The following is a 141,737-nucleotide window of genomic DNA, read 5'->3' on the forward strand; positions in this document are numbered from 1 at the left end:
AGGGAACTTCTTCCCTTGAACAATACTGGGGGCATGATGTGACATCCCATGTGAAAAGACAACAACTTATGCAGCTCCAAAAAAAAAAAAAACAAAAAACACTGGTGCTACTCAAAAATAGCCTCATCTCAGGGTGACCTGAAGACCTACCAAAAATTCTGCCATCTGGTCACATTAGTCCCACAGAACCCTGCAGTCTACCCCAGGAGGCCTTGGACAACAATGTAAGTTAGATCAAACTAGACTGAATACTGTTCTCTGCCATTATCATTCCCACTGAAGTACACAAAGTTTGGAACACCCACAAAACCTGTTCCTCTTCATCCTTATAGTCCAATGTGGTTCTTAACAGCAGTCTCAAAGTTAACAAAACCAAAGACGCATGTTGTGTTAAACAGTAGTCTTTATTTTTACACAAAGTAGTGCAAAATGAGGCAGTTCCCCAAAGGGTGACTTGGAGCTAGAAAATCCATCCTGAGCATAAAATGATCCAATACCACCAAATAATGTAAACCTCTATGAGCTTCCAGCAGAACCCAGACTGGCAAAGCTGCTTAGGTTGTGTCCTACGCAGTTGACAGGACCTAAGAGCATGACACCACCCAAGTCCTCAGGCCACTTATGCTTCCCTCTAGGGGACAGGAAAGCACAAAGGTCTACCTACAGTGATCTCACTGTATGTGGATCTGCCACCTGGTAGATGCCCAGTAGGAGGATCTGCCACTTGGTAGAGGTAAGAAACGCACAATGACATGAGGTCCATCAAGGGGCCTGGGAGGTCACAAAGTACAGCCTAGCTCCTCAAAGTTTCCTAGGAACTGGGTGCCCACAGATTATTTCCACATTAGGGCTGTGCACACAGATGGCATTCAACTTACAGTTGAGAAGTCCTTCACAGAGCCAGTTCAGTAAGATGTATTAACTAAGGCAATAGGTCATTTGCGTCTCTCATCTCATTTGAAGGACTTTCTCTAATATGAGCTTACTGGTGACAAAAGAGGTTAGACCTTCAGCTCAAAGCTTTGCTACATTCACTACACACATAGGGTCTCTATGGGCTGTTAGGTTCTGGTGCTCAGTTAGAGCACATATTTGACAGAAAATATTCCACTTGCTGTGCTGGTGCTGCACTTCTGTGGTGTGAACCTTTTGGTGTTAATTAAGTTGAGTGCTTTGGCTAAAGACTTCTCCACATTTACTGCACTTGTGTGGTTTTTCTCTGTTGTGAACTCAGATGCATAGAGTAGAGTAGAGCTTTGACTAAAACATTTCCTACATTCACTGCACTGTCTTTGCTCAAGTATGAATTTTGTAGTGGACTTTAAGGTGGGAGCTATGCTTAAAGAACTTTCCACATTCACTACACTTGTAAGCCTTTCTCCAGTGTGAACTCTTCTGTTTACTGAGGCTGGATATGAACCTAAAGACTTTTCCACATTCACTGCATTCATAAGGCCTCTCTCCAGTGTGGACTCTCTGGTGCTGAACAGGTTTGCTTTTAGTGGTGAAGCTTTTCCCACATTCACTACACTCATATGGCTTGGCTCCAGTGTGAGTTCTCTGGTGTACAACAAGTTGGGAGCTTTGGCTAAATAGCTTTTTACACTCTCTACCTTCATAAGGCTTTTCTCTTGTATGAATTCTTGTATGTTTAACAAGGCTGGAATTACATCTAAAGACTTTCCCACATTCACTGCACTTGTAAGGCCTTTCTCCAGTGTGGATTTTCTGGTGCTTAAAAAGTATGGGTTTACAGGTAAAGGTTTTCCCACATTTGCAAGCACTCGTAAGGCCTCTCACCAGTTTGGACTCTCTGATGCTGAGTAAGTCTGTATTTGTGACAGAAGGATTTCCCACATTCACTGCACTTGTAAGGTCTTTCTCCAGTGTAAATTCGCTGGTGCCACACAAGTACATGTTTGTCACTAAAAGCTTTCCCACATTCACTGCACCCATAAGGCCTTTCTCTAGTGTGGACATTCCAGTGCTAAACAAGTATATATTTATAGCTGAAGGCTTTCCCACATTCAGCATATTCATAAGGCCTCTCTCCAGTGTGGACTCTCTGGTGCTGAGCAAGCTTGGACTTCCGGGAGGTCTTCCCACATTTGTGGCACTTATGCTGCCTTTGTCCATTGAGAAAGCTCCAAAAACTCAGTGTCCTTTTGCAGTTTAATCTAGTCCTGGAAATAGTGAGAGATACCAGGGAAATCCTTCCTAGCCTCACAGCACATAAAAGCCTTCCCCAGTGCATGGACTGTGCATCTCTTCATAAAGGCCTTACCCACGCCTCTTCTAAAGAGTTTGTCTCCATTGTTCTGCTGAAATTTCACACCTGCCCCACAGAGGATCTGGCCAGAGTTTATTCCCAGGTCCTCAGCTACACACACACCACCTTCTACATTCAGGCTACACATCTCCCAGGGAGAGGTCTTCTGGGTGGAGAAGTCTATCTTTGAGGTATTTCTCTGTGGCACTTCTACAGAAACATTCTGCTCTGAAGTTCTCTGCTTGACCTTTATTCCATGCCAATAACCTGAAACTAGAGACATGAAGAGGAATTTCACATAGATTTTGGTAGAATGGGCAGCCCCATCACACATATGTGTCTGACACAGAAGGAATAAAACCATGGGACTATTTTGAGGACAAGGAAGCTCAGACAGGTTAGAAAAGCACTGCTGTGCAATAATGGACCTCTCCACAAGACAGTCTGACAGCAACAGCCAAGTGGACACCACAAATAGTGACCACATTGGTTCCCAATAATTCCTGGTCAGTCAGGCTCCAGGAAATGTCAACTGGATTGAGGCAGAACCTGGAGCACAGAGATGCAGGGGTCAACTGAGTCAAACTAGCAGTGAGTGGCTGAGAACCCAGTGAATTCATTCCAAGTCTTTTGACTTAGAAAATCTTCATTGAGAAAACTTCAGAGCTGCTGGTATTGGGGCTGCCTGTGAAAGGAGGTGGTACACACATTCACTCAGCCTTAGCACCCACAAAACAGAGGACAGGGAAGCAGTATCAGACATGCAACCACTGTCAAGCTGTGAACAGAACAGACTTGACCTTGGAAAAAAGGGGAAAGTCAGACACCTGCCCAGGATGCTGGGACAGGGGTGAGGGCCTTACTCAAGGATGCAACCAGTACAAAGGTCTCCAGCATGACATCATGGTACAGGCATCTCTGGGCCTCATCAAGGAGCCTCCATTCCTCCTGGAAAAAGTACACAGCCACATCCCCAAAGGTCACAGGGCCCTCTGATGATGGGAAGAGATGTGTGCATAAGCAGCCTCTCTCCCCAGGACCCCATAATCAACCAACCCCAGCCCACTCTAACTCTGGGAACATCATCCTCCCATTTCTTAACATAGAGGGAAGTGGTACCCAAAACACTTCATTCTTCCTTGCACACTAGGTACAATTCTCAGTGACAACAGGCAGGTTGATAGACAGAGGCTATCTGTGTGGTGGGCCTGGCATGCAGGGCCCCTTCCCTTTCTTGTAAAACAACAGTCACATTTCCCAGGATCATGTCTCCCAGACATACAGGAACTTAGGCCCATCTTTCTCTCAGACTCCTAGTACCTCAGGAAGTTAGTTCACACACCTTCCCCACAAGCAGATCACTCAGTGCACTATATATCTGACCCTCATCACCGCCACCTGGTTCACAAAATTGGCATATCTCCTGCTTCCTCTCATCCCCTTCTGAACATTCAGAAAGTGCCTGACAAATACAACACAACCCCACTGTACAGCCACTTTCCACTGGCAGCTCCCTAGCCCTGTTCTGAAGGATTCCCCACTAAACCTCGTTCTTGACTTTATCCTCAGTCACAACATGCAGATCTAAATACCCCTGGTCAGGTTCCACTTCCATACTGCAAATTATGTCTCTTCAACAGTTACAATCTTTGTTCACATAACAATCATTCAAAATCCACACCCAGTTGACAGATCTTGAGTAAACTCATCTGACATTCTATCATAAACTCCCCAAATTCCACCACAAAAACCTAGTGAGTATACAGGAGGATTAATAAGCACCAGCCTGACTTTGGTATAATTTCATCTCCTTTTTTGCTTTTCTTCTGCATCAATTTCATAACCACTATCCCATAAATACCTGGACCACATGCTGGACTTTCCCTCCCCCTATCTTCCTGCTGATGACCTTTGTAACAGCCCCCCACCTTCCCTTGTCCCCTAATGGCATCATGAAGACTCCCCAGCACTCTGGGTCTGCAAGTTCACCCATCCACTGTTCTCCTATACTTGGGAGTCACTGAAACATCTGAGATTCAACACAAGACCCAATTCCTAACAGTCTCACAGAAAGGGACTCTGCTTGCTGACTCCCCCATCTCAGCTGATAGCACTGCCACCCTTTCAGATGTAAAGGGAAAATACCTTTGGAGTCATCTGTGACTCACTCCACATCATAAAATCTAGTCCACTGTTAAAACTTTAAAAACAAATTCAGGAGCCAAATATTTCTCCTACCTCCATATCTATCACTCTGGTCTAGGCAAAACTACTGCTAATCTGGATGACTACAATAGCCTCCTTGCTATCTGCCTGTCTTCCTCTTCCCCAGTCTATTGTGTACTCTGCAGCCAGAGGCAGTCTCTTTAAACCTAAGTCACATCACTTTTCCCCTCTATACCAAAAATTCCACATCTGCCATCATTCTCAGAAGAGAAACCCAACTTCTCAGGCTACCAGTTTAGGCCTGACTCTGGCCCTCTTGCTCTCTGTTCTTACCAGACATTAACAAAGACCTACAAGTCCTAAAGCATTCCCACCTCTATCATAAGCTCAAGCATTTGTATGCACTACCCCTGTACCTAAGACAACTTTTCACATCTCAGTCCACTGGCTGCCAAAAATGGGAATCCCTTCATATAACCTCTGGCCTGGACTTGGAAATCTGTACTTAGGGTTTCTCTAGGGTCTCCAGACACCAGGTCCAGGAAGAGTAGCAGCAAACACTTCCAGAACATCTGACACTCCTCAGTGAAGAGTCCATAAAAGGTTCTGCTGAATGTGAAACCTATGAGAAGAGCAGGGCCATGCAACTTTAATTTCCATCAGCAACATAGTCAAAAAAGAATATCAATGAGTGAAACATTTTATATTTAAGGCAAAGAGAAATATTAAGGATAAAATTAAGCATGTAAAAGATGACAGAAAATATTATAGAGTTCTGCCATAAAGTAATATGGATTTCTTGAGAAAAGGCTTCCCAGAAGTGGAAAATACAAGTGAAAAGTCTATCTGAGTCATGTGCAGTGTGTTTGAGTACCACGTATGAGGGTAGTGTAACTGCAGTTCAATGAGACAAAATGAAAGCAATCATGTTGGTGAGGAAATGGTTGTGGCAGGTCATATAACATTATTATACCCTGGGCTATAAATATCAAAATTAAGTCTCTATGTACAGCTCTGACACCTCCATTTGATTTCCTTGTTTCTCCCTTGTCAATAATACATTTTTCTCTTCTTCTCGCTTGTAGTTGGCCACAACAGGTGACCAGGAGTTCTTACACTTCCCCTTGAAAGTTTACTTTGGTTATGTTAGGTAGTTAGAATAGGAAAAAGGAGTCCAGAATGCTGGTGGCTAAAACACGAAGAAGGGAAAAGCCTATGAAAATAGAACAAAGGAAGGTCTGAGGACAGGAGTGAGAACCTCAGGCGAAGCAAACAGCCCTCCTGGCTAGCCCAATTAAAGCCTGTGAAAATAGAACAAGGGAAGGTCTGAGGACAGGAGTGAGAACCTCAGGCAAAGCAAACAGCCCTCCTGGCTAGCCCAATTTACATAGAGCAGGCTGAGGGGGAGGAGAAAAAACATTTAAAAAGAGGAGCCAAAATTGAACAGCTGGCTTCTATTCTCTTCGTGTCTTTTGGGTTGGCCTGCTCTCACGCCTTGAGGATGTATTTTTCTTTGCTTGTCAAATAAAACTGAGTTGTAACACCAAGCTGTAACGCTGATCCATCCATCGCTTCAAATTTTTGCTGTGGCAAGACAGAACAGAGGAAATTACACATTTCCCCCAACAGTTATGTTAAAAATTGTTAGATATAAAATTTCAGCTTACATAATTCATATATTAAACTCTGATTTGAAGTTATTATTACATTATACAACAGAATTAAACAACATGTACTTTTTATTTATATTTTGATAAATTTATATGGGTTTTTTTCCACCAATGATCAGAGAGATCACTTGTAAATGTCTTGGATTCTAAAATATCTTGATATGGAGTCAAAGCCTTATAACTTATTACCCTTAAAATGATTCACTCTGTTCCCCTTATAACAAATATTTTAACAAGATATCTTCATCATTTTCTCTTCTGATACCACCAGAGTAAAGACTTAACTTAAATAACTTATAAATGATAAATATTAGAAGAGTACAATGACTGAAAAAGCAAAAACTCTCTAAGTGGGTGTGTAATGTAAAACTGTAAATGTACGTAGTGCCTAATAAGTGTGTAGCAAAATTAACTACAGGTAGATTAAATATAATCAAGCCATTCAAAGAACTAAGTTAAAATTAGTGACAAGGAATAAAACAAGACTAAAAAGTGGAAACGTTCATTTAAATAAAATAATAATTTTAACATACATGCTACACAAATGTGTGCTGGGTATATCCCAGAAGACATGGCAGGTATATCTACAGTAGCAATGTTTATAAATACCAAAACAAAACAAAAACAAAAGAAGCTTCAACAGCTGAATTTATAAGGACATTGTCCTCATATGTTCATGCTATAGAATACTGCACAAAAAAGGAAAAGAAATGAATAGCTATGAAAACACAGATAAAGTCATGCCAAGTTGTGCAAATGAGGAAAACACATCATATTTATGTGATTCCACTCAGAAAAGAATTTTAAAACAATGGAGTGACAGTAAGCCATAGTCCTTGAATAATTTCCACATAGCTGGCAAAATTATCAAGAAAAGCAAGGAAATGCTTCCATGAAAGAAAAGAGATAATACTTTAACTTTTGGGGGATGGGATAATTGTTTTAGAAGAACACCCACACTTATGCAGCTTCCAGGATCCTATTTATACTGTATTTCTTTTTCGTTTTTTAAATTTGGCTGCATCAGGTCTTAACTGCCACACTAGGGATCTTTACTGCCTTATGCAGGATCTTTTCCATATGGTTCAGGAACTCTTGAGTTACCTCATGTGGGCTCAGTAGCTGTGGCTCATGGGCTTAGTTGCTCTGAGACATGTGGGATCTTAGTTCCCTGTGTGTATGTGTGCTAAGTTGCTTCAGTCGTGTGGACTCTTTGTAACCCCACGGACAGTAGCCTGCCAGGCTCCTCTGTCCATTGGATTCTCAAGGTAAGAATGCTGGAGTGGGTTGCCATGCCCTTCTACGGGGGATCTTCCAGACTCAGGGATCAAACTTGGGCCTTCCACATTGCAGGCAGATTCTTTACCATCTGAGCCACCAGGGAAGCCTCCTAATTTCCTGACCAGGAATCAAACCCTCCTCCCCTGCATTGCAAGGCAGACAACTTACCACTGGACCACCAGGAAAGTCCTTATATCGAATTTCTTGGCTTGAGAAGAGAATGAATATTAGAGCTGCTTATTCAACTTTACTAGGAGGTTCTCTGCAATTTTTTTCTATACACCTCATATTTCTATATGTGGAAAACCAACCGTTTGGGGAAACAATAAATAGAAATATATGACACTTGTAAGAAAACACTGTTAAGGACAAAGGTACCACAGAATGGTAAGACTTGACTGAGGGGCTTCCCTGGTGGTCCTGTAACTAGGACTCTGAGCTCCCAATGTAGGGGTCCCTGGTTGGATCCAAGGTCAGGATCCCAGCCACATGACTCAACATGCATGCCGCAAAAAAGACCTGGCGCATCCAAATATAGGAATAAAGAGAAAATATTTTTAAAAAATGAAGAGTTGAAAGTGAAGCCATTCAGTCGTGTCCGATTCTTTGCCACCCCATGGACTGTAGACTGCCAGGCTCCTCCGTCCATGGGATTTTCCAGGCAAGAAAACTGGAGCGGGTTGTCATTTCCCTCTCCAGGGGATCTTCCAGACCAGAAGATCGAACCTGGGTCTCTGGCACTGCAAGCCAACTCTACCGTCTGAGCCACCAGAGGGCTTCCTCAATGGCTCAGTGGTAGAGTCCGAGTCCACCTGCCAATGCAGGAGGCATGGGTTCCATCCCTGATCGGGGAAGATCCCACATGCTGCAGAGCAACTAAGCCTCTGTGTCACAAATAATTAGCCTGTGCTCTAGAGCCGGAGAGCCACAACTACTGAGCCCAAGCCCTAGAGCCCCGGCTCCGCAATGAGAAGCGCGAGCTCCACAACAGAGAGTAGACCCCACTCTCCGCCCTTAGAGAAAGGCCAGCGCAGCAACAGCAAAATAAAAGTATTGGGGGTAAAAAAAAAACAACAATGCTGGCTGAGGGGCCCAGAGGTCAAAGCATTTACCTCAATCGTACTCATCAACGCAGCGGTCCCAGCCGAGTCTGTAGGCGAAGGAGGGGCCAGGGTACGGCGGCTCCCGTTCCAGCCCGGAGACAGATTCTGGCCGAATGGAGCCCACGCCGAGCCTTAGATCCGCCTCAGAACAGCTGTACCAGCGCCCACCCAGCTCGCTATACCTCAAGGCGGCCCAGGGTTCCCAAGATCCCCACCAGGGAACTGATTTCACCAAATGTCAACTGAGTTCACAGAAAGTCGCTTACGGTTGACGCCAGAAGGCCCGCCCAGACGCGGTCCTCTAGAACCAAAGTGCCTCTCTTCTGATCCTTCATTGGTTCTGCGCTGCAGGAGGCGGCGCACTGCCTTCCGGGTAATGTAGTTTACGGAGTTTCAGGTCCTGGCAAGGGGCGGTGCTGCCCACCTCTGGGACAGCTCAGCCTCAATCAGAGTGCACCTCAATAAGGGGTGTCCCTAGACTCTGAGTACTGGGGTGAAAGGCGATGCATCCAGATTTGCGTGTAATATACTCTGTGCTGATCACGACAGGTACAGAGACAGTATTTCAGATGGTTCCCAAACCTACAAAACCAAGTAGGCACAAGATACCAGGCTGTATCGTGGGGACGACAGAGGATGAGATGGTTGGATGGCATCACCGACTCAATGGACATGAGTTTGAGCAAGCTCTGCAAGATGTTCAAGGACAGGGAAGCCTGGCGTGCTGCAGTCCGTGAGGTCACAAAGAGTTGGACACAACTGAGCGACTGAACAACAACTACTAGGCTGTCGCTCAGACACACAGTGCATTCATCCATAGTTCGGGTCTAATAAATGGTGTCCTGCTGCTCTGCAAATACATGGAGCCTAAGCATTAGATTCAATTTATAACTTTCCCTGTGGTAGGTCAGGGTAAAGCAAGCAAAGATTAAAGACAGGGCCACAATGGGCAACACAGGAAGGCAGACTTCCGTGCTTGTACATTGGTTAAGAATTCATCTCCCAATGCAGGGAATATGGGTTTGATCCCTGGTCTGGGTATATTCCACACGTCACAATGCAACTAAGCCCATTCTCCACAACTACTGAGCCCGCTGGCCTAAAGCCCATGCTCCACAGTCAGAAGTCACTGCAATGAGAAGCCCGTGCACTGCAATGACAGTAGCCCCACCGTCACCCCGCATTAGAGAAAACTAGCACACACAGCAACGAAAACCCAGCAAAGCCAAATAAAATTAATACATTTAAAATATATATATATTTCTTTTTTCTGTCTTTACACAAATGCACGTGTGTGAGGATGCACACACACACACTGATGGGTTGTTTTGCTGGAGATCCCAATATATCATGGAACTAAACACTCAAAATAGTTAGATGATAAAGTTTATGTTGTGTATTTCACCGCTAAAATTCCCTAGGAACTTTTATGACACAAAGATGTAGGATAATGACACTAGAAAAGCCAATTAAAAAGAGAAAAATCTAGAAAAATGTCAGTGGAAGCTGTGTATGATGCAAAAGGTTCAAAATTTTTTATTCATAAAGAATTCATACAAAACTGAATTTCAGTTTAGTTTCAACTTCAGTTCCCACTTTAAATAACATTTTTCTCAGTGATAATGAGAACAAAAAAACTACCCACATTTGCTTACAAACAATGCACCTCTAATACATAAGAAACCCCTGCTTATTTTTATTTGATGTTATTCCTTTGCACAAATATAATAAAAAATATATTTATGAACTTTATTGAAAATTCATATAAGAATACCTATAGGATTTCTTTTATATAAAATTCTAGAAAATGTAAACTACAATGTCTACCTGGAGATGGCAACTTGGGTAGGGTTTGTGCTAATGGAAACTCTGTAAGTAATGGACATGTTCATTATCACAACGTTGGTGATAGTCCCACTGTGTACACCTATGTGAAAATACAGTTTATAATCTTAATAAATGAAATTGAGTATGCCAATACCTCACTAAAGCTATTAACATATGTTCCATATAAAATCAGGATATCATGTTTCTCTAAATGTCATCATATCAGACAAACTTGTATCGACAATCAGCACTCCTCCCCACATTTTAGGCAGGTCAATTCTGATTCCTTCTCAAGGCAGAAGAAAATGCTGACAAATGCTTCAACATGGGGACATTATTCTAAGCTAAATAAGCCAGCTGCAAAGAGATGAAAAAGTGCATGATTACACTTATGAAAAGTATCCAGAGTAATCAAATTCATAGACAAGAATATAAAACAGAGGTAGACAGGTAGGGTAGGGAGGGAGAAGAGAGAGATGTTTAAGGGGTATAGTTTCATTTTTGCAAGATGAAAAAGAATTCTGGAGACTAGATATTAATTTTTAAACACACTACACTGAACATTAAAAGGGAGAGGGTAAATTTTGTTACACATGAAAGTGAAAGTTGCTCAGTTGTGTCTGACTCTCTGCAGCCTCATGGACTATAGAGTCCATGGAATTCTCCAGGCCAGAATACTGGAGTGGGTAGCTTATCCCTTCTCCAGCAGATCTTTCTTACCCAGGAATCGAACCAGGGTCTCCTGCATTGCAGGCAGATTCTTTACCAACTGAGCTATCAGGGAAATCCTAAAGTCACTCAGTCATGTCCAACCCTTTTGCAACCCCATGGACTATACAGTCCATAGAATTCTCCAAGCCAGAATACTGGAGTGAGTAGCCTTTCCCTTCTCCAGCAGATTTTCTCAACCCAGGGATCGAACCCAGGTCTCCTGCATTGCAGACAGATTCTTTACCAGCTGAGCCACCAGGGAAGCCCAAGAGTACTGGAGTGGGCAGCCTATCCCTTCCCTGGCAGATCTTCCCAACCCAGGAATCAAATCGGGGTCTCCTGAACTACAGGTGGACTCTTTACCAGCTGAGCTACCAGGGAAGCCCAGCATTGTTAGATATATTTTACTATCATCAAAAAAAAAAGATGTTCTCAGGGACAGATTAGAGCAACTTGCTAGTCTTTCTCCATTTGCAATACTCCCTCTGGTGTGAACTTTTTGGTGCTGAATAAGGTCGAAGTTTTGGCAGAACATATGTCCATAACTGCTGCACTAAGGCGTTTCTCCATTGTGAAATCATTGACATTTAATTGGGTTGGAGTTTAAGATAAAAACTTACATTCACTGAAAAGGTCTGCTTTGGTATGAATTCTTGATGTCTAAAGTGGGGAGCTGTACCAAAACAACTTTCCATGTTTGCTGTACTCAGAAGTGAACACAGTCCAACATAACTCATAGGGGCTTCTCCAGCACCTATGAGTTAGGAGTTTGGAGTAGTACCTCATTTACCATAGCTTCTGTACTTATAATGGTCTTTTCTTTTTTAATTGAAGCATAGTTGATGTACAGTGTTTCAGGCATATATCAAAATGATTCAGTTTTATATATAAAATTCTTTCCCAGATTCTTTTCCATTATAACTTATTACATGATATAGAATAGTTTCCTGTGCTATACAGCAGGCCCCTTCCAAAGGTCTCTACCACTGAACTCCCTGCTTCATGAGGTTGGAGTTGTATCTAAAGAGTTCCCCACATTCACAGCACTCATAGTGTCTTCAGTGTGAATCTTCTGGTGATGAACAAGGTGGGACTTCCTAATGAAGGCTTTGTGACATCTGCTGCACTCATAAGGCCTTTCTCCGGTATGGATTTTCTGATGCTCAACAAGTATATGCTTGTGGCTAAAGGCTTTCCCACATTCTCTGCACTCATAAGGCCTCTCTCCAGTGTGATTTCTCCAATGTTTAATGAGGTTGGAGTTGTACCGAAAGAATTTCCCACATTCGCTGCACTCATAAGGCCTCTCTCCACTGTGAACTCTCTTATGTCTAATGAGTCTGCAGTGATACCTAAAGGCCTTCCCACATTCACTGCACTCATAAGGCCTTTCTCCAGTGTGATTTTGCCAATGTTTAATGAGTTTGGATTTGTACTTAAAGTATTCCCCACACAAGCTGCACTCATAAGGCCTTTCTACCGTATGAACTCTCTGATGTCTAATGAGGGTGGACGTGTACCTAAAAAATTTTCCACATTCACTGCACTCATAAGGCCTTTCTCCGGTATGAACTCTCTGGTGTTTAATGAGTGTGGAATTGTACCTAAAGAATTTCCCACATTCATTACACTTATAAGGCTTTTCTGCAGTATGAACTCTCTGATGTCTAATGAATGTGGAGCTGTACCTGAAAAACTTCCCACATTCAATGCACTTATAAGGAGTTTCTCCAGTGTGAACTCTCCCATGTCTTATCAGTCTATAGTTATACCTAAAGAATTTTCCACATTCTCTGCACTCAAAAGGCCTTTCTCCATTGTGCTTTCTCTGATGTTTCATGAAGTTGGCATTGTACTTGAAAAATTCCCCACATTTGCTGCACTCATAAGGCCTTAATCCAGTGTGAACTCGCTGATGACTAATGAGCGTGGAGTTGTACCTAAAACATTTCCCACATTCGCTGCACCGAAAAGGCCTTTCTCCAGTGTGAATTCTCTGGTGCTGAACAAGGTGAAACTTTCTAATGAAGGCCATGCCGCATATGCTGCACTCATGAGGCCTTACTCCAGTGTGGATTTTCTGGTGCTCAACAAGTATCTGTTTTCGGCTGAAGGTTTTCCCACACCGAGCGCACCTGTAACCACTCTGTTCACGACCAAAGGCCTCCTGACACTCAGTGTCCCCATGTGGCTGCCCCACACCACGAGGGCCCAGCTGCTGCAGAAGGCCTGTGCTGCCTGGGAAGGGCTTCCAATCTCCACTGCAGGTCAAGGTCCTCTCTCCTGTGTGAACACTGCTGTTGGTCAGAAATGAAGGCTGCCCCTCAGCCCTTCTGCAAAGTTTGTCTCTAATCTCCTTCTGGTGCTGGAAAAGGTCTGCTCCACAAATGTACAGTCCTTCATCAGGGTACATTCCGTCATGCTCAGGCAGGGGCAAATGGTCTCTGGAGAGTGGGCCACACATGTCACTGGGCTGGGCCTTCCTGGAGGATGGATCTGGCTTTGCAGTCCTGACCTCTGACATCCCTATAGAAACATCTTGCTCAGAAGAGGCCTCCTCACCCTGGGCTCCATGCCAACAACCTGTAACCAGATAGATGCTGGTCAAGTGCATTTGATTTTGATGGAAAGGAGAGCCCCATCAGAAATATGTGTGTCACACACACCCAAGACCAAAGCCAGAGAGAGGAAGGTCTGCTGTGCAGAGATGGACCTGGGGAGCTCCCATGATGAGACAGTCCTGTCAACAGGTAAAGACTGAAGGAAGAGTTACTCTTTCAGTCCATTTGGGATCCTATGATAAAGTTATAAGCTGACTGGCTTATAATGAACAGAAGTTTATTTCTCATATTTCTAGAGGATGGAACCCAGAAACCAGTATGCATTTTTCTAGGTCACAGACTTCTCATTGTGTCCTCACACATGGTGGAAGGAGCCTGGAAGCTCTGTGGGGTCCCCTCCTTTTTTTCTTTTAATCTTTTGGGCTGAACTGCACATCATGTGGGAGCTTAGTTCCTCCAACAGGAATCTAACTCAGGCACTCTTCACTGGAAATGCGAAGTCTTAACCACTGGACCACCCGGGAAGTCTCAGTGGGGGCCCCTTTTAAAAGGGCACTAACCTCATTCTTAAAGGCTCTGCCCTCATGACCTAATCACCCCAAAGACCCCATCTTCTAATATTGCCACCTTGGGCATGAAGTTTTCAACATATGGAATGTGTGGAGACACAAACATTCAGACCACAGCAGGCCTCCAAATCAGTCCTCTGCAAAAGGCCTCCACCACACCCATGGCTATGGTTGACAGGTGAGCACTATGACGAAGATGGTGCCCAGACCTTGAAACACCTGATACAAAGGAGATGCTAAAGTTCTAGCACTATTTAAGGATACATACACGCAGACCTCAGGACATCTTACATACAGAGCAGTGATACGGAACGCGTGACAAGTGAGGGTCACAGAAGAAATAAAAATTGGCAAGAGAAGGAAGAAATGAGGTACGATCAGCGGTCACAGCATCAGTCAATGGTGAACACAGAACAAGTTCCCAGTTCTGACGTGGTGCCATTTCCCAGGACCTCACACAGAGCTCGGGTAATTCTGAGTGTCTCCTGCCACGGATGCAGTAGTGTCCACACTATCAAGCACCCAGGGTCCTCCCTCTCGCACCAGGTGAGCACTGATGTGGAGTCAGAGAGACGCCAGTCCTACATGAAAGACAGAAACAGGGGGGGGCCAGCATATGTCCAGAAACTCAACACAGGGCATCTGACGTGCTAAAATTCTAACAGCTTCACAGGGGAGACTGCAGAAGCAATAATGGTCCCAAAATTCGTATATTGGTTGGTGCCTGAAAGAAATGTCAGCAAGAGGAGGGGAAGGCCTGGGGCAACAAGAGTCCAAGCATCTAGTCTGATCACCTACCAGGGACAAGCCAGGTCAGAGGGGTCTCAGATAAAATTTAGGTTTCTGACTCCTGAGCCCTGTTGTGCAAGTTCTCAGAGTGGAAGACAGAGGGCTCTGTGCAGAGAACAGTGACACTTACACATGGTCCAGCCCCAGCACCACAGCACACGTGACAGGAAACCAGGGAAGGAGCGTCTCAGTGTGGGGAGCACAGAGCTGCCCTGGGAAAGGGGCAGAACAGAGTGCAGCCAGAACACCAGGTGAGCGTGCAGAGCTTACCCAGGGAGGTCACAAGTGCCAAGTTCTCTGTCATCACAGCACGGTACAGGTGTCTCTGAGCTTCATCAAGGAGGCCCCACTCCTCCTGGGAGAAATATACAGCCACGTCCTCGAAGACCACACAGTCCTGCCAAAACCAAAAGAGTCTGGTTCATGAACAGTTTTGTGGATTCTGTATTTATCTATTTGCCATCCATTAATTACAGGGCTAAACTTAAGGCCAAATTTGTTCACATCTCCCTTGCTTCCAGAGCTCATACTCTGAACCAACTCCTGAACTAATACTCACTCACCAGGTCAGTATTTCCCCTGCCCTAAATCAGTCCAGAGCCAGGTACCAGACAGCTACAGACAGCTCCCGTACTCCAGGTACACAGAATTACCCAAACTAGTCATCCCTAAGCCTTCTGTCCAACCCTCCCCACATTTCCCCTGAAAATCCACAAAAGGCTCTGACCACTGGTTTCCCCAAACTGGTGCTCACACCTGCTAACCAAGTCTGGTGCTTCCCCACATGAGCCTGGGTTACACAGTGAGCCTCCTCTCAGGAAATATAAGTAAGGAAATTGTCTTGAAATGTCACTGGCCTCTCTGTGTCACCACTCATCACCACTCACTCACTTCCACAAGTTAATATACTCTGAGTTCAACCACTGATACATGTCGCTCTCCAGGACTTTCACCCTCTCCCAAAGCATCTGTCCCCACTCAGCCTCATCCCAGATGTCCCACCCTCAAGACACGCCCTAGGGGCATCAGTGCCTGTTCTCTCCTCATGACCATGGATCCCTGCATCCAGTACACAGCAGAAAACAAACCACCATGTAGGCTGTGGACTGCCATGCATGGCCCTACCCCTCTCCTGCTGGACAATTTCCCTGGGGTCCCTCCCCCAGATGCTGACCCTCAGACAAACTCAGATTTGTCCTTGTCTTTATAAGCCCAGTGCCAGGGCTCAGGGCCAACCGTTCACTCTCCTCCTCACTGCATCTCACTTGTAGGACTGCACCTTCCTGACAACTCTGACCCCTCCCTGGTGACAGCACCACAGACACCCCAGCCCACACCACAGGCACTTCCTTCACCTCCTTACAGGGCGCTCTGCACATGGAGTCCAGGCAGTGAATGGCAAATGCATCCAATATTTAATGCAGCCAATCCTGCCCCTGAACACCGAAGTCCTCTAAAGCCAGGCCCCACCCCAAGCCCTTGAGGCACACCCCAGAAGGTCTCCCCACAGGGCCCTGTTTTTTGCTTCCTCTCTAGCCATCCTGCCTACATGAGACCTCATGTGCCCTTAGCTCTCTTCCTCTTCTGAACTGCAAGGACTGTCCCACAAGCAGTCAACACCTTCCTCTCCCTTCACGTGAAGCCCAGGCACACAGACCTCCCCAGTCACACTCCCACTGCACCCTAGGCCTAGAGACTCTCTCAGCTAATCCCTTTTCCATCCTCAACATCCATCTCCTGTTCTCCCTGGCCTGAAGACTTTCTCACACCTACACCCTGCTGTCACAGAGACACACGGACACTTTGCTTCCTCATCTGTCTTGGTGAAGCTCATCACCACCAGCCAGGTATCCAACCCAGAGACCTACCACTCAGGCCCTTCATCCTCACTCCTTGTCCTCTAATGGCATCCCCACCACCAACTAGAAATGATACTGACTAAATCTTACCTGCAGCTTTATCCTAGTCCACACCAAAGCCCCGATGCCATGGCTGTCTCCACCCTGGATCCTTCCCCTGAAAGCCAGACTCTGTGTGAAAGTGATTCCCCGGGGTTCCTCCCCCAGATGCTGACCCTCAGACAAACTCAGATTTGTCCTTGTCTTTATAAGCCCAGTGCCAGGGCTCAGGGCCAACTGTTCATTCTCCTCCTCACTGCATCTCACTTGTGGGACTGCACCTTCCTGACAACTCTGGGATACCTCCCCTTGGGAATCTCTGGAACATCTGTGATTTCCAAATTTGGAAATTTCCATTTGGAAATTCTCCCTACAACTAGAGCTGCTTCCTCATTTTAGCTGATGAGGTACCCATCCTTCCTAATAAAGCCAGAAACCTGGGTCCTCCCTGATTCTTCCTATCAGCGTACCTCCTTAAGTCCCTCATTCTCCATTACATAAAATATGGACAACACATCATTGTAAACCACCTATACTTCAATTTAAAATACACGATTTAAAAAAAAAAATGGGTAGCTCTATCCCTACCTTCACAGCCACCACTCAGGTGTAGCCCCCACCAACATGCACATGGATGATTGCAAAAATTCCTCTCATATCTCCCAGCCTTCATGCACACCTAGTCTGTCTTCTACTCTGCAGTCACAGGGAGCCTGTTAAAATCTGAGACATGGAACCTTCCTGCTCTGCCTCAAACCTTCCCTACGTGCCCTCAACCTGAGGGTTAGAGAACCAGGACCTCAGGCTATCAGTCAAGGCCTGATACCTGTGCACCCCTATCCCAGCACCCCATTCCCACCAGATATGACAGAACCAACAGTTCCCTGCATATTCCACCTCAGTATCACCTGCAGCTGTCTGGACATTCTAAGTCCTGTGGTCAGGACTTCCTGCCACACCTTCCCCCATCAGCTGTCAGCAATAAAATCGCTGACCAATCTATAACCCAGGACTAAATATAAGATCCTAGGCATGGTGAGAGCACATGGTCTACAGATGCAAGACAGAAAATAGGGATATAAGTCTTGGGACACTACCATATCTCAAGGGCATATATATCAGGATAAAACTATCAGGTTGATAATTATGACTCACCTGTACAGGACTCATGAGCACCTCTACTACTGCCATGGGGCCCTGGGAGAAGAAAGAAGTCATGAGACAAGGACAACAGTACTAGAATCCTACAGCAGAGTTGGACCTCCACCCCTTCCAGGCCCTGGTGTAACAGGACCTCTGCCTGTCAGTCTAAGCTCAGGCTTCCCTGATAGCTCAGTTGGTAAAGAATCCACCTATAACACAGAAGACCCTAGTTTGATTCCTGGGTTGGGAAGATCCCCTGGAGAAGGGAAAGGCTACCCACTCCAGCATTCTGGCCTGGAGAATTCCACGGACTGTATAGGCCATGGGGTCACAAAGAGTCAGACACGACCAAGCATGTCAGAAAACAGTACTGCCTCTTACCAGGTGACCCTGGAGAAGGACTGAGCCTCCCTGAACTTCAGAAAAAAGAAAATTCTACTGAAGATAAGAATTATTCCAACCTCAGAAGACTCATATTGGTATCTAACCTAAGGAGGACATACCATGTATCAGCTATGACTATCCATAGCAACAATAGTTTTATATGTATTTTCAGGCAATTGAAGTGGTATAGTTTTGAAATTTGGGGTCTTTACATTTTTAGGATCTCAGAAGATGTCATACATAAAACTTTACCTTGTAAGCAAATATATAGAGGTAAAGCAATGACAAGCCAATTACAAAGTGTTCACAAAGATTTAACTGAGTGAATAGGCTCATTTCTAATTGCCTGTGTGTGTATTTAGAGAAATATTGATTAATTCTTGGTTAATTTTCATACAGTCTTAAGTTAATGAGTCACTGGGAGGGGCTGAGCAGGCAAGTCAGCTACTAGTCCAGCCAGCAAACAGGCCTACTCAGTAAATAAACCTCAAAAGGGAGCTTGCTGGGAGCCCTTGACTGAAGCAGAGTCTCATCCCTCCCGCCCTGAGGGGTGAGGTGAGGGGTGAGGTAGGGGTGAGGTGGGTCCAGGACCCACTGGCCACACCAGCCTGGTTGATCTTTCCCTCCTTCCATCCGGGAGGCAGTGAGGGTCGGCAGAGCCTGCCAGTGGAGAATCCACTCCAGCACCCACAGCAGGCTCCACAGAAGCAAAGCTCTTTACCTTGCAGACACAGGCCAGAATCCCTCCTCAGAGAGGTATGCTGTTTCCGGGAAGGAGCATCAGGGATGCCAGCACCCAGCCTTCACGTCCTGCCCTCTTACTCTCAGCCCTCCCCTCCCTCAACACAGGGCCCATCTCAGGCAACAAGCTTATGCCCCACCCCACCCCCCAATCTGATTCCCACCCCATGCTGGGCCAGTCCACATCCTCCTGGCCACACATGGAGCATCAGAAAGTCCTGTAGACTCTACTGAGGAAACCTACCCAGAGTCTTATTCCATCTCCGATGTCCTGCTACCTCCCTGGCCCAGCCTCTCCTAAAATTCTCCTGGGGTCTATAGCACCTCCCACTGCTGAGGTGGCCTCCTCAGCAGTCTTCCTGCTTCCATTCGCATCCTTTTCTCCCAACTTCTAACTCTAGACACGGTTCTCCCAGTCCCACCTCCTTCACAACAACCTTCCATGGCTCTCACCTGCTCAGGTTGCCATTTCAGATAAGGCACTTCGTTCCCTTCTGTCCCAGAAAAAAGTGACCCCAAGTTTCCCCAAGGCTGCCGACTAGGGGAGCACCTGCAAGCCGTCGCCTCCGAGGGAACTCTCTCCCTCACCCCAGCCCACTAGCTGAAGCGCGACCCCTCACAAGGCCGCCCTCAGTTCTGGACTCTGGGGCTGAACGGCAGGGACCTGAACGGGCACCCTTCCGTCCGGATCTGGGACTCGGAGTCGGGCCAGGTGGGGGCCCGGGAGACGCAGCACCCACCTGCGCCGACCTCGGTCACTAGCCGGTGGGATGAGCTGGGCCGGGAGATGCGGCGAGTGGGGCGGGGAGGAGGACACCGCCGACAACTACGGGCTCAAAGGGCCTCAGAGCCGATTCTGGATAATGGGGCCAACTTGTCTCCTCCCGCTTTTCCGCTAGGTCACCTCACCGATCAGCGGGCTAAGGCAAGGCCCATAGCTGGTGAACAGCCGAACAGCCTCCCAAATGATACGAGAGAAAACGCCGGAAGTCCCGCCCCAACGCAATGCGCACGCACGTACGCGTGCCTCTCCTAAGCTTTCACTGGCTCAGTCAAGGCCGCCTCGCACCGTACAGACTTCTGGGTGATGTAGTTTCCGCTGCCACCACATTTGCCTCTGGTCAGAGCAGAACTCACTTCCCTTTTTTCCCACGGGCTGAGGGAAACCAAGTTCTCAGGCTCCAATGATGGGGCGAAGCTTCGCTTGCTTTTACAAGAGGTGCACCCGGATTTCTGGAGAGCAGTCTAGGAAATTCACAGAAAGTTTCCGTTCAGTTCAGTCGCTCAGTCGTGTCCTACTCCAGGCCTCCCTGTCCATCACCAACTCCCGGAGCTTACTCAAACTCATGTCCATCGAGTCGGTGATGCCATCCAGCCATCTCATCCTCCGTCGTCCCCTTCTCCTCCTGCCCCCAATCCCTCCCAGCATCAGAAAGTTTAGGGACCTCTTATTTCAGAATGTGAAACAGAAGGAGGGTCTCAAATCTACAAATCCTAAGAGACAACAGCATATTATAACGACACTCTGTGTGCACTCCGATAATCAGCTATGTTGTCGCTTTTCAGATACAGGTAGACTTGAAATAGGACTGGACCCTTTGGGGCTTTCTTGAAACAAACTTCTCTGCCCAACTCCATGTCCTGCCTCTTGTCTGTAAAAAAGAATGGTAGCCCCCTAGGCCTCCCCGAGTCAGGAAAGACAGCGACAGGTCCAGGGAGAGTGTCCTCATGAACAGGCAGAAGGCAAAGCCACCTGCTTGATTTCCCCCGCAGTGAGAAGCCATGCACCACAACTAAAGAGTAGTCCTGGCTCACTGCAGCTAAAGAAAAGGCTGTGCAGCAGCAAAGACCCAGCACCGCCGTAAACAAATAAATAAAATTATATAAATATAACGCAGCAGCAATAATTCTAGGGGAGCATAACTGTGACATGTAAAGAAAAAAAAATTAAAATCTTAGCCAAGTTTAAACTAGAGGTAGTGAAGTCTGAAAAGCCAGAAAATGAAGCTGAAGCTGTGGCTTTATCTCCAAAATGTGCTTCTATTTCATACTTTGACACCTTCTCTGTGTATGCGTGAATGTTCCTGTTTCCTAAGATTCTGTATTTGTCCGTTTAGCATTCATTTATAGCAAGGCCAAACTAATAATTTCTCTCTTGCAAGTCAGCTTTCTAAGGCTCACAAACATATTACATGTTTAATATTAATATTACATATTCTAAACACTCCTCATACAAACACTGACATGTGGGTTGTTTTTTTTTTTTAATCCCTGCTGAATTAGGGATATCCCCACCTAGGCTCAGATGGTAAAGAATCTGCCTCCAGTGCAGGAGACCCGGGTTTGATCCCTAGGTTGGGAAGATCCCCTGGAGAAGGAAATGGCAGCCTACTCCAGTATTGTTGCCTGGAGAATTCTGTGGACAGAGGAGCCTGGCAAACTACAGTCCATGGTGTTGCAAAGAGTTGGACATGACTGAGTGACTAACATTTTCACTTTCACTTAGGTATTCCATGCTTCTTCAGTCTCAGAGTCACTGTAAAAATTAAGTAACCTCAGCTAGTGAAAGTGTTAGTTGCTCAGTTCAGTTCAGTTCAGTCGCTCAGTTGTGTCCAACTCTTTGTGACCCCATGAATTGCAGCACGCCAGGCCTCCCTGTCCATCACCAACTCCTGGAGTTTACTCAAATTCATGTCCATCGAGTTGGTGATGCCATCCAGCCATCTCATCCTCTGTCATCCCCTTCTCCTTCTGCCCCCAATCCCTCCCAGCATCAGGGTCTTTTCCAACGAGTCAACTCTTCGCATGAGGTGGCCAAAATATTGGAGTTTCAGTTTCAGCATCAGTCCTTCCAATGAACACCCAGGACTGATCTCCTTTAGGATGGACTGGTTGGATCTCCTTGCAGTCCAAGGGACTCTCAAGAGTCTTCTCCAACACCACAGTTCAAAAGCATCAGTTATTCAGTGCTCAGCTTTCTTCACAGTCCAACTCTCACATTGATACATGACCACTGGAAAAACCATAGCCTTGACTAGACGGACCTTTGTTGGCAATGTAATATCTCTGCTTTTTAATATGCTATCTGGGTTGGTCATAGCTTTCCTTCCAAGGAGTAAGTGTCTTTTAATTTCATGGCTGCAATCACCATCTGCAGTGATTTTGGAGCCCCCCCAAAAAATAAAGTCTGACACTGTTTCCACTGTTTCCCCATCTGTTTCCCATGAAGTGATGGGACCAGATGCCATGATCTTAGTTTTCTGAATGTTGAGCTTTAAGCCAACTTTTTCACTCTCCTCTTTCACTTTCATCAAGAGGCTTTTTAGTTCCTCTTCACTTTCTGCCATAAGGGTGGTATTATCTGCATATCCGAGGTTATTGATATTTCTCCCGGCAATCTTGATTCCAGCTTGTGCTTCTTCCAGCCCAGCGTTTCTCATGATGTACTCTGCATACAAGTTAAATAAGCAGGGTGACAGTATACAGGCTTGATGTACTCCTTTTTCTATTTGGAACCAGTTTGTTGTTCCATGTCCAGTTCTAACTGTTGCTTCCTGACCTGCATATAGGTTTCTCAAGAGGCAGGTCAGGTGGTCTGGTATTCCCATCTCTTTCAGAATTTTCCACAGTTTATTGTGATCCACACAGTCAAAGGCTTTGGCATAGTCAATAAAGCAGCAATAGATGTTTTTCTGGAACTCTCTTGCTTTTTCAATGATCCATTGGATGTTCGCAATTTGATCTCTGGTCCCTCTGCCTTTTCTAAAACCAGCTTGAACATCTGGAATTTTATGGTTCATGTATTGCTGAAGCCCGGCCTGGAGGATTTTGAGCATTACTTTACTAGCGTGTGAGATGAGTGCAATTGTCAGTTAGTTGCTCAGTCGTTTCCAACTCTTTGCAACCCCATGGACCACAGCCTGCCAGGTTCCTCTGTCCGTGGTATTTCCTAGGCAAGAATACTGGAGTGGGTAGGCATTCCTTTCTCCAGGGGATCTTCCCCACCCAGGGATCAAACCCAGGTGTCCTGCAATGCAGGCAGATTCTTTACCATCTGAGTCATCAGGGAAGCAGTCTCCATGAAGGAAAAGTAAAAATAAGATAAATTCCTTAGGAAAAAAACATAGAAAATGGACCCAGTCTAACAGGAACATGGAACAAAATGGAGTTGGGAGGGGCTTTTCTCCCATCCCTGCATGCAGCTCCACTGTTGCCTTCTTGATTCTAAAGTTTTTTTAAGTGCAATGCTGACCCCCTTCTATCCTTGGCCAAGAGTAGCCCAGCCCCTCTGCAGCAGGGCTGCTGGATCAAGCAGACAGGGCACATGGGCCAATTCAGAAAGGCCAGCAAGGGCCTCTCCCAATAATCTTGAGGACCAAATATAGGGACAAGTCCCAGTGCTGACAACCAGAGCAGTAGAAATTCAGAGGCTCTCCCACATGATCCTGAACCTTCTCCATGACTGGGGCTTGAGGGTAGTTGATGTGCACCATTCACTTAGTAGAGTTCAGAACTCTCCCATCATAGTTATTTTATTTATTTTTTAATTTACTGACCCCTTGGCACAGCTTGCAGGATTTTAGTTCCCCAACCAGGGATTGAACCTGTGGCCGCTGCAGTTCTAGTGTGGAGTCCTAACCACTAGAATTCCACTAAGAAATTCCCTAGATATTTTTAAAAGAAAAAAAAGTTTTCTTGGGACTTCCCTGGTGGTCCAGAGGTTAAGAATCCACCTTGAAACCAAAGGAATACCGGTGTGATCCCTAGTCCCAGAAGATCCCATGTGCCATGAAGCAACTAAGCCCCTGAGCCACAACTGCTGAAGCCCGAGCACTCTAGAGCCCATGCTCTGAAACAAGAGAGAAGCCACTGCAGTGAGAAGCACAGTGAGAAGCTGGCATACCACAACTAGAGATCAGCCCCTGCTCACCACAACGAGAGAAAGCCAGGGTGTAGCAACGAAGACACACCATGGCCAAAATTTAAATAAACAAATAAGATAAATCTTAAAGTTTTCTTTTCTCCCTCTTCCTGAATAAATGGTAAAATTTCACATCTTTATCACTCCTTTCCTTTGGAACCATATCTAAAAGAGAGTACCTTGCCCTATACTGGTCTACACTGGTGGTTAAATTGTCCTATATTCCTGTTGTGTATATGCTGCATTTTTTTACTTACTTATGGCAAAGGCTACTGTTCACAGGGTTCTCGAGGCAAGAATATTGAAGTTGTTTGTCATTCCCTTCTCCAGAATACTTTCTAATTGTGGTGCTGGAGAAGACTCTTGAGAGTCCCTTGGAAAGCAAGGAGACCAAACCAATCTATCCTAAAGGAAATCAACCCTGAATATTCATTGGGAGGACTGATGCTGAAGCTGAAACTCCAATACTTTGGCCACCTGACTGAGACCTGGTTCGATCCCTGGGTCAGGAAGATGCCCTGGAGAAGAGAATGGCTACCCACTCCAGTATTCTTGCCTGAAGCATCCCATGGACAGAAGAGCCTGGCAGGCTACAGTCCATGGGGTCGCAGAGTTGGACATGAGTGAGCGACTGACACAAAAAACAAACCCCCCACCCAGGTGGAGGATGCTGATTACTTGATGCCTACAATTACATTCCCAAAACATCACCCAGGTACCTCAACACCAACCAATTAGAAGAAAGTCCACAAGCTGCACCCCTCAACCCAAATGTTGCCTCCAAACACCACTGCCTAAAATCCATCAGGAAGTCTGGGTCTTTTAAGCTAGAGCTGCCTGTTCTCCTCACTTGATGTCCCACAATTAACAATGTACTCTCATTCACCACAACCCGGTTAGTAGATTGGCTTTGCTGTAAAGCGAATGAGTAAATGCAAGTTCAGTTTGACGCAGACACTAGATGTTTTAAAGATTCTGCTACTGGACTTGCCTGGTGGCTCAGTGGATAAGAATCTGCCTGCCAATGTAGGGGACAGGGCTTTTGATCCTAGGTCCGGGAAGATCCCACATTATGGGGAGCAACCAAGCCGGTGAGCCTCAACTACTGAACCCACATCCTGTAAGGATGGAAGCCCGCGCCACCTCGAGCTTGCGCTCTGCAGCATGAGAAGCCACCGCAATGAGAAGCCCAAGCACTGAAACCAAGAGTAGTTCCCACTCACTGCAACTAGGAAAAACCCACGCACAGCAACGAAAACCCAGTGCAACCAAAAATTAACAAATAAAGTTACTTCTAAAAAAATCTTCTACCTATAGCCTCGTGGTCTCAAGATTCCCCCTTGTAAGTATGCAGACATTTCCAGTTCCAATCAATCCTTGCTTTACAAGCACCCTTACTTCGTGACAGCTCCAATTACAATTCTTCACAATTTATTGAAAAAATCATAGCCTTCCATTTTTTTTTTTCATCCTAAAATTCCTCCATTTTGTAGTCTGCTGCTGCTGCTAAGTCACTTCAGTCATGTCTGACTCTGTGCGACCCCATAGATGGCAGCCCACCAGGCTCCCCCTTCCCTGGGATTCTCCAGGCAAGAACACTGGAGTGGGTATTTTGTAGTCTAGGGGAACATGATTCTAATGCTTGTCAAAACTGAGTCTTCAAGGCTGCAGTCCTAACAAGCCCCAAACAAATGTCTCTATCTACCAATCAGGTATTTTTTTCTGAAATTTTGGTTAACACTCATTACACATAAATCTTATGTAATTGAATATCTTATCATTAAGTTTGTACTGTCTATCACTTTGACCAAAAGGTCAGACTCAAGAGGAAAGAGGTTCTTGGTCTCTTTGGATCTTGATGAGCCTATACAGCCAAATTAGTGCTTGGAATGGAATACACAATTTAATGAGTGCTTGTCAATGAGGGTACAAATATGATGCTATGGATTCCCTGCTTGCTTTCAGCATTCTGGCAAATCAATCTGCTCTCTCCACATCTCCCTTCAAGCTGGTATTGTTTCATATACAAAAAAAAAGATTATTATTGTTTATTAAATAAATAAACAATAAACCACAATTTAGAGAGCCAGCTCCACAGACTAGCCAAGTTCCTGTGTAACTACATGCTTAGCTTCATTTCCTCATTCTCAGTCTTCAGTGTCCCTTTAAGCTTCACTAAGATTCTAACTTTGTGGACATGGCCAAGAGGTATTTTGGCCAGCACTTTGAATAACTGATGATTGGTTTCAACAACTTCAACATTTCACAGATATTTTCCTGAGGTAATCTCAAATCTATGCATTGTCTCTGCGCTTGCAGGTGAAATTATATTGACTCCCCAGAAAGGAAAGAGGATCATGAAATTGCAAGGTTTTATCTCAGGGTTCAATTGCCTCTGCCCCAAATAAACTATGACTGTAACCATGGAGTCACTCTCCAGGCAGGAAGTGACATGTTATAAGTCACTCTTCTTTTCAGATAGGTAGATTTTAGCTTCTAGACAAGAATTGCTGCTGCTGTTAAGTCACCTCAGTCGTGTCCAACTCTGTGCGACCCCATAGATGGCAGCCTACCAGGTTCCTCTGTCCCTGGGATTCTCCAGGCAAGAACACTGGAGTGGGTTGCCATTTCCTTCTCTAATGCATGACAGTGAAAAGTGAAAGTGTAGTCGCTCAGTCGTGTCTGACTCTTCACGACCCCATGGACTGCAGCCTACCAGGCTCCTCCATCCATGGGAGTTTCCAGGCAAGAGTACTGGAGGGGGTTGCCATTGCCTTCTCCGAGACAAGAACTGGATATGTATTAAAATGTGGAGTCTGAAGCATGCATCAGTTCCTGAATAGGACATGCCATCACTAAGTCTACATTTTTTCTGAGGGAACCAAAGACACAGTACATGGTCCATCTGCTTCTAGTTGCCCCACATCCCTCCTCTGTCTTGTTCACCATGGCCCTGTCTGGAGTCTTAGGTTGTTTGACTATGACCTAACACAGAGCCACTCATAAATTGTAGCCAGCAAGTTAGGGTACATTTATATGAAGAGCAATAAGACAATATTTATTGGACTCCAGCTATGGATGGATGCACTCTGTCTGAGTGACAATCTGGTATCATGTGACCACTTAGTTTGGCCTGTTTTGTTGTTGAAGTTTAGTCGCTAAGATACCTCCGACTTGGCAACCTCATGGCCTGTAGCCCGCTAGGCTCCTCTGTCCATGGGATTTTTCCAGATAAGAATACTGGAGTGGGTTGCCATTTCCCTCCTGGATGGGATCAGGGCTAGAACACTGGGTTCCTATATTGGCAGGTAGATTTTTTTTTTTTTCACCACTAGCGCCACTTGGGAAGCTTTGGGGGCCCTCTCAAAATTTCTTTCTTTCTTTCTTTTTTTTTTAAGTAAAAGAAGGCTAAATCAGAAAGAGACACACTCCATAGACAGAGTGGGCCATCTCAGAAGGCAAGAGAGGCCAAACATCTGAAATATTACTGTCACTATACTTCTATGTGATCAGCACAGACTATGTTTCATGGAAATCTGGGTGCAACCCCTTTAAAGAGCGTGTAACTGGCCCAGTCTTCGCAGCCTGGGGACTTCACAGCAACCCTACTGATGAGGCGGGGCAATTCTCCCGACTTGAGAAGCAGTACCTCTTGCCCCCGAAGGGAGCGCTATGAACTACATTACCCTAAAGGCACCGCGCCAGGCGCCAGGGACAATGGACCAATGAAGACTCAGGACAGAGACACTTCCGTTCTAGAAAACGGTCTCTGGGCGGACCTTCCTGTGTGGGTCCCCGGCGACATATTGTAAATTCGGTTCAGTTCACGGTTGGGGTGTCTCCTAACGCTGAGCCGGTCTGAGACCTGGGGGCTGGAAGGCGGCTGTGCCTGCTACTCCGAGGCGAGTCTCAGGCTAGGCGTGGGCTCCATCCGACCTGACTGTGTCTCGGGGTCGGGACGGGGGCTGCAGAGCCCGACCCCTCCTTCGCCAACGGACTTCTTTGGCGGCAGCCACATTGATGGTTCCGACTCAGGTGAATCCTGCGTCCTCCAGGCCCTCCCCCCGGTTCTTTTCATCCTGAGTTATCTTTGTTCTTATTAGTGTTTTCTTACTAATGTCTTATATGTATATTTATTTGTGCCCCCCAAACTTTGACTTTACGATTTTAAAATACGACCTGCGTGGGGGGAAAAAATCCCAGAGAACTTACTCGTGCAGTTGAATAAGCAGATCTAAAATTAGTATCCGTTAACCACCTGAGATAAAAAATATGCGTTATCAACAGGACCCCAGGAAGCCGCCTGTGTGCTTAGCCGCTTCAGTCGTGCCCTTGCGACCTCTTGGACTGAGAGGAGCCGCCAGTCTCCTCTGTTCTTGGGGATTCTCCAGGCAAGAATACTGGAGTGGGTTGCCACGCCCCCCCCGCAGGGGGTCTTCTCAACCCAGGGATCAAACCCCGGTCTCCCACATTGCTGGCGGATTCTTTACCATTTGAGCCACCAGGGAAGCCCAAAACATACCCATCCCCCAAAGTTAAGGTATTGTCTGTTATTTAAAGTAAGGGTTTCCTTGCTTTTCTTAATAGTTTGCCAACGGCTGTAGTTTAGTTTCGCTCCTTCGTTTTAAAACTTAGTGAATGGAATCATATAAGTATTACGATGTCTTTTTCTTCATTTGCACAATATGATGTGACTTTACCCATGTTTCTCATGCGAGGTTGTTGTTCAGTTGCTAAGTCGTTTCCGACTCTTTGTGACCTTGTGGATTGCAGCATGCCAGGCTTCCCTGTCCTTCATTATGTACTGGAGTTTGCTCAAATTCATGTCCATTGAATTGGATACCCTCCCTCATGCAGAGTAGCCAGTCATTTTCCTTTTTGTATAGTTTTTTATAGATATGAATATATGAGTAAATGTCTTCTTCTGTTAAAGGCTTTTCTCTGTGTTGATGGGGGTGGTCTTTTAGTCCTATATGTCTATAAACAGTGGTACTGTAGCCACACTTGCCATGTGTTCTGGGAAGATACATTAGCATACATCTGTTTAGTTTCTATGTTAACATTTTTATTGTATTTAAATTAACATTTCCACTTACTGAATTTGTTTTTCCTCCATACTACTAATTTGAACTTAGTTCTTTGAATGAAATTATTAAACTGTTTCACAGTTATATTTTGATACACACTTATGCCTTCTATAGACTTTTCTGTTTTACAGTCAATACACACACAGACTGTTTTAGTATTTGAAGAGATTGTGCTTTTCCAGTAATATTTATTTCACTGTTAAATAATTTTCCTCTGGTCATCTTGTAAGGGAAAATTATTGAGATATTTTATTAAATACCTATTTTAAGTGGGCCAAATATATCATTATAAGGATAAAAAGTTATAATGCTTCGAAACCTTAACGGGATGTTAAGAACTGAAGAAGATATTTCCATGCTTCTATGATGAGGATGGACAAGAGTTCAGGTCCTATCACTTATATCCTTTCTCTTAAGTTTAAAGAGTCCAAAATGAGGTCCAGTTATCCCCAGCTGCTGGAGGCAAAGCACTTTTACTCGGATTTAAGGAACAACCCCTTTATCAGAGATTCATTTTGCGTGCATAGTCAGTACATGGTGGTTCCATTCTCTACTGCAGGAGAGAAGAGCATGTAAAAAATTACAGATACTCTGAATATTTATGGAAAAGTTTTAACATCAAAGAATATGGATAAATAGCAAAAGTACATGTTCTTGAATTATACTATTAATGTTATAATAATTTCAAACCAGAATTTAATCTGGATTATGTAAACTGGAAGTTTATATACAATAACTTATAACCAGAAAAAAATTTGAAAAGGACATATAAGAACTCCTGGTCACCTGTTAGAGCCAACAACAAGCGATAGGAAGAGAAAAATGTATTATTGGCAAGGGAAAAACAGAAAAGGGACTCAAATGGGAGTGTCAGAAACAGACCTAACATAAAATGGAGTAAATTTTGATATTTGTGGCTCAGTGTTATAATAGTGCTATGTGACCTGCCACAAGCATTTCCTCACTAATACAATCCCTTATTCTTCTGGCTCATTGTGTTGCAATCACACTAGCCTCGAGGATGCCACTCAGACACACCAGACTTGACTCTGATAGGGAGGCTTTGCACTTGTTTATACCACTGTTGAAAAACCTTTTCTCAGGTTATCCACATGACTTTATGGCACAACTGCATAACATTTTCTGCCCTCTTTTACATGGCTTTAGTTTTCCTTTATGTGTCTGTCTGAAGTATTAAGTGGTTCACTCTAATCTTTTGTCTATGTTGCTGATGGGTATTAAAGTTACATGGTCCTTCTCTTCCCACAGGTTCCACATTCAGAAGAACCACTTATGGACCCTTCACTGGTGAGTGTCTGGTGTCCTGGACGTCTTTTGCTGCTACTCTTTCTGGACTTGGTGTCTGGAGACCCTGGAGAAACCCTAAGCCCAGGTTTCCAAGTCCAAGCCAGAGGTTCTATGGGGAGATTCACATTTTTGGCAGCCAGTGGCCTAAATGTGAAAGTTTGTTTTAGGTACTGGGGGAAATCCACACAAATGCTTGAGGATGCAACTGAGATGGGTGTGTTTTAGGACTTGTAAGTCTCTGTTAATGTCTGGTGAGGACAGAGAGCAAGAGGGCCAGAGTCAGGCCTGGAATGATACTCTGCTGAGAAGCTGTACTCTCAGAAGTCTGTTCAGAGTGACGGCAGCCATGGAGTATTTGGAATAGAGGAGAAGAATGATCTGACTTAGGTTTTAAGAGGCTCCCTCTTAAGTGCAGAGTGCAGAACAGACTAGGGGAGGGAAAGACGAGGAGATAATCAAGGAGGCTATTGCAGTCATCCAGATGAGCATTTGTTGCGACTGGACAGAGGGGTGGATATGGAGGTAGGAGAAATACTTGACTTCAGGACTTTTACAAGTAGGGCTGACCAGATTTTCTAAAATGGAGGGGTCATACGTAACACCAGAGTTTATTCCCTTTGCATCTGAAAGGGTGGAAGTTGCATTAACTGATTCAGGGAAGTCAGTGGTAGCAGTTGTTTTCACTGAGAATATTAGGAATTAGGTTTTGGCCCTGATGAATCTCAGATGATGTTCCAATGACAAATACAGGAGACAAGTGGGTGGCTGAACATGCCGCTCTAGAAGGCCAGGATGCAATTATGGGACAAGGGAAAAAAGAGGGCTGTTACAAAGGTCATCAGTGGGAAGGTGTTGGGCGGGGGTCAGCAGGTGGCCCAGGTTTTCATGGGACAGTGGCTGTGAAATTGATGCAGAGGGAAAGCAGAAATGGAGATGAAGTGATAGCAAAGTCAGACTGGTGCTTGCTTTTCTTCCTGTGCACTTACCAGGCTTTCGTGGTGGAACTTGGGGAGTTTGTGACAGAATGTCGTGTGAATTTCTGTAAGGTGTGTCAAGTAGGTGTGGATTTTGAATGGACAGAGATTGGAATTGGTAAGGAGACATAATGTGCAGTATAGAAGTGGACCCTGACCAGGGGTTTTAGGTCTGCATGTTGTGACTGAGGTTGGAACTAGGACCAAGACCTGGTGGGGAAGCCTTCAGAACAGGGCTGGCGAGCTGCCAGTGGAGAATTGGGGTTTGGTGGGATTCTGTTGCGTTGAAAAGGATTTTCAGGTGTCATGTGCAGAAGGATATATGAGGAGACAGGAGACATGACAATTTTGTGGTCCAGGTGCTAGTGATGTGGGTGACATAGATGTGGGGAAGGTGTGTGAACAGATAGTCCCAGTGTCCTCATTCCAGGAGGTTAAGAGAGGAGGATGAGCCCAAGTTGCTGGCATCTGGGGTGCATCACCCTGGGAACTGTCAGATTGTTGTCTTTCAGGAGAGGGAGTAGGCCTTACATCCCAGGCCCACAGCATAGAAGGCGTCTGTCTGTAGACGTGCGTGTTGTTACTGGGGTTGGAGCTAGTGCTCAAGAAAACATGAAGAGTTTTGGGTACCACTGCCCTCTTAAGTTGGGTCGCCGGAGTGAGTTTGGACTAGGTTGGGGGTACTTATGGGGTCCTGGGGAGACAGGCTGCTTATGCACACTCTGTTCCCATCATCACAGGGCCCTGTGACCTTTGAGGACGTGGCTGTGTACTTTTCCCAGGAGGAATGGAGGATCCTTGATGAGACCCAGAGACGCCTATACTGCTATGTCATGCTGGAGACCTTTGCATTAGTTGCGTCCTTGGGTAAGGCCCTCACCCCTGTCCCAGTGTCCTGGGCAGGTCTCTGACTTTCCGCTTTTCTCCAAGGCAAGTCTATTCGTCTCACAGCTGGACAGTAGGCACCTCTCTATTACTGCTTCCCTGTCCTCTGTGCTTTGGGTGCCAAGGCTGAAGGAGTGTGTGGACCAACTCCTTTCACAGGTAGCCCCAGTGCCAGGGGCTCTGAAGTTTTCTTAGTAAAGGTTTTCTGAGCCAAAAGACTTGGAATGCATTCTGTGGGTTCTCAGCCACTCCCTGCTGAGATGACTCTGTAGACCCCTGCACATTTGCGCTCCAGGCTGTTCCCCCTTCCAGCTGACATTTATTTCCTTGGCCCTCACTATACCAGCAATTGTTGGGACCCAACATAGTCACTTTTTCTGGGGTTCACCTGGCTATTTCTATGATACCCCCCTCAAAGATTTTTTATGTGATAGTGTCTGTTTCCTGAGATTATTTTGGAATTGATTGCCCCCGTGGGCCAGTACTGACCACTCACCTGTCCTGTCTTTCCCTTAGGACTTGCATCGTCTAGGTCCCATGTTATTGTCCCGCTGGAGCTGGGAGGAGAACCCTGGGTACAGGACAGAGTGGACATGACTCCAGGCACAGCAAGAGGGGCTCAGAGTGGGCCTGGCCTTGGTGATTGGCATCAGGGGGAGGAAGTGATGTCATGGCTGGATTCAGACCATATCAGGAATGTGTCCTGTGCCCAACACTATTTTGGTGCCAAGGCCAGTGACTGTGAACCTCATTACTCTCTCTCCTCCCCACTCCTGACACTTTGCTCTTTCCGTCATACCTACTCTGACTTTGCGCCCAGGATTATCCCTCACCTCTCTGCCTTCCACTCCTCGGTGGTGCTCTCCATTCTCACCTCTCTGCTTTTCAATATTGGCCTACACCTAATGTGTCATGAGGCCTGCACTTATCCTCAAAATGGTCCTTGAACACCAGCTACTCAGTGACAATTGGATTTTCCTGGGTCTGGATACAGCTTTGCACACAGCACACACGTGTCCCCAGCAGCCAAGGCCCCGGTGAAAACTGTTTCCGGAGGAGTGAGTTGTGGACCCCTGGTTCCCTGTGTTCTGCACCCCATCCTTGTGTCTTTTGCCTGGTGAGTCGTCCCTGTTTTGTGATGTGTAGAGGCCCTATCCACACAGCAGCCCTTTGCTAACCTGCTCCCACCTCCCTTGTCCTGAAAGTAATCCCATGGATTTATTCTTTCTGTGTCAGACATGTGTTGTGATGGGGCTCCCCCCTTCTACCAAGATGTACATGAAATTCACCCACATTTCTTTGCTTTCAGGTTGTTGGCAGAGAGCAGAGATGAAGGAGAAAACTTCTGAGCACAATGCTTCTGTAGAAGTGCCACAGATAATTACTTCAAAGACAGACCTGTCCATCCAGAAGGCCTATCCCTGGGAGATGGGTAACCTGGATGTAGAAGGTGGTCCGCGTCTAGCTGAGGACCTGGGAGTGAACCCTGTCCAGACACTGTGTAGGGCAGGTGTGAAATTTCAGCAGCACAGTGGAGAGAAACTCTTTAGAAGAGACATGGGTAAGGCCTTTATGAAGAGTCGTACCGTTCATGCAACCAAGAAGTCTTTCCCATGCCAGGAGCCTGGGAAGGATTTCCCTGGTGGCTCTGATCTTCTCCAGCACCAGGTCACTCCACAAGAGGTCACCGAGTGTGTGGAGGCCTCTCACAATGGACTGAGGCACTATAAGTGCAGTGAATGTGGGAAAACCTTCTGCCGCAAGTACAGACTTGCTCAGCACCAGAGAGTCCACACTGGCGAAAGGCCTTATGAATGCAGTGAGTGTGGGAAAACCTTCAGCTATAAACACATACTTGTTCAGCACCGGAGAGTCCACACTGGAGAAAGGCCTTATAAGTGCAGGGAATGTGGGAAAGCTTTTAGCAACAAACCCACACTTGTTCGGCACCAGCGAATTCACACTGGAGAAAAGCCTTATGAGTGTAGTGAGTGTGGGAAATTCTTTAGCCAAAGCTCCAGCCTTAGTGAACATCAGAGAATTCACACTGGATCACGGCCTTATAAATGCAATGAATGTGGAAAATTCTTTACATCGAACTCGAATTTAATTAAACACAGGCGGGTTCACACAGGCACAAGGCCTTATGAGTGCAGTGAATGTGGGAAATTTTTTAACCAAAGTCCCAGCCTCATTAAACATCAGAGAATCCACACTGGCGAAAGGCCATATGAATGTAGTGAATGTGGAAAAGTTTTTAGCCAAAGCTCTACTCTCATCAAGCACCAGAGAGTTCACACTGGAGCAAGGCCTTATAAATGCACTGAATGTGGAAAACTTTTTAGCCAAAGCTTTGGCCTCACTCAACACCAGAGAATTCATACTGGAGAAAGACTATACAAGTGCACTGAATGTAAAGAATTCTTTAGCCAGAGCACCCAGCTTACTCAACACCGAAGAATTCACACCAGAGCAGGGCCTCTCAAGTGCAGCAAATGTGGAAAAGTCTTTAGTCAAAGGTCTGCTCTGATTGAGCACCAGAAACATCACAGCCCAGATAGACCCTATGAGTGCAGTGAGTGTAAGAAAGCTTTCAGCCGAAGGTTTAACCTTCTTCGTCACCAGAAAGTTCACACTGGACAAAGACCTTCTAATGAGATGAGCAGAGAAGCAAATAATGAACTGTCTCCTTAGCTAACACATCTTACCGAACAGGCTCTGTGAGGGACTCATCAACTGGAAGTTGAATGCCACCATCTGCACAGCCCTAGTGTGGAGATTAACTGTGGGTACCTGGTTCATTGGAAGCTTTTAAGAAGCTATGCTGTACTTTCTAATGTGCCCATGGCCTTTCCAGACTTCATGTCACTGTGAGTTTCTGTGGTAAAAATCATCTTACTTCTACCAACTGGTGGTCACTTCATTGTGATCAGAGTTGGTAGACTTTTGTGCTCCTTCTTCTATGGAGGAAAGCTTAAGTAGCCTGAGCACTTGGATGTTATTCTCTTATTTCTAACTGACTAGAACATTGGCTTAACCATCTTTGACCAAGGTGACCCAGTCTGCCTTCTGCTGGTGGCTTGTTTACCGTCTTCAGTGGCATTGTTTCATGTCATGCTCAAAATGGGTTTTTCCAGCTGTGTGTCACCTGTTTGGGAACTCTCTATTCCTCAGTGAGGACAGTATCATGGCAGAGAGTAGTTTTCATTTCAGTTTTGGTCTAATTTGCATTGTTGTCCAAGGCCTCCTGGGGTAGACTACAGGGCTTTGTTGTGACCTGAATGTCATAATTTTTGGTTTCAGAGGTCACCTGAGATGAGGGCAGCCGTGAGAACCACCAGTGATTTTTAGAACAGCATGAATGTTCTCTTTTCACACGGGATGTCCCATCATCCCCCCAGCACTGTTCAAGGGAAGAAGTTCTCTAGGTCCAGCTGGAACAGAGCCACGTACCATAATGTCCACAACATGGCAGGCTGATGTTGCTAAGTGTTAGATTACAGACACTGAGCAGGGACCATACTTGGTACAGAAGACACTCGGGGAATTAATAGGTCCCGAGAGACTAGTGGAGAAGAAGGAATGGGCCTTTTCTAAAGTTTCATCCACAAATGTGACTGGTTGTTTAGATTTTTAAAAGAAATTCTCGGGATCTACAGAGTTACTTTGTCCTGAGCCTCCAGTCAGAGTCAGACTGAATAATGTAAAGGTTTTAGGATCCTCATAGCATCTGCAGATTGTTTTATCTCAAGGCCATTGCTGCAAAAAGAAAAGGGAGAGTAGAATCCTGTAGTCCAGGTATGTGATTTTTTTTTTAGGACCCAGGCAGAGTTCCTGGAGAACTCAAGTGGAAACACCTTCCATTGCTCATCTGCCTTCATTACTACTGGGACCCAACCCCTTGCATGAGACATGGAGAGGTGATGTAGTTAATGTGTTGGTTTCCAGAGTTCTACTTTTCTAAAAAGGAGATTTGGATTTTTATGTGAAGCCAATTTTTATTTAAACTTAATTGAGCTGTATAGTTGATATGCCGTGGACTGAATAGACTTAAAATGTATAGCTTGGTAACTTTTACTATGTGTAAAATCACAGAACCACCATAATAACAAACATCCATTACTCCCACATCTACCTTCTGAAATCTCCCTGGGCTCCCAGGCAACTGGGATTCAATTTCTTTATTTCACATTCTATTAGTTAATGTTTTCTAGAACTTGAATGTCATTGGAATGTTAATGTGTTTACTCTTGTATTTGCCTTTTTCTTTCATGGTACATAATTATCTTGAGAATTATCCATATTGCAGATATGAATGGTTGTGTTTTTGTTTGTTTTTGCCATGCCACAAGGTTTTGGGATCTTAGTTCCCCAAGCAGGGATTGAACCCAGGCCCTCAGTGGTGAAAGCACAGAGACCACTGGGGAATTACCTGATGGTTAATTTTTTTTTTTTTTTTGGTTAATTTTTTTAATTCCTGAAAAATACACTGTTTGGATACACTACCTGTGGACTGTTTATCCATTTATCTGTTAATGGATGAATGGGATTTTGTGCTTTGTTTCCAGCTTGGCTATCACAGAAAGTTTACTGTGAACATGTACATAAATTTTCTTAAATGAATATATGGTTTCATATTCTAAAGTGAATGACTACCCTTTTGCATTCCCCATCAACAGTACTGGGAGCATTCCAACTCCCCTATATTCCTCACCTGTACTTGTTTGGTATGGTCAGCATATTAAATATTACCTATTTTCAAAGTGTGTAGTTACCTCACTATTGCCTGATGGTCTGTCTGGTTGAACATTTTTAATGTGTTCACGTGCCAAATGCATGTCTTTGATAAAATGTTCATAATAGTTATTTACCATTTGGTACTGAATTTTGGCTGATATTTCCTTTTTTATGAATAACTAAGAAGACAATAAAAGAAATGTGTTAGAACTTGACTTTTCTTCAGTTCAGCTTGGCTGGGTGGAATGAATGTTTGTGGTATTCCCCATATATAGTCCTCATTATTAACTCATTCTGCACTACTTTTTAAAGTCTCAAAAATTTATAAAACAGCAAATTGACCCCTGGTTGTAGTGTTTGCCATTTTCCCTGGTACAAATACTCCAAACTATGGCAATTTCAAGCTGTGAATGAGGTTGTTACCAAACCAGGTCACATTTTCAGAGGTGCACAAGCCAGAAACTGAGACACTAGGACTTAAGCAATGGGGCAACTGGAACCTGCCAACATGGTTCCTCTTGGAGTCTTTCACATTATGCCATCTTCCTTTGCTACTCTTCATCTGTATCCTTTTCACTGTAATAAACTGTAGCCACTGAGATCTTAAGTTTAACTTTTTATTTCCCCTATAACAGTTAAGTTTCTCTAGAACTATATATTTTTTCCAATTTCACTGAGTAACTACACAATCATTGTTAATAACTTTTTGTAATATTCAAGTATTATTAATGTTGAGTTTAGCACGGGATTTAGGTAAGAGGAGAAAAGAAAAGGAATAGATTTTTGGATAGGGAGGTTACTCATAAACTCAGCAGGGGAACTCAGTTTCTGAGGTGGCGCTAGTGATAAAGAACCTGCCTGCCAAAGCAGGAGACTTATATAAGAGACATGGGTTTGATCCCTGGGTTGGGAAGATCCCCTAGAGGAGGGCATGGCAACCCACTCCAGTATTCTTGCCTGGGAAATTCCCATGGACAGAGGAGCCTGGTGGGCTACAGTCCATAAGGTCAGACACAACTGAAGCAACTTAGCATGCACACACAGTTTCACTACCTTTTCCCAACAATTCCTCTTAAAACTCCAAATACCAGTTACTTCTGAAGATCGACCCCAGCTGTGAGTCACATGCAGAAAATTGTAGAATTTAAACCTTGGACCTGAGCTGAATTAAAATATATAACTACAGATTCTCCTCAACCCAAATAAACCAGCAAGTAGTTATTAAAAAATTTAGAATTCTTTAGGGTACATCTAACTAAGGTCATCTAACCTATACAACCTTGTTGGCTGGAACATAAGATGCTAAGCTTATGTGAAAAGGTGACAAAAGCTGATTGGAAACTTATCAGGAAGGGATTGATGGGGAGTTATTCGTTCTACAAAAACTCTGGGGATCATAGAAAGGTCAGGAAAGGAAGTCTAAGGCTCCTAAAATCCAGACCTGAAGTATTAAAAAGAAAAATTGATTGCAGTTTAATCAATGAAACAAAAATATGTTTAAGTTGTAGATTTTCAGGACAGACTAGCATATTTATAAGACAGGATCCAATGAAATGTGTCCCTGGAGATGATGAGCAGAGGCTAAGGGGCCCACATCCCAACCAACTACCTATTGGCAAGGACACTTGTAAATAAATGGAGTGAACACTGGAGAAAGATTTTCCTATCTTATGGAGAAAAACTGACACACAGAATATGCCTCAATTCAAAACAGGGTGCCTTGAGGAAAGGAAAGTGCCCAATAATCTGTCATACCCTTTAGTACTCAAGATGAGTTGACTGTACGTGGTCATCCTCATCAAATTCTGGTGGACATGGAGGCTAATCCTACATTAATCACCAACAGCTTAGCTCAATCTCTTCCTGACAGTGGAAGGTATTTCAGATAACCCAGATTTTCCCCATTTCAGCAGTAAATACTTGGACTGAAAAATCATAAGCATTCTTCCCACTCTTGTACCATCCCTGCAAATTTAATAGGAAGATTTATTAAACTATACACTGCCCAATATCTTAATTACAAGGGGAGTTTTTAAAGGAAATGTATAGCTTTATTTACAGTTCATTACAGAAGAATGATGTCAATAACCTAACCTTCCTTGTTGAGAAACCTAGAAAATAAGACCAAACCCCAAAGCAAAGATAAGAAAGGAAATGATAAAATTAGAACAAAATATTGAAAAAAAAACTTTTTAAAAATCAATGAAGAAAAATGTTGGTTCTTTCAAAATTGACAAAACTGTAGGTTGACTGAAAAGAAGACAACAAAACCAAGAGTGAAGACACTACTGACTAGAGAAATTGAAGGTATCATAAGGGAATGATTAAAAAAAAACACAAACATTTAACGAAACAAACAGATGCACAAACTTAGAGAACAAACTTGGGTGGTGGTGGGGGGAGGGGGATGGGAGAGATTATTGAGTTGATTGACATGTACACAGTTCTGTATTTAAAATAGACAACCTACAAGGACCTACTATATATAGTACAGGGAACTCTGTTCAAAACACTGAAATAACCTAGATGGAAAAAGAATTTGAAAAGGAATACATACATGTATATGTATAACCAAATCACTCTGCTGTCCACCTGAAACTAACAGAATGTTGATAATCAACTATACTCCAAAGCCGTTCCTTTCAAGAGAAAAAAACTGAAAAAATTACTTGACTGTATTTTTATTGAAAGTCTTCCCACAAGAAAATTCCAGGCTTAGGTGCCTTCATAAGGAATTTCAGCAAGCATTTAAAAAAGAAGTATCATTTATCCTTCAAAACTCCTCCAGAAAATAAGGAGGAGGAAACAATTATTCTTTGACATCAGAATTACTCTGATGCCAAAGTCAGAGAAAAACAGATCTATAAACCCACTACCATTCATCTATCTATACAATACATTAACAAAATATCAGAAAAATGACTCAGCAATATATACAATGGATTATACAAGATGATCATGTGGGATTTCTTGCAGGAAATGCAAGATTAGTTCCCATGGACAGAAGAATCTGGCAGGCTACAGTCCACAGGTGTACAGAGTCGGACAGGACTGAAGCAACTTAGCACACATGCACCATTTAAATAAAAGACAACAAGGTGAGGAGAGCGGAGCCGGAGACGAGACCAGAGGCCGAACTCGGGATCTGACAAGATGGCCGGGCTGCCCCGCAGGATTATCAAGGAAACCCAGCGTTTGCTGGCAGAACCAGTTCCTGGCATTAAAGCAGAACCAGATGAGAGCAACGCCCATTATTTTCATGTGGTCATTGCCGGCCCTCAGGATTCCCCCTTTGAGGGAGGGACTTTTAAACTTGAACTATTCCTTCCAGAAGAATACCCAATGGCAGCCCCTAAAGTACGTTTCATGACCAAAATTTATCATCCTAATGTAGACAAGTTGGGAAGAATATGTTTAGATATTTTGAAAGATAAGTGGTCCCCAGCACTGCAGATCCGCACAGTTCTGCTATCGATCCAGGCTTTGTTAAGTGCTCCCAATCCAGATGATCCATTAGCAAATGATGTAGCGGAGCAATGGAAGACCAACGAAGCCCAAGCCATAGAAACAGCTAGAGCATGGACTAGGCTATATGCCATGAATAATATTTAAATCGCTTCGATCCTCAAGTGTGCATCACTTCTCCTGTTCTGCCAAGACTTCTTCCTTTTTTGTTTGCATTTAATGGACACAGTCTTAGAAACATTACAGAATAAAAACCCAGACATCTTCAACCCTTTGGTGATTAAATGCACATTAGCAAATCTATGTCTTGTCCTGATTCACTGTTGTAAAGCATGAGCAGAGGCTAGAAGTACCATCTGGATTGTTGCGAAACGTTTAAAAGCAGTGGTGCCTCTCTGCTTTTATTCATTTCCCCCATCATGGTTTAAGTATAAAGCACTGTGAATGAAGGTAGTTGTCAGGGTTAGCTGCAGGGGTGTGGGTGTTTTTCTTTATTTTATTATTATTATTTTTTTTTTGGTGGGGGGGAAGGTAGTTTTATTTTAATTTTATGGGCTCCTTTCCCCCTTTTTATGGTGATCTAATTGCATTGGTTAAAAGCAGCTAACCAGTTCTTTAGAATATGCTCTCTAGCCAAGTCTAACTTTATTTAGATGCTGTAGATGGACAAGCTTGATTGTTTGAGCCAAAATGGGAACATTAAACAGACATCACAGCCCTCACTAATAACATTGTGACCTTGCTGTCAAGTGTAGAATCCTCCCTTCAAGAAAAAGCTTGTGACCATTTTGTATGGCTTGTCTGGAAACTTCTGTAAATCTTATGTTTTAGTAAAATATTTTTTGTTATTCTAAAAAAAAAAAAAAAGACAACAAGGAAAACAAAAACAAAAACACAGCCACGTGATGATTATCTAAGTGCAAAAAATGAATAGAAACCACAGAAACAGATCCACACTAATACAGTAAACTGATCTTTGAAAAGGGAGGAAAGGCAAAGGAATGAAGAAAGGATAGTCTTTTCAACAGATGGGGCTTTAAAACATGATCCAGTGGTTAGGACTCCCTGCTTCCACTGCAGGGAACATGGGTTAAAATCCCTGGTTTGGGAACTAAGACCCTACAAGCTGCACAGCACGGGGGGAAAAAAAAAAGTGATCCAGACACAGACCTCACACCTGTCACAAATATTTTCTCAAATGGATAATAAGCCTAAATACAAAACAGTAAAACACGTAGCCAATAATACAGGGGACACAGACCTTGGGTTAGGCAATGATGCATTAGACACACCAAAAATACAATCCATGAAAGAAACACTGAGTAATTTGGACTTGACTAAAGTTTAAAATTTCTGTTCAGCAAAAGACACTGTTAGAAGAATATAAAGATATTCAGCATATTTCATTAGAGAATTGCAAATGAAAGAAACAACAATATACTATTACTACATACCGACTTGAATGGCAAAAACCAAAACATTGACAACATGAAATATAAGAACATGGAGCAACTGGAACTCTCACCTACTGTTGGTGGGAATGCAATATGATACAATCACTTTAGAAGGCAGTTTTTTGTTTTGTTTGTTTTTTAGTTCTACCACTTTATTGCCACCAACCCATCTCCCTCCACCCTCGTGCACACATGCTCAGTCATGTAATCCCATGGACTGCAGCCCACCAGACTCCTCTGTCCATGGACTTTTCCAGGCAAGAATACTGGAGTGGGTTGCCATTTCCTTCTCCAAGAAGGCAGTTTTTAATAAAACTAAATATTCTCTTACTATGTGACCCAGCAAATCATGCCCTGAGGCTTGAACCCAAATGAACTGAAAATGTATACCCACACAAAACAATGCATAATGCAGGTTTAGTCATAGTGCCAAAACTTGGAAGCAATCAAGATATCCCTCAGTGAATGGATAAACTGTGGTACATCCATACAATGGAAGGTGATTGAGTGATAATTTATACACAAATTGTCACAGTAGTTTTATCTGTGATAGCCCCAAACTGGAAACAACCTAAATATCCACTAACTGGCAAATGGATAAAAGACAATTGTGGTATATCTATATAATGGATGAATACGCAACAATACAAATGAATAGTTGATACATGCAGCAAAATGGATCAATCTCAAAATAGTTATGGCTCGTGAAAAAAGTCAGAGTTCCCACTCCCCAGAAAGTATATATCACATGATTTTGTTTATATAAAATACTACAAAATACTTGCTATTACTCGTGAATTGTGGGAAAGGGGGTTAGAAAGGACTGTGCGAGAAACATTATAAAGAGACACAAGGAATCTCTTGGCTGTGTTGGATATCTCCATTATCTCCATGTCTGGTCTCATCAGTATATACACATGCTGAAACATAACACATTTTATATTTTACATATATTTATTTCATATCACTATACCTCAATAAAGATGTTAAGAATTAAATATTCCCCATAAATATCCATATTTACCATTCTTCTTGGAAAGTCCCATCTGCCAACTGTTCTGGTTCTACCATATCCCTTTCCACACAACGTAGGAGCATAAGCCCTGCCTCGGGATCAGCAAAAACTGCAGAACAATGAAGTCCACGTCCACTTCAGTCACTAGGAATGTTGGCTGGTCCGAGAAGCCTGAGCCCTGGATCTCTCTTCTGTCACTGCTGGGGTTCCTGCCTGTGCAGTGATGGCCAGAAGGTAAACAGCCTAGGGAGGTACAGGAATCCACAAACCTTTATTTACTGAGACAGTGTGTCGGCCACAGGAGACTCAGAGGTGTGAAGGTCCTGAGAATTTCTGTATACTTTCATGCCATAGAGCCAAAATCGCAGGGACATATAGAGACACTGTCTTAAGAACAGACACCCATCCTCTCACGAGCCTCAGTCATCCCCACTCGATTATCTCAGTGTCTCTGTACCAACGATGATTCCCACCTTTGCTGGTGTGTCCTATAATCTTAAACAAGGACACAGCACATTGACTGAATTCATAAGGCCTTTCTCCAGTTGAAGTTTCTCGGTGTTAAACAAGTTTAAGAGACGCAGCTAAAGGGTCACCAAAACTGTTGCATTCATGACGTCCTTCTCCGGGGTGAGCTTTCTGGAGCCGAACAAAATGGGAGCTTCTGCTATAGGCCTTCCAACATTCACTGCACACGTAAGGCTTTTTCTCCAGTGTGAACTCTCTGGTGTAAAATGAGGCTAGAGTTGCGGCTAAAGAATTTCCTGCATTCACTGCACTCATAAGGTCTCGCTCTAGTGTGAACTTTCTTGTGTTGAACAAGGTAGGAGCTACTAATGTAAGCTTTTCCGCATTCACTACACACATAAGGCCTTGTTCTACTGTGATGTGTCTTTTGTAGAATGAGGCTGGAATTGTGGCTAAAGCATTTCCCACATTCACTGCATTCATAAGGCTTCGCTCCAGTGTGAATTCTCTGGTGAACAATAAGGTTGGAGCTATGGCTAAAGAGTTTTCCACAGTCATTGCACTCATAAGGCCTTTCTCCAGTGTGGATTTTCCAGTGCTGCACAAGCATGTGTTTACAGCTGAAGGCCTTCCCACACTCACCGCACTCATAAGGCCACGCTCCAGTGTGCATTATCTGGTGCTGATCAAGTGTGTCTTTGCAGCCAAAAGTCTCCCCACATTTGCCGCACACATAAGACTGCTCCTGTGGGGACTCTCCTATGTTTAATGCGGTTGGAGTTATGGCTAAAGAATTTTCCACATTCAATACACTCATAAGTCCTCGCCCCGGTGTGACTTCTCCAGTGCTCAATAAGGTGAGAGCTTTGGCTAAAGAATTTTCCACATTCACTGCACTCATAAGGCCTTTACCCTGTGTGAATTCTCATGCTGCACAAGCTGGGAGCTTCTGCTGTAGGCTTTTCCACATTCAGTGCAGTCATAAGACCTTTCGCCGGTGTGAACGCTGGTGCTGAACAAGTGTGTTTTTATGACTAAAGGCTTTTCCGCATTCACTGTACATAAGGTCTTTCTCTGGTGTGAGTTCTCTGGTTCTGAACAAGGTGCAAGCTTCTGTTGTAAGCTTCTCCACATTCACTGCACATATATTGTCTTTTGCCAGTTTGAAATTTCTGGTGGGTTTTTAGGTGAGACAGGTGAATGAAGGCCTGTCCACACTTCTTACACACATGTGATGTTTCCCCACCGGGAAGTTTTCTGTGATGAATAAGAGCGGATTTCTCCTTGGACAGATTTCCACACGGTAGGTACCTAAAGGCTCGCACTTCATCCTGAGTTATCTGGTTGTCGAGGAGAGTGAAAGCATTCAGGAAGGCTTTCTCATTGTCAGTGCAATTGAAAAGCATCAGTTCACCACTGTCTCCCTGGTGTCGCCCAAGACTGGACTTCTGTGAAAAGATTCCACGAACTCAGCTGTTCTCTGTGGACTCAGTCCACTGTGAGTGCTTTGGTGTTGGAAGGGGCCAGAGTTACCCGGCACATCCATCACTGCCCCCCGCAAGTAAAAGATCTCCCTAACTCATGGACAGCACAGCTCTTCATACGTGAGGCCACATCATCATCTTCACTGACAGGATTCTTACCACTATGTGGTTTCTGGTGCTAATGAAAGTTTTCACTCAACAGGAATCCTCACTCACAGGGGTCACATATGTCCAGGTTCAGTGCAGGGCATGACCCCTGTTGTTCATCCAGGTGTTAAAATGCCTTTCAAGAGCAGGTCATCTGTCTCACATGGGTGAGCTTTCTGGATAGGTGCACAGGACCCAAGAGCCCTGAACTCTTGACACTAATTCAACAAAAACACTCCGCTCAGAAGGGGCCTCCTCACTGCTTCACAGCAACAACCTGAAAGCAAAGAAATGCTAGTGAAGGACATGCTGACTTCAGTAAGAAGCAGCAAGTCCATCACCTCTGAGTTTGTGACACACCAATGAGTGAGTCCACGGACCTTTGGCAGGATGAGGGGGCCAGGATCAGTGAGGAAGGGCCCACTGTCAGTCCTGGGCCTCAAAAAGTCACAGTACAGAGTACTTCCAATGATGGGTAAAGACACAATGATGGTGAACAGTACTGGAAGCAGAGACGAGGTCTCCAACTCACTCGTTTAAGAAGGGTTTAAACAGGGTATCAGCTGTTGGTGTCAAGCTCACCTGTCACAAGACTCTGTCCAGGCCCAGGAAAATCTAATTGCAAGTAAGTAGCTGGCTCTTCAGGACTACATACAGATATGTGCACAACTCATGGCATACTGACGCAGCCTATGTTGCAGAGCATTGCAGGGTGAGCAGAGGAGAATGAATGACAGACATGGAGGCCAGGAGGTGGGACAACAGCCAAGGGAAGGAAGACAGAAGAAAAACGTCAAGTGCCAAGAAAGGTGAGGAAAGGGAGACGTGAGGTACTGCTATGGGCCTTGGCAAGAAAACAGTGGTGAACACAAAGTTGGCTGATGGTATGATGTGAGCCCAACCCTCAGATGGCTCTCTCTCAGCTCCCGTGTGGCAAGGCAGACCTGCTCTGTGCTGTCAGTGTGGCTGGAGACAGGTCCACACACAGGTACCCGGGGTTTTCTGCCTCTCTGCTACTAGGCAACTACATAGGATCTGGAAGGTGGAAGTTGTAAAACAAACAAACAAACAAACATAGCACAGATGAGTGGCCCAGATAGACCCATCTCAGAGAGAAGAAAAGGTTAAAATAAAAAAGGCAAAAAACCACAAAGGAGGATTTGGCAGAACACCCCTATGCCCTCCACAAGCAGTGACATGTCAATAGCCACAATTTCTGGCAAAGTCAGTCCCTGAGAACTGTCAGTCAGAGGATGGGGGCAGAACATAGACACAGACGCATCGTGGATCTGGAAGTGCCCAAGCTAGGGAGAATCTGTGAAGCCAACTCAAGAGCCCTAAACTCCTAACCTCATCCAGAAAGGCTTTGGGCAGCAGGTGTCGGGACTGCTCAGTGAGGGGACACTACACACAGCCCTGGGCATCCACAGCCCCTACCCTGGGAACCAAGACGGGACGGGGAAGAGACCCTGATTTGGCAGGACAGGAAGAACTGCCCCTGGGGCACCAGGGGAAAAACCCAAGGACACTGCAGCAGGTGTGGCAGTGGGGGGCCTGGGGCAGGCAGCCTCTCCGATGGCCCCAGGAAGACCTGTCGCCCAGTGTTCTTGCCCTTGCGTGAGCCACTTCCCTTGACCGGAGGTTTTACTGACTGACCCATTTCTAAGAACAAAACAGGGAAAAATGATGGGATCACTGTTTCCAGGTCGGATTAGAAAAAGACCAGCTACCACCCTGAACATTCTCTCCACTCAGAGAGAAAGTTCCTTCCCTGCTGTGAGATGTGCTACAGAAAGGCTATGGTGACAAGGAAGCCAGGGGGCGTCTGACCAACAGCCTTACAGTCCAACAATCCACAAGAAACGACCTCTTGGAAACACAAAACATGAGTGAGTTTGTGAATGAGATCCTTCCAAGAATGGCCTTCAGATGAGAACAGTTTGGCTGGGAGCTTGATTAAAGCCTCATGAGAGATCCTGAGCCAAAAGCATCAGCTGTAACGAGCTGTGACGAGCTCGTGACACACTGAAGCTTACATGAGGCCTTTCTATTGTTTTACGTCACTCACTTCTGGAGTAGTGTGACATGTACCAATGGGTAACTGAAACGGGGACTTACCCAGGGCGGCCACGTGTGCGAAGTTCTCCAGCATCACATTGCAGTACAGGAGTCTCTGAGGTTCCTCCAGCACCTCCCACTCCTCCCAGGAGAAGTACACGAACACATCCTCAAAGGTCACACCGCCCTGCCACGATGGGGACAGCTGAGCCCGCAGACAACAGGACTCCCCAGGCCCTCCACTCACCTCCCACCCCCTGGTTCCACTGCTCCCCAGTCTCCCAACTCAGAGGTGATACTCAGCCATGACACCACTACTAGCTGCCCTCTCCTGTCCCTCTGACCACTGCGTGCAGCCCAGAGCAAAATCAGGAAGATGGGCAGACAGAGACTATGTAAGCCACGGGTCCAGCAGGAAGGGCACCAAATCTCTCCCACTGGCATCCTCCTGACCATGCCTCCCAGACAAAACTTTTAAGGCCATCAGTCTACGCTCTTCCCACCATGAACCTCACTCTGAACCACACCTTCCTCATATCTGGGGTCCCCCTCCATTAAGACTGAAAACTTTCCAGTCCACACTTCCAAGGCTCACCCCACCCCTGAAGCCACTCTGCACACAGAATCCAGGAAGAACTCCTTTGTGTCTGACAGGCTCCACTGCCACCCCAGTGCCTGAGCAAGACACCCAGTCCTCAGTGCCCAGTTGGGACTTTCTTTGCCAACATCAACACTTCTGTAGATCACTGCAGTAGCCTCCTCCCTCACGCCCACACTCCATTCTCAACTAGACAGCAGCCAGAGGAGCCTATTTTGATTTGATTCTCTCTTCTCTTCCAAATCTTCCATGTCTTTTGTGCATGCTACATGTTCACTTAGTCATGTCTGCCTCTTTGGGACCCCAAGGATTGCAGCCCACCCGGTTTCTCTGTCTATGGGATTTCCCAGGCAAGACTATGGGAATGGGTTGCCATTTCCTCCTCCAGGGGATCTTCCTGACCCAGGGATCAAACCCGTGTCTCTCGCATCTTCTACACTGCAAGTGGAATCTTTACCACTGAGGCATCCAGGAAGCTCATGTCTTTCATCACCTTCAAAACAGAAGCTCAGCTCCTCAGCCTGCTATTGTTGCCCAACTTCTGGCCCTTTTCTCAACAGACAGAATGAAGACCTGTGGTTCCTTGATGACTCCCAACTCAATCTTAACCTCTTAAGCACCTGTGCAAGCTCTTCCTGAGTCTAATACACCTGTCCAGTCTTCCTCCTACTGGCTGCCCAAAGCAGGAACCTCTTCATATAACTCTCGGCTTAGATTCAGGGTGCTGGGCTAGAAAGGACTCCTTCTGAAAGAGCCCCAGACTCAAGTGCAGAGGGAGGGACAGGTGAAGAGTCCCAGAACATCACTACTTCTCATCACAAAATCTCCACTGGCCCTAGTTTAAAAACATACAAAATCCAAACACTTCTCTAACGTCCACTTTTGGCCCCACCATCAACACACCTGGGCTATTGCAGTCGATTCCGCCTGGTCTCCTTGTCACCCTCAGGCTTCCCCAAACTTTCCACTTTACTTAGAGGGAGCCTGTCAACACCGACGTCAGACCACCTCCCTTCTCTGTTATAAACCTTCCGTGGTTCCCATCACCGTCAGAATAGAGGTCCAGCTCCCCAGGCTGCCGTACCAGTTCGGACTCCTGACTGCCTGCTCTCTGTTCTCAGCACACATAACCGCAGAGACCTGCCGTTTCCAGAACGCGCCTAATTCATCCTCACCTCCAGGTGTTTGTACCTGGGGCTCCTAAATCCTGGAAACCATTTCGCACCTCATCCCGTCAACACTGCTAAGGGATTCCTTGCCACATGTTCACCGTCACTGACCGCCCTTCACCGCCTTCGTACTCAAGAGAAGTGAGCGACGAAGGCCAAGTTTGGAAAGCCCGAGAATACACCATCCCCCACACCTGAGTCGGGAAGGCTTGAGGACTCTCCACTCACCTGAGCCCAGTTCATAAGCGCGGCAGCGGCCATGGGGTCCTGTGAGCAAAACCGGGTTGAAAAGCCGGCGGAACCCTCACACTCCCCTGGGAGTGGTGGGCCCGAGAGGACGGTCGAGCTCCAAGCCCCGATCTCCTGGTCAAAAGGCGCAGAAGCTCAGGATGCTGCCTCCAGAGGCGGACGAGGACAGAGGGCGGCTGCGAAGGCCCCCGAAGGAGCGCAGCCCCAGGCGACAGCTCCGCGATAGGCGGCCGTCCCACGACAGCGACCATGGTTCGTAATAACCAAGCGGACGGAAGTACCATCTTTTTTTCTGTCCTATGTTCGCCTCTCCAGAGCTTCCCCAAAAGCGGACCCCAGTGAGGACTCCCAGCCTACACAGCAACTCGAGGATCCCGGCCACCAGCAAAAGACGTCACAACCGCGACGCCAGAAATCCCCTCTGCTTGCAAGGGCTTCCGGAAACGCCCATCTTCTGGGCGGCCACTGGCACAGCGCAGATGCGCTGGGCAGAGACCTCTAGGTTAAGGAGTTTGTGCACCCCATCCAACCAGGGAAAGGGCACGTTTCTGGTTCTCCCTGATAGCTGCAGAGGCGGATGGAGGCGGAAAGGTCGGGGAGAAACTGTGTCCTGAGCGCCAGACCTCCTGGTAAAGGCAACGCGCCCCTAATTCCATGGTGACCTGTGACAACACTGTGACCCCTCAATTCTCAGTTGCAGGTTATTCAACATGGGCGGATCCCCTTCTAAGCCAGAAGAAGCGCCCTTGGAGTGTATCCTTAAGAATTGGAAATTCTTCAAAATCGAAGGGTTAAAAAAGAAGAGACTTAAATTCTACTGTAGCAGTGCCTGGCCTTTTGATCAGTTGGGGAACGGAGAAAAACGGCCTCCAAACCTCCAAACGAGTCTCTATATTAATAACACCACTCTGCAGTTGAATCTTTATTGCTGCAGAATGGGCACGTGGAGTGAGATTGCCTCGTGCCCGCCCCAGAGAAGCAGAAGGGTCAGGCTTCCCACCTCCCAGATGTCGGGCTGGTCCACCGTTTCCAAGCTCCCCACCAAGTAAACACATCCGTATTTACAAAATGCCACCCGCGGTGCACACCAACAGACCCGCCCAGACATTGTCCTCCAGAATGGAAGTGCCTGAGTCTTCAGTGATCCTGTGACAGTTCGGCGCAGTGCCTTCTGGGTAAAGTAGCTCACTGGGTCCCAGGTCCAGGTAAAGGGCAATGCTCCCCAGATCCAGAAAAGGTTCCCCCCACACCACGGAAGAATTGCTGGAGAGGAGGATCCTTAGGCTCCAGGCCCGGGCGGGGTTTCACGTTTCTTAAAGGGGATGCACCCAGATTTCCATGGACTGGACTGTGGTGGTTTAGTCTCTAAGTCGTGTCTGACTCTTGCGACCCCATGGACTGTAGCCCACCAGGCTCCTCTGTCCATGGGGATTCTCCATGCAAGAATACAGGAGTGGGTTGCCATTTTCTTCTCTAGGGGATCTTCCCAACCCAGTAATCAAACCCAGGTCTCCTGCATTGCAGGCAGATTCTTTACTGTCTAAGCTACACAGGAAGCCTTGTGGCTTTCAGATTTCTTAAAGGGGATGCACCCAGATTTCCACGGACTGGACTGTAGGTCCTTCATTCTGTACACTCTCTTCCCACTTATCTAGTTACTGGAACACATGCCCATTTGGAAGGGGCTTATCCATTCTAAAAGGCTTCCCTGGTGGCTCAGATGGTAAAGTGTCTGCCTGCAATGCAGAAGACTCAGGTTCAGTCACTGGGTCGGAAAGATCCCCTGGAGAGGGAAATGGCAACCCACTCCAGTACTCTTGCCTGGAAAATTCCATGGACGGAGGAGTCTGGTAGGCTACAGTCCATGGGGTTGCAAAGAGTCGGACATGACTGAGCGACTTCACTTTATCCATTCTACATTGCTGCAATCTCCCCCAGTCCCTATTAACCCAGTCACTGTTTCTGTACACAATATGGTTCCCACCCTAGGCCTTCTTAGATCTTAAGTCCATGGACATATACCTACATGAGTTTTTTCTTCAGGACACACAGTTCCTATGGTGGATCTCAGAAGACAGCTGTCTCTCAATTTTGCCATGGGACATCCACTAAATTCAAGGGCCCCAACCAAATACCCAGCCAAATGCCTACTGCCAAATACCACTGTTTGCAAACCATTTGCCCCAAGTGACTGTATGGATCCACAAATAATTTTCATGTCCAGGGCATGAGATCCTGGTGCAGCGGCCCCTTCAGATTTTCCTAGGAAGTCTCAGGAAGCAATACAACTAGTCTAGATTTGCACTGAGAGCTGTTTGTTGTCCTCCTACTATTTCCTTTAGGGCACACAAAGTTAAAGAGTAAAGATAGCTTAAACAATAAGACCGAGGGGAGGAATGGAATAGGAAGTTAGGATTAGCAGATGTAAACTTTTATACATAGAACGGATAAACAACAAGGTCCTACAGTAAAGTGCAGGGAACTCTATTTAATACCCTATGATAAACCATACTGGAAAAGGATATTTTTAAAAAGGAATATATATGTATAATTAGTCACTTTGCTGTACAGCAGTAATTAACCCAACATTGTAAATGAACTATACTTCAATTAAAAAAAAAAAAAAAAAAGACCTTTATTGCAAGAACCAGGAAGGTTAGCCTGGAGTTTGAGGAGTGGGTAAAATGGAGGCTGGAAAAATCTGTTAAGACTATCAGGAGACAATCACTAATGACCCTGAACAAGGGAAACCTCTGAAAACTGCCAGCAAAGCCAGATACAGTCCTCTGGCAAAGCTGGGTGATGTTCACACTGTAACCAACCAAGGGGGTGGGGCACGAATTCTTAACAAAGGGCTCAAATGGCTGGCGATACTCCAGATAAAGCAAGTGAAAATGAAAGTCACTCAGTTGTGTCCAACTCTTTTTGACCCCATGGACTGTCCATGGAATTCTCCAGGCCAGAATACCGGAGTGGGTAGCCTTTCTCTTCTCCAGGGGATCGTCCCAACCCAGGGATTGAACCCTGGGCTGCCACATTGCAGGCAGATTCTTTACCAGCTGAGCCACAAGGGCAGCAGAGAAAGCAAGAGAGCACAGAAATCTGTTCTCCTTGGTTTTTAACAAAACTGCTGTGGCCTGGGTTCAGTCCCTAGTTGGAAGCTGATATACCGCAAGCTGTGTGATGTGGCCAAAAAAAGAGAAAGGAAATGCAGAATGGATGAAAGACCTAAACATTAAGGTTTAAAAGCATAGTACTCTGAGCAGAAAACATAAGAAAAAGGCTTCATGACAGTGGATTTGTGATAATTTCTTGGACATGATAACAAAGGCACAGGCAACATTAACAGAAATAAACTAGACTACACTAATATTTAAAATTTCTGTGCAAAAAAAAATTACTAAGTCAACACAGTGAAAAGACTACCCTCAGAGTGGAAGAAAATATTTGCAAACTATTTAATAAGAAGTTAATACACAGAATATATAAAGAACTCCAACATCTAAATAACAATAACAATGACCATAATAACCACATTAAAAAATGGGCAATGGATTGGAAGAGACATTTTCTCAAAGGACTAATACAAACAGCCAACAAGCAGATGAAAAACTGTTCAACATCATTAAATGCAAATCAAAATCACAATGAAATATCATCTCGTGTCCCTTAGGATAGTGTTATAAAAAACAAAGCAAGAAGAAAATAAAAACATTGCTGAGGGTGTAGAGAAATTGGAAACCTCGAGCTGCATCAATGTAAAACAGTCCAGCTACCATGGAAAACAGCCCCTCAGTTCCTAAAAAAATGTAAATATTGAATTACTGTATGGTCCAAAAACTCTATGTCTGGGAATATACCTTAAAAGGACTGAAAGTAAGGCCTCAAAGAAATATTTATGCCATCATATTTATAACAGCATTACATACAACAGCCAAATAGGGAAAGCAACTCAAGTGCCCAGTGATGAAAGGAAACAGAAAAAGTAGGATGTACAGAAGATGGAGCATTACTCAAAAAAGGAATGAAATTCTGATACATGCTAGAACACGGAGGAACCCTAAGAACGTTATGCTCAGTTAAATAAGCCAGCCAAAAAAGAAGAATAACTTGATGACTCTTATATAAGTTCCTCAGTGAGAACAAATTCATACACAGAAAGCAGAATAGTTGTTATCAGTCAATAAGAGGGGGGACGAAGAGTTGCTGTCTAATGGGTTTAGTTTTATAAGATGAAAAGACTTTTGAATATTTGTGCACAATGTGAATGTATTATTACTACTGAACTTACACTTAAATATGGTCGACTGTAAATTCTGTTACATACACTTCACAATTAAAAAAATTTTAAACACCTAGATAGCAGTCCATCCCAGTGCTAAATCAGACCAGACTTTGCTTTGAAGTCTTCCCCTGTTTGCAGTATTCTTTAGTGTGAACTTCTTGATGTCGAAGGAGGTGGGAGTTTTGGCTAAAGCCTCTCCCACAGCTGACACATTCATAAGGCCTTTCCCCAGTGTGAACTCTCCGATGTTTAATGAGGCTGGAGTTGTACCTAAAGACTTTCCCACATTCTCTGCACTCATAAGGCTTTTCTCCAGTGTGGACTCTCTGATGAATAATGAGGGTGGAGCTGTCCATAAAGAATTTCCCACATTTGCTACATTCGTAAGTTTTTTCTCTGGTGTGGACGTTTTGGTGCCGAATGAGGTGGGAGTTTTGACTGAAGAGTCTACCACATACACTGCACTCATAAGGTCTTTCTCCAGTGTGATTTCTCCGATGCCTAATGTGATTTGAGTTATGCCTAAAGAGTTTCCCACATACGCTGCACTCATAAGGCCTTTCTCCAATGTGCACTTTCTGATGCCTCTCAAGTGTGAAGCGGTACCTAAAGAATTTCCCACATTTGCTGCATTCAAAACGCCTTCCCCGAGTGTGAACTTTCTGATGAATAATGAGCCTGGAGCTGTCTACAAAAAATTTCTTGCACACACTGCACTCATATGGTTTTTCTCCAATGTGAACTTCCTGATGTCTTTTGAGTGTGAAGCTGTACCTAAAGAATTTTCCACATTCGCTGCACTTATATGGCTTTTCTCCTGTGTGAACTCGCTGATGAACACTGAGTGTGAAGCTGTCCTTAACACACTTCCCACACTGGCTGCACTCATAAGGCACTGACCTAGTGTGAACTGTATGGTGTGCAGTGATGCCAGACCTTTGTGCAGAGAACCTTCCACATCCAAGCTGCTCAGAGAATCTTGTCTCAGTGTCGGTTTTCTGCTGCTGAACCAGGTGGAACCTTCTGATTAAGGTCTTCCCGCTTTCACAGCAAAGGTTTTTCTGGTGCTCAACAAGTGCGTGTTCTTGGCTAAACGTCTTCCCACATTCACTGCGCTTGTCATCATTCTGTCTACTTTCAGAGGCTGCCCTTCCCTCCATGTCACTGTGCTGTTTCCCTTCCGTGTGAGGGGCCTGGTGCTGGAGAATGCTGGATCGGGCTAGGAACTCCTGCCCTTTCACCCGACAAGGCCAGGTCTGATCTGTCACGTGAGCACTGTCGTTCTTCACACAGAAAGTCTTCCCCTCACCCCATCCAGGGAGTCTCCTTTGACATGGCTCCTTTGGATGCTGGGAAGGACTCTCCCCACATGTGGACACCTCCTGCTCAGGTTGTGTCCCACCGTGCCCAGACAGGCACATAGTGTCTTTCAAGAGTGGGCCGCACGTCTTACACAGGTGAGGCTTCTGGATGCATGGGCCTGGCTTTGGAGTCTTGACCTGTGACCTTGCAGCCACATCATGCTGCTCTGAAAGGGCCACCTCATCCTGGGTGCCATGCCGACAACCTGAAAGGAGAGATGCCAATAAAGGCAGTCCCATCAGTGTGTCTCAGACCGGCCCAGTGATAAGTCTGTGGGATTGCAGAGCCCATGTAAGGAAGGCCTGGGGTGCAGAGTGGAGCCTGGGAGGCTCATCTGAGGGCAGAGCCCAGATGACTGACAAGGACAGGAGGAAGGGGTATGGTGCAGGGAGGGGAGGAAGGTCTACAACTCACTTGAACAAGGCCTGGCTACTGGTAACTGGTGAGCAATGAATAGAAGGCTCTATCCAGACCCCAAATGTCTAAATGCAACATGGCAGCTGGACTACAAGGAGTATTTAAGGGTGCATGCACATGTTCTACCACTTTTAATGGAGGTTATGTTGAGAACACTGCAAAAGGAGCAGTGGAAAGGAACAGGTGAGAGCCAGGGCCAGAAGTGAAGAGCCAAAAAATCAATGGGAAAGAAAAGGAGGAAGTGAGGTGTGGACTCTGGCACCACACACTGCTGGATACAGGACACATGCCTGGTGTGACAGGACCCCAGCTCTGACGTCTCACCATTTCCTCATCCCCAGGTACCAGGGCCACGTGCCCTTGAACCTTTCCTGACCTTATGGAAATAACATCCACCCTGTCAGGCACCCAGGGCCCTCCTATTGCTCAGGGTAAGCAACCACCTGGGCCTGAAGAGACCACTCAAAGAAGAAAGGCTGGGAGAGGGATGGGGCCCACTGTATGAAATCCCACACTCTAAAATGATCAATACAAGGATGTCAAAGGAGGGTCTAAACAATCCAGTGGTAGATCAATGAAGTAGAACGAACACTCTCACCAGACATGAAACTAACTCAAAATGGGTTAAAGACTTAAACATAAGTCATGACACCATAAAACTCCTATAAGAGAATATAGGCAAAACATTCTCTGACGTAAATCAGACCAATGTTTTCTTAGGTCAGTCTCCCAGTGTGACAGAAATAAAAACAAAAATCAAGAAATGGGACCTAATCAAATTTACAAGCTTTTGCACAACAGAGGAAACCATAAATGAAACGAAAAAAACAACCTACAGAATGAGAATCAATTGTGGGAAGGTCAGAGGCACCCCTAGAAAGTGACGAAGAGCAGAGCCCAGCCCAGAATGCTGCAGTGGGCAGGGGGGCCTTACCTACGGAGGACAAAAGTGCAATGTTCTGCAGCATCACTTGACAGTACAGGAGTCTCTGAGCCTCATCAAGAAGTCCCCACTCCTCCTGGGAGAAATATATGGCCACGTCCTCAAAGACCACAAAGCCCTGTAATAAAAATTAAGACAGTTCACCCCATAAGCAGCTGCATGTGCTATATTTCCTTCCATTTTGTATTGGTCTACTCTTCATCCACCAATTCCAGGGCCAAACTAACCACCAAATGTGTTTATATCTCCCCTACCATTTGGAATCTGTGGTCTGACATGTATGAGCGCTCAGTCACTCAGTCGTGTCCGACTCTTTGTGAACCCATGGACTGCAGCCTGCCAGGCTCCGCTCTCCGTGGAATTCTCCAGGCAGGAATACTGGAGTGGGTTGCCGTGCCCACCTCCAGGGGATTTTCCCACCCCAGGTATTGAACCCACATCTCCTGCATCTCCTGCATGGGCAGGTGGATTCTTTTACACTGAGCCACCTGGGAACCCCTCCATGGTCAAACTCTCACACACCAAGTCAGTATTTTAGAAGGCACAAGAGCCTCAGTGTCTCCATCTGCAAAATGAGAATAAGGATGGTTTCAATTCAGAGGCCGGAGACTGGTATCAAACATAAGCAGTACACACTATGTGTCAGTGGTACCATTCACACAATCAAGGGTTTTGTGTACACTTTCAGTGCAAATGAATCGGTACAGTTTTGAAATTTGGGTGTGTGTTTTTCCTACTTTTTAAGGTTTAAGAGGATGTGACAAGTAAAATTTCACATTGTAAGCAAATACGTAAATGTACATTATCATGCAAACCAACAATTAAGTGTCTGGATAAATTTAACTAATTCAACATGTTCATTTCTAATGGCCTACGTACATGTGAATATTTAGAGGGATGTCGGTTCATTGGTGTTTAAATCAGTAAGTGTGTCATGTACTCTTAAGTTAATGAGGTGCAGGAAGGCACTGAGCAAGTCGATCAGCTACTAGTCCTTTTGAGCCTGCCTGTAACACAGTACCCTGGAGGGAGCTGCAGGGAGCCCTGGGCTGTACAGAGCACCACCCCTCTTGCTCTGAGGGCTGGAGGAGATGAGGCAGTGCCCTGGTCTGGGACCAGCTACTCCAGTAGCCCAGGTGACCTCTGCTGTGTTCTACAGGGAGTGGTTTTGAGGGCCTATGAAGCCTGCAGTGGAAAGAATCTACACCAATTCACCACTCAACCCCCTTCCCAGGTCAGCTCCCGAGTCCACCTGGATGGACCCTTCTACAAACACAGGCCAGAATCCATCCTACAGCAGGCTGCTCCCTCCTACACCCATTTGTGCCCTCACCTCCATTCTCAGACCTCGCACACCTCACCACAGAAACCACCTGAAATAATAACGACTCTCTTCCTTCAGTCTGACCACCAGGCTACAACTGGTCCAGTCCACACAGTACACCCCTCGGAAAGGACCAGACCAGTGACCTTCCCAGTCCTCCAGACCTTTATACTCCTCTACCCACAAAATGTCTCCATCTTCTAACATCATATCAAAATGTCTCAGAATAACCATATCCAAATACAACTAATGATCTCCTTCCTGAATCCCATTCACTGCATGGACTTCCTCATCACCATTCCTTAAATGTTCAGGGGAAAAAAATTGGGGTGGTCTTCTATTCTCTACTCACAGCCATTGTGTTGCAAGAAGAAATTCTGCCAATTCAATCCAAATTCCTGTCACAATTCTCCTGAATTCTTTGACCACATCCTCCTCACCAGCCTCCCTGACTCTATACCTCATCCATTAAAAAAAAAAAAAACTTTATACTTCAAATCTGGATAGGCCCTAAATTAGGTTCCTGGATCCAGTGCCAATGGCGGGTGGGCATCCCACACAAAACCAAGCAATCCTCAGGCAGCAGCAGGGCGCTCAAAAATTAAACTTCATTCTGACACTATGTACCCGGAAACAGTTAGTATTCCACAGGTTAAGGGTTCTGCTCCACAAAACTGCCCCTAGCACTTTAGATTTCAGTCCCAAGCCCAGGCCCTCACTTGAGCTTCTGACCCGCAGGGTATAAATTACACATTCCTAAGACCCCTTCCTTGGGCTTGAATAAACTGTTTAGTACAGGTTCCAGAAATGAAAAGAACACTTTACTTACTAGATTACTGGTTGATTATAAAAGGGCGCAGCTCAAGAACAGCCAGGTGGAAGAGAGCTTCCACATTCTCTGAGAACTTCACCTCAACAGCGCCTCCCTATCTTCCCAACCCGGACGCTTTCAGAACCCTGGCCTTTTGGGGTTTTTTAATGGCTTCATTATACAGGCATGACTGATTCAATAATTGTCTTTGGGGGCTTCCCCGGTGGGTCAATGGTAATGAATCCACCTGCCAATGCAGGGAAACGCAGGTTCCATCCCTGATCCGGGAAGATCCCACAGGCCTCGGAGCAACTAAGGCCGTGTGGTACAAGTACTGAGCCTGCACTCTAGAGCCTGGGAACCACAACTACTGAGCCCACGTGTGGCTAGTACTGCACAGCCCTAGAGCCCGCGCTTCCCAATATAAGAAGCTACTGCAGTTGAGAGGCCTGCGCACGCAACAGTAGCTCCCGCCCACCGCACCCCGCCCCCGCCGCAACTAGAGAAAGCCCAGTGGGCAGCAAGGAAGACCCAAAACTGCCAAAAATATATAAAACTATTTTTAAAATAATAATAATACTTGGCTATGGGAACCAGATTCAACTTCCAGACCCTCTCCTCTCCCTGAAGGGGCGTGAGGTGGGACTGAAACAGGCAGCCCTCTAATTCTAAAATTGGTTCTCCTGGTGATCAGCTCCCATTCTGAGGTGCTTCCTCAAGTAAGCTCACTCACATTACAAGACACAATCACTCTCAACACTTAGGAAATTCCAAGTGTCCTTGCAGTTGTGAGTCTACAACTGTGGATCAAGACCAAATACACAAGGGAAATACATTATGACCATCCGAAAGAACACATCTATATTGCTTCTAAATCACAATATCGCAGGTCCTGTCTTCCTCAGTCCCTTCGCAACCTACCACGATTCCCATCTGCTTAGGACGTCGTTTCAGGTGAGACAGCTCGTTCCTCTCTGTCCCCGAAAAAAGTGACCCCAAATTTCCCCAATGCTCCGGACTCGTGAGCATCTGCAAGCCGTGCACCGTCGCCCCCGAGGGAACTCTCTCCCTCACCCCTGTCCACTGGCTGAAGGGCGACCCCTCACAAGGCCGCCCTCAGTTCTGGACTCTATGGCTGACAGGGAGAGACCTGAGTGGGCGCCACTCCGTCCGGGTCTGGGACTCGGAGGCTGGAGTCAGGCCGGGTGGGGGCCGGGAGACGGAGAACCCACCTGAGCTGGCGTCATCGCCGCGGCTTCGGTCGCCAGCCGTGGGAAGAGCGAGGACGGACCGAGGGCACTGCCGTCAACCACGGGTTCAGGGGGCCTCACAGCCGCCACTGGGCAGCGGGGCCAACGCCTCTCCTCTCGCTTCCCGTCCCGTCTCCTCGGTGCCCACCAAGCGACTAAGAACCCCTGAACAAGTGAGCAGCGGGACGCCAGCTCAAAGACTACAAGGCAAACGCCGGAAGTCCCGCCCCCAGGCGATGCGTACGCACGTATGAGAGGCTCTCTTAAGCTTTTTTGGCTCAGCCTACGCCGCCTCGCACTGTAGAGACTTCTGGGTAATGTAGTTTCCGCTGCCGCAACGCCTATCAACTCCTAGAGTTGCCTAGAGTCCCTCTGGCGCGCTGGGAAACGGAGTTCCAAGGCTCTTAAGAAAAGATGTTAAGAAGAGGTGGCACGAATACACAGAGGAACTATACAAAGGAGATCTTAATGACGTAAATAACCATAATGGTGTGATCTCTCACCTAGAGTCAGACATCTTGGAGGGTGAAGTCAAGTGGGCTTTAGGAAGCATCGCTAGAACAAAGCTGGTGGGAGTGAGGGAATTCCAGCTGAACTATTTCTAATCCTAAGAGGATACTGTTAAAATGCTGTACTCAATATGCCAGAAAATATGGAAAGCTCAACAGTGGGCACAGGACTGGAAAAGGTCAGTTTTCATTCCAATCACAAAGAAGGGCAGTACCAAAGAATGTTCAAACTACCCCAAACTGCACTCATTTCACATGCTAGCAAAGTAATGCTCAAAATTCTCCATGCTAGGCTTCAACAGTACATGAACCGTGAATTTCCAGATGTTCAAGCTGGATTTAGAAAAAGCAGAGGAACCAGAGATCAAATTGCCAACATCAGTTGGATCATAGAAAAATCAAGAGAATTCCTGAAAAACATCTACTTCTGCTTCATTGACTTCACTAAAGCCTTTGTGTGGATCACAACAGACTATGGAAAATTCTTGAAAGAGATAGGAATACCAGACCACCTTACCTGCCTCCTGAGAAATCTGTATACAAGTCAAGAAGCAACAGTTAGAACCAGACACGGACCAACAGACTGGTTCAAAATGCGGAAAGGAGTACATCAAGGCCGCATATTATAACCCTGTTTATTTAGCTTATATGCAGAGTCCATCATGAGAAATGCCAGGCTGGATGAAGCACAAACTGAAATCAACATTGCCGGAAGAAATATCAATAAACTCAGATATGCAAGTGACACCACCCTTATGGCAGAAAGTAAAGAGGAACTAAAGAGCTTCTGTATGAAGCTGAAATAGGAGAGTAAAAAAGCTGGCTTAAAACTCAACATTCAAAAGATGGTAACGATAACCCTATATGCAAAACAGAAAAAGAGACACAGAAATACAGAACAGACTTTTGAACTCTGTGGGAGAAGGTGAGGGTGGGATGTTTCAAAAGAACAGCATGTATACTATCTATGGTGAAACAGATCACCAGCCCAGGTGGGATGCGTGAGACAAGTGCTCGGGCCTGGTGCACTGGGAAGACCCAGAGGAATCAGGTGGAGAGGGAGGTGGGAGGGGGGATCGGGATGGGGAATACGTGTAAATCTATGGCTGATTCATATCAATGTATGACAAAACCCACTGAAATGTTGTGAAGTAATTAGCCTCCAACTAATAAAAAAAAAAAAAAAAAAAAAACCTCAACATTCAAAAAACAAAGATCATGGCATCTGGCCCCATTACTTCATGGCAAGTAGATGGGGAAACAGTGGATACAGTGATGGACTTTATTTTCTTGGGCTCCGAAATCACTGTAGATGGTGACTGCAGCCATGAAATTAAGACACTTGCTCCTTGGAAGAAAAGTAATGACCAATCTAGACAGCATATTAAAAAGCAGAGACATTACTTTGCCAACAAAGGTCCATCTAGTCAAGGCTATGGTTTTTCCAATAGTCATGTATGGATGTGAGAGTTGGAACATAAAGAAAGTTGTTGCTGAAGAATTGATGCTTTTGAACTATGGTGTTGGAGAAGACTCTTGAGAGTCCCTTGGACAGCAAGGAGATCAAGCCAGTCCATCCTAAAGGAAATCAGTCCTGAATATTCATTGGAAGAACTGATGCTGAAGCTGAAGCTACAATACTTAGGCCACCTGATGCGAAGAACGGACTCATTGGAAAAGACCCTGATGCTGGGAAAGATTGAAGGCAGGAGGAGAATGGGTTGACAGAGAATGAGATGGTTGGATGGTATCACTGACTTGATGGACATGAGTTTGAGCAAGCTCGGGGAGTTGGTGACGGACAGGGAGGCCTGGCGTGCTGCAGTCCATGGGGTCACAAAGAGTCTGACATGACTGAGTAACTGAACTGAACTCCCAGGTGGCACAAGTGGTAAAGAACCAGTCTGCCAATGCAAGAGGGACACAAGAGATCTGGGTTTGATCCCTGGGTCAGGAAAATTATTCTCTCCTGGAGAATCCCATGGACAGAGGAGCCTGGTAGTCTAGAGGAGCCTGGTGGCCTCCAGTCCATAGGGTCGCAAAGAGTTGGACATGACTGAAGCAACTTAGCACATATACACGCACTTGGAAAAGCTGAGAAAGGTTGCACGCTAAGTCACCGCAGTCATGCCCAACTCTGTGACCCTATGAACTGTAGCCCACCAGACTCCTCCCTCCATGGGATTCTCCAGGCAAGAATACTGGAATGGGTTTCCATGCTGTTCTCCAGGGGATCCTGCTGACCCAGGGATCAGACCCATGTCTTTTATGCCTCCTGTACTGACAGGCGGGTTCTTCACTACTAGCATCTCCTGGTTGAAATAAAGTCATTCAGTCGTGTCCAACTCTTTGCAACCCCATGGACTGTAGCCTACTAGGCTTCCCCCATGGGATTTTCCAGGCAAGGGTACTGGAGTGGGTTGCCATTTCCTTCTCCAGAGGATCTTCCCCACCCAGGGATTGAACCCGGGTCTCCCGCATTGGAGGCAGACACTTTAACCTCTGAGCCACCAGGGAAGATCTCCTGGTTAGGGCCCTGTTATTTCTGTCACTCCCAGGTGGTGCAGTGGTAAAGAACCCACCTGCCAATGCAGGAGACAGAGGAGGCACAAGTTTGATTGCTGGGTTGGGAAGATCCCTTGGAGGAGAAAATGGCAACCCACTTCAGTATTCTTGCCTGGAGAATCCTTTGGACAGAAGAACATTGTGGGCTATAATGTATGGGGTAGCACAGATTTGAACACAACTGAGCACACACACATTCCATTCCTATTATTTCAGACTCTATGGAACACAGCAAGTTCCCGGTCCTTCACACCACAATGGTTACAACATAGCATGACAGTCTGCCTCCACTCTTAGCTATCAGCTATCTTGTTACTTTTCAAATACAACTACATTGACGTTTCAGAGGCTGTTCATTGCATACAGAGTTCCATTTCTGCAAGTTGAAACTAATTCTGGAGATTAGTTGCACAAATATGTGAACTTTTAAACACACTAATCCGTTAAGAATCTTAACATTCACTGAACTCAGAAGGCCATCCTCTGGTGTGAACTCAATGTCTAATGAGTGGGAAAGTGAGAAGTGAGTCACTCAGTCGTGCCCAACTCTTTGCGACCCCATGGACTGTACAGTCCATGGAATTCTCCAGGCCAGAATACTGGAGTGGATAGTCTATCCCTTCTCCAGCAGATTTGTCCACCCAGGAATCGAACCAGGGTCTTCTGCATTGCAGGCAGATTCTTTACCAAATGAGCCACAAGAGAAGCCCTTGTGGATAGCTCTGCCAAAACAACATTCCATGTTCACTGTATTCAGAAGGCCCATCCCAACATAACTCATAGGAACTTTTCAAGTGTAAGAATTGGTTGTGGTTTTTGTTCAGTTGCCAAGTCATGTCGGACTCTTTGCAACTCTATAGACTGCAGCACACCAGGCTCTGTCCTCCACAATCACCCGGAGTTTGCTCAACTTTATGTCCATTGAGTCGGTGATGCTATCTAACCATCTCATCCTCTCGCCGCTTCTCCTTTTGCCTTCAGTCTTTCCCAATATGAGTCTTTCCCAATGAGTTAGCTCTTCCCATCAGTTGGCCAAAGTATTGTAGCTTCAGCTTCAGCATCAGTCCTTCCAATGAATAATCAGGATTGATTTCCTTTAGGATTGACTGGTTTGATCTCCTTGCTGTCCAAGGAATTCTCAAGAGTTTTCTCCAGCACCACAGTTCGGAAGCATGAATTCTTCGGTGCTCAGCCTTCTTTATGGTCCATCTCTCACATCCATATATGACTACTTGAAAAGCCATAGCTCTCTGACCATACACACCTTTGTTAGCAAACTAATGTCTCTGCTTTTTAATATGATGTCTAGGTTTGTCATAGTTTTCCTTCCAAGGAGAAAGTGTTTTTTAATTTCATGGCTACAGTCACCATCCTCAGTGATTTTGGAGTCTAAGAAAATAAAACTTGTCACTGCTTCCACTTTTTCCCCTTCTATTTGCCATCAAGTGATGGGACCAGATGCCGTGATCATAGTTTTTTGAATGTTGAGTTTTAAGCCAGCTTTTTCACTCTCCTCTTTCACCCTCATCTAGAGGTTTCTTAGTTTCTCTTCACTTTTTGCCATTAAACTGGTATCATCTGCGTATCTGAGATTGTTGGTATTTCTCCCAGCAATCTAGGAGTTTGTTGTTGTACCTAATTTACCATAACCTCTGAACTCATAACGTCTTTTTTTCTTAAAAAATTATAATTGATTTACAATGTTTCAGGTGTACAGCAAAGCGATTCCATATATATTTTTTTTTCCTTCTATGTCATTCAGTTCAGTTAAGTTCAGTCGCTCAGTCATGTCCAACTCTTTGTGACCCCATGAACCACAGCATGCCAGGCCTCTCTGTCCATCACCAACTCCCAGAGTCCACCCAAACTCATGTCCATTGTGTCAGTGATGCCATCCAACCATCTCATCATCTGTCGTCCCCTTCTCCTCCTGCCCTCAATCTTTCCCAGTATCAGGGTCTTTTCCAATGAGTCAGCTCTCCGCATCAGGTGGCCAAAGTACTGGCGTTTCAGCTTCAGCATCAGTCCCTCCAATGAACACCCAGGACTGATCTCTTTAGGATGTACTGGCTGGATCTCCTTGAAGTCCAAGGGACTCTCAAGAGTCTTCTCCAACACCACAGTTCAAAAGCATCCATTCTTCGGTGCTCAGCTTTCTTTATAGTCCAACTCTCACATCCATACATGACCACTGGAAAAACCATAGCCTTGACAAGACGGACCTTTGTTGGCAAAGTATTGTCTCTGCTTTTTAATATGCTGTCTAGGTTGGTCATAACTTCCCTTCCAAGGAGCAAGTGTCTTTTAATTTCATGGCTGCAATCACCATCTGCAGTGATTTTGGAGCCCAGAAAAATAAAGTCAGCCACTGTTTCCACTGTTTCCCCATCTATTTGCCATGAAGTGATGGGACCAGATGCAATGATCTTAGTTTTCTGAATGTTGAGCTTTAAGCCAAATTTTTCACTCTCCTCTTTCACCTTCATCAAGAGCCTTTAGTTCCTCTTTACTTTCTGCCATAAGGGTGGTGTCATCTGCATATCTGAGGTTATTGATATTTCTCCTGGCAATCTTGATTCTCCCTTGTGCTTCCTCCAGTCCAGCATTTCTCATGATGTTCTCTGCATATAAGTTAAATAAGCAGGGTGACAATATACAGCCTTGATGTACCCCTTTTCCTATTTGGAACCAGTCTGTTGTTTCATGTCCAGTTCTAACTGTTGCTTCCTGACCTGTATACAGGTTTCTCAAGAGGCAGGTCAGATGGTCTGGTATTCTCATCTCTTTCAGAATTTTCCACAGTTAATTGTGATCCACACAAAGCTTTTGCATAAGACATTTAATATAGTTCCCTGTACCATACAGTAGCACAGACCCTTTCATATAGTCTTTACCACTGTGGATTCTGTTTAATGTGGTTATATCTAAAGAGTTCCCCACAGCACTCACTCTGTCTGCAATGTGGATTCTCTGGTGATAAATGAGATGGGACTTTCTAATGGAGGTTTTCTGATATTTGGTGCACTCAAAAGCCCTTTCTCTAGTAAGATTTTTCTTCTATGTTGCCATCACATAGAAGTTTTTTGTATATTGTATATTCAGGGGACAACACAAAGCCTGAGACCACCTTGCCTTCTCATCTGGCCTTGTTTGAAGATGTCTCATCCTAGATTCAGCGAGCCTCAGGGGACTCCCATCTGGGACAAGCCAAAGATCAAGACATGCCACTGGAGGGCTTCCTTCATGGTTCAGTGGTGAAGAACCTGCCTGCCAATGCAGTAGACCCAGGTTTGATCTCTGGTCCAGGAAGATCCCACATGCTGAACACCACAACTATTGAGCTTGTGTCTAAACCCCGGGAACTGCAACTAGTAAGCCCACGTGCTCTAACTACTGAAACCCGCGTGTTCTAGAGCCCATACTCTGCAATAGGAGAAGCCACCACAGTGAGAAGCCCACACACCACAACTAGAGTGTCGCCCGTTTGCCACAACCAGAAAAAAGCCCACGCAGCAACAAAGACCTAGCACAGACAAAAAATAAAAATAAAAAGCAGTCTCATCCCTTCCATTAAAAAAAAAAAAAAAGTGGATCACTAGAAATGCAGATAGGACACGTGGGACCATAGATAAACTCCCCAGAGGGAGAAAGTCCCTGGGAAAATGAGCCCTGAACACAATACGATGGTTTAGGAAAGATGATGGTCTACACTCAAGGATTGTGAAACAGAGCAGTGTCCTGTGGTCCTTCCTCCACCAGCCCCATGTCCTCTACCTGCATTTTGTCTGTGCAAAAACCTTAGCCAAAAAATAAGATTAATCAGAGAAGTGAAAAAATGAAGAAATAAAGGAAAACAGTCAAAGGAGTTCCTGCCTGCCCCACTGGCCTCCTGCACTGCAGCTGAGCCTATTCCCTGCAGAGGTCTCCGGAGGAAGGATACAAGACAGCGGCCGTCTGCAAACCAAGGAGGCCGCAGGGGCACCTAACAGCATCTTGATCTTGGACTTCTGGCCTCCAGAACTATGAGAGGATATGTATCTATTGTTTAGGCCATCCAGTTTGTGGTATTTTATGATGACAGGCCTAGCAAACTAGTACTATTACCAAGTGATTTATGCATGCGCATTTGCAGAATCTCTTTTTCCTAGCTATTGGCTCTAATAAAAAAAAGCTGCTATTGCTGTGAACAGTAAATTACAAGCATTTCTGTGGACACAGTTTTTTTTACTTCCTCTTGGCAATATACCTACAGATTACATGGCTGTATCACATGATAAGTACATCTGTCATTTTATAGAAATTGCGAGTTTTTTAAAGTGGGTTTTAACATTTTTCATTCCACCAGTAATGTATGGGAGTTCTATTGCACTGAAGTATGTTTTGGTGTCTTGTGAATAATTTGCACTTTTCTTAGTGATTAATGATATTATGTTTTCACATACTTATTACTTTTTGTTGTTGTTGCACTGTGCAGCATTTGGGATCTTAGTTCCCCAACCAGAGGTCGAACCCTTACCCCCTGCATTGGAATTGGGGAGTTTTAACCACTGGACTGGACTATAAAGAAAGCTGAGTGCTGAAGAATTGATGCTTTTGAATTGTGGTGTTGGAGAAGACTCTTGAGAGTTCCTTGGACAGCAAGGAGATCACACCAGTCAATCCTAAAGGAAATCAGTCCTGAATATTCATTGGAAGGACTGACGCTGAGGCTGAAATTCCAATACTTTGGCCACCTGATGCAAAGAACCAACTCACTGGAAAATACCCTGATGCTGGCAAAGACTGAAGGTGGGAGAAGGGGATGACAGAGGATGAGATGGTTGGATGGCATCACTGACTCAATGGACATGAGTTTGAGCAAGCTCTGGGAGATAGTGAAGGACAGGGAAGACTGGCGTGCTGCAGGCCATGGGGTCGCAAAGAATCGGACACGACTGAGCATGTGAACTGAACCACTGGGTCACCAGGGAAGTCCCATATTCACGTTACCTTCTTTGGTGAAACATGTATTCAAAAAAGTTATTTTTAAAAAATTCGTTTTCCTTATTCTTGTAAAGGTTATTTTAAAATTCTGGACACCTGTTATTAATCAGATGAAGTTCGGTTTATACTTTAAACTTTCTTCTTTCCTTTTTCTGGCCCCACCGTGTGGCTTGTAGGATCTTAGTTCCCCAATCAGGGATTGAACCCAGGCCACTGCAGTGAAAACACTGAATCTTACCCACTGGACCACGAGGGCATTCCCTTCAAATGGGTCTTTTTAATAGCAAAGATTTTTAATTTTGAGTAAGTCTCAATTTATTATTTTATTTGGGTTTTGGTTTTTATGTCTGGTTAAAAAAAAAAGTCTTTGTTTAACCCATGCTCAATGAGTGCTCCTCATCCATATCTCCTATGAGATGTATAGTTTGTGTTTCAGACATTCAAGGTTAAGAATTTCAGATTAATTACTAAATGATGAGATGTTGAGGGTTTCTGTTACTTTATTTTTCACATGGATATTATCTTAGAGCATTTTGTTGAAAACATTGTTTTAGTCTTAAAATACATTGGCAATTTTACTGAAAATAGACAGTACAGGTGTGGGTCTGTTTCTGTACTCCATATATTTTGTCTATCCTTTCGACAATATTATACTTTTGTTAGTAAAGCTCTATAGTAATTCTGTAATTGATTCTTAAAATCAAACTAAAACCTCTAAAATTTGTGTTCTTTCCAAAATTTGAGTATGTTAGTTTTTTGAACTTTCATATGAATTTTAGAATCTTTTTGTCAATTTCTACAAAAGTCACTGGGAATTTGATAGCTGTGTGAAGCAACAGCACAATTACAGGAGAATAAATTAAAATATTAAGTCCTTAGGTTCAGAAACATGGTTATGTCTCAGTGAAGTTTTGTGAATTTGCTTTGTAGTTGTTGAGTGTATTTTGTTACATACATTCCTATATATTTCATATATTGATGCTACAGTAAGCAGTATAGCTTTTCAATTTCCAAACATTTATTGTATATTGACTTTTTATCCTGGAACCCTGACTAGTCAATTAGATCTTTTTTTAAAATATACAGTAAAGGGTTTTCTAAATAGATAAGCATGTCATCTGTGAATAACAGCAACTTTGGTTCTTCCTTTACAATTTGCACATCACTTATTCTCTTTAATTTTCTTATGTCACCAGAACAGACTCTCAGTGCAACATTACATAGAAGCTGTCAGAGTGGACATTCCTCCTTATTCCTGGTATCAGGGGAAAGCATGCAAACTTTCCCTATTCAGTGTAATGTCAGCTTTCGGTTTCCAGTGCTACCAGGTTAGCATTAGGTTAGGTTAAGGAAATTGGTTCTGACATCAATTTTCTGACACCAACTACCCAGTTTGGGTCGGTCTCCACAGCTTTAAGGGTTCAGTCCTCCACAAGAAAGTCCTCCTCTCTTCAGAAAGGAGTTTCAAGCCACATTGCCCAACTGCACTTCTGGCCAGCTGGCTATAATTTCAGGAGTTCTCATGATCCCCTCAGGTTCAAGAATTGGCTAGAATGGCTCAGAGGACTAAGAGTGCTATACCTATAATTCCAGTTTTGTTATCAAGAATACAGCTCAGGAACAGCCAATGGAACGAATGCAAGGGCAAGGTATGAGCAGGTCCCAGGTGTGAAGTTTCCACGACCTGTCTCTGGGGAGTACAGACATACCACTCTCCTGCACATCAGTGTGTTTACCAACCAGAAACCCCATCCAGTCTTGTTGTCCATCCAGTGTTTGGATCGGAATTTGATTACAGAGACACAACTGATTAGATCATGGTCACATGCCAGAACAAAACATCTAGACCCTTTTCTCTCCCAACAGGTCTGTCAGTTTCAAACTTTTAATCATACAATTGGTCTTTCTGGTAACCAGTGCTCATCCTGAAACTTTCTAGGGGCTTATCAAGAGTCACTCCATTATCACCAGAAAGACTCCTATCACACCAGGAATTTCATGATTTCTCAAGCTCTGTGACAGGAACCTGGGACAAAGACCAGATATATTCATTATACCACATCTTCTAGTTAATATGGATTAAATTAATATATGTTCAATTGTTAAGCCAACCTTGTGTGCGTGCATGCCAAGTCGCTTCAGTCAGGTCTGACTCTTTGCCACCCCATGGACGGTAGCCTGCCAGGCTCCTCTGTCCATGGGATTCTCCAGGCAAGAATAATGGTTGCCATGCCCTCCTCCAGGGGATCTTCATGACCCAGGGATCAAACCTGTGTTCCCTACATTGCAGGCGGATTCTTTACAGCTGAGCCACCGGGGAAGCCCCTAAACCAACCTTATATTCATGATCAATCTCACTAGGTTATAATCATCATCAGGTATGTAAAACTGGCTTAACAATTCAAAATATGTCATATATAAATACACACACATATTTAATTCTCTAAAATTTTAAGGATTTTTTTTTTTTTTTTTTTTTGCATCTACACTCACACACTGATATATTTAATTACCTGGTTTTGCTCTTAGGGAACTAAGATCCCACATGCCACATGGCGCAGTCAAAAGATAAAATAATCACACATTATCCATTATGTCTCAAAGATATCTAGTGCTATACCTTCTTTCCTTGCTTACATTTATAAACATGCAATTTCTCTTTTTTTTCTGATGTAATTGAAGGTGTTATCAATTCTACCAGTTTATTCAAAGTATCTGTTTTAGGAGGATTCATAGATTTTCTTGAAAAAAAGAAAATAAAGTACATGAAATTGATTCTTAATATACTGGAAAAAATACCAGTGACCTATGAGAGAGAGCAAATAAATATGAGCCCTGTGGCCATCTCAGGTTTCCATGAAAGGAAGTTCCCAGGCCCTAATACAAAAATGCTGAGACCAGGGAGACCCCCCAAATCATCCTGATATGAGAAAGAACTTACAATCTGGGCCTGCTAAGGTGTTTGGAGTCCAATAAGCACAGGACAAGAGAGACACACACAGAGGGTCATCTTCAAGTATTCAGCTCAGTACAAATCTGTACGTATAGGTAGGGAAGGACCAGAGGTTGGGTAAGAAACATCCAAAAGGATTCAATGAAATAATTTCCAAGGCTAATGTAGAGAACAGAATAGCACCGTTCCAACCAGTTTAAGTCAGAAAGCTTAGGAAGCATAAGGCAGAAAATACAGAATGACTTGTGTCTCAGCAGAGGCTGAGAAAATAGCCTTAAAATGAATGTTGTGATAATTCCACCTAAAAATGTTTGGAATCAAGATCCCAAAAGATCATAATCTTTCTAAGGAACTTAAACATGTAAAATATTGAGACTATCTCTGGGACTTCCCTGGTAGTCCAGTGGTTAAGACTTCGCCCTCCAATGAAGGGGGTGCAGGTTTGATCCCCAGTCAGGGAGCTAAGATCCCACATGCCTCATGGTTTAAAAAAAAAAAAAAACAACAAAAAACCAGAAACAATATTGTAACAAATTAAAAAAGATTTTCAGAAAACAGTCCACATTAAAAAAACCTTAAAAATATATAAAGAATATCTACTGAAAAGCAGATATTTTCAGTACCCGAAAAGGCAAAGGACTTCCCTTGTGGCTCAGCTGGTAAAGAATTTGCCTGCAATGCGGAAGAGCTGGGTTCAATCCCTGGGTTGGGAAGATCCCCTGGAGAAGGGAATGGCTACCCACTCCAGTATTCTGGCCTGGAGAATTCCATGGACTGTATAGTCCATGGGGGTCACAAAGAGTCGGGCATGACTGAGCGACTTTCACTCACTCAAAAAGGCAAAATGAGTACTGAATCAAAACTACACAATGTTAACAGTGTGTGACAAGGTGGATTTTAGGTAAAAGAATATCACTACAGATAAAGAGGACCCCAGGCTTTAGTTGTGGCGTGGGGGATCTAGTTCCCTGACCAGGGACTGAACCCAGGCCCCTACATTGGGAGTACAGAGTCTAATGCTCCAGTGGCGCCATCAGCTAGCACACGGTATTTATACAGAGTCTTAACCACTGGACCACCAGGGAAGTCCCAAGAGGGCCTTTTCTTAATGCCAAAGAGGTCTACTCATTAATTGGACATAACAATAGGAAATGTTTATCCACCTAATAAAAAGACACAAAGCAAATAAAAAAACAAAAATAGAATAAAAATAAACAGCACAAAGAAAACATGATAGAACTAAACAGAAAAATAGGAAAATCCACTTTTAGAGTCAGAGAGTCAACAACCCCACTCAAATAACTGACAGAGCAGTGCCCATCCCATCAGTAAGGATACAGAAAACTTAGACATTATTAGTTACATTAACTTGAGATGACATTTGTAGAGACTCTCCACCAAACAAGAAAACAATGTACATTTATTTCAAGTTCACGTGAAACACAGGATAACCCATATTCTGGGCCATAAAGCAAATACCTATAAATGTAAATAATTCAAGTCGTAATGTGTATACTTTGACTATAATGAATTAAATTAGAAATCAATTTCCAAAAAGAAAGGCCCAAATAACATACTTCTAAAAGAACCGTGTGTCAGAAGAAATTTAAAACAAAACTGGAAAAGGTTTAAAATAATTTAAATGAAAATACAACATATTAAGTTTTGTGGGAGGTAACTAAAGCAGTTGTTACAGTGATTCTTAGTATTCAGCACCTATATTAGCAAAAAACCCAAAGGTTTCAAATGAAGGAACTCAGCTTCTATGCTAAAAAGTAGCAGAAGAGAAATGAAAGATAATAAAAGAAAAAGGTAACAGTAAAGTCAAAATGAGGGAAAACAAAACGGAAAAATCAGTGAAGTCAAGAAGATCAATAAAGCTGATAAATCACTATAAAGAAAAAAAAATACAGACATTATCAGTATAAAAATAAGAGAGGAAGCACCACTACAGATTCTACAGGTACTAAAATAATAAGAGAATAGCTTGAAAAATTTTGAGTACTTAAATAAAAAACTTCACGAGAAAGATACAAACTACCAAAACTCAGTGTGTATAGGTGTGTTGGGGGGTGGGGGGGAGAGGGTAAATTCTATAAATCTAGGTCCACTATGGCTTCCCAGGTGGCGCTAGTGGTAAGCAATCTGCCTGCCAAGTCGGGAGACGCAACAGAGGCAAGATCCCCTGGAGAAGAAAATGGCAACCCACTCCAGTACTCTTGCCTGGAAAATCCCATGGACAGAGGAGCCGGGTAGCAAAGAGTCAGACATGACTGAGCAACTTCACTACACTGCTAAGAGGCAAGTTCAATCCCTGGGTTGGGAAGATCCTCTGGAGCAGGAAATGGCAACACACTCCAGTATTCTTGCCTGCAGAATCCCATGGACAGAGGAACCTGGTGGTCTATAGAAGGAGAGGTGGACACAACTGAGTGACTAAGCATAACACAGGTTTACTATGGAATTTTACAGTTAGAAACTTTTCCACAAAATAGACTCCAGGCCTACATACTTTACTGGTGAATTCTATCAAACAAGAAAGAAATACTGTCAATTCTTCACAAACTTGTCCAGAAAATTAAAGAGCAGGAGATAGTAAACCAACTTATTCTGTAAACCCAAAATTACACTGATAGCAACCAAACACAAGAATTAAAAATATCAGAACCAAAAAAAAAAAGAGAGACAGAGAGAGAGAGACTAACAGCTCTCATGAGCATAGATACAAAAATCTTCAACAACAACAAAAAAGAAAGAAAACCAGCGTATAAAATTGAACCATGCAGAGTAGTGCATCATGATCAAATGGGGTTTACCTCAGAAATGCAAGGTTGGTTTAACTTCTGAAATCAGTCAATATAATTCCTCATTAAAAGGCTATACACAAAGGTAAAAAAAGAAAAACAACTATGATTGTAGTCACCAGTATCCAAGAAATGCTCCCACAAATACCTACCACGTTGCATTCTCACTGTTGTGAGTCCCCTTGCACTGTGTACCAGGATTAGTCTGTGTTATCCATAGAATAAGTCAGAAACGGTGGCACATCACTTCCAGGTTAAGGTCATAACAGAAACTGTAGCTTTGTCTTTGTGAGTTCTCTCCTGGGTCACTTGCTTTGGAACTATTTCTCTAAAGTGGAATACTTTAAGCAAAAGTATGGATGAAAAAGAATGAACTGATACACGGAACATTGATAAATCACAAAATAATTATGCAGAGTTTAAAAGGCCAGAAACATAAAAATACATTTTAAGTTATTTTATACTCACACACATTTAAACTTCTAAGAAATGAAAGCAAATCTATAGTGACAGAAAGCAAGATGAGTGGTTGCCTAGCAAGGGTGAAGGGAAGAGATAATACAAAAGGAATCAGGAAACTTGGTTTCAAAGGTGCAAACATGTATCAAAACTCAGTGGTAAAGAATCCAACAGGCGTTCAGGGATTTGATCCCTGGGTCATGAAGATCCCCTGGAGAAGGAAATCACAACCCACTCCAGTATTCTGGCCTAGAAAATCCCATGGATAGGAGGGCAGAAGCCTGGAAGACTATAATCCATGAGGTCACACACACATAAAAACATCAAATTATACACTGTAGATATGTGTAATTGCAGAATATTTTCATTGTATTTTAGACAGTAACCATCGCCGTAAGATCATGAGACACAAATATGAGAGTCCTGAGAATTTCCATAAACCCTCATACCAAAGTCACAGTGATGGACAGGTTTGTGGATACACCTTTAAAAGAGTTACATTCCCTGTAATTGGCTATGGTCTCCCAACTTCCTATTAATCAGTGTCTCTGTATCAATTATGATTCCTAACTGGTCCTTGTAGGTGACAGTGACATCTGCCTACCAAATAATAGCTTACCAAATAATAGATGTCAGGGATGCCGGCAGGTCCCAGGGAATCAAATTCTGAAACATTCCCTGGGAACAAGGGATCCAATTCATGCTGCTCCCACATACATCAGAGGTTGTCAAGACCTTGACAACTTGCTCAAGAAGACCTTGGTCACACAAATCATCTCAGCATACAGGACACACAATTAGCCTGCAAAGCCTGGTATTCTTTCCCAGGAGGCCTTGAGCAGCGATGTAAATTAGGCTGAAACTAGAATAAGAGCTGTTCTTTCTTCACCATTCTGCAAATACCACTGAGACTCAATAGTTGGCGCTCTCGCACAAGTTGTTCATTCTTGCAGGCTGGCAAGCCCAATTCTGTTCTCAACTCAACCCACAGAGTGAACAAAATTCCCAGGAGTAAAGATAGCTTCGAAACTAAGGCATGTGTTGCAAAACCAGAACAATATGAGGCAGACAGTTTCCAGGTCAGGTGACTCGGGGGCTGGTCAAACTCATCACAGGGGTCACAAGAGAACAACACAGTCTGAAAAATGGACATCTCTGTGGGCAACCAGCAGAACCAAGCTTGCATTCTTCTGACCCAAACTGGGTCACACCCATGCTTCCACCAGTAGGGAGCAGGAAGGAATGAGGATCATCAATAGGGTCAGACTACCGATGGTGCCCTCTAGGGAAGACAGGAAGAGAAGAGATCTTGCCCATCAAAGCATCTGGGGTGACATACGCACAGTGTGGGGCCCTGCTGTTGCACAGATGTATGGCTTCTTTCAGACGCTGGCAATGACACACTTCTGGCAAGCATGCAGAGGCCTTTCACAGTGGCCAAGGCATGTTACAAAGTGCAATACTGCCCCAGAACGCTTCCCACAGAGCTGGCACACAGAAGAATCTCCTCAGGGTGGGAGTTCAAACAAGAGGCTCATCTTCCAGCTTATGGCTACTCACGAAGGCTCCTCTCGGAGCCTCTCTCTGGTGTCACCCACTATGTTGAATAAGACGGAGTATTCCCTGCTCTCCTAAGACCTTTCTCCAGCGTGAACCTTCCAATGTCTGATGAGGGAAGCCCTTTGCCTAAAGGCTTTCCCACACTCACTGCATTTATACGGCCTTTCTCCAGTGTGGATTCTAAGGTGCTGGATAAGCACATGTTTGTGGCTAAAGGCTTTTCCACACTCACTGCACACATACGGCTTCTCACCATTGTGAACTCTCTGGTGGGCAATAAGATCGGAGCTTTGGCTGAAAAACTTCCCACATGCAATGCACTCATATGGCCGTGCCCCAGTATGAACACTCCAGTGTTTAATGAGTCTGTATTTGTGGCCAAAGTATTTCCCACATTCGCTGCACTCATAAGGCCTTTCTCCAGTGTGGATACTCTCATGCTGAACAAGTGTGGATTTGTGACTGTAGGCTTTCCCACATTCGCTGCACTTGTAAGGCCGTGCTCCAGTGTGGACTCTCTGGTGTACAATGAGATTAGAGCTATGATTAAAAACTTTCCCACATATGCCACACTCGTAAGGCATCTCTCCAGTGTGGATCCTCTGGTGCTGCGCGAGAATGGGTTTGCGGCTAAAGGTTTTCCCACATTCGCTGCACTTGTAAGGCCTCTCTCCAGTGTGGACTCTCTGGTGCTGAACAAGTGAGTCTTTGCGGCTGAAGGCCTTCCCACATTCGCTGCACTCATAATGCTTTTGTCCACTGTGAAACACCTCTGCACACTGGGTGTCACTTTGTGGCTTCCACTTGCTAAGAGGGTAATGGTGCTGAAACACGCTTGAGCTGGTTGGGAAATCCTCACAACCCTCCCCCATGGTAAACGGTGTCTCCGACAACTGGACAGGGCAGCTGCTCACAAGAAGGGCCCTGTGCATATCCCTTCTGCGGGGTCTCTCTCCATTGTGCTGACTGTGGAGGGTGAAGTTTGCACTGAACCACAGCTGTTTCCCACACGCCACACACAGGTATGGTTTCTGCCCAGGATATGTTTCCTGATGCTTAGCCATGTGGAGAACATCTCTCAAGATCGGGCCACATGTCTCACAGGGGTGGGCCTTCTGGGAAGATGGAATCGTCTTAGGAATCATGCCCTGAGACACTCTTTTTACAGAAATGCTCTGCTCAAAACGGATCTCAGCCTCCTCCATTCCATGCCAACAACCTGAAAGCAGACAAATGCTGGTAAAGTACACAGTGACACTGGTGGGAAAGGGGCAGTTATTACAAATGTGTGTTTATCAAAACTAAGACTGAGGTCTGCCATCAGGACAAAAGGCCAGGGTGCAAGTTGAGTAAAGGGCTGCTCCACAGTCTTTGGCATCTAAAGGTCACAGGCTGGAAGCGGCCTTGATGAGGAGAGGACACAGATCTGAGGAACAGCCCAGAAAGAGCCAGGGTCCCCAATGAAATTATCCACAAATGCCTTGTAGGAAGGCCTTGGCAGCTGGGGAGACGTGCAGAAGAACAGTGTGCTTGCTAAACAGCCACAAATGAACAGAATAGCTGGTATTAAACAATTATTTGAAGTATGTGCACCTCTCATGACACACAGAGCATATAAGCCAGTGTTGGAGAGCAGAACAGAGGCAGCAGCAGAGAGGAACAGCTGAGATGTGGGCAGAGGTGAGGAACTGCCAAAGGTCACAGCAGAAATGGTGTGTGCAAACAGGGCAGTAAAGACAGGAGTGAAGTGTGGGCAGTGGCCACAAGAGGCTGGAGAGTGGCCAGAACTCAGCCCGACATCACACCTTCCCCAGCTCCCACTCACCAGCGGCACCTGCACTCTGAGCCTCTCTGGTCAGGGCTGGAGTCGTGTCAGCCTGGTCAGAGACCCAGGGCTCCCTGCCCAGCTCCTGTGGGGAAACCCCATGGGACACAGAAGATGTGTATCCTAAGGAAAAGACAGGACAGGTAAATGGCCAGCACAGGTGTGGGTGACCAACCCCTCAGAGAAGAAACCTAAATATCATGAAAATAACTCTGAAGTATTGTATTGCAGGAATAACCTAGTGGTCTCAACAAGTAGTGATTGTACTGGGTCCTTGGGATTCCTGATACAGGTAGGCTATGAGAAATGTCAGCTAGAGGAAGGGGGCACAACCTGGGGCACAAGAGTGCCATGGATCTGGACAGAGGCACCCAGTCAGGGAGAGGACAAATCGGACATGATCCACTGGGTAACAACTAGACACGTCATGCCTGCACTCCTCCATGCAAGCCTTCAGGGCAGCAGGTAGTGGGACTACTCAGAAACCGGAGGTGCTAGAGCCCACAGTTCACACCTGGCACCCAGGGCATCTACTCCAGGGCAGGTGGTAGTACTGCCTGTGGTTCTGATCCAGGAAACAGGGAAGGGGGAGAGCCCAGTCCAGGCACTGCAGGGGACAAGAGGGCCTTACCCAGTGAGGCCATCAGTGCAAAGTTCTCCAGCATCACTTCGCGGTACAGGAGCCTCTGAGCCTCATCAAGGAGCCCCCACTCCTCCTGGGAGAAGGACACGAACACATCCTCAAAGGTCACATTTCCCTGCCACAATGGAGAGAGCAGCCTGTGAGCAGTCTCCTTCCCAAGGATCCCATCTGCCCCACAGAACTCCCCTGACCATTCCTACTCACCCAGCTCCTCAACTCAGAGGAAACACCAGCACCAGGTGCCATGTATGTCTGCTCTCTCCTCAGGGTCCCGTTGATCACTGTGTCCACCCACAGCAACAACAGGCAGTTGGCGCAGAAAGACCTGTCTAAACTCTGGGCCTGGCATGGGGCACAGCACTCCCACCCACCTCCTTCCAGCCAGTTCTTTGAAAGCTGCTAAAATCATGATTACCAGGCAACCAAAGTTAGGCTCATCTTTTTTTCCTTAAGTCCCCCAAACCAGGGCCCAAGGGCCATCAATTCACACTCCTTTTCCACATGCACATTGCTCTTCTGGATCACTCTCTCACAGCTCTGGCCCCTTACCCAGTTGTTGGCCTCCACCATCACCTTCCTACCTCATTAACTGCCACACAGAGAGCAGAGCCTGCTGGGTAATGTAGTTCACATGCCACCAAACCTTGAGGAAATCGAAGCATAATATAGGTGCGGAGCTGGCGTGCAGCCATTTGCAGGCACCCGTTACTGAGTATCCGTTACCAGGCAACCATTCCCGGGAGACAGCAGGAGGGTGTTGCGGCCTGGCGCAGAGACCAGCACCTGCCCCACGACTCCAGGGTGCGGCAAACTGCGCCCTCCTGACTGTCCTAGTAAGCATGCCAAACGGACATTCTTAGGGTGGGAAGTGCTCTCTGCTCTGCTTCACTGCCTGCCCGAGTCCATCCCCATGGAAACAAACCAAGATGTTCCTAACCAACAGCAGAGCCATAACTTTACTCCCCCTTTACGGTGCGCTGATCAAACTCCCCAGTATAGCTTTTCTCTAATGATCTCATGTGATTTCTGCCAATAAAAGTGTGGGCTGAAAGGAGCCATTTTGTCTTCCTGTCATGGAGAGCAGGAGGGTCCCCTGACTCCCCACTTGCCAAATTATATGTGTCTGTTTTTTCCTTACATGCTTGCTGTATCAGGTCTTTCTCATCAGCTGTGCTGGATGTGGCAGGAGGGTACCGTTCTGTTGCTGTAGTTTCTCTCTTGTCAACCTATATACATGCCATCTTCTACTTTTTGGATGTCTTTCTCCTGAACCCCTCCATATAACTTCAGCCCTGTGTCCAGCAGCTCACTGGATACCCCAAGGGTTCTCTGGCACATCTCAGACTCTCCACATGGCCACAAATAAACTACTGATACCCATAGGCAGAGTTACTTCTACCACTAACTTGCCCACCTCAGCTGATGGAGTTTCTACCCTTCTGACTGATATTGCCTAACACCTTGGGGCTATCTCTTTCCTACACAGAAAATCTGACCCAAATGCTTCCATCTACACAGTGACCCCTCTGCCCCAACCATTATCACAACTTGCCTGGAATACAGAAGCAGTCTTCTCCCCAGTCTTTCTCCTCACCTCAATCCTAGTGTCCTCAACCCTCACCACACAGCCTGTTCTCCACTTGAAATTCAGAATTGTCGTTGTTGCTGTATAGTCACTAAAGTGTGCCCAACTCTTTACGACCGCATGGATTGTAGCCTGCCAGGCTCCTCTGTCCATGGGATTTCCCAAGCAAAAACACTGGAGTGGATTGCCATTTCCTTCTCCAAGGGATCTTCCGAACCCAGGGATCAAACTGGAATCTACAGGGGAGCTGTGAAAACCGAGATCAGATCAGATCACCTCCCTCCTCCGCTCCACATCTGCCATGGCTACAGCACCCTCAGAACAGAGGCCTAGCTGCTCAGTTGGCCATTTCAGGCCTGACTCCTGCTACCAGACTTGGTAAGGATCTGTAGTTATTTAAAAAAAAAAAAAAAAATCCCAATTCAATCTCACCATCAGGTATGCTGGTTCCTGTGCCTGAAAAAACTGCCACACCTTATTCCAATGGTCACCAGGAGTCAGAGCCCTGCCATATAACCCCTGGACTGGACTGAGAAAACTCTTAACTTGGTGTTTCTCAAGGGTCTTCGGACTCAAGAGCTGGGAGAGTATGAGGTAAAGTGTTCTATGACATCACAATCCTGGAACCCTGATGGGTGAGGGTGAAGCTGGAATCGACAAGAGACTGGACATCCTGTCTCACCGGTATAAACCCCATAATTACTTCTGAGGTCGGAGAACCTGTAGGTACAGGGAGACTGTGAGAGAGAAGCAACCACAAAAGAGCCCCAAGAGAGCCTCAGGCCTCTCTCCTGCTGCTGCTCTGCCACAAGGACCTGGGGCTGACAGTCCGCCCTGTGTGCCGCAGTCCTCAGGGCCATCTAACAACTGCGTGGCCTTGCACTATCCCTCAACATTGCTGGGCTCCACTGTCCTCACTCTCATGTCAAGTCTGTTCACACCCGGACAGTCTACATTTTAAACCATCTTTGGTGGTCTCTTTGTTTAGAACCTTCCGTGCTCCCATCACCTTCAGAAGGAAGGCACAGCTGCTCAGACCCTCTGATCTTTTCAGACACCAAAGACTCAAGACTCCAGGTTTCCCAAATGCTCTGCACATTCCGGCCCCACCTTCTGTAACGTCCTGTCATCCCATCACGCGGGCTGTCAGGAATGTCCTCCCAAGAGCGCCCCCACAGTCGGGACACAGGCCCCAGAGTTGGGGCTCTGAGGCTTCCTTCTTTGGAGGCTTCAGGATTCAGAGACGAAGGTCGAGGGAGGACTCGGGGGCGCAGCACCCACCTGCGCCGGGTCCGTCAGCACGGCGGCCGCCATCGGCACCCGAGGACTGGGGAAGACGAGTAGCTACAGAGCGACAGGTGCAAGGTCCCGGGCTCCGGCGGCCGGGTCACCCGAGCACTGCCACTACCAATCCTCAAGTCCGCCTCTCTTTAGAGCAACAACGCCGCTCACGTTTTCCGCTTCGCGTCACCTCGTGTGTGACGTAGCCTTCTGGAGCCGGACCTGTCGGACTAATCCGAAAGCAAACAATATGTCCGCCCAAAACGAGAATAGGAAGTCCCGCCCAGGCATCGTCCCTGTGAACAGAAACTCCTCTTTCTTGGGGCTTCATTGGCCCAGAGCTGCCGAGGCTCCTGGGTAATGTAGTTCCCACAGCACCAACGATCAAGTGGGGCATTGGCGCCACCTCCAGGTCACAAGTGGAGCTACCTAGCTAACACCGCGTAGAAAAGGTTTCTTTCAGTTTGAGGATTAGGCAAAGCGTTGCATCCTCTTAAAGGAGGCACTCCTATATTTCCAGGGAGTGTATTCCATAACGCAACACAGAAACGTTCAGTAGTCATGTATGGATGTGAGAATTGAACTATAAAGAAAGCTGACGCAGCACTGTTTATAATAGCCAGGACATGGAAGCAACCTAGATGCCCATCAGCAGACGAATGGATAAGGAAGCTGTGGTACACATACATCATGGAATATTACTCAGCCGTTAAAAAGAATTCATTTGAATCAGTCCTAATGAGATGGATGAAACTGGAGCCCATTATACAGAGTGAAGTAAGCCAGAAAGATAAAGAATATTACAGCATACTAACACATATATATGGAATTTAGAAAGATGGTAACGATAACCCTATATGCAAAACAGAAAAAGAGACACAGAAATACAGAACAGACTTTTGAACTCTGTGGGAGAAGGTGAGGGTGGGATGTTTCAAAAGAACAGCATGTATACTATCTATGGTGAAACAGATCACCAGCCCAGGTGGGATGCGTGAGACAAGTGCTCGGGCCTGGTGCACTGGGAAGACCCAGAGAAATCGGGTGGAGAGGGAGGTGGGAGGGGGGATCGGGATGGGGATTACGTGTAAATCTATGGCTGATTCATATCAATGTATGACAAGACCCACTGAAATGTTGTGAAGTAATTAGCCTCTAACTAATAAAAAATAATAAATAAAATTTAAAAAAAAGAAAGCTGAGCGCCGAAGAATTGATGCTTTTAAACTGTGGTGTTGGAGAAGACTCTTGGGAGACCCTTGGACTGCAAGGAGATCCAACCAGTTCAGTTCAGTCGCTCAGTGCCCGACTCTTCACAGCCCTATGGACTGCAGCATGCCAGGCCTCCCTGTCCATCACCAACTCCCGGAGTTTACCCAAATTCATGTCATTGAGTCGGTGATGCCATCCAACCATATCACCCTCTGTCATCCCCTTCTCCTCCTGCCCTCAATCATTCCCAGTATCAGGGTCTTTTCCAATGAGCTCTCAGCTTTTCACCCGAGCTCTTCACATCAAGTGGCCAAAGCACCGGAGTTTCAGCTTCAACATCAGTCCTTCCAATGAACACCCAGGACTGATCTCCTTTAGGATGGACTGGTTGGATCTCCTTGCAGTCCAAGGGACTCTCAAGAGTCTCCTCCAACACCACAGTTCAAAAGCATCAATTCTTTGGTGATAAGCTTTCTTTACAGTCCAACTCTCACATCCATACATGACTACTGGAAAAACCATAGCCTTGTCTAGACGGACCTTCGTTGGCAAAGTAATATCTCTGCTTTTTAATATGCTGTCTAGGTTTGTCATAACTTCCCTTCCAAGGAGCAGGCGTCTTTTAATTTCATGGCTGCAGTCATCATCTGCAGTGATTTTGGAGTACAGGAAATCAGTCCTGAATATTCATTGGAAGGACTGATGCTGAAGCTGAAACTCCAATCCTTTGGCCACCTGATGTGAAGATCTGACTCACTGGAAAAGACCCTAATGCTGGGAAAGATTGAAGGCGGGAGGAGAATGGGATGACAGAGGATGAGATGGTTGGATGGCACCACCGACTCAATGGACATGGGTTTGAGCAAGCTCTGGGAATTGGTGATGGACAGGAAAGCCTGGCATGGTGCAGTCCATGGGGTCACAAAAAAGTCAGGCACGACTGAGCAACATGGAGAATGCTCATCAGAAAAATCAAATGAACACACCAGATGCTAACACAAATCAGACCTCTATAGTGGGAAGCTAATATATAGTATGTTGTTATCAAATGTACACCCGGATTGTGAAGCGCTAGGATTGCTTCTGTGGGCCTCAGGATTTAGTCAGAAACAAGAGCAACAGAGACTCCAGACATGGCCACCATGACCTGAAAGTGCAGTAGGGATTTGGGGTGCTACCGAACAGGTGGACAACTCTGGTGTCTCTGGTTACTTTAGAAAATATTTGTCCTGCCATTACAATTAGTTTTTGTGTCTAACCCAGGGATTAACACTTTTTTATAAGATATGTTATGGGGCCCAAGCTTGCTCTGCTCACTGTATTACAGGCCAATAAACTGGAAGACAATGAAGACATTGTTGGAACAAGGAATGATGACTTTATTCAGAAAGCTAGCAGACCTAGAAGATGGCAGGCTGGCATCTCAAAAAAAAAAAATCTTCCCTCAGTCTGGACTCAGGCTACTTTTATACAGAAGAGGTGGAGGGGTTCACTGCACCCCTGAAACCAATGGCTTAGTGGGACTGCTTTAGCTAGGGCCTGCCCTACCCCTATTACAGAAATATTTCTCACTCTGTATACACAGATGTATTCATTTTAGGTATCATAAAAATATCTGAAGAGAAAAGTGACCAGAGAAATTTTCATTCACTAAGGTATGGGATGGACAGGGAAGCCTGGCATGCTGCAGTCCAAGGAGTCGCAAAGGGACACAACTGAGCAACTGAACTGAACTGACTGAAGTTATGGGAAAGTCATTCTGGCTTATACAAAAATTTAACTTGAACTTTAGGCTAATCAAAACAGCCTGTTTGTGGCTTGTCAAATATGCACTGCATATCTGCATTAGTTGTTAAAGAAAAGAATACACTGACCAGAAGTAACGACTGTCCATTTTTGAGATAAAGATAAAAACAACTCCGCTTCGTGGGATGTCAAAGCTGGTACTCCTTTGATGATAAAACTCCTTTGCCAGGTGCCAAGATGTGTTTTTTGATTTGCTTTTGTTTTTTGGGATTCTTGACTATGTCATCACCTACATTCAGAACTCAGTCTTTGCTTCATCACCAGGTTTTTTATATTGGGCATAGCACTGGCAAAGGAAACTTGGTAACATATAATTGGTTTACTCTAAGGAAACCACTTTCTTATGGCCCTCAAGATCCTCTTTAAGTCCTTCAAGAGAATGAAATACTGGAGCACCAGCTGCGCAGGGACATTGAAATACAAGCCCATCTACAATAAGGATGGTCTTTAGAGAGTCTGGCAGAGTTTCTCACTATGATTTCTCCTCCTACACAATATCTGCAGTGCTGTTACTCAATGCAAGTCCGTGTGGCCCACCAACAGTGAGGCCAAATTTTACCAAAATGTAGGGTTTTGGAGCAGTGAAAGGTTCACTGCAGAGACAGGTAAGGAAATGGATGTCTCATGCCCCAAACCCCAAACTCCCTAAAAGTTTTAAGAAAAACTGAAAAGTCAGGGAGGGTGGTTAGTTGTATTGGGTAGAAAGTTAGACATGAGCGTTGAGGGGAGGCCTGCCTGAAAGGGATGCAAGCTGATCTCTAAACTTCATCCCAGACATACCCAGGAGAACTCACATATATGCTACAAAATAACTGCAGAGACTTCAACTACTACACATGTGCCCTAGGCACACTGTGGATACAAAATGACCACAGGAGCTTCTCCAAGTAACCTTGGGCAGTTAGGCAGTTAGGAGCTGATAAAGGGTTTATGACTAGTCTACACCTAATTAACATAGGTAGAATTATGGGGAGATATAAACAACATAGCCTGCTGTTATGTAAATTACAATTGTTAATCAGCCTTGAGCGTATGCCCATTTGTATTCCCTTTCATAGATTCGTGGTGGGTACAAGCCCTACTTTGTACAGGACATAACCAAAAGGAGAAGTTGTTATTGCTCAACCTTTGCTCCAAGGAGCAAGTGTCGTTTAATTTCATGGCTGCTGTCACCAACTGCAGTGATTTTGGAGCCTCCCAAAAATAAAGTCTGTCACTGTTTCCATTATTCAGTTCAGTTCAGTTGTTCGGTCATGTCTGACTCTGTGACCCCAGGAGCAGCATGCCAGGCCTCCCCGTCCATCTCCAACTCCTGGAGTTTACCCAAACTCACGTTCATTGAGTCAGTGATGCCATCCAACCATCTCATCCTCTGTCATCCCCTTCTCCTCCTGACTTCAATCTTTCCCAGCATCAGGGTCTTTTCAAATGAGTCAGCTCTTTGCATCAGGTGGCCAAAGTATTGGAGTTTCAGCTTCAACATCAGTCCTTCCATTGTTACCTCATCTATTTGCCGTGAATTGATGGGACCAGAGGCCATGATCTTAGTTTTTTGAATGTTGAGTTTCAAGCCAGCTTTTTCACTCTATTCTTTCACTTTCATCAAGAGGCTCTTCAGTTCCCCCTTTGCTTTCTGCCATAGAGTGGTGTCATTTACATATCTAAGGTTATTGATATTTCTCCTGTCAATCTTGATTCCAGCTCGTGCTTCATCCAGCCTGGCATTTCACATCATGTACTCTGTATATAAATTAAATAATGGAGGGGGGGGGGGGAGGCGGAGACAATATACAGCCTTGATGTACTCCTTTCCCAATCTGGAACCAGTCTGATGTTCCATGTCTGTTGCTTCTTCACCTTCATACAGGTTTCTCAAGAGGCAGGTAAGATGGTCTGGTATTCCCATCTTTTAAGAATTTTCCGCAGTTTTTTGTGATCCACATGGTCAAAGGCTTTAGCATAGTGAAGCAGAAGTACATGTTTTTTCTGGAATACTCTTGCTTTTTCTATGATCCAACAGATGTTGGCAATTTAATCTCTGGTTCCTCTGCCTTTATTAAATCCAGCTTGAACATCTGGGAGTTCTCACTTCACATAGTGTTGAAGTCTGTGTCTGAAGACTGAAGTTCCAGTCCTTTGGCCACTGCGGAGTTTTCCAAATTTGCTGGCATATTGAGTGCAGCACTTTCACAGCACCATCTTTTAGGATTTGAAATAGTTCAACTTTGAAAAGACCCTGATGCTGGGAAAGATTGAAGGTGGGAGGAGAAGGGAATAACAGAGGATGAGATGGCTGGATGGCATCACTGACTCAAAGGATGTGAGTTTAAGTAAACTCCGGGAGTTGGTGATGGACAGGAAAGCCTGGCGTGCTGCGGTCCTTGGGGTTGCAAAGAGTCGGACATGACTGAGTGACTGAACTGAACTTAACTGGAATTCCTTCACCTCCACCAGTTTTGTTCGTAGTGATGCTTCCCAAGGCCCACTTGACTTCGCACTCCAGGATGTCTGGCTCTAGGTGAGTGATCACACCATCGTGGTTATCTGGGTCATTAAGACCTTTTTTTTGGTATAGTTCTTCTGTGTATTCTTGCCACCTCTCCTTAATATCTTCTGCTTCTGTTAGGTTCATACTGTTTATGTTCTTCGTTGTGCCCTTCTTTGCATGAAATGTTCCCTTGGTATCTCTAATTTTCTTGAAGAGATCTCTAGTCTTCCCATTCTGTTGTTTGCCTCTATTTCTTTGCATTATTCACTTAGGAAGTCTTTCTTATCTCTCCTTGCTATTCTTTAGAATTCTGCATTCAAATGGGTATATCTTTCCTTTTCTCCTTTGCCTTCAGCTTACCTTCTTTTCTCAGCTATTTGTAAGTCCGCCTCAGGCAATCATTTTGCCTTTTTGCATTTCTTTTTCTTGGGGATGGTTTTGATCACTACGTCCTGTACAGTGTTACAAACCTCCCGCCCTAGTTCTTCAGGCACTCTATCAGATCTAATTCCTTGAATCTATTTGTCACTTCTACTGTATAATGGTAAGGGATCTGACTTAGGTCATATGTGAATGGCCTAGTGGTTTTCCCTACTTTCTTCAATTTAACTCTGAATTTGGCAACAAAGGGCTCTTGATCTGAGCCACAGTCAGCTTCCAGTCTTGTCTTTGCTGACTGTATAGAGCCTCTCCATCTATGGCTGCAAAGAATATAATCAATCTGATTTCAGTATTGACCATCTGGTGATATCCATGTGTAGAGTCTTCTCTTGTGTTGTTGGATGAGGGTGTTTGCTATGACTGGTGCGTTCTTTGGGAAAACTGTTAGCCTTGCCCTGCTTCATTTTGTACTCCAAGGCAAAACTTGCCTGTTACTCCAAGTATCTCTTGACGTCCTACTTTTGCATTCCAGTTCCCTATGATGAAAAGGACATATTTTTTTTGGTGTTAGTTCTAGGTGTTGTAGGTAGGCCTTCATAGAACCGTTCAACTTCAGCTTCTTTGGCATTAGTGGTTGGGGCATAGACTTGGATTCTGGGATATTGGTTTGCCTTGAAAACAAACCAAGATCATTCTTTCATTTTTGAGATTTCACCCAAGTATTTCATTTCAGACTCTTTTGTTGACTATAAGAGATACTCCATTTCTTCTAAGGGCTTCTTGCCCACAGTAGTAGATATAACGGTCATCTGAATTAAATTTGTCCATTCCAGTCCATTTTAGTTCACTGATGCCTAAAAAGGAGAAGACTAGAAGTATAAAAGGGGAAAGCCAAGGTGGCTTGACTGGAGGATGAGGAGGACTGCTTTGGGAGTGTGAAACTAATAAACCAACCTGACGGTTGTTGCAAATTTTGGCTTCAGATCACTTGTTCTTGAGATCAAGTCATGGTCAAATGATGTTTCTATAAGCCTAGTGCAAATGAATGTTATTCTCTGTTATAAGGAGAAAGGGCAAGAGCCCAGGGCACAACTTTCACCCTCCAAGGTCTAGGTCCTGGCTGATGAGAGGAGAGTTCCTGCTTGGGCCCATAATCCTGTCAGGGAACATTCATCCAGTGCTCAATCTGGGTCCTCCTGCCAGTGCCCAGGTTTGGCAAAAAGAGGCAGGTTTTAGCTGGCAGTGCCCTCAAGGTCAGGTCCCCAGACCCTGCAGATGTCATCATTGAGGGAACCAGGTGCCCAGGACCCAACTAGCCCTCAGGCTCCTCTGATGCCCCAACGGGAGTGGAGTGCACGTGCGTCCCAGGTCCTGCGGACTGCGACCCATGCACACTGCTGCTGCCACCAGGTCATGGAGGCAGAGATGGCAGAGAGGTTCCCCGTTGCCTCAAGACCTAGGTCCCACCAGTGGGCCAGGGTGGCAGGGGCTCTGGAGCTCAGTAGGACACGGCCCCAGCCTCCCCCCAACAGTGACCCCAGCTCACCTGCAGCCGTGAGACCTGGAAGGTCCCCGGGAGAAAGCCACCCTCTGCCACACTCTCCACCAGAGGACCAGCACCTGGCCGGTTGGCCCAGCGGGACCTCTAACCGCCCTACCTAGGTCTGAAGCTAACAGTCCCCACAGCTGTCTCGCGGTAACGGTTACCAGGTAAGGACTATGCGGTAACTGGCGGGAGCGAACGGCTGCGCCCAGCCCCGCCCTATTATCGGTCCACTTCCTGCAGGTTTGGCGGCGCGTGAACTACATTACCCAGCAGGCGCTGCTTCCTGCGGGGGCGGGGCTCAGCCGACAGCGCAGATATTTCCGCTTTGGAACCTGCGGGGCGGGACTTCCGCCTTCGGTGGTGGGAGGGGCTGTCGTTTTGGGGGGTCTCTTGGGTCTGTGTGTTTGATGAGAGGCTCCGGGAAGCTGGTGTTGAACTGGGGTGACGGGAGAGGGAAGCCGCGAGAGGAGGCCGGCGTTCTCTTCTCGGCACTAATGCGGGTCTGACGTTCAGCAGCGGCTCCCGGGAGTCACCTGATTGCTACACCGGGACAGGGATGCCTGGGGCCCGACCTGGTCCACAGCTCCTGGCCCCGCTCCGCCCACAGAGTCCGATGGCAGCGGCCGCTCTGACAGTCCCGCCTGAGGTAAATGTTCGTCCTCCGGTCTCTCACCGCCGTTGCCCCACTAGACGCTAAAGGCCCCCTTGATCGTCCACTGCTCAAGACCCTGGGTCCAGGTCTGTAAGGAGATAGTGGGTGAGAGGCCGTATTTCTGTCAGCCAGTATGATGAGGCGTGGGAGAGGGTTACAGGCCGCGGGACCGGCACGATCAAAGCCTTGAAACAGTAACAGAACTGAGAGTCTTAAACTTGAAATTTGTCTGGAGTCTGCACGCAACCGCATGAGAGGATGAGTCACACGGGACAAGGCAGCCGCAGCAGCTGGACCTTCATTGTGCGGCCGCCAGTAGCCAGGGAGGGTTGTGAAGAGGCGAGGCTCAATCTGTGTGTCAAAATTGTCCAAAGTCTTCGCAGGGAAAAAGAGACAGGGGTAGTGGTGATGAGAGTGTGAGTGGAGACTATCCCTAACCCTAACCTGTGAGGAAGTAAATACCATGGAATGCTGGTGGCCAGAGAGAGGAGAAATGATCAGGTCTCTCACAGGCTTTAGAAGTGGGACAGGGGGAAAAAAAAGGGGCGGGGGGACAGACAGGATTTCCTGCTGCGCCAGCTGTGGCTGTGAAGGATGAACATGTTTTTTTGGTTTGCAAGGAGCAGGTTTCAGGGAAAAGATGGGAGTTGGATTTTGGACGTGGCAACCCTGGGGTTTCCCAGAGTGGATGTGTTGCATGGGCAACTTGCTCACTCACCTGAGGGGTTCCGGGGTTCCAGGGAAGGATCTGGGCTGGAGATATCCAAGGGATGGTGGGGAGTGGTCTGGTCCGCGGCACGGACTGGGGCTTATATTTAGAAGGAAGAATGTTAAGGTTTTTATTTCAGATGAGCCTGCAGGGTGGGACACCTCCAGAGGGGTGGATTCCTGTGCTCCAAAGTGTTTCTGGCTGGTTTGGAGGAATGGTTAGCAGATCCAGTTCTGGGCTGGAGACTGAGATGGTCAGTGGTGTAGATTTGCCATGCCAGGCTCAGCAGGCCCTCTTTTCCCCTCATGGAGAAAAAGAACACTCAGGCTAGTAGGGCATCTCCTTTGATGCCTAAGTTCCCCCAGCTTTTAGGACAGGAGAATGAGTAGCTGCTCCAGTGGAAAGGCCTCTAGCAGGCTTCCCTCCAGGAGGGTGTATATACTAGGCAGCCAGTTGCCAACTGGACTAGTAGCTACTCAGTTTTCTCAGGCCCAATCCCCCAGTTCCTTATCTTGTGAGTTTATGAAATAAATACTCATTTAACACTAACTGGTGAAAATACATATGTACATAAATATGTATGTATATACATACACACATAGGCAGTTAAGACAACACAGCTTTAACAAGCTAACATATAATAATATAATAATTGATATATAATAATTGATATTGAAATATCAATATCCTGCTAAGCATTTGATTAAGATCAAACATCTTCAATATTGTATTTTCTTAGTTAAAAGGCATGTTGAAAAAGTAAATTTTTAATACCAACCAGGAAATACTGACAGAATCATCACTTATGAGGGCAGTGAGAGTCAATAGTTAGAACTTGATGCATAGAAATGAGCAAACAGTAGCCCTCTTGGGTGGACACCATTATTATCCACATTTGACAGATCACAACACTGCACAGGGAGGTCGAGTATTTGTCCAAGATTACACAGCTGTTGAGAGGTATGCATCACCGAGGACTGAAGTACCTTGGTTGAGCCATTGGGGCCCAATATTATTGCCTGCTTCTCATGGCCTGGCTTTTCCATAGGTTGCTGTGGCTGCAGAGTGGCTTCCAGACCATGAAGAGGTAACTGATAAAGTGTCCTAGATCCATACTCTTTTCACCTCCCAATTGCCTGGGCTCCAGGATTATAGCATCCTGGGACTTGTTTTACCTGCTATGCTACTCACCCTGCCATCTAAGATCCCTGGAAGGTGGTCATCCAAGATCAGGTTCCTGAGTGCAGACCAGGAATCATACGGTTTGGTTCCCATTTCTGGCAGCCAGTGGCATGAGGCCTAGAAGACAGTCCATTCACAGTGATCATTAGAAAATATTAGAAGAGGTGAGGTTGAGTTAGGAATGCCCAGCAAACTTAGGTCCCCCTCATGTGTGGTGAAAACAGCAAGAAGCAGAGAAGTTAGACCTGGAATGGTGGTCTGCAGAGGTGCGCCTCAATTCAGAGGGTGGTGGGAGCCACAGGGGGTTTAGAGCCAAAGAAGGAACTGATCTGAGCCAGGCTTAATAAGCAGACTGTTGGGTGGTAGGGAGACCAGGGAGGAGGCTACTACAGTAGCCCAAGTGAGTGTGGTGGTAGATGGGCCAGAGTAGTGGCAGTGGAGGAGCGCAACGTGTTGGGAGTGTGTGTTTGTTCTTTCAAGTAGGTCTGAGCAGACTATCTGATGTGGAAGGTTAGGAGAGAAAAGAGGAAGAGTCAGGTGATTCTGAGATGTTTGGCCTCAGTAGCTAGAAGGAGGGAAGTGCCACCACATCCAAGTCGGTGGCAAGAGGAATTCTCACTGGGAATAAGGAGTTAGGTTCTGGCTGTTGAACCCAGAAACCCTCGAGTGAATTCCTCTCCTGGGCACCTGGACCCACAGGCTAGAGTTCAGGTGAAGGGTTCAGATTGGATTCACCCACAGTGTGGGTGGTGCGTGGGCCAGGATGGAGCTGTGATCAGATTTGGCAGGGAGTACCTTCAGTTTCCGTGGCAGCGCATTAGGTAACAAGGGAGGGGAGTGTGGGGCTGAGGACTGGGTCTCTTGCTGGGTGGGGTGCTGGGTTTCATAGAAACACATGAGGGGAGTGTAGTGGTCATGGTGGGGAGGCATTGTAGCAGGGAGGAGGATCTGGCTGGAGGCCAGGTTTCCATGGGGAGTGGACATGAGATGTAGGTGGAGACCAGGCAGGGAGATGAGAGCAAAGCTGGTGCTACTGTTGATTCATCCAGCTGTGGGCTCCCCAGGCTCTTGTTCTTATCACTATAGGAACCTTGAGGTCAGCACAAAGTCACATGGGGTCCCCTGGGACTCTTGGTGGGCATGATGTGAGACAAGTGGACCTGGGCTTTGAACAAGTGTCAGAGGACGCTAAGACAGAGGGGACTGCTTTGTAACAGAATGGAAGAGGGCTGAGTGTACCAGAGATCTACTTCAGGTTTCAAGATGCTGAGGATGAAGCCAGGGTAAGGGCCAAGTAGGGTGAGGGCCATGAGGGAGGTGTGGTATGAAGAACAATATGCATGTTGGGAGAGAGTGCCAGCTGATGGCCCCAGGCCCTTGTACTGGGGTGAAAGGAGAAGGGGACTCAATTTTGGTTGTTCTTGGGAACCACAGTCTGAAGGATCCTGGGTGAATTGTCTCGCAGAAGGGTGAGGCTTTGGAGGTCAGCACCAGAGCTCAGATGACACCTGTCCCCCACCTGTTGTTGCTGAGGGCAGAACATGGTGATTGCTGGGGTGGCCAGGAGGGTGGGCATCAGCAACACCAGGGCCTGGTATCTCCACTGAGGCAGGGAGCTCGGGAGGAGGGTTAGAGTCCCAGGAAAGAAGGCTGCATGTAAACTGAACCATCCCCATCATGGCAGGGCCGAGTGACCTTTGAGGACGTGGCTGTCTACTTCTCCTGGGAGGAGTGGGGGCTCCTTGATGAGGCCCAGAGGCTCCTGTACCACGGGGTGATGCTGGAGACCTTCTCACTGATGGCGTCTCTCGGTAAGGTCCTTGCATCCTATAGCTCCTCCCCTCTCCAAGGGCAGGTCCGTCCCTCCCAAAGCTGGTCTGGTACTGCATCCTTTCTTGTGTCCTAGAGTAGGTATAACAGCCAAGCCTGGGTGCACCACCCCCTCTGTCCCCAAGCTGCTCCATGGTTGTACAGGAATGGGTTTAGGGACCCCAAGTGTTGCGGTCAGATGGATCCTACGCTACTGGCCTCTCCCTGGCCTGGTGACACCAAAGAGATCCACGGCAGTCCAACACCCCACTTTGGCCCTCCTCTTTTGGCTGATGTGTGATCTGCCTGTGTCAGGAACTGAGGTGCTGACCTGGCCACTGCTTGATCAGGATGTTCCTGCAGCATCTTTTTCCCACCTTCTTGTTGGTTACACTCAGCCTTAGTTCCTGTGGGCTGCTGAGGAGTGGGTCACTTTGACCCTCCTGCCTTGTTCCTTCTGTAGGACTCACATCGTTCAGGACCCATGACATGACTCAGCTGGAGCAATGGGAGGAGCCCTGTGTGCCTGCCGAGGGAGTCTCAACCACAGCCACACCAGCAGGTACTTGGAGGGAGGCGGCGGAGGGTTGGGGTGAACCCAGGGATGAGTTTGCACCAGGAGTCTCCCCAGGGGGCCCTGATGTTTTGGTGTCAGAGAAGGGGCCAAGGCTGATTTCCATCTTTTTTCCCTCAGCTGCCCACTTCTCAGCTGCCAGGGCTGTCCCCTACCCTCTGTTCCACTCTGCAGTGCTCGCCAACAGTGGCTTCATTTAGAAAATGAAGTGTTTTATGACATGGCTAGTGTTTTATGACATGACTAGTCTGCTGTGGCCATGAGAGGAAACACAGGAGAGCCTAAGGAAAAAAAAACAAAGTTGATTGTGCTCACAGCCCCAAAGAGGTAGTCCCTACCCACCAAGGGGAGGAGCGGGCGTCACACTGGAGGGAGTGGGCTCCAACAAGCAGGGGAAAGCAGAGGGTGAGGACCTGTCAGCAGGTGCCTTTGTTGGTAGGGGGAGTACAAGAAAAGGCACAGTGGGATTTTATGGGTGCATTTGAACATAACTAGGTCACACTCAGGTGAGGACAAGGTCTGCTTGTGCGGGGGACCAGCCTCCTCACACCAGTGTGCCTGGGCAGGGTGCTCCAGCCTGTGTGTTGGGATGCTGAACGCAGCCGGAAATAGGGAGCTTCACAGGTTATGGTACAGTTAATGCTGTGGTATCTCAACACCCTTAGCAATGCTCACTGTGATGGGTGACACTTTCCACCTAAGTTGTGGTGATGCTAAAGGTCACTGAAAGATTTGGGTTTTGCCACTGAAGGCAAGTTGCGACAAAGGTGACAACTAAGAAGGGTCCCAGGAACCCCTTACTGCCTGTGTCAGACATGTGTGAGGGTGCTGACCCATCCCGCCAAAGTCTACGTACTCCACAGACACTTCTTCAGCATTTCTGTGTTTGCAGGTTGTTGGTGTGGAGCAGAGGTTGACAAGGCACCTTCTGAGCAGAGTGGTTGTGTAGAAGTGGACAGAGCAAACCTTCACCAACACCAGGACTTGAACTCTGGAGAGAAACCCTCAACAAGAGAAGAGCATGAGGCGAGTGGGAAGATCTCCCCAGGAAGCTCTGGTCTTCCCAAGCCTCAGGTGGCTCCTAGTGGAGGGGAGCCATGCAGGAGCACCAAAAGTGGGGAAGGCGTTCCCCCTGGAAAAAGGTATTACAGGTGTAGTGAGTGTGGGAAAGCCTTTGGTCAGAAATACTTACTTGTTCAGCACCAGAGACTACACACAGGAGAAAAGCCTTATGAATGCAGTGAATGTGGGAAATTATTCAGCCATAAATCCAACCTTTTTATACACCAAATAGTTCACACTGGTGAAAGGCCTTATGGGTGTAGTGAATGTGGAAAATCCTTTAGCCGCAATGCTGACCTCATTCAACACCGGAGAGTCCACACTGGAGAAAAGCCTTTTAAATGCAGTGAATGTGGAAAAGCCTTCAGGCACAATTCCACACTTGTTCAGCATCACAGAATCCACACTGGAGTAAGGCCTTATGAGTGCAGTGAATGTGGGAAGTTCTTTAGCTTTAACTCAAGCCTCATGAAGCATCAGAGAGTTCACACTGGAGAAAGACCTTATAAGTGCAGCGAATGTGGGAAATTCTACAGCCACAAGTCAAGCCTTATTAATCATTGGCGAGTTCACACTGGAGAAAGGCCTTATGAATGCAGCGAATGTGGGAAATTTTTTAGCCAAAGCTCCAGCCTTGTGCAACACCGAAAAGTTCACACTGGAGAAAAGCCTTTTAAGTGCAATGAATGTGGAAGATTCTTTAGTGAGAACTCTAGCCTTGTTAAACACCAGAGAGTTCACACTGGAGCAAGACCTTATGGGTGCAGGGAATGTGGGAAATTTTTCCGCCACAGCTCCAGCCTTGTTAAGCATCGGAGGATTCACACTGGAGAAATGCCTTATGAGTGCAGCAGTTGTGGGAAGTCATTTAGCCAGCGTTTCAACCTTATACAGCACCAGAAAGTTCACAGTGGAGAAAAGTCTTGCAAGGTTCAAATGTGACTGACCCTTGATTTTCTACCTGAGTATTAGATTTTCTTAAATAAATGTTTAAGTGCTTCAGAGCACTTCCAGAGGCTTTAAATGATGTTTTTATAATTTTCACCCATTTCCCTGGGAAGCCGGCCTGCAAAGCTCCTCACACTGTCATGCTGGAAGCTGATGCAAATATTTAACTTTTAAAAAATGTGACAGCTTATATTCTAAATTGTTATGCCATTTCACATTTCCTGGAGTGTTTTTGCTTTCCAGTTTATTCATATCTTTGCTGAGTTTTGCATGTAAAATATTGGCCATATACTTTTAGCAATTCTAGTAGATGTCTAGTAGTATTTCATTGTGGTTTAAATTTGCATTTCCCTAATGACTTGGTGTTCAGTATTTCTCCCTTTGTATTTGCCATCATATTGTATTGCCATCAGTGAATTACCTGATCAAAGTTTTTTGCCTACTATTAAAAGAACTGTCTTGCAATTTCTTAGTATGTTCGGGATGCAAATGACTCATTTGATATATACTTTACCAATATTTCCTCTAAGTCTGTGGCTTTGGTTTCCATTTCTTAACAGTATCTTCCCTAGAGTAGAATTTAATTTTTTTGAAATACAACTTATCCATTTGTTCTTTTATTGATTATACTTTTGGTATTGTGCTCCTTTTCTCTTATGGTACTTTATCATTGCCTTTTTAAAAAAAAAAAAAAAAAACACCTTATCTGGGTATGCTATTGGAGCCCTAAGAGCCCTTTTAAATATCCAGTCTTGTGAAATTTTTGTTAATTTAAATACAAAGAAGTTCAATGTATGTAGAAATGTTTATGTATGAACATATCCCCTACCTATTCAGTGACAGCCTAGAATGCGGAGGTATTTCAGCAGCTGTTAGCATATTTAATGTCCAATTATTGGCTTATGAATACAGTATTTCAGTAAAAAGAATCAGAACACCTTACATAAGAGGCCACTTGTAGGTTAGAGCTGGAAAAGTTTACATAAGCCAAGGAAATATCCTTGCCTTAGAAAGTAAAGAAGTACTTAGGACTTCCCTTGTGGTCCAGTGGTTAAGACTCTGCATTCCCAATGCATGGGACAGGGTTTGATCCTTGTTTGGGGAACTAGGAATCCTGCATGCTGTGCAGCACAGCCCCCAAAAAAGTAAATAGTCAAAGAATAATGATGCAGTATCTTTCTATTGCTGTACTGACAAATAACCACAAACCAATGGCTTAAACAACACCAGTTTATTATAATTTGGTTCTGTAGATCATACGACCAGTAAGAAAGGGATGGGTCTGACTGGGCTAAACTCAAGTTGTTACCAAGGTTGTGTTCTGTTTTTTTTTTTTCCTGGAGTGTTTAAAGACAATTGTTTCCTGCTCATTTGAGTTGTTGGACAATCTCAGTTCTTTGTGGTTCAATTCAGTTCAGTCAGTCACTCAGTAATGTTCAACTCTTTGTGACCCCATGGACTGCAGCATGCCAGGCCTCCCTGTTTATCACCATCTCCCAGAGTTGTCCATTGAGTCGGTGATGCCATCCAACCATCTCATCCTCTGTCATCCCCTTCTCCTCCTGCTTCAATCTTTCCCAGCATCAGGGTCTTTTCAGATGAGTCAATTCTTCACATCAGGTGCCCAAAGTATTGGAGTTTCAGCTTCAGCATCAGTCCTTCCAGTGAATATTCAGGACTGATTTCCTTTAGGGTGGACTGGTTGGATCTCCTTACAGTCCAAGGGACTCTCAAAAGTCTTCTCCAACACCACAATTCAAAAGCATCAATTCTTAGGCACTCAACTTACTTTATAGTCCAACTCTCACATCCATACATGACCACTGGAAAAACCATAGCTTTGACTAGACGGACCTTTGTCGGCCAAGTTATGTCTCTGCTTTTTAATATGCTGTCTAGGTTGGTCATAACTTTCCTTCCAAAGAGGAAGCATCTTTTAATTTCATGGCTGCAGTCACCATCTGCAGTGATTTTGGAGCCCCCCAAAATAACGTCTGTTTCCACTGTTTCCCCATCTATTTGCCATGAAGAGATGGAACCAGATGCCATGACCTTAGGTTTCTGAATGTTGAGTTTTAAGCCAACTTTTTCACTCTTCTCTTTCAAGAGGCTCTTTAGTTCTTCTTCACTTTCTGCCATAAGGGTGGTGTCATCTGCATATCTGAGGTTATTGATATTTCTCCTGGCAATCTTGATTCCAGCTTGTGCTTCATCCAGCCCAGCGTTTCTCATAATGTACTCTGCATATAAGTTAAATAAGCAGGGTGACAATATACAGCCTTGACGTACTCCTTTCCCTATTTGGAACCATTCTGTTGTTCCATGTCCAGTTCTAACTGTTGCTTTCTTACCTGCATACAGATTTCTCAAGAGGCAGGTCAGGTGGTCTGGTATTCCCATCTTTTTAAGGATTTTCCACAGTTTACTGTGGTCCACACAGTCAAAGTTTTTGGCATAGTCAATAAAGAAGTAGATATTTTTCTGGAACTCTCTTGCTTTTTCAAAGAAGTAGATATTTTTCTGGAACTCTCTTGCTTTTTCAAAGAAGTAGATATTTTTCTGGAACTCTCTTGCTTTTTCAATGATCCAATGGATATTGGCAATTTGATCTCTAGTTCCTCTGCCTTTTCTAAATCCAGCTTGAACATCTGGAAGTTCACAGTTCACATACTGTTGAAGCCTGGTTTGGAGAATTTTGAGCATTAACTTACTAGCATGTGAGATGAGTGCAATTGTGCGGCAGTTTGAGCATTCTTTGGCATTGTCTTTCTTTGGGACTGGAATGAAAACTGAACTTTTCCAGTCCTGTGGCCACTGCTGAGTTTTCCAAATTTGCTGGTGTATTGAGTGGGGCATTTTCACAGCATCACCTTTTAGGATTTGAAATAGCTCAACTGGAATTCCATCACCTCCACTAGCTTTGTTTGTACTGACGCTGCCTAAGGCCCACTTGACTCCACATTCCAGGATGTCTGGCTCTAGGTGAGTGGTCACATCATCGTGATTATCTGGGTTGTGAAGATCTTTTTTGTATATTTCTTCTGTGTATTCTTGCCACCTCTTCTTAATATCTTCTGCTTCTGTTAGGTCCATACAATTTCTGTCCTTTATTGAGCCCATCTTTGCATGAAATGTTCTCTTGGTATCTCTAATTTTCTTGAAGAGATCTCTAGTCTTTCCCATTCTATTGTTTTCCTCTATTTCTTTGCACTGATCACTGAGGAAGGCTTTATCTCTCCTTGCTATTCTTTGGAACTCTGCATTCAAATGGACATATCTTTCCTTTTCTCCTTTACTTTTTGCTTCTCTTCTTTTCACAGCTATTTGTAAGGCCTCCTCAGACAATCATTTTGCTTTTGCATTTCTTTTTCTTGGAGATGTTCTTGATTCCTGTCTCCTGTACAATGTCACGAACTTCCGTCCATAGTTCTTCAGGCACTCTATCACATCTAATCCCTTGACTCTTATTTGTCACTTCCACTGTATAATCATAAGGGATTTAATGTAGGTCATACCTGAATGGCCTAGTGGTTTTCCCTACTTTCTTCAATTTAACTCTGAATTTGGCAATAAGAAGTTCTTGATCTGAGCCACAGTCAGCTTCCAGTCTTGTTTTTGCTGACTGTATAGAGCTTCTCCATCTTTGGCTGCAAAGAATATAATCGATCTGATTTCGGTATTGACCATCTGGTGACGTCCATGTATAGCGTCTTCTCTTGTGTTATTGGGAGAGAGTGTTTGCTCTGACCAGTGCATTCTCTTGGCAAAACTCTACTAGCCTTTGCCCTGCTTCATTCTGTACTCCAAAGCCAAATTTGCCTGTTACTCCAGGTGTTTCCTGACTTCCTACTTTTGCATTCTAGTCCCCTATAATGAAAAGGACATGTTTTTTTGGGTGTCAGTTCTAGACGCTCTTGTAGGTCTTCATAGAACTGGTCAACTTCAGCTTCTTCAGCATTACTGATCGGGGCATAGACTTGGATTACTGTGCTATTGAGTGGTTTGCCTTGGAAACTAACAGAGATCATTCTGTCATTTTTGAGATTGCATCCAAGTACTGCATTTCAGACTCTTGTTGACTATGATGGCTACTCCATTTCTTCTAAGGGATTCTTTCCCACAGTAGCATATATAATGGTCAGCTGAGTTAAATTCACCCATTCCAGTCCATTTTAGTTTGCTGATTCCTAAAACGTTGATGTTCACTCTTGCCATCTCCTGTTTGACCACTTCCAATTTGCCTTGATTCACGGACCTAACTAACATTCCAGGTTCCTATGCAATATTGCTCTTTACAGCAGCGAACTTTGCTTCTGTCACCAGTCAAATCCACAACTAGGTGTTACTTTTGCTTTGGCTCTGTCTTTTCAGTCTTTCTGGAGTTATTTCTCTACTGATCTCCAGTAGCATAATGGGCACCTACCGACCTGGGGAGTTCATCTTTCAGTGTCCTATCTTTTTGCCTTTTCATACTGTTCATGGGGTTCTCAAGGCAAGAATACTGAAGTGGCTTGCCATTCCCTTCTCCAGTGGAACACATTTGTGGTTGTGGGACTGATACTCTTGTTTTCTTAAAGATGAAACTACCAATTGTATAGATAAATTCTTCTAAAAGAGAATTCAAACACTTCCCAACTATTAATCATTAAGTGAATGTCATAACTGTTAATCAGCTAATGTGTGTGCTAAGTGGCTTCAGTTGTGTCCAACTCAGTGTTATCCCATGGACTGTAGCTCTCTAGGCTTCTCTGTCCATGAGATTCTCCAGGCAAAGATACTGGAGTGGGTTGCCATTTCCTCCTCCAGGAGATCTTCCCAACTCAGGGATCGAACCCATTTCTCTTATGTATCCTGCATTGGCAGGCAGGTTCTTTACCACTAGCACCACCTGGGAAGCCAATACTTCAATAATCAGTTAATACTTCAATATAAAATAAAAAGTTAAAAAAAAAAGGGGACTAGCACCCACACGAACACAGCAAACTGAATCCAGCCATATACATATGTGAACACATAAACCATAACCTAGTGCTGTTTATCAAAAATACAAAGATGATTTAACAGTTGAACCTGTTATCTATATTAATAGACTAAAAAATAATCATCTCAAAGATGTAGTGGAAGCATTTCACAGAATTCAAAAACCAGTAAATGATAAAAATTCTCAGCAAATTAGGATTAGATGGGAACTTCCTGATATATTACATCTATGGGGAAAAAAAAAAACAAACACAGCTAACACATTTGATGTTGAAAGCCTAATGCTTTTGCCCTGATATTGGGAATAATGCAAATGTGTCTATGCTCGTCACTTCTACCTAACATTGTATTGGTACTAGAGATCTGTGTTAGTAACATAAGGGGGGGGGGGGGGAGGAATGGTCTAAAGATTGTAAAGGTAGGGACTTCCTCGTGGTCCAGTGGCTAAGATTCTGTGCTCCCAAAGTGGAAGGCCAGGATTCAATTCCTGGTCAGAGAACTAGATCCTACATGCTGCAACTAATAGTTCACATGCTGCAACTAAGAACCGGTGGAGCCAAATAAAAAATATTTTTTAAAAAAGATTGTAAAGGTAGAACCAAAACTTCTATTCAAGTAAGACACGATTATGTTGAAAATTACAACTCATTCACTAAAAAGCTACTAGATTAAATGATTGAGAATGATTGAGTTTAGCGAGGTCACAGGATAAAAGGCCAATATACAAAAATGACTTGTTTCTGATACTAGCAATGACCGTTTGGAAATTTTAAAAAAATTAAATCTTTTATAATAGCATCAAAATATGATGTATTTAGAAATAAACAATAAAAATATGTTCAAAAACAATAAAAAAAAATCATCATACACCACTGAGAAATATTAAGGACCTAAATAGTTTCACTGGCAAATTCTACAAAACATTTAAAGGATAAATAATACCACAATAACATGTCTTTTCAGAAAATAAGAGGAACGAATGCTTTTCAACTCACTTTAAGAGATGAGCCTAACTGATACAAAAATGTAACGAGTACACAAAATAATTACAGAACTATTCCCTGGTGGCTCAGTCAGTAAAGAGACTGTCTGCAATGAAGGAGACCTGGGTTCGGTCTCTAGTTTGGGAAGATCCCCTGGAGAAGGATATGGCAATCCACTTCCAGTATTCTTGCCTGGGAAATCCCATGGACAGAGGAGCCTAGTGGGCTACAGTCCATGGGGTCACAAAGAGTCAGACACAACTTAGCAATGAAACCACCACCATGACCACCTCTAATTAATAGAGGTGAAAAAATATACAGCAAATTAAATCCAGAAGAAAGTAAAAATAATAAAACATGCACCGCTGGCTTTTACCAGAGGAAAATATGGCTGACTGAACACTAGAGAAACAATCGACCCTCACCCCCAGCCTGTTGAGGAACCAGAGCGAGTCTGTTGATACCAGCAGGGCCCTGTGGGACTCCTAGGCACAAAGCCTTTCAGTGTCCCTCATTTCTTTGGTTACAGGAAACAGCCTTCATTCAGCCTCCATGACCTTACCTGAGCTCCAAGAGGCAGATCCAAGCAGTTGTTAATTAGGGAAGGGAGGGGATGTGAGACCAGGGAGAAACAAGCAGTCAAGAGCAGCCTTGGGGCAAGGTCCAGTTTCCCCACCAAGGGATACATACAACAATATCTTTGAGCTATTTTGTAGATACTGAAACCCCCTCCAGGTGGGAGAAATTAATGATTAAGAAGGTATGCTGCCCACAAGCCTGCAGACCCCAGACCAGTTGGACCTGAAGGTTGATGATGCGGACTCCTACTCACTTCACCGTCAAAACCATTCCGAAGAATATTTGATGCTGATCACGCCCTCTTTGAACAATTACTACAAAACTCTCAACTATCTTCTCCAAGCGGGGACACACGGTTTAGAGGGAACATGCTGTGTCCTCCTCCTACTTCATCCAAAACTTTCTCTGTGATTCAATTCACACAGGTGAACAGAAAAGCTGAGCTTTAGGCATCACTATTAAGAGCTGAGTTAAGGCACTTCTCTCAGCTCTAACTTTCTATGGCTCCCACAACGCTTACAAGGCCCAGCTCCTCATTTGCCATTCAGTGGCTGATTTCTGCCTACCTGGTCTCAGGTCCCAAAAGACATAAAGTATACTTAGGGTTTCAAGAACATCCCCAGTTCAGTGCCACATCGAAGCATATGCACATGCTAGTTCTTGAAACCTTTACCTCATCCTACTGGGTTCCCAAAATGGAAGTGTTTCACACAATTCCCTACTCAATTAAGAACCATGCTCCAAGAATGACTCACCTCTGGGTACCCCAAACTCCAGGGCAGAGAGAGAGGAAGGAGGAAAGTCCTAGGACAACAGCATCCTCTATGTCGTGTCCCGAGGCTTATAGGACCATGGTTCCAGGGACTGGCGGCCTAAAGCCCACCCACACACCTGCGTCCGGCCCAGCTGACCCTCACCAGCGGACCCCGTGAACTGAGCGGGGAGCCCGGCGGGTCCTTCAAGCTTAGTGGATTCCCTAGTCATCCGGCCCTGGTTAGGCGTGACCTCGGCTGACCCGCACTAGGAGCCTCAGCTCCCCACGTGTAAAAGGCACACAAGGACAAGTACGTCGACACCAGGAACCAGAAGGAAAGAGGGCTGGTGCAGAGGCCGAAGAACGCACAGCCAGGCGGAGGGCTTGCACAAAGGCGCAGAGAAGGGTCCAATTCTCTTTCTCTTCCTTCCTTATTTGATCCCTATAGCTACCTAGGAAACAGCCCCAGGCCTGGACTCCGGTCTCCACCAAGGAGGGGCATTGTCGCCCATCAGCCTCTGTCACGTCATCGGAAGTCCGGCCTCCACCTCCGCGGGAGGTACCGGCTCTGTCCTGGGTCGTCATTGGATGAGTGTCGCCGCTCACGCACAAGCACAGCCCGCTGGGTAATGTAGTTTCTGTCTTGCATCCCGCCCTTCCCATTCTCCACAGCGAAGGCCAAACAACCCGGCGAGACCCTGGGAAACAATGCTGTGTGGTTCCGAAGATGAGCACGCTAGACTTCTGTGGCCATGCTGGTCAAAGCCATCCACAGGAGATATCGGATTGGAGACCCCTGCCTGTGAAGTCCTCAGCACGCTTCTGAAGTCTCTCACACCCTCAGGAAAAATATGTCACTAAGAAACGTAAGGAAGGGTACTCCTCGGTGGTCTTGTGGTTAAGACTCGGTGCTTTCGCCGCTTAGGACCCGGGTTCCATGCCCAGTTGGGGATTTAAATGTAGGTACTAGACTACGGCACAGCAGTGAAGAATCCACTTGCAGTGCAGGGGACACAGGTTTGATCCTTGGGTTGGGAAGATCCCCTGGAGGAGGAAACGGCAACCCACTCCAATACTCATTTGGAAAATCCCACGAACAGAGGAGCTTCGTAGGCTACAGTCCACGGGGTTGCAAAAAGTTGGACATGACTGAGCAGGCACGCACAACGCCCAGCGTATGAGGTAAGGGAGCAGCTGATAATTTGGTATTCTGTCAGTGTCTGTTTCTGAGAGTGAACAGTTGGTTCACGGCTGACGAGTATCCAACAGAGCAAAAAACTGAAAGAAAAAAAAAAAACACAACCCCCCCCCCCCCCAAAAATGGTACTAAAAATATAAGTTGCTTACACTGTCTTTGTGAATCAAGTGATGATTTCACTCAGTGGTTCCCAAGCCGGTAACATCAGCATCACCAAGAATTTGCTAAAACTGCCTGTACATGGTCAGTCCATAGATAACCTGAACCTGTAGCTCCCAGGACAGCATTAAATCCTGGGGCGTCTGAGAACAGCAATCGCACACCCACAGGGACATCCCAGCAGAGAAGCTAAAATGAGATGTTGCCGTGAAGACACAATTTCACAATCACTTCTGCCCATATGCCATTGTCCGGAACTCATCGACATGGTCCATGGAAAAGAAGCTGGGTGTTGATAAAGAAACAATTGGATAGGAGACCATCTACCCAGTTTCTAGCACAATCTATCAGCTCAGTCACTGGGATAATGGATTTTATTATCCCTCCTACACATTCAGCACTATTTATTACTTTTGGGTTGAAAACCTCAAACCCCATTCCTCTGTTCTTAACCTAAACTAAGACAACAAGGCAATAAAAAAAATAAGTTGGCACTCATTTCCAGTATTATTATGGTTTTAGACTACAGTGGCAGGAACTACTGAAGGACCTGCCGAAGAAAAAGGCCTGCCAATCTAGATTTCTATATGCACAGCTAAGTTGCCTTTTAAGAAAAAGTATGAGTTGGCACTTCTCTGGTGCTCCAGTGCTTGAGTCCTCACTCCCAATGCAGGGAGCAAGGGTTTGAATGCTGGTTGGGGAACTAAGATCCCATGCGCCACAGGATGTAGCCAAAAAAAGAAGAGTATGACTGTTTTGAACTCCATATGGGAAATTTAATAGAAAATTAACACACAAAATGAAATCCTAAAGTTTATATTTAAGGATTTGGAAACTGATCTCAGATGGAAGAACTGCAATGACAGAAACAACGAGGATCCAAGAGGGTAAATGCCTGCGTAGATGGATATAACTGCTCATAATTTGTATTAAACATGAATGATGGTTTCCTTGTGGAGTTAGAATGATGGAACTAACATACAAGGTCTCAACACATAGACTGAGATACCGATATACTGGTAAGTGTCTTACATAGTAGGGAAGAAGAAAAAGTAATGATAATTCTGTGCTCTACTGTTTTTAATAAGTGCTTATAAATCTCAAACAATAACAAACACAATTAGAGAATATGCTTTCCAAACTAGAATAAAGAAAACCTGTAAGTAATTAATAGAAAGTTTAAAGGGGAGGAGGGCAGAAAAAGAACAAGTGATGCAAAAAAATCCAAAAAATAAGAGTGCATATTTAAACTCAAATTATGTATATCAACTATAACATTAAATAAATATGGGATAAATTAAATTAGCAGTCAGTACTTTTGGACAGCTCAAAATTCCCTTCACAAGAGATTTTTAAAGGGAGGTTTTGAATTTCTATTCAGAGAAATAGAAATTTGACTGATGGAGAACCAAGACTTCATGCTGAATGTCACTAGAGCCCATGATCAAGCTTCTTAAGAACTAAAATCTGCTGAGAAGCCACCAGGAAATTACAAGCACCGCATCTCCTGATGAGGAAAGAAGAGAATGGCATGGAGGGGTAACTTGTGAGTAACAGCAGCCAGCTTTTAAGCACACCCACACAACCAGCCACACGACAGTCTTTTTACAACACTGTCCTTTAACCTGCACAAGCACCTAGTGAGGCATGCTGGCCAACACACTTGTTTCATAAACAATGAAGCTTCCAATGGTTAATCCAACTCCCAGTTTACAAGGGAGAAAACCAAGAACCCAAAAGTTCCCTGAGTTGGTCTGAGTTATGGGCACCACTAAATACCACAGCTGAGAATGCTGGCCCAAGTGACAGAAATCTCATCACTGCTCTACTCACCCTCCTGCCTAAAGTCATATAATCTGGGCAGGGCCAGGACCCTTCCTGAGTCAGAGAAATAAGGTCATGGAAAATTCAACTGCCCAAACTACCAGAATGAACTACAAGAAGTCTTTCTGACTTTTGTGTGTCCCAGAAAAGGACCTTCAGCCTCACTCACCACACTTGTAAAACTGGGAACTGTGAAACTTGTGACTAAGAAACTGGAACACACCGTCAAGCCATGGGTCATGTTTCCTATGGACGCAGAGGGCTCTGTTCAGGACTGAAGGGGCAAAGTCATTCCCGGAGACGCACCCCAACATCCAAACTATGCACATGTCCCATCAGCTCTGCCTCTTAACGTGTCCCAGGTCATCTCCAAAGCCACCATCCTGGGCCAGTCCACTGTCAACCTCCTCCTGGACTGTAGTGGCTTCCTCTCTCCAACATCAGTTCTTGATCCTCCTCAGTCCGTGCTCCACACAGCAGCCAAAGGGAGGCTTAGAGACAAATGACATCATCCCACTGTCCTGAGTCCCTTCCTCAGCTCCCAGAGCAGCTGCAATGCAATCCACATTTCTCATGATGCCCTGCCCCTCCATCTCACTGCCCACCACCTGTTTCCTTTGGACCCACTGGTTTTCAGCTGTTTCCTCTGCCAGTCCCGGCTCTGGCCTGCCTCAGGACCTCGGCACATGCTGTCTCCTTTGCAAGTCGTGCTCTTCTCCATCTTCAAACGTGACTGAGGCTCTTCCGTCCCTCACAGTCTGCATGTCATCCCTGTATACCTTCTGTTCCTCTTCCCATGCATTACAGTTTAAGAGACATCTTTCTACTTTCACAATGCAGACAGACTTGTGGGGAAATGACATGACTAAGGTCATCCAGATGGTGATAGGCACAGCTCAGGAATGTTGGCATCCCAACTGTCCCCAGAGTCCAAGCTTGCAGCCACTGGACCACTCCTCCTGATCACATCTGGCCTCCATGCCAAAGTTTTGACCTTGTTCTTCATTATGCAGAATGGGGATTGCAGGCATGTCACTATCACAGCAACAACACTGACATACCTCACCTGTGTGTTATCACGTCTGTTTCCCACTCTAGACATGAGTCACAAGACTCGTGTCCCAGTCACCCATGTATCTCCATAACCCAGGACACTGTGTGGAGCAACAGGGATGAAAGATGGGGTTCTCACGACTCCTGCCCATCAAACCAGAAAGAACACAGTGGACCCCTCTGTACACAGAAAATTAGATGGGGTGACACAAGTCATTAGGGAAAGGGGTCCTTCATCCATGGGGATGCACATAACTCCTGTGTTGGGACAAAGTGAGTTCCAGGTCTCTTTGTGGGCCATGTAACAACAAGGAGCTTTAAGGTGTAGAAAGAAAATCCTTCTGCTGAGAACCAAATCATGTCTTGGGACAAGACCTCCGCAGTGAAAGGGCTCAGCTACAGCTAAAGGTAACACACAATCACAGCAAAACTGAGCACGTGAGGGGACACACGGTGTTACTTGGGTACATAGTCTCAGATGCCAAAGAACATTTTTCCTCTGGCCAAACTATTCACCACAATAGTTACTTTAAAGAAGTCCTCCCAATGTGAGTTCTCTGATGCTGGCTGAGCCCAGCCTTCTTGTAAAAGGCCTTGCCACATCTCATACACGTGTAGGATTTCACTCCACTATGAATCTTTTGATGGGTGGTAAGGGTTGAGCTGTAGCTGTAGGTTTTTCCACACTCACTGCACTCATAGGGCTTCTCCCTAGAGTGACACCTCATGTGGCGAGTTACAGAAAAGCTGTCACTAAAGGCTTTCCCACACTCTTTGCACTCAAAGGGCTTCTCCCCAGTGTGGGTTCTCTTATGCCGAATGAAGTCAGATTGGTGGGCAAAGGCCTTTCCACACTCACTGCACACATAGGGCTTCTCTCCAGTGTGACTCCGCTGGTGCTCCGTGAGGTGTGACCTGCGGCTGAAGGCTTTGCCACACTCAGCGCACACAAAAGGCTTTTCTCCAGTGTGAATCCGCTGGTGCTCCGTGAGGTGAGACTTGCGGCTGAAGGCTCTCCTACACTCGCTGCACTCATAGCGTTTCTCCCTAGTGTGAATGCTGTAGTGTAGAGTGAGGTCTGCTTTCTTGGGAAACGCCTTCCTACATTTTCTGCATTTATAGAGTTTTACTCTAGTGTGAATCCGCTGATGTTGAAGAAGGAAGCGATTCTTGACAAACCCTTTCCCACATTCCTTGCATTTGTAGGAATTCTTCCCTCCGTGAAACAGGGGGTCTGCCCTTGATCCACGTGACTCACATGCATGAAGATCATCTCCTGAGGAGACTTGATCTTGTAAATCTTTAGAGCCCAGACTGTCACCTCTCCCCAAATCACCACATTCAGGGATCCTCTTTCCAGGGAGGGTTTCCTTGCGAAGGACTGTTCCTGTCTTCAAATGCCCTTCCTGCTTTTCTGACGCTCCTTCCAGTTCCCAAGCTTGCCCCAACGGAGAAACACTGCAGCCTTCCTGAGACACTGACCTCTGAAGTAAGTGTCCCTTGAACAAGGCTTGCTGAGCAGCAGTAGTCTCTGTGGTCTTGGTTTTTGCTTTGTCGCCTGAAGGGAATCCAATACACAAATGAGGCCTATTAGCAATGCCAACACAGAAGAAACAAAATCACCAAGCAAGCAGGAAAAGGAAGATGGAAATGTTACCCCCTGACACCCTGCTGTGGTTTGGCTGGAGGTATGTGGTCCTGAGAACCTCGTCTAAAGTGCCACAAAGAGTAATGAGAGAACACCAAACACTGACAGGCTGGGGAGCAATGGGAACTCACACGTGGCTGGTGGGAGTGCCGGAAGTCAACCACACTGGAAATTGTTGCGTGCTTTCTCTTCAAGTTAAATATGTACACCTATCCCATGTCTGAGTCAATCCAATTCTGGGTATATGCCCAAGATAACTGCTCATAGTGGTTATGTTTATAATGTCCAAAAAAATGCTCTGGTCACCTGATATGAAGAGCCAACTCATTGAAAAAGACCCTGCTATTGGGAAAGATTGAAGGCAATAGGAGAATGAGGCAGCAGCAGATGAGATGGTTAGATAGTACCACCAATTCAATTGGACATGAATCTGAACAAACTCTGGGAGACGCTGAAGGACAGAGGAGCCTGGTGTGCTGCAGTCCATGGGGTTGCAAAGGGTCAGACATGACTGAGCGAATGAATGGCAACTACTGATGTTCATCAACAGGAGAATAGATAACATAAACTTCAACATATTACTACAATGAGATATTACACAGTATGAAAGCATCACACTCCAAGTAACTGCAACCACATGAATAAATTTGATTTCACCTAAATCAAATCCCTTACGATTATACAGTGTAAGTGACAAATAGATTCAAGAGATTAGATCTGATAGACAGAGTGCCTGATGAACTACAGACAGAAGTTTGTGACACTGTATAGGAGACAGGGATCAAGATCATCCCCAAGAAAAAGAAATGCAAAAAAGCAAAAGGGCTGTCTGAGGAGGCCGTGCAAATAGCTTTGAAAAGAAGAGAAGCTAAAGGCAAAGGAGAAAAGGAAAAATATAGCCATTTGAATGCAGAGTTCCAAAAAACAGCAAGGAGAGATAAGAAAGCCTTCCTCAGTGATCAGTGCAAACAAATAGATGAAAACAATAGAATGGAAAGACTAGAGATCTCTTCAAGAAAATTAGAGATACTGAGGAAACATTTCATGCAAAGAAAGAAAGTGAAGTCGCTCAGTCGTGTCCGACTCTTTGCGACCCCATGGACTGTAACCCATTAGGCTCCTCCATCCATGGGATTCTCCAGGCAACAACAATGGAATGGGTTGCCATTTCCTTCTCCAGGGACTGAACCCAGGTCTCCCACATTGCAGGCAGACGCTTTTACCATCTGAGCCACCAGGGAAGATGGGCACAATAAAAGACAGAAATGGTAAGGACCTAACAGAAGGAGAAGATATTAAGAAGAGGTGGGAAGAATACACAGAAGAACTATACAAAAAAGATCTTCATGACCCAGATAATCACAATGGTATGCTCACTCACCTAGAACCAGACATCCTGAAACATGAAGTCAAGTGGGCTTTAGGAAGCATCACTATGAACAAAGCTAGTGGAGGTGATGAAATTCCAGTTGAGCTGTTTCAAATCCTAAAAGGTGATGCTGTGAAAATGATGCACTCAGTATGCCAGCAAATTTGGAAAACTCAGCAGTGGCCATAGGACTGGAAAAGGTCAGTTTTCATTCCAGTCCCAAAGAAAGGCAATGCCAAAGAATGCTCAAACTACCGCACAATTGCACTCATCTCACATACTAGTAATGCTCAAAATTCTCCAAGTCAGGCTTCAGCAGTATGTGAACTGTGAACTTCCAGATGTTCAAGCTGGATTTAGAAAAGGCAGAGGAACCAGAGATCAAATTGCCAACATCCACTGGATCATTGAAAAAGCTAGAGAGTTTCAAAAAAACATCTATTTCTGCTTTATTGACTATGCCAAAGCCTTTGACTGTGTGGATCACAACAAACTCTGGAAAATTCTTAAAGGGATGGGAATACCAGACCATCTGACTTGCCTCTTGAGAAATCTGAATGCAGGTCAGGAAGCAACAGTTAGAACTGGACATGGAACAACAGACTGGTTCCAAATCAGGAAAGGAGTACGTCAAGGCTGTATATGGTCACCCTGCTTATTTAACTTATGCACAGAGTACATTATGAGAAATGCTGAGATGGATGAAGCACAAGATGGAATCAAGATTGCTGGGAGAAATATCAATAACCTCATATATGCAAATGACACTACCCTTATGGCAGAAAGCAAAGAAGAATTAAAGAGCCTCTTGATAAAAGTGAAAGAGGAGAGTGAAAAATTTGGCTTAAAGCTCAACATTCACAAAACTGAGATCAAGGCAGCTGGTCCCATCACTTCATGGCAAGTAGATGGGGAAACAGTGGAAACAGTGACAGACTTTAGTTTTTGGGCTCCAAAACCACAGCAGACAGTGACTGCAGCCATGAAATTAAAAGACGCTTGCTCCTTGGAAGAAAAGTTATGACCAACCTAGACAGCATATTAAAAACCAGAGACATTACTTTGCCAACAAAGGTCTGTCTAGTCAAGGCTATGGTTTTTCCAGTGGTCATGTATGGATGTGAGAGTTGGACTATAAAGAAAGCTGAGCGCCAAAGAATTGATGCTTTTGAATTGTGGTGTTGGAGAAGACTCTTGAGAGTCCCTTGGACTGCAAGGAGATCCAACCAGTCCATCCTAAAGGAAATCAGTCCTGATTATTCATTGGAAGGACTGATGCTGAAGCTGAAACTCCAGTACTTTGGCACCTGATGTGAAGAATTGACTCATTTGAAAAGACCCTGATGCTGGGAAAGATTGAAGGCAGGAGGAGAAGGGGACGACAGAGGATGAGATGGCTGGATGGTATCACCGACTCGATGGACATGAGTTTGAGTAAACTCTGGGCGTTGGTGATGGACAGGGAGGCCTGGCACACTGCAGTCCATGGGGTTGCAAAGAGTCAGACATGACTGAGCGACTGAACTGAACTGAATGAATCTCACAGACATCCTGATGATCAATAGGAGATAAGCGGAAAACACATTATGAAGTTCTGTTTTACCCACTCGTGAATAGTGAAAATTCCTTGCTGTACTGGTGGTTATGTTTGTAAAAGGTTGTATGGACTAAGAATGCTTGCAAGGAGCCTCCTAAGGTCAGGATCTTGACCTGATGGTAGTTATTTGAATTTATTCATGTGTCAAAATTCATCAAGCTAAGCCCTTAAAAGTCATGAACACTGATATGTGTAAATTACACTTCAGTTTTAAAAAATCAAAAAGAATAAGGGGGATGAATGGAAGTCTGTTTCTTCTACAAACAGCCTCTGAGAAGCTGGTTGTACAGACAGTCACACTGATCAGAGGCCATTCTAGAGCTCAGGGGGTGGGGGGTGGGAACTAAGAGATGATAAGAACTCCCAAGAAGGTGGGAGGTGTTTCTAATGCAGGAATTTGTCTTGGGAGGGACACAGGGAGGTGAGAAGAAAGGCTTCAAGTGGCAATCAGATGCAGATGAGTCTGAAAGGACTGAGTGAAGGAAAGAGAAGCAAGCAGTCTTTACTTCCAACATGAATTTTCTCATAGGCTGAGGTCCCAGCAGGTGGGGAGTGGTGAGGGTTTGAGGTGAGCTGAGTGGCTGGGAGAGTTGGTGTAGGAGACGGAGCAGAAGTGTGGAGATCATGGGGTGTGCAGTATCATGCAGACAAGAGATGATGAGAGAGGTGGACCGGGATGAAGTTCAGGAAGGGGATGGAGTCAGGAATGATGAGGGGTATAAAAGGGATAGGAACTAGGCATGACTGGGTGAGGGATCTAATGATTGTTCGCATATAATGAACACGACCTGGGCATGGTTGTACAAGGGATCTAATGATTGTTCAAAGCTGGTTCTGGCCTTTTCAACTTCTTGGGTGTAACCTATGTCCCCAGGGAGGTCTCAATAAGAAGCTTCCCCAGAATTTCAGAGGCAACAGTCCCTCCCAGTCTGCAGTGACCTCCACTGCCTGGATCTTGGCAATCCACCTGAAGAAGTGCTTGGGCAAAGTCCTCTCTTCACCATCCATAGCTCTCGTCCAGGATGCAACAGGCAGGTCAGTTCTGGTTTGGAAATGGGATACCCTGTTTGTGGAGATACAGAACAAAGGGGTTTTGTAAAGACTATGAAGACTCTCTCTATAGAGTGTGGTTTTTAGGACAGGGAAGATTTCAGAATAACGGCGCTCCCATGCACGAAAAAAAAAATGCTGCCCTGGGTGCTGCAACCAAGGCACAAACACCAGCCTTGGGCAATGTCTACACAACAGCCTCCATCCTATAGAATCCAAAACCTGCTCTAGTGCAGCCACGGGACCCCTGGAAAAGATACCCACTCTTCCCACAGATGTTTTCTGATTAATCTAAGTCCGTGTGTCTCACCAGGTGATGCTGATTCTCACCACAGGCCAGTTCAAATCAGGTCTCTGGGATCAGGCCTGGGGCCACCTGACCCAGCCAGGTTTGTCCAGTCAGATCCCTGACATGGGAATCTTTTGCAGGGGCCCCAGGCTGAGCCCCTGCTGAGTGCTGGGGCAAGAGGTCACTTCCTGCCACAAAAACACCTTCACAGAAAGGGCATGACATAGGCACGCACAAAAAAGTAGAGACAAGAAATCTGGGGATCTCAGAGAGAAGGACTGAGGTGCCCACTCCTACCCAAAGTTGTGAAAAGACAGTTACCCGAGCAGACTCACAGAGAGAAGCCAGGGTGAGACCCAGAGCCAGGGCACAAGCACGTTTTCTTCCAGAACTTGGGGACAGGTCCTCAGGACACCCTGCTCCCAGGAGCCCCACTTCCTCCCGCCAGGAGGACCAGGCTTCTTGCTCAACCATCCGTGTTGGAGACAAAAGGAGAGCAAGTGGGAGGAGGCGAGCCCAGAACATGGCAGGGAAGATGGGCTGGGGGAGGGGGCGGCGGGCGGCACCACCATCCAGGCCTTGAAAGGATGGAACCAGAAGGAGGCTGCAGAACTCCCACCCCTGCCATCACGGAGGTGAGGAGAAACTTACCCAGTGAGACCAGGAGCCTGGAGGTCTCCAGCACCACCTCCTGGTACAGGGTCCTCTGAGTCAGGTCCAGTAATTTCCACTCCTGCTGGGTGAAGGTCACAACCACATCCTTGAGGGTCACTGGTGCCTGGCAAGTCAAACAGAGTAGCATCATGCGCTTTAGGGCTGTTGGATGGGATCAGAGCCTGCTTATTTCAGGTGTTCGCCTCAGGCCTTTCCAGCCTGCTGTAGTTGGGAACACAGGTTCTGGTGGTGGATGGACAAGGTGTGAGTTTCAACTAACTTGAGAGTTGTGTGACCCGGTGCAGGTAACAACATTTCTGAGCCTCAAGTTTCTCTTCTATAAAGCATTCTGTAAAATAACAGAAACTAACTGAGGAGGTGGGGACTGAAGGAGATGAAAGGTAACAAAGGTCCTTCAGAGCAAATCAAGGGCCCCATGAAAGCCCGCTATGACCATTGTTTTTTATGATTATTTCTCCTCTTTGCCCCTCTAAGGCCCTGGAAAATCTCAACCAGCACATAGCTCTGCACAAAAAAAGCCAGATCCCAAGCAAATGGGTGCAGGCGGTACTTTAGCTGGAACTAGAAAGATCAGGAACTGCTTCAAAGAAGACGTGGTATTTGAGCAAAGATCTGAACAATGCACACGGATGAACTGGAGACCATCCTGGGTGAGGGGGGACTGCAAGGGCAAAGGCTGGGAAGTCGGTAGGAGCTTGGCAATTGGAGGATGGTGCAGCTGGAGGGCAGTGAGCTGGGGAAGTATGGGAGGGGAAGGGGACACATAGTCCACACAGAGGGAGTCAGAGGGACAGATGCAGGGGGCCGTGCTGGGGTCTGAACTGATTCCAAGTGTCATGAGCACCCACCAGTTCACAAGCAGCTAGTGAGCCCATTACATATAGGGCCGGCCCTGTTCTAGGCCCAGAGATAAAGCAGCAAACAGGGATTCACGGATCTTCAATAAGCAACTGAATATCTGAGCAAGACAACATCAGCTGGCTCTAAGGATTCTCGTGATGAGGAAACAGAGTGGGGGGCAGAGGGGCGGCTTCTCTCATGGTTCAGTGGTAAAAAACCCGCCTGCCCATGTGGAAGAAAGCCGTTTGATCCCTGGTCCAGGAGGATCCCACATGCCTCAGAACAACTAAGCCCATGTGTCACACTCAGTCTGTGCTCTAGAGCCCGGGAGCTGCAACTACTGAGCTCCTGTGCTTAAACTACAGAAGTCCCAGCACCTGCAGCCCAGGCTCTGCAACAAGAGAAGCCTTTGCAATGAGAAGCCCGCGCATCACAAAAAAAGAGTAGCCCCGGCTCACCGCAAGCAGCAAAAGCCTGTACAGCAACAAAGACCCAGAACAGCCACAAATAAATAAATAAAATTATTTTTAAAAAAGAAAACAGAGTGGGAAGATTAGAGAAAGTGAAAGTCGCTCAGTCATGTCCGACTCTCTTTGCAACCTCTTGGACTATCCAGTCCATGGAATTCTCCAGGCCAGAATACTGGAGTGGGTAGCCTTTCCCTTCTCCAGGGGATCTTCCCAAACCAGGGATTGAACCCAGGTCTCCCACATTGTTGGCGGATTCTTTACCAGCTGAGTCACAAGGGAAGCCCAAGAATACTGCAGTGGGTAGCCTATCCCTTCTCCAGGGGACCTTCCCAACCCAGGAATTGAACCGGGGTCTCCTGCATTGCAGGCGGATTCTTTACCAACTGAGCCATCAGGGATGAGGGAAGCGTGTAGGTTGGGAGCAAATGTAAGAAGCCCTCTCTGATGAGGGGCCACACAAACAAAAAGCAAATACACAAGACAATTCCTGGCGGTGACTGGGGCTGTGACAAGAGCAAACAGCATCACATGCTGGAGAGAATCCTGGGGCCTGCTGTGTGTTGACATTCAAAGGCTCCCACAAGACACCATCACCCTATATTTAATCAATTCACTTTTCACATAAAAGGAAATGTCTTTAATAAAAGGATGAATTTGCTGCTGAAAATGGCAAGCTAGTTTTGCATAAACAGATGGCAACTGCCAAGATGAATCCAGTGACCTTCCTGGCTCCCAGCCCACCCCAGGGTCCTCCTAGCAGAGGAGCAGTGAGGTGGCACTAGTGGTAAAGAACCTGCCTGCCAATGCAGGAGACGCAAGACACGAGTTCAAACCCTGGGTCTAGAAGATCCCCTGGGGTAGTAAATGGAACTCCACCCGAGTATTCTTGCCTGGAGAATGCCATGGACAGAGGCACCTGCAGTCCATGGGGACACAGGACTGAAGGAGGTCTGACACGACTGAGCATCCTGATTCTAAAAATGCTGTACACACTGTGAATCTGTCCCCAGGCTCTCCTTCCTGCCGGCCTCAACTGGACACAGACCTGAGACCAGGGGAACCCCAGGACCTGATTCCCTGGGAGGGGGTCCCTAAGATCATCTCAGGACAAGGGGCTCTGCTCCTGAAGGGTCTGGAGCCATGCCACCTGGCTGGATACTGGGGAACACCCTCTCAGATCAACTCAAGCCAGGAGAAGGAAATGTTAATATCCTCATTAACCCTAAGGGATGGGAGACAAGGGCAGCAAGGAGACTTGCTCAAGGTCACAGCCCTGGGAAGGGCATGGACACAACATACACGGAAGTCTCCATACTGTTCCTTGAGCGCTTTCCTCAAAGCGCTTTCCTCAGTCCATTCAGGAGGTCCAGGGACAGAGAGGGTTCTGAGCCCATTTCTCTCGCACTGCCCTCAGGACAAGCCAAGGCAAAAAGACCTCCTTCGACCTTAGAAATCAGAGAAATGGAAAAGAGACAACTAGCATTTCCTGAGCGTCTCTGGGTGCAAGGTGCTGCATTCAATAGTTTTCACACCCTGCCCTACTCATCTCTCACCAGGACCCTAGAAGGAAGATTAACCCCATTTCAAAGCACAGGAAACTGGAGAGTCAGGACCTAGCAACCTTCCCCATTACTGGGCAGGGGCAGACCCTGGAGCTGAACCCAGGTTGTGAGCTCTAAAGTTCGTTCTGCACACCGGCAACACATACATGGAGGATGATACAGAGGGTTCCACGTACGTGTCGGGGAGGGAGCCCTCTCCTTCGCTGGCGACTCCACTCGACATGTAGAGGAAACCTATTAAAATCTGGATCAGCTTGCTTCCCCTCCTCGCCTCCAAATCCTCCATGGTGCCCACCAACCTAAGAAGTGGACCCTTTCTTCAGTCCGCCATTTCAGACCTTTCTCCACGGTTTCCAACAAGCTATGAGATTCACAACTTCACGCCGCTCAGCCTCACCTCCAGCATTTTCATCTAGTGGTTCGTGTGCTTGGGACACCCCTGCACAGATCAACTGCACTGGGAACCCGTCCATATCAACCCCAGCCTGGATTTAGGACACTCGGCTAGGACTGACTGACCAGCCTCCACAGTCCCCAGAGTTAGGGGAAGCGAAGAGACCCTGGACAACACTTTCCTCTCTGTGTGGGAGCTGGGACGACGTGGCAGGGGGTTCAAAGGGCCTGAGGGGCCATCCACTCACCGGTGCCGGATCGGTCTGTGCTGCCAGGGCCGCCATGGTGCCCCGCGCAGGGTTCCCAGCCATGCAAGGTGGGGAACCACGGAGGGTTCCGAGGGCTTAACTGCGCTCCCCCCACACGCCCACCCTCGACTCTATTTCTGGGCAGCGCGGGGAGGAAGCCTCTTCCCCACTCGCTCTGCTACAGCCTCGAGTACGCTGAGGGGCTCGGAGACGCCTACGAAGCTAAGCACACCTCAGGCGGACGCAACAAGACGCCAACGAGGACGCCGCCGGAAGTCTCGTGCAACGCGGGACTCTTGCCGCAGAGCCTCCTGGGTAATATGGCTACCGCAAGCCAGCCTGGTTCTTCGAAGGGCGCGACTCTGGGAATTTCTGCCGATTCTAAGTGCCTGCGTAAAGGGCTCTGGAAAATGACATCCTCGGGCTCCGGGCCGGGGGGTGGGTGGGGGTGCCGGGGAGGGGGGGTGGAAGAAGAGGCTCTTGGCGTTTTCTTAAATCGCCACCACCCCTTTTCCATGTAGTGTCTTCCGCAGCTAAGGAAAATGCTTAAACGTGTTATTTCATGTGCTGTAAGGCTAAAATCTCAGAGGGATACGCTGGACCATGATACGCAGATACAAAGCAAATTCAGGGATTTCCCTGGTGGTCCAAAATACTGGGCCACCGTGCTCCCAATGCAAAGGGCTCGGGTGTATCACTGATCAGGGAACTAAGATCCCACGTGTGGTGCAGCAGAAAAGAAAAAAAAAAAAAAGTGCATCCACTCAAAGATTTGACCTGATAAACATTATCTTGCTGCTCTTTAATCACAGGGAGACAGAAGCCTGAGGGTCATTCTGTGAGCTCCAACACCGGTGATGGACCACAGTGAAGACTTCATAGACAGGAAGACAGAGATACTAGGCAGCCTTGAATCATGTGGCCAAGATGCTGTCTCTCTTTCCCTCAGAAAACACATTTTTCCTGCCTCTATACTCACCAATTGTATTCCTATCCAACCCACCTGTTATATCAATGTAGTATTTCTCACTGCACATTACAAGGCATGTTTATTTTTTAGTGGTGTGACACCTGAGATCTACTTGAAAAGGAGATTTACAAAACTTCATTTTCTGCAAGACATTTCCTGCAGTAGTAGAAGTGTGTACAAAGTGGCCTCTTGAACTCAGATAAACATTATTTTTTTTTTTTATTTCAATATGTTTGGTGTAATGGCAATACTATCTGCCAAAGGATTTGAAATTATCTCTGAGAAGATTGTGAAAGGTGATTCCCCACCAGTTTTAGTCCGATAGTAAGATTATGCACAATCACTTCGTTCTGTACATTTGTCTTTATTCAATGAAAATTCACTCTAAGATGCCACATGTTTTCATTATGTGTCTTTATTACTGAAGATCTGCAAATGGTTGTGCTTACACAGCTTCATGTCCTCAGATCAAAACATGGCTTCTCCACCTCCTAGTCAGCCTCATACTACAATAAAAAAGATGATTCAAAGTTTCAAGCTGGAAGGATAGATTTATCAGTCATTGAGATGGGAAGGGTGGTGGTGCTGTAGATGTAGGAGGTTAGAAGGAAATATCTAAAATTCGCTTTTGAACATATTTTATCTTAGAATCTATCAAACACCCAATTGAGGCAGACTGTAGGCATTTGAATGTAGGACTCTGATACTCTGATTTTTTTTAATGATTTTATTTATTTACTGATTTTTGGCTGTGCTGGGTCTTCACTGCTGTGTGGGCTTTTCTCTAGTTGTGATGAGTAGGGGCTACTCTCTAGTTGAGGTGCGCAGGCTTCTCATTGCAGTGGCTTCTCTTGTTGGTGTGCATAGGCCCAACAGTTGTGGTGTACAGGCTTAGTTGCTCCATGGGCATGTGGAGTAGTCCCAGATTGGGGATCAAACCCATGTCTCCTTCACTGGCAGGTGGATTCTTTTTTTATTTTTTTGGGCAGGCGGATTCTTACCATTCCAGAGCCTCCAGGGAAGTCCTGACTTTTGGCAAAAAGAGTGAGATGTTTTATTCTTGATGGGCTGATTTTTTAAGAATGATCAGAGCTATGCAATCCAGACTCCCCAAGAGAAGAAATTAATGTACAGAAATAATGCCAAGTAAAATGTCTCATACCTGATTCTTACAGCTACAGGTGAGTCTAATGTTTTAGAAAAAATAAACAGAAAGCAGGATATCTGGGAAATATTAAAAGATTGTCTGGAGTTATAAAAAGATGTTCCTTTTTCTTAAGGTGGAATAAACATGTGGTACCTACCATTCACATTCCTGATCTCCAAAAGGTAGATTTCAGATAAGAGATTTCAAATCAGGCTGCACCCTTGCTAGCTCTTTTCCTTTCCTTGTACTCTGTCATTAAACTTCTCATATTAAGTTCCCCAAGATAAATCATATGTCGTTAACTCTGTGTCAGGTTCTTCTTCTGCAAAACCCAACGTTAGGCAGAACACGTTTGGTCAAAACCTAAGATATCAATCATGTGAATTATGTCAGTGATATTAGGTTTCTCTTCCATAAGAATATAAGCAAAGGCCAGGAAAACTGCCTTAAATGTATAACTGCAGAATCAGACTAAATCTGGCCCTGCCCTGTTTCTAACAAGATACTGAGTTGTTTTTCAAAGACACAACAAAACTACAAGTCATGCAGTCAAACCATGCACTAAGATTTCAACCTCAAACAACACTCAGGATCAGAATTTGTCCCCTGTCCCTACTTTTAATTTTCTTTTTCTTTTTTATAGTGTGTTTGACTGGTTTTGGTATCAGGGCAATAATGAATGACATTGTAGAATAAATTTCAGCGTGTTTCATCCTCTTTAGTTTTTTGGGACAGTTTGAGAAGAAGTCATATTAGCTCTTCTTTATATGTTTAGTAAAACTCCTCTGTGAAGCAGTCCAATCCTGGACTTTAGTTTCCTGGGATTTTTTTTTTTTTTTTTCTTAAAGAACCAGAATATATATTCAAGTGTTCATGGAACATTCTCTAGCATAGACTACACACTACCTCACAAAACAAGCCTCAACAAATTTGAGAGGACAGAAATTTAAAGCATCTTTTCTGAGCATAATAGTATAAACTCAGAAAATCAATCACAGAAACAAAAATGAGGGGAAAAAAAATTACATGGAAACTAAGCAAGCAAAATGCTGCTTAAAAACCCATGGGTCGATGATGAAATCAGACAGGGAATCAGAAAATACCTCAAGAAAAATGACAATGAAAACATAGCCTTATAAAAATCTATTGGATTCAGCAAAAGCAGTTCTAAGAGGGAAGTTCATAGTGATATAGGCCTTCCTCCAGAAACAAACAAAATGTCAAAAGATCAACCTAACCAACCACCTAAAACAATTAAAAAAAAAAGAGCAAAACCCAAAGTTGGCAGAAGGAAGAAAATTATAAATGTAAAAGAAATAAACAGGTGTTTTTTGTGTTGTCTTTTTTTTAAAGACAAAGATTCATAAGACCAGGAGATAATTTTTTGAAAGGATAAACAAAATAAAAAACCTCTAGTCAAGCTCACCAAAAAGAAAAGAGAGACAACCCAGATAAACAAAATAAGAAATCAAAGAGAAGTAACAACTGATACTATTGAAAAACAAACAAAAAATCTTAAGAAAATACTATGAACAGTCATAAGCCAATAAATTCAACAACCTAGAAGAAATGGACAAGTTTCTAGAAACATACAGCAAAAAGCAGGGTGAAGGTTAGCAAGTATATCCACAGTTGTGCAAATGAACATGAAATGTGTGTTTTCATCTTATTATCTATTTCAAGACCTTGATACCTGTCGGTGTTTCAGACATGTTTCTAGGAATATGGAATGTATTAATGTACAACATCTAAACACATATTTTCCTACTGGAACTTACTCTGTATTTGTTAGAAAATACAATAAGCAGCTCATCTATGACATTAAGTTGCATAGTATAATGGATGGTGATGGGTCCTAAGGAAGTTAAGAAGGGCAGCAAACGGATGATGAAAAAATCAGGAGTTTATGATGGGTTGAGGCACTGAACTGAGTGTTGGTATTTGGACTTCTAATGAAGATGGAAACTGAGGGCATATTTTAGGTGGTTTATTTCATCCTTTCCAATTGCTGCAGTCATCATTTTGTCTTACTGAATGAAACTGGAACTCCAGGATGACACTAGAACCCACTGTCCTCCTTTTATTCTAATGGGGATATTTTAACAATGGTTCAAAGTTACAATCTTTCTAATAGCCTTATGTAGATGTTATTTATTTATAAGATTAAGAAAGATCACTACTAGGGAGTTCCCTGGTTGCCTAGTGGTTAGGACTTTCACTGCTGTATCCTGGGTTCAATCCCTGGTTGGGGAACTGAGATTTCACAAGCGGTCCAAAAAAAAAAAAAAAAAAAACAAGGGAAAAAACAAAGCACAAAAACAAGAATGACCACTTCTACCCTTACTTTGATATCTAAGTGAAATAGGTATGAACAATCTACAAATTGAGGACATCTCCATTCAGTATCATCACATGTAGAAAATACCTGGAAATGTTTAAGATCTACAAAGGGAAAACTAAAAAACACTGCTAACAAAACTAAAGATCTAAATAAAAAGATACATTATGTTTATAGGTTGGGAAACAGTCTTTCTTCTATGTGTGTGTGTGCTTAGTTGCCAGTCATGTTTGACTCTTTGTGACCCCATGGACTGTAGCCCAAAATGCTCCTCTGTCCATGGGATTTCCCAGACAAGAATAGTGGAGAGGGTTGCAATTTCCTACTCCGGGGGATATTCCCAACCCAGGGATGGAACCCAAGTCTCTTAGGTCCCCTGCATTGACAGGCAGATTCTTTACCACTGCATCACCATACTGAAGATTAAATGCAATCCCAATCAAAATTCTAGCGGGAATTTTTGTTATGCACAAATTGAAAAGTGGATTCTAAACTTCATACGGGGGAATTCCCTGGCAATGCAGTGGTTAGAACTCTGCACTTCCATTGCCAAGGGTACAGGTTCAATTCCTGCTCAGAGAACTAAGATTCCATACGCTAAGCAGCCAAACAAACTTCATATGGAAAGGCAAAGGACAAAGAATGGCCATAATAACTTGGATAAAGAAAGTCCAAGAAAAAAAAAAAAAAAAGAAAGTCCAAGGAGTGCACAACCTTGAGATCAAGACATATTATTGTTAAAAGTAAATTATTCAACACATGAAAGTACTGGCATAAAGTGGATAAATGCAACTGAAGAGAAAGTCCAGAAATAGACATACACATACATGATTGACCTTCCATGAAAATACTAAAGCAATTTAAGAAATAAGCTATACTATTTTAAATCAATGTCACTGCAGCAATTGGGTATCCATATTTTTTAAAAAATAACTTTCCAAATCAACTGAGGATGGCTTATTAATATCATTAAGAAACCTAAATTTAAAAGTTACAGAAGGAAATATAGGAAAAATTCTGTCTTTAAATTTGGGAAACATTTCTTATTTACAATACCAAAGGAATAATCAGTAAAAGAATAAACAGACAAACTACACTAAAATTAAAGTGTCTTGGGAATTCTCAGGTGGTACAGTGGTTAGCACTCTGTGCTCCCACTGTTGGAGGCACAGGTGTGATCCTTGGTTGGGGTACTAAGATCCCTCATGCCCAGCAGCATGGCCAAAAAAAATAAAACTCTTTCTCTGGAAATGTGACTGAACTGAGATGACCAAGTCTGGAGGAATACTGGTAAATATTTCCAGTAGAGTACCTTAATCAATAATCCATGAAGAAACATCAAGTCAGTAATTAAGAGGGCAAATCATATGAACAGCAATTTCAATAATGATATATGGGTGGAAATTAACACATTGAAAATGACTCAGCATCATGACAATAGGAAAATGCTACTTCAAATCGCTGGATACAGCTATGACATCACAGAAATGAGAAAGCCCAAACACACCAAGTGTTGGCAAGAATGGAAAGAACAGAAACTTGGATTTTAGTGCTTCTGGTGAGACTGTAAAAAGATTTAACCACTTTAGAAAAGGTTGAGTGACCCCACGCAAGTTGTACATCCACCTACTCTACAACACAGGAGTTGTGCTACCAGATGTTAACTTGAATGAAGGCAAGCCTAAGTTCAGAAGGGCACTTCCCAAGTGTGAACTTTCCTGTTTTTTATGAACTTGGAGCTGCCTACAAAGAACTATGCTCATGAGGCTTTCATCTAGTATGGATTCTCTGGTGGACAACAAGACTTGTTTTGTAAGTGAAGGGCTTCCCACATTCACTGCATTTAAAAGGCTTTACTCCAGTGTGGACTTTTTGGTGTTGAACAAGTGTAGCCTTGCGCATGAAGGCTTTCTCACATTTGTTACACTTATAGGGTTTTTCTCCAGTGTGGGTTCTCTGGTGCTCATCGAGTTTAACTTTGCCATTGAGAGCTTTCCCACATTCAGTGCACTGGTAATGCCTTTGTGCAGTGTGAATATTCTCATGTCTGTTGAGGGCGAAACTGGTTGTAAACAATTTTCCACATTTGTTACACCCATAAGCCTTCTCCAAAGTATGAATTCTCTTATGCACAACAAGACTTCCTTTGTAGACATAGGCTTTCCCACATTCACTGCACATAAAAGGTTTTTCTCCAGTGTGGACTCGCTGGTGATAAAGCAGCCTTATTTTGAAGATGAAAGACTTACCACATTTGCTACACCCATAAGGCTTTTCTCCAGTATGGATCCTCTGGTGAGCAAGAAGGTTATTTCTGTACAGGAAGCACTTCCCACACTCACTGCACTTATGAGGATTCTCTCCAGCGTGGATTTTTTGATGCTGGACAAGTGAATCCTTGCGGGCGAAGGCTTTCCCACATTCAGTACACTCATAGGGTCTTTTTCCAGTGTGGGTTCTCTGGTGTTCAAAAAGTTTATATTTGTGGACAAAGACTTTCCCACAGTTACAGCACTCATAAGGCCTTTCTCCTGTGTGAACTTTACGATGGTGAATAAGACTGGAGCTCTGTCTAAAGAACTTCCCACAGTCACTGCACAAATAAGGTTTTTCTCCAGTGTGAACTCTCCAGTGCTCCGTGAATTTGTACTTCTTACTGAAGGCTTTGCCACATACACTGCACTTGTAATGTCCTTGCCCAGAGTGAGAGACCTCTCTCCTCTGCCTGCTTCTGTATGGAGGCTGTCCATCGTGGGAAGAATAGTGCTGGAGAAAGGCCAGGCTGCCAAGGAAAGTCTTCTCAATCTCTCCGTACCTGAACACAGTGTCAGCCAGGTACAGAACATCTTTCTCTACCAGGGCACACACACTGGAAGCGAGAGTCTTCAAGATAGAAGGGTCTGGCTGTGGATTCCTGTCTCGTGTCACTTGCTCTACAGAAACACACTGTTTAGAAATGGACTTCTCAGCTTCTCCTCCCTGCCAACAACCTGAAAGGAAAACAAAAAGTACTGATAAAGTGTGTGGAGACTTTTGTGGGACAGGAACCCATTACAGATTTCTGTATGACACATCAGAGAGTAAGTCCATGGCAAAAGATTCAAACAAGGGAGGTGGACAGGTGGCAGAAGGGGTTACGGTCAATATTAGGTCTCTGTGATCGGAGAATAGGGAAAAAGACAGGATGCCGGGATATGGTGCTGTGCTGAGAGGCCTGGAACTACCCACTCTTTGGCTAGTGGTATTCAGCAGGATTTCAGGGTGGTGACAAGTGTACTAGGTAGAATGTGTCCCACTTCAGGAAAATGCATTCACGCCTGACTACTCGGTGTTCGAGGACTATATAAGTACTTGCACCTCCTAAGATACATTAAGAATGGACTACTGGTACTGTCCTTCTAGATTTCAAAAATATATATATACACATTAATATGATATTTGTTTTTCTCTTTCTGACTTATTTTACTCGGTGTAATAGTGAAATTCACCTCATTAGAACTAATTCAAATATGTTCCTTTTTTATAGGTGAGTAGTATTCCATTGTATGTATGTACCACAACTTCCTTATCCATTCATCTGCCAGTGGACATATAGGTTGTTCCACATGCTAGCTATTGTAAACAGTGCAGGGCAGCAAAAGAGACAGAGACATAAACAGCAGACATTGGGAAACAGTGGAAGGAGGAGACAGTGGGATGACTTGAAAGAACAGCATTGAAACCTCTACATTACCATATGTAAAATAGATAGCCAATGGAAGTTTGCTATATGACACAGGGAACCCAAAGTTGGTGCTCTGCAACGACCTGGAGGGATGGGGTGGGGAGGAAGGTGGGAGGGGCGTTCAGGAAGGAGTGGATATATGCATGCCTACTGCTGATTCATGTTGATTTATGGCAGAGGCTATCACAATATTGTAAAGTAATATCCTCCAATTAAAATTAGAAGAGAATCAACGACTGGGACTTCCGCAATGATCCAGTGGTAAAGAATCCACCATCCAGTGCCAGGGTGAGGGGGGTGGGTTCTATCCCTGGTTGGGGAACTAAGGTCCCACATGCCACCAGTGTGGCAAAAACAAGCGAACAAACAAAAAAACTAGCAAAAAAGAACAGATTGCTAGTGGAGAAGATTGCAGGGAGAGAGGGAAAGGAGAGATGTAGGTGACAGTGAGGTAGAAAAGGACAGGGGTATGAACTCACAGTAGAAACAGACAAAAGGGGGAAGTGTCAAAATGGGGAAGATAGAAATGAGGTACAGCCAGGATAAGATAAAGACTAACATAGTCACGGAGGAAGGATCTGTCCCTGCAGGATTAGAACTCATCAGTGACATCACGCCTTCCTACAGCTCCTGCTCACCAGGTCCTGGGTCCTGTCAACCCTCTTCCTATGACCAGACAGGTGTCTACCTTGTCAGGCATCCAGGGCCGCCTCTGCCCCTCAGCTCAGGATGGGTGAGGGTGGAACCTACCAGAGCAAAGGCCTGAGGGCAAACTGGGCAGTCAAAGACACCAGCCCAGAGTGACCCAAACAATGACAACCTTCGGGAAAAATATTTATTATTAGAAGAACCTTGAGGAGAGTCTTGAAAAAAATAACCTAGTGTTGACCACAAATGCTGACCACATTAAGTGTCTGTAATCACTGAGGCAGGTGTTGCACAAAAAAGGGTTAGAACCTGTGACACAGATCTTCCACAGAGCAGAACAGTCAATACACCAAGTAGTCGCAGAGCAAAGTGGAAGCGGAAGTGGACAGACATGCAACAAGCCTCCAAGGCCAAAGCTTTCTGTGAAAGGCTTCAGGGCATGTGACACAGAGTCAACACCCACAAGTGGGGGGACACAGCTCAAATGCCAAGAAACCAGGGAAGGAAGCAGTGTCCATGGCCCAGGCTGGGAAGGCTGGAGTGAGCCACGCAGAGAGAAGGGCCGAGCCCAGCACAGGCGGTGTGTGCGGACGCAGTTCTTACCCAGGGAGGCTACCAGGGACAGGTTCTCCAGCATGACATCATAGTACAGGAGTCTCTGAGCCTCGCCGAGGAGCCCCCACTCCTCCTGGGAGAAGGACACTGCCACGTCCTCAAAGGTCACATGGCCCTGTCAGGAGGGGGACACATGAGTTCACAGAGGCCTCTGTAACTAAAACACCCTCCCCACCTTCCAGCCTTCATGGCACAACACCGTGACCTGAGGGCCTGGAATCTGACATTGCCCACCTGCTCAGGAGTATCTTCACACCTGGACCCTGCCCCCACCTGATCTTCAGATGTGTGTCTAGTTGTACACCTGACACCTCCGGTGAGACACCCCTGCCACATCTCAGACTCAGCACGAGGATACATAATTCTGGACAGTCCTCCTGCTCATCACTCCTACTTTTTGTTGGCTGCACCAGCTCTTATTTGTGGCATGTGGGATCCAGTTCCCTTACCAGGGATCGAACCCTGGGCCCCCTACATGGGGAGCGCAGAGTCTTAGCCCCTGGACCACCAAGGAAGTCCCATCACTCCTACTTCTCACTTCCCGTCTCAGACAGTGTCCCTACTCTCACCTAAAGGCAAACGTCGTGGTGTCATGTCAGACGACTGTCCCTGACCCTGCACAGCAGAAAAGCACCCAGCTCCTCAGGCCCCCACCCCAGGAAAGGCTGTGCTCTGTCTATCCACTCACGTCCTGGGTCCTGCAGTGTCCTGGACACACCCCACTTGGTCTCACCTCCAGGCACATGGACAGGCTGGCTCCAGTCCCAGGAACATCTCACCACCTCATCTTCTCCATTAGACACATGAGACCACCTCAGTACAACTATCAAAACTGAGGAGGGGGTTCATGGGAATCCCTGAGTTTGTAGGCAAGTGGGACAGAAGAACTGGTAGCCTGGAAACTAGAGACCAGAACTGGCTTCTCTAAAGAGGGTCCTGTGCCTGAGGTGACCCCAGGGCCAGAACTGAGGCCCAAGAACCCCAGGACAACTGTGTCTCCCATATCTGTGTGTCAGGACCAGGGGTGGGATGACGTCTGGGGAGGTACTGTCAAGGGACCATAAACGTTGCTGCTACCATGGGCGCCTGTGAAAAGAGGGAGGATCTGAGATCAAGGTGATCATGGTGAGGATGGAAAGGCGGAGCTGTGTCCTCCCTTCCCTTCCCTGAAGATGAGTCACCTCAGGTTGACCTCTGACCTCAGAGCTATAACCTGACCACTCAGATAGCCTTCAACAAAGATTCAACTTCCTTCAGTTTCAGTGTCTTTATGTGTAAAATGGCAACATTTATGGTGCCTATCTCATGATGCTACTGTAGGCATCAAATGCATGATTAGTGTATGTCTGGTGCTATCACTGAGCTATTACAGAACAGAGGATTAACATGTTCATAAATGTTTTTGAAAATATGATACTTCTTACATGTCTTTTAAGTCATTATATAAATGTGGCATTTAGTCAACACCTTGAAGTTTCTGTGATTCCTTCTATGATTTCCCATCTGACACCAAATATATGATATCTTTTCTAGCACCAATGATCAGATTCTGTGATACAAACTGGGTGCCCTACATTAATCATATTCTGGCATCCAGAGGTTAGGGACAAAATTTAAAGGTTTAAGGGCTCAGTCTCACCGGACTATCCCTTTCTAGAGAGGCCAATTCTGACCTCTGGTTCCCAGGCTACCAATATTTCTGTCCCACTTGCCTACCAATTCAGGGATTCCCATGAACCCCTCCTCAGTTTTGATAATTTGATAAAATGACCTATGAAAGTAAAGCAAACACTTTTCTTTCTTTTGGTTCATTGTAATGGATACAACTTAGAAACAGCCCAATGGAAGAGATGGCTAGGTGGGGAAGGTGGGGGGTGAAGGGAAGCGAGGGGTTTCCAGGTCCTTTCAGTACATGACACCAGCCTAGGACTTCCACCACTTCAATGTGTTCACCAATCTGAAGGAAACTTCATCTCATTTTTCAGCAGTTTTTATACCTAATCTAGTTTCCTTCTGATCCTTGGGAGGCCCCAGGGTGGGGGTGGGGGTTTAAACTAATTGCTTGGTTTTTCTGGTGACCGGTACCATGCTGAGGCTACCTAGGAGACCCACCCTAAGTCACCTCATCATAAAAACTCCTGTGTGAAAAGGGGGCTACTTGTGAATAACAAGTCCTAACTCCTAGGAAATTCCAAGAGGTTCAGAGATCTATGTGAAGAGCCCAAGACAAAAACTATGTTAAATATATTATGTAAGATTATACACCGACATAGATCGCCATTTTCAGCAGTTATTACTCGCTTACACAGATTAACTTGTTAAATCTATACATTTTTAACCTTGTGGTTTCCTGTGAGACCTGAGGCGTCTGTCCTTTGAGCCTGAGCTTGACTCACTGGTCAGTATGGCCCCATTTTTCTGGCTCCACAGGAACAGACAGTTGGCTGAGTGTTCACAGGAGTCAGTGTACACAGCCGCCCCGCTCCTTCTCCATCTCCACCCCAGTCACAGCTCCTTACTGCTTATACCCTGCTTCCCCCAGAAAGCTCTGGAGCCACAGGACCCTCCCATCGGGCAGCCTCAGAAAGTCCCACTCTCTCTGCTCTCTAGCCCCAGCCTCTCTCTCATCTCAGGTCCCCTTTCACACAAAAGTGACAAGACCTTCCCTCCTAAACTTGAGATCCAGGCGAAGCTGCAGTCCAGGACTCAGGCTGTCACCACATGGACACCTTCAGCCAGTGACCTCCTCCCTCAGTGCCAAACTATACATCTCGGCAACCCCCGTGTTACCTCAACTTTCGAGTCTAAGAAACAGCACATCCCTAATTCAACCTTTACTATCTCCCTAAAACTGACTTCTCATATCAGTGTGGTCTCAGGTCTTACAGATGCTCAGCCAAAAGAAAACCTTTACTGTCCTTTACTCAGAGCCACATTTACCGCACCAGGAAATCCTGCCAATTAGCTTTAAGGTTTCATAATACAATTATTTATATTCCATATATAATTCCATATTCTATAAATAATATAATTAATGCCTATATTTTAATATTCATTCATTATATTATTTAATTCATTTATTAAAATAAACACACAACATTGTTAATTGTTTATATCTCAATACAAAATAAAAAGTTTGGAAAAAATTAATAAACAGAAACCTCAATTAGGGTTGGCCTGCTGGAGGCGGAAGCCCTCACTGACCTGAGACAATGATGGTATTCAAAAGAAAGAAGAGTCTCTTCTTTTCTGGAAAGGACTCAGACAATGAAAAGCCATGGACTCATTGGTGGCTACAGCCCATCTAACTTCCTTCTTTAATCTCCATAAAGTGTTAGCTCAGGACTGTTGTATTGCCCTTGAATTTAAAGTTCTTTCTTCACAGAGAAAGAGTTTACAGACAAAGTAGAGAGGTTAAGAAAGTAAAGTGAGAGTCTATCTAAGCAAGGGTATGCTCTCAGCGTGGGAGGAGTGATAGGTGAAAACCTCGCGTCCCAGGTTTCTCAGGCAAGGCAGTTATAAGCGGGATAGAAATGAAGGGGTGGAAAGCTCACGAGGAAGGAGAAGTCTGGGGGTCAGATTTCTTGATTTTAATCCAGCTCCATTTTCCAAGGAGAGAAGGGATTTTTGTCCTTAGCTTCGATCAGAAGTGTTATGACGTCCGTGCCTGATGGGTACTTTTCATCTGTCCGGCTAATCTTACTGTATTGAGGACATCATGAACAAAAGTTACCTTTGGACACAGGAGATTCCCACCTTTCACCTCCTTCCTTTGTCTGCTACCCAGACACTTACCACCCAAGATCTGTGCTTTCCTGTCAGTCTGGAGGTTCCTGCTTTCCTCTGCCTTCGGGTCCGTGCCATTTGCAAGACGCAGGCCCCCCTGCCCCCACTTCTCTGCTCATACCTAGCGACCTGCCTGCTGCAATAGCCGCGCACCCAAACTGCAAATCCCTGATGCTCCTGAGCGGGGAGACATCTTCACAAAAGAAACGGGGGCAGTCGAATTGTTTCACGTCGGCAACTTCCAAAGTCACTAGAGTCGTCCGGAAACCACCCCACTCTCTGGAGTCTAACGCAGAAGCCTCTCCCAGGCCTCCCTGTCTCCACCTCATCACCCCCTCCCCAGTCAGTTCTCCTCTGAAATACTTTAAAACTCGAGCATCTTCCTGATTGTTCACAGCCCTCCATGGTTCCCAGAATGCGGACTGTCGGCCCAGCTGACCCAGACGGTTGACTCCTCCTTAATGTCCTGTCCCTGCAGAGAGGACGCCAACCCCATGTTTCCCTAATGCTCCGGTTCGTGTGCGCCCATCAGGATCGGCACGTGCCGCGCCCACGGCCTTTAACACTCCAAACTTATCACACAGCGTGTCAGAAAGGGGACCGCCACACACGCACGCCTGAAGTTCTGCACTCAGGGGCCAGAACCGCGGTGCCCTGAGCAGGTGACCCTCATGGGGGCTTGAGGATCCGGGGACGAACAGTTACCTGGGCCGGGTCCTGCCGCGCGCCGGTTGCCATAGGACCCATTCGGTGCAGCAGGGAAAACCTGGGCCAAAAATCCCGAAAGCGGTTCCGCGACCCGCTCACTCCGGTGCAGTGTGGACCGCGCCCCTCGCGATCTTTTCAGTTTCTTTAAGCTCGGCTCCACCCAGTGATTTAGAGCCCCGGGTCCTGCAGACAGCAGCAAAAACGGTCAAACAACCATCAGAAAGACGCCAGAAGTCCCGCCTCCTCCTATTTCACGTTCCCGGAAAAGCCCCAGTTTGGGGGCTTCATTGATGCGGAGTACAAGGCCGCGCACAGACTTCTGGACAATGTAGTTCCCCTGCCTCCAGGAATTGCTGTGTGGACCAGACTCACCCCCAACCTGCAGGGCACTAATGGGCCAAGTCTGGCTGGAAGAACCACTTAAAAACACATCAAAACAGACCCAGCAAAGCCTGTATGTATAATCTTTTAAAAATTCTGATCTCTCATTTCTCAACATAAAATATGATACAAGATTAGAAAAAAGGCATTCCAGTTGTGTAAAGACTGAGTAGCCAGAGTCGTCGTTTTTGTTTTTTACGAAAATCTTGGAAGCATTTGCAAGTAAGGAAATAAGATTTTGGAATAAAAAAGGTAATTCTGTATTATTGTCTAAAAAAAAAAAGTACATGAAACTAGATAACAGAACTCTATAGTGGATACTGTCTGCCTAAATAAACTTAAGAGGCAATAATCAACCACAACACATCTACTTGGGATCAAAGAATTGCAACTCGATGCACAGTAAAGTATCAGGGCTTCCCAGGTGGTGCAGTGATAAAGAATCTGCCTGCCAGTGAAGGAGATTCAAGAGACTCGGGTTCGATCCCTGGGTCGGGAAGATTCCCTGGAGGAGGAAATGGCCACCCACTCATGTTCTCATCTGGAAAATCCCATGGAAAAAGGAGCCTGGCATGCTACAGTCCCTGGGGTCCCAAAGAGTGGAGGGGACTGAGCATGCAAACACATTAAAGTATCAATAGCAATAAAAAAAGATGTTGTCTAGGGAATAAAAGGAGCTTTTAAAGACAAAGACAGGTTTGCATTCCAAAAGATTTTAATTGGAGTTGGAGGCAGAAGCTAGTCTTGGAAGACCAGGATTGAGTGCTATGGCTATCACTAGAGGGAGGTAACCCGTGTGATAGGTTGCAGACATTCTTGCAGAGTCCTTGGAATATTTGCAGGTTGGTCCAGGTCAAAAATTCATGGTTTCACAAGAGGGGGAGGTACAGGAGGCCCACAATTAAAAGCCTCCTATGGAGAAGGAAATGGCAACCCACTCCAGTATTCTTGCCTGGAAAAGTCCATGGACAGAGGAGCCTGGCGGGCTACAGTCCATGGGGTTACATGACTGAGAACGCATGCATGAGGGTGGAGGGAGATGGGTTGGTAGCAACAAACTGGTAGAACTAAAAAAAAAAAAAAAAAAAAAGCTTCCTAACTCCAGGTTAAAAACCCCTTGACATAAATGACTCCACTTTATTTCACATTTCCGAACATTACTGATTTGTCATGCCTTACAGGAGTTTTCAAAGCAAATATAAATGTGTTCACAGTATATACACAAACTATATGAAAATAGCAGGCTTTTAAAAAAAAATTGAAACAAGAAAACAAGATATGAGCTATCTATAAATTTTTAAAGTTAATATATAAATAGTAAGTAAATTCAGTAAGTACTACAAATTAACGAGGAAAAGATTGAAAATCTTCAGAAGGCAAAATTCTTGTATGCCACTTGAGATCAGAATTACAAAATGCATGAACATTTTTTAAAAAATGATTTTATTTTTCATTAGGAAAAGGAACAGGCAACCAATCAGATTGATGAAACCTAAGTAAGTCTGACATTATCTAATGTTGGTAACACTAGAGAAATTAATAAATATCATAAACCTTCATAGGTTATCTATTAAAATTATTTTGCAAAAGCATTTGGTACTACATAGCTCAGGTGGTAAAGAATTTGCCTGCAAGGCAGGAGACCCCGGGTGGGGAAGATCCCCTGGAGAAGGGACAGTCTACCAACTCCAGTATTCTTAGGCTTGCCCTTGTGGCTCAGCTAGTAAAGAATCCGTCTGCAATTCGGGAGACAGAGGTTCAATCCCTGGGTTGGGAAGATCCCCTGGAGAAGGGAATGGCTACCCATTCCAGTATTCTCGCCTGGAGAATTTCACGGACTATATAGTCCATGGGGTCTCAAAGAGTCAGATGCGACTTTCACTTTCACTACACTGTTACTTTAAACCTTTGTTCCTTTGTGCAAAAGCTTCTATTGATATATGCACTGCATAAACCAGTGTATAAATGAGAAAACATGTCAGATATTTCTAAGTAGCATTGCTACTCCTGTCAAAGGCATGAAAAAAGCAAAGAAAGAAAAATTTCAAGAATGGAATGTAAAATTCAGTTTGAAAATTCAGACCATATAAATCTATACAAATAGAGTCCTTTTGGGGAAAGGAAATTTGCAGGATAAAACCATTAATATCTTTTGTACCACAGCTAAGTGCACAAAATATGATATTGACATGAAAATGAGACAAACCAGCCAACATGAAGGAAACCCCAATGGACTTAAATCTGGGAAATTTTGAGTTTCGAAACAAATGACAGTGCTGGACTTTAACCTGCTTAATAATAATTTAAATATTTAAAAATCCACTGATATTGATACAAATTAATGGACAACTCACTTGGGAAGCAGAATTTCAAAGCAGAATGCCAACTAATATGGAAAATTGAAGGAAGACTTCCCTGGTGATCCAGTGGCTAATACTCTGAGCTTCCAATGCAGGGTGTCTGGGTTCAATCCCTGGTCAAGGAACTAGATTCCATATGCTGCATGCCACAACTAAGACCCAGTGCAGTCAAATAAATAAGAAAATTGATGGAATCTGAAAATCATCAGTGGTGGCTAAAACTAAGGGATGAAATATTCATATGGATCAGTATATTTACACAGTTTCAAAATATCTTCTGAATATTTACTGGAAAGGAAAATAGTAATTCTAAAGTCAAGAACACAAATAAGTGCCTAAAATGAATATAAACATTGAGAAGCATGGACATCACATGCCTCCTGATAAGAAGTACTGTGAAATATAAAATATCACTCCTGTGGGTTTCTCTGTTAAATAATACAGAGGTGAAATACAATCATTAGGGAGCATCAGAAAAATAAAAGGAAATTGTACAAAATAAATGACTTATATTTGTCCAGATAGTCGATTCTAAGGAACTCAGTGAAACACTGATGAACTGTTTCATTAAAGGGAGTACAGAGGGTAATGATAACTAAATGTAACACGCAATTTTGAATTTGGTCACGGACCAGGAAAAATGCCAAGGGACAATATTGGGATGAATGATAACATGTGAGTATGGACTATGGATTAAATAATAGTATTGGAAGTCCCTGGTGGTCCAGTGGTTAGGACTCTGACTCCACTGCAGGGGGCACAGGTTTGAGCCCTGGTTGGGTAACTAGGATCCTACAAGCCATGTAACATGGCCAAATTTTTTTTTTTTAAAAACTAGTATTTTACCAATATTGAACTTCCTGATTATGATACTACTCTAACATAAAATGTGCTCTTAGGTATAACATATATTGAAGTATTCACTTGTGCAGAGGCAAAATACTTCCAAATTAAACTCAAATTGCTCAGATATACACAATAGTATGTATGTGGAGACAATGACCAGGAAAAAGGTGCGAAACAGACAATTGTTTAACCTGGGTAAAATTTATGCAAGAATGTCTTTTGCTACCCTTGCAACTTTTCTGTAAGTTTGAAGCTATATGAAAAATTTAAAAACACAAAAATATCATATAATCAATTCAAAAGATGCATAAAGTATAATTTGATGCTAATTCACCCATTTTTTTAAAGCAAAGTACAGAACGGATTTCCTTAAACATCTAATCTATAAAAAAATTCTACAACATATACCATATGTTATATTTATATTTCTCCTAAGATCAGGGACTAAAGAAATATAATTGTTATCTTCTGTGTCCTTCAGCAGTACTCCATGGGAACTACTTAATTCTATATGAGAAAAAAATATATATATGTATCTACATATGTGCATTAGAAAGGAAGAAATGAACTGTCTTCTCTCACCTTGAAATATGTGCTAGAAGGTTACCATCCATCTCAGTCCTAATGTGAAGAGTCTACTCATGTTGGAAGTTGTCTGCGCCCCCTGCAGCGGAAGTGCAGGACCTTAACCACTGGACCGCCAGGGAAGTCCTTGTATGGCTCATTTTTTAAGTTAATACTGATTTTAAAAAAAACTTCAGGACAAATTTTAAGCACTCACATCCAGTGCCAGAGCAAAGGAGGTAAGTCCACAGTTGCAACTGTGAAACCCGCATAAACATACCTACATGTTTACATCTGGACTCACCTAACATGCCTGGCACTGTATTCTATTAAAAAACAAAACAAAAACTTCACACAAACAAGACTGAACAAGGAGACTCGTCCCCTTTATAGTCATCTTAACTCAGATGTGTTTTATTTTACTGAATGGCTCAGATGGTATAGAATCTGCCTGCAGTGCAGGAGACCTGGATTTGATCCCTGGGTCAGGAAGATTCCCCTGGAGAAGAGGATGGCTACCCACTCCAGTATTCTTGCCTGGAGAATCCCACGGACAGAGGAGCCTGGTGGACTACAGTCCACAGGGTCGCAAAGAGTCAGACATGACTGAGAGATTAACTCTTTCACTCTTTCCAACCCCTAGAAAGCTGCAGAGGGGGGACTTGGAAATGTCCTGTCTTCTCCCCAGGATAAGAGCCTGAAACAGCAAAAAGAGGAAAACACTAGTACTCAGTTCAGAAGGTCACACCTGTACAGGATGATCACCTTGCTGTCAAGAGATAATAAAACAAACACGCCGATATGGTTACATTCAATACATCAGCCAGTGTGGCCCTTCAGAGGCGTCGCAGATGAAGCCATTTCCGTTTCAAAAACTGCAATGTCTCCCCACTTCATTTAGAGTCAAAGCCAAGACCCTCATAGTGTTATGCAGTGTTTGCCTGCAAACAAATCCCCAATCCTCTCTGAAATAATCTCCTGTTATTCCCTCTTCATCACTGATTCAGCTCCATGACCTCCTTGATCTGCCTCAAACATTCCAGGATATATTCCAGCCACAAAGCCCTTGAACTGGACATTCCCTCCATTTGGAGAGAATTTCTCCTGATACCCACAGAGCCAGTGCCTTCTCTTCCAAGTCTTTGTATAAAAGCCACCTTCTTGAAGATGTCCCAACTTTATTTGATTTACAATTATGACCTGTCCTTATCCCCTCATAGCTTGGTGTGTATGATTCAACTTACCCTACTTCAGTTTTTTCCTTCAGTAATACTTAGGATCATCTCGTTTTTTAGATAGTTTATTTATTATGCTGTTTATGTTAACTCTGAAGGGCAAGATTTTTTCTTTTTTCAACTTGTTTTGTTCAATGATGCCTTTCAAGTGCCCAGAACAGTGATTCAGGCATCTAAGTGAAAAATGAACGATCAAAAAAAAACCCACCTAAGAATGGAATCAAGAAAGAGTGATGCGGTAGGAAGTGGGAGAGAGGTTCAAGACGGAGGGGACATATGTATACCTGTGGCTAATTCATGTTGATCTATGGCAGAAACAAACACAATATTGTAAAGCAATTATCCTCCAATTAAAAAAAAAATTTTTTTTTTAAAAGAGTGAGAGTTGGGGGAGGGAAGATAAATTGGGAGATTAGGATTAAGATACACAAACTACTGTATATAAAATAGATAATCAAGAATGACCTATTGTATAGCACAAGGAGCTATACTCAATATTTTGTAATAACCTGCAAGGGAAAATAATCTGAAAAAGAATGGATGTGTGTATATGAATAACTAAATCACTTTGCTGTACATCTGAAACACAACATTGAAAATCAACTATATTCCAATAAAAATAAAGCCCCTAAGTGATGTGGATTGATTCATCTTCCACACTGCTAAACATCCTTAAAAAGAGCCCGTTGAAGACTGAAAATGCAGTCAATTAATAGCTTCAAGTAATTGATTTGCATGCAACTTTTCACTGAGGTTTGTTGAATTTTGGAGTGAATTTCCCTAAATATCCTAACTGTTGCTATTTTTGAAAAATGTGTGCATATGTTAATAAACGTACTTTTTTTTAAACTTAAAAACAGAAGAAGAGTGAGAGTATTGGGCATTTAAAAGTAGACAAACAAGTTTACTTATTAAAAAAAAATTCAACAGCCTTTGCGGTGCAGATTTTAATGTGGTGATCCTTATGTGGGCCATTCTCTCAAATATAAAATATACTGTGTAATGTTATTTTTAGTATTCCAATTTCTTACTAGTTCAAGTAGCTCATGACTCAAGCCTTCATATTTCTCACAAATAATTAAGCTCCTAATGGGTGGGGACAGCAGTGAACATATAAAAATAAAGGGCTGCAATTTTTTCTCTCCAATACTGCCCCTCAAAAATAGAACTGATGAAAAACAGCAGGAGCCTTGGCAGCAAAGTCTGAAAGAGCTTGCAAAACCATTTTTGTTATTTATGCGTCTGTGCTTCCCTAGTGGCTCAGACGGGAAAGAATCTGCCTGCAATGCAGGAGATCTGGGTTGAATCCCTGGGTCAGGAAGATCCCCTGGAGAAGGGAATGGCTACCTGCTCCAGTATTCTTGTCTGGAGAATTCTATGGACAGAGAAGCCTGGCGAGCTAAAGTCCATGGGGTCACAAAGAGTCTGACACGACTAAGTGACCAACACTTTCACTTTTCATGTTTATAGTCTTCATCTTCATCCCCTCCACCTCCTTGCTAGTTTTCTATTTCCCCACACTGTGGGGCTTGCAGGATGTTAGTTCTCTGACCGGGGATTGAACCCAGGCCCTGAGCAGTGAGAGCACAGAATCCCAACCCCTGGACCACACGGGAGTTCCCTTGTTATTTTCCTTTTAAACATAATGCTGAGATGGCCTCTTAAGTGCAAACCCAAAGGAGCCCTGTGGCCGGAGGTCGTCATAAGGGCAAACACCCCTGAGTCTGTCCCCTCTCTGCTTCCTCACAGGAAAAGCATGAGCTCCGTGAGGTTCCGATGTGGCCCTAGTGTGACAAGTGGTGGATGACCTGACACAGGTTTTCTCAAGGCGATAACTACGTGGTTCCTCTTCACTACGCCATCTCAGGTGGCAGAAGACCCTTCTCTTTTAGCTCAGGTTATCTGCAGGCTGTCCCTCCCCGGAGTGTGCTCTGAGGTTGACAGAGGTGGACCCATGGGTGACGTGGCTTCTCACTGAGCTTCTCTGCAGCCTGACTCCTCCCATGGTCGGGGGCTGAGGCCTCCCGATATTTACTGCATTCACAGGCGTCTCTCCCATGTGACCATCTGTGGGTTTGAAGAGGGGCCCAAAAAAGCCTTCTCCAGTGTTCTTTGCTGGAAGAACTTTTCCCCTCCAGCCTGGATCTCCTGCTTAAAGACCAAGGGCGAGCGGCAGGTGAAGGCCGCCTTCTCAAGTGTGAACCCGCTGGTGCTGCAGGAGGTGGGACCTGCGCTTGAAGGCCTTGCCGCACTGGGAGCACTTGAACGGTGTCTCCGCGGTGTGGATGACCGAGTGCTGCAGGAGGTAGGTGCTCCGGTGGAAGGCCTTCCCGCACTGGGAGCAGGCGTAGGGCTTCTCGCCGGTGTGGACCCGCTGGTGCTGCAGCAGCTCCGAGCTGCAGCGGAAGGCCTTGGCGCACTCTGCGCACTCGTAGGGCTTCTCCCCAGTGTGGATGACGTAGTGCTGGATGAGGTGCGCTCGGTTGCTGAACGACTTCTCACACTCTTTGCATGCGAAGGGTTTTTCGCCGGAGTGGGTGCGGTGGTGGCGGATGAAGGTGGAGCGGTGGGTGAAGGCCTTGCGACACTGGCTGCACTCGTAGGGCTTCTCCCCCGTGTGCACCGGCTGGTGCTGCAGGAGGTAGGACCTGCGCTTGAAGGCCTTGCCGCACGCGGCGCACTTGTACGGCTTCTCCCCGGTGTGGATGAGGTAGTGGCGGATCAGCGTGGAGCTCTGGCTGAAGGCTTTCCCACACGCGTTGCACTCGTAGGGCTTCATGCCCGTGTGAATCCGCTGGTGGCGCACGAGGTACCACTTTCTGTTGAAAGCCTTCCCGCACTGCTTACACTTATAGAGGTGATGAAGGGGGGTACCTTTTCCAGGTCGCTGTGGCTCACGTGGGTGGAGAAAATCCCCCCGAGAAACTCTCTCCTGGAACGCCCCTGAGTGCAGACCATCACCTGCCCCTAAACCATCATCCTCAAGGCTCCTCTTCCCAGGATGGGCCTCCTTACCAGCATCCATCTCTGGCCTCTCTGGACCTCTCTGCATTTCCAAGAGCCCTTGTGGAGCCCCAGCTCGCCCCAACCTGGAGTTCCAGGAAGATCCCAGAGTCAGGCTTCCCCGGAGCAAGGCTTCCTCAGATAAAACCGGCTGCGAATTGCTTGGCTCTCTGGTCTGACATTTTGCTCTGTCACCTGGAAAGAAGCCAATACATGAAGGGGGATTTTTAGTGATGCAACAGGGCAGGAACCAAAGCAACACTTCAGTGGACAAACGAGGATGAGGGCAGCGCCTCTGACACCTGCTGTGGCTTTACACCAACATAACCTAGATTTCCAATTACTTTTTATGATCCTTGTACCCTGACAGCATGAAAGGGGTGATCTGAGGGCAAGATGGGCCGGGAGACAGAGGACCTGAAGCAGGGGAGGGAGGACAGCTTCAATAAAACTGTCTGGAGAGCATCTGTCCCGAGGATTGACGTCTTGGTTCTGTAAGAATGCAGGAATGTGCCATCTTGTGACACAGGGAAGAAATAGCCCATCTTCCCTGAGATGTGTTTTGTGTGTGTGTGTGTGCGCGTGTGCGCGCACATGCTCGGTCATGGCCGACTCTTTGTGACCCCGTGGACTGTAGCCCGCCAGGCTCCTCTGTCCATGGCAAGAATACTGAAGTGAGTTGCCATTTCCTTCTCTAGGGGATCTTCCTGATTCAGGGATCGAACCTACATCTCCTGTGTCTCCTATATTGGCAGGCAGATTCTTTACCACTGTGCCACCTGGTAAGCCCACAAGCTGGGTCCTAATGCAGACACTGGAGTTGCCAGAAAGAAGGATGCGGTACTGGGTTGAAATAGAAGAGTAAGTGTGAGTAGATTCACCCCTGGAGACTGCTTAAGAATTATAAGAAAATGGAATGTTACTCAGCCGTAAAAAAGAATAAAACCATTTACAGCAACATGGATGAACCTAGAGATGATCATACTAAGTGAAGTAATTCAGAAAAAGATAAATATCATATCACTTATATGTGGAACCTAAAAGAAAAAAAGATACAAATTCAACTAATTTACAAAACAGAAACAGACCCACACACAGAAAACAAACTTTTGGTCACCAAAGGGGAAAGGGTGAGGAGGGAAAGATAAATAGGAGTTTGGGATTACTTGATGCACACTATCATATATGAAATAGATAAATGACAAAAACCTCCTGTATAACACAGGGATTATACTCAATATCTTGCAATAACCAATACAGGAAAAGAATCTGAAAAAGAATATATATGTGTGTGTGTATAACTGAATCACTTTGCTGTACATCTGAAACTAACACAACAGTGTAAATCAACTCTATTCCAATTTTTTTAAAAAGGTGCCTAGAAGATGACCTGGGAGGTAATAAGTGTTATCTAAGTGGCTGAAACTTCCCTGGTGGCTCAGTGGTAAAGAATCCATCTGCCAATGCAAGAGAAATGGGTTTGATCCCTGGGTCGGGAAGATCCCCTGGAGAAGGAAATGGAAACCCACTCCAGGATTCTTGCCTGGAGAATCCCATGGACTGAGAAGCCTCCGGCAGGCTACAGTCCATGAGGTTGTAAAGAGTCAGACATGACTTATCAAATTAACAACTAAAACAACAAGTGGTTGATACACAAAACACTGAAAATAGTGCCTAAAAAAGGAGAGAGAGGAATTCCCTGGCAGTCCAGTGATGAGGACTCCATGTCCTCACTGCTGAGGACTGGGTTCAACCTCTGGAGATCCTGCCAGCCTTTGTGATGTGGCCAAAAAGGAAAAAAAGGGTTAGAAAAAGAAAACAGCACGAGAAGCCTGGTGAAGGCAATACTACAGGGGCGGTTACAGGAAGAAGACAGTGACAACCTCAGAAGAGAAGGGGCAGAGGGACACACCAGGCCAAACGGTAGGAAACACGAGTTTCCGCTGCTGAGGGGCATTAATGTGGTGTCAGCAGGAAGGGCTCTGGAGTCAGAATGCCTCAGTTCCAGGCGTGGTTTGTGGGATCTTAGTACCCTGACCAGGGATCAAACCCTCGCCCCCTGCAGTGGAAGCACACAGCCCTCACCACTGGCCCACCAGGGAAGTCCCTTCTCTCTTCTCTAAGTCATAATTTCCTCACCTGAGAGACGAGAAGACTTTCTCCAGCTGTAATGAGGGTTAAATGAGAAAATGCCTACAAAGCTCTTGGCACAGTTCTTGGCACCATGTGAGCGTTTATGGTGGTTAATTTTGTACATCAAGTTGACTTGGTGGTTGTGCCGAGCTCTTTGTCCAAATACCATCCGGCGTGTTGCTGGGAAGGTACTTTTTAGGTACTCAGTTCAGTTCAGTCGCTCAGTCATGTCTGACTCTTTGCGACCCCATGAATCGCAGCACGCCAGGCCTCCCTGTCCATCACCAAGTCCCGGAGTTTACTCAAACTCATGCCCATCGAGTCGGTGATGCCATCCAGCCATCTCATCCTCTGTCATCCCCTTCTCCTCCTGCCCCCAATCCCTCCCAGCATCAGGGTCTTTTCCAATGAGTCAACTCTTCGCATGAGGTGGCCAAAGCACTGGAGTTTCAGCTTCAGCATCAGTCCTTCCAATGAACACCCAGGACTGATCTCCTTTAGGATGGACTGGTTGGATCTCCTTGCAGTCCAAGGGACTCTCAAGAGTCT

General features: G+C 45.2%; 9 protein-coding genes and 2 pseudogenes across 20 annotated transcripts in view; 3 read left to right on the forward strand and 8 right to left on the reverse strand.

Annotated features, from left to right (window-relative positions):
* Positions 1–385: 385 nt before the first annotated feature.
* On the reverse strand, positions 386–9,516 carry LOC122692656 (annotated as a pseudogene). The gene is made up of 2 exons (XR_006340703.1): positions 8,499–9,516; positions 386–6,019 (listed from the first exon to the last, which is right to left on the reverse strand). The product of XR_006340703.1 is annotated as a zinc finger protein 79-like (transcript).
* A 1,818-nt stretch (positions 9,517–11,334) lies between these two features.
* LOC122692647 (zinc finger protein 548-like) lies at positions 11,335–56,238 on the reverse strand. Its single transcript, XM_043900425.1, is given in 5 exon segments — positions 11,335–12,087; positions 12,090–13,610; positions 15,217–15,343; positions 18,000–18,041; positions 56,130–56,238. Coding segments are annotated over 4 exon segments (1,764 nt in total). The 5' UTR covers positions 18,036–18,041; positions 56,130–56,238; the 3' UTR covers positions 11,335–12,007.
* On the forward strand, positions 27,821–37,623 carry LOC122692650 (zinc finger protein 501-like). Of its 4 annotated transcripts, none has more exons than XM_043900431.1 (4): positions 27,821–28,068; positions 30,390–30,428; positions 32,143–32,269; positions 33,597–37,623. In XM_043900431.1, the coding sequence occupies exons 1-4, from the start codon at positions 28,054–28,056 to the stop codon at positions 34,979–34,981; spliced, it is 1,566 nt and encodes a 521-aa protein (XP_043756366.1). In that variant the 5' UTR covers positions 27,821–28,053; the 3' UTR covers positions 34,982–37,623. The 4 variants fall into 4 exon arrangements, with proteins under 4 accessions (XP_043756366.1, XP_043756369.1, XP_043756368.1 ...); XM_043900434.1 differs by having other exon boundaries at positions 32,804–33,738; XM_043900433.1 differs by lacking the exons at positions 27,821–28,068; positions 30,390–30,428 and adding an exon at positions 32,804–33,404 and having other exon boundaries at positions 32,137–32,269.
* LOC122692657 (ubiquitin-conjugating enzyme E2 N-like) lies at positions 40,129–40,792 on the forward strand. Its single transcript, XM_043900444.1, has one exon. It carries the CDS (start codon positions 40,178–40,180, stop codon positions 40,634–40,636), a length of 459 nt encoding a protein of 152 aa, XP_043756379.1. The 5' UTR covers positions 40,129–40,177; the 3' UTR covers positions 40,637–40,792.
* On the reverse strand, positions 42,879–50,551 carry LOC122692891 (annotated as a pseudogene).
* Positions 53,438–59,742, reverse strand: LOC122692649 (zinc finger protein 548-like). Its single transcript, XM_043900429.1, has 3 exons — positions 59,506–59,742; positions 56,130–56,256; positions 53,438–54,983 (listed from the first exon to the last, which is right to left on the reverse strand). Exons 1-3 carry the CDS (start codon positions 59,518–59,520, stop codon positions 53,515–53,517), a joined length of 1,611 nt encoding a protein of 536 aa, XP_043756364.1. The 5' UTR covers positions 59,521–59,742; the 3' UTR covers positions 53,438–53,514.
* Positions 59,743–74,144: 14,402 nt separating this feature from the next.
* LOC122692648 (zinc finger protein 772-like) lies at positions 74,145–80,943 on the reverse strand. Of its 3 annotated transcripts, XM_043900427.1 has the most exons (6): positions 80,691–80,943; positions 79,842–80,129; positions 78,029–78,223; positions 77,813–77,939; positions 77,182–77,304; positions 74,145–76,575 (listed from the first exon to the last, which is right to left on the reverse strand). In XM_043900427.1, the coding sequence occupies exons 2-6, from the start codon at positions 79,842–79,844 to the stop codon at positions 75,428–75,430; spliced, it is 1,596 nt and encodes a 531-aa protein (XP_043756362.1). In that variant the 5' UTR covers positions 79,845–80,129; positions 80,691–80,943; the 3' UTR covers positions 74,145–75,427. The 3 variants fall into 3 exon arrangements, with proteins under 3 accessions (XP_043756362.1, XP_043756361.1, XP_043756363.1); XM_043900426.1 differs by lacking the exon at positions 79,842–80,129; XM_043900428.1 differs by lacking the exons at positions 78,029–78,223; positions 79,842–80,129.
* A 7,531-nt stretch (positions 80,944–88,474) lies between these two features.
* LOC122692651 (zinc finger protein 773-like) lies at positions 88,475–95,530 on the forward strand. 4 transcript variants are annotated; one of them, XM_043900435.1, is made up of 5 exons: positions 88,475–88,769; positions 90,533–90,571; positions 92,351–92,477; positions 92,939–93,037; positions 93,942–95,530. In XM_043900435.1, the coding sequence occupies exons 1-5, from the start codon at positions 88,680–88,682 to the stop codon at positions 95,051–95,053; spliced, it is 1,467 nt and encodes a 488-aa protein (XP_043756370.1). In that variant the 5' UTR covers positions 88,475–88,679; the 3' UTR covers positions 95,054–95,530. The 4 variants fall into 4 exon arrangements, with proteins under 4 accessions (XP_043756370.1, XP_043756372.1, XP_043756371.1 ...); XM_043900437.1 differs by lacking the exon at positions 90,533–90,571 and adding an exon at positions 91,753–91,949; XM_043900436.1 differs by lacking the exon at positions 90,533–90,571.
* An 8,678-nt stretch (positions 95,531–104,208) lies between these two features.
* On the reverse strand, positions 104,209–116,977 carry LOC122692663 (zinc finger protein 599-like). Its single transcript, XM_043900459.1, has 4 exons — positions 116,731–116,977; positions 113,194–113,320; positions 112,171–112,266; positions 104,209–108,147 (listed from the first exon to the last, which is right to left on the reverse strand). The coding sequence occupies exons 1-4, from the start codon at positions 116,791–116,793 to the stop codon at positions 107,114–107,116; spliced, it is 1,320 nt and encodes a 439-aa protein (XP_043756394.1). The 5' UTR covers positions 116,794–116,977; the 3' UTR covers positions 104,209–107,113.
* Positions 116,978–118,044: 1,067 nt separating this feature from the next.
* Positions 118,045–131,273, reverse strand: LOC122692662 (zinc finger protein OZF-like). Of its 3 annotated transcripts, XM_043900458.1 has the most exons (4): positions 129,968–130,647; positions 126,161–126,287; positions 123,435–124,175; positions 118,045–118,729 (listed from the first exon to the last, which is right to left on the reverse strand). In XM_043900458.1, exons 1-4 carry the CDS (start codon positions 130,034–130,036, stop codon positions 118,698–118,700), a joined length of 969 nt encoding a protein of 322 aa, XP_043756393.1. In that variant the 5' UTR covers positions 130,037–130,647; the 3' UTR covers positions 118,045–118,697. The 3 variants fall into 3 exon arrangements, with proteins under 3 accessions (XP_043756393.1, XP_043756392.1, XP_043756391.1); XM_043900457.1 differs by lacking the exons at positions 118,045–118,729; positions 129,968–130,647 and adding an exon at positions 130,664–131,273 and having other exon boundaries at positions 121,506–124,175; XM_043900456.1 differs by lacking the exon at positions 118,045–118,729 and having other exon boundaries at positions 121,506–124,175; positions 129,968–130,646.
* Positions 131,274–138,104: 6,831 nt separating this feature from the next.
* LOC122692664 (zinc finger protein 550-like) overlaps positions 138,105–141,737 on the reverse strand; it is a 9,953-nt gene continuing 6,320 nt past the window's right edge. The window contains exon 4 of the mRNA XM_043900460.1: positions 138,105–139,250. Coding sequence (XP_043756395.1) covers positions 138,244–139,250 — 1,007 coding nt within the window. The 3' untranslated portion in view covers positions 138,105–138,243. The remainder of the gene's footprint in view (positions 139,251–141,737) is intronic.

Source organism: Cervus elaphus, chromosome 4 (genome assembly GCF_910594005.1).
Source record: "Cervus elaphus chromosome 4, mCerEla1.1, whole genome shotgun sequence".
NCBI lineage: Eukaryota > Metazoa > Chordata > Mammalia > Artiodactyla > Cervidae > Cervus > Cervus elaphus.

Coding starts and splice junctions, on each gene's coding strand:
- LOC122692663 (XM_043900459.1), bottom strand. CDS start 116,793: ATGGCTGGGAACCCTGCGCGGGGCACCATGGCGGCCCTGGCAGCACAG. Junction 112,267..113,193: donor CAGGCTCCTGGTCTCACTGG/GTAAGTTTCTCC, acceptor CTCCACAAACAG/GGTATCCCATTTCCAAACCA. Junction 108,148..112,170: donor TTGCCCAAGCACTTCTTCAG/GTGGATTGCCAA, acceptor GATTCCCTTCAG/GCGACAAAGCAAAAACCAAG.
- LOC122692648 (XM_043900426.1), bottom strand. CDS start 80,723: ATGGCGGCCGCCGTGCTGACGGACCCGGCGCAG. Junction 77,940..78,028: donor CCTCTGAGTTGAGGAGCTGG/GTGAGTAGGAAT, acceptor CCATTGTGGCAG/GGAAATGTGACCTTTGAGGA. Junction 77,305..77,812: donor TGCACTGATGGCCTCACTGG/GTAAGGCCCTCT, acceptor TCTTTTCCTTAG/GATACACATCTTCTGTGTCC.
- LOC122692649 (XM_043900429.1), bottom strand. Junction 54,984..56,129: donor TGCACTTTTGTCCTCCGTAG/GTAAGGCCCCCC, acceptor CTCTCCTTTCAG/GTTGTCGGCATGGCACCCAG.
- LOC122692657 (XM_043900444.1), top strand. CDS start 40,178: ATGGCCGGGCTGCCCCGCAGGATTATCAAGGAAACCCAGCGTTTGCTG.
- LOC122692650 (XM_043900431.1), top strand. Junction 30,429..32,142: donor CACTTATGGACCCTTCACTG/GTGAGTGTCTGG, acceptor CCATCATCACAG/GGCCCTGTGACCTTTGAGGA. Junction 32,270..33,596: donor TGCATTAGTTGCGTCCTTGG/GTAAGGCCCTCA, acceptor CTTTGCTTTCAG/GTTGTTGGCAGAGAGCAGAG.
- LOC122692662 (XM_043900456.1), bottom strand. CDS start 130,036: ATGGCACGGACCCGAAGGCAGAGGAAAGCAGGAACCTCCAGACTGACA. Junction 126,288..129,967: donor GAAAGCACAGATCTTGGGTG/GTAAGTGTCTGG, acceptor CCCTCCTGACAG/GGCCATGTGACCTTTGAGGA. Junction 124,176..126,160: donor GTCCCTGGTAGCCTCCCTGG/GTAAGAACTGCG, acceptor TTTTCCTTTCAG/GTTGTTGGCAGGGAGGAGAA.
- LOC122692651 (XM_043900435.1), top strand. CDS start 88,680: ATGCCTGGGGCCCGACCTGGTCCACAGCTCCTGGCCCCGCTCCGCCCA. Junction 88,770..90,532: donor CTCTGACAGTCCCGCCTGAG/GTAAATGTTCGT, acceptor GCTTTTCCATAG/GTTGCTGTGGCTGCAGAGTG. Junction 90,572..92,350: donor GGCTTCCAGACCATGAAGAG/GTAACTGATAAA, acceptor CCATCATGGCAG/GGCCGAGTGACCTTTGAGGA.